Consider the following 144,179-nt stretch of genomic DNA (forward strand, 5'->3'; position numbering starts at 1 on the left):
TCTGTTCCAGGGGACAGCAGAGCCTGACCAGCGCCCGACTATGGGCTGTCTTTCACTTGAGATTGTTCTTAACCTGGGTCTGTGTTGGGTTCTGTGAATCTGGAAGGATATAAAATTTGCATGTTCTTTTTCCCTAACCTTTAACTGCAGTTTGTTATTTTTTTTCAATAATAAGCCCAGGCAACAAAGCACAGTAGAGCCGGAAGACCTGTAATTCGTCCCTGTGATGTCTCAGACTCTGTTTCAGGAATGAGGACTTGGCCGCCAGGTGCTCAGAAAGCTGTTGGGAGAGTGGCCCTCGGCTGCAGAGTCGCGTCACCCTGGGTCACAGCTTCCTAGGGCCGATGACTGACTGATGCCAAGATACACAGGCCTCGGCCTCTCCCTTGATTCAAGACAGCCTCGACCTCCCCTCCCCCTCCCTTTCCCTTTCATTCCTCTCTTTCCTTCCTGCCCCACCCCAGGTACACGTCCCAGTACACCTCCTGAATGCCAGTCTCCAGCTTAGATTCTGATTTCTAGGGCAGTCGCCGGGAGAAAGCACAGGTATTTTCACATCACAGCTCTTGCAGATAGCCTGAAACATTATAAACCTTCATCCCCATCTCAATATCACAGGAGTTATTAGACTGCTGGATCTTGTTATTTAATACATTAATAAAAATATATTTTATGATATTAAATTTGCTTTTCATATTCTGATAACGGCATTTCAATATAATTGGGGTTTTGTCATCTCATAAATTTTCGTTTATGTATGCAAAGAATGGCAGAATGGGTCACCCTAAAACATGCCACTTCGATATAAGGATTGTTTTGAGCGACCACGAAGATCCGGGGTTAGTTTACAAGGGTTGTTTGTATGGATTTTTCTAGACTCCGACTTCTGTCCCTGGTGACAAAAGTTACTTTCCTCCTGGTGCAGGGAGAACATCTTCCATGTGGGAGTTTTACCTCTTGCTTTTATGAAGGGAAGGAGGAAGTCAGAGACTCCTTCTTGCACCTACCGCTTCTCACGTGTCTTTAGCTCAAAATAATCCTGTCCAATCTGCACACAGACGCAGGGTGTGGTTTTTAAAACAACCCAGCAGGGGATCCTGGGTGGCTCAGTCGTTAAGCCTGCGCCTTCGGCTCAGGTCAGGAGCCCAGGGTCCTGAGATCGAGCCCCACATTGGGCTCCCTCCAGCGGGAAGCCTGCTTCTCCCTCTCCCCCTGCTTGTGTTCCCTCTCTCACTGTGTCTCTCTCTGTCAAATAAGTAAATAAAGTCCTTTAAAAATAATAATAATTAATAACTAAAACAATGCAACACGTTGCTGGAGTAAGAACTGAAATTATAGCTAACATTTCCCAGGTGTTGGCAAGGAACCAGACTCTGCCACTATTGCACTCAGGCCTTGTAACAAGCCTGTGACGACGTTGTACCATTATCTCTATTCCACACATGGGGAAACCAAGGACTAGAGAAGACAAAGAATGCCCCAAATCACACACTCGTAGTAAGTGGCAGAAGTGGGATATGGTTTCAGAGCCAAAGCTCCCTCTTTTTCACATTATGAAATAACTTTTTTAATCATAAAAGTTTTCAGCTATGTCCCCCAATACAGAGACGTATATAATAAACTCCCATGTGCCTATCACCCAGATTCAACACTTTCTAATTTTCTACAATTTTATTTTGCCTATCACTCCCCTACCACCCCCACGTTTTTTTCTTTTTTCTTTAGAGCTGGGGTATTTTTAAAAAAGATTTTACTTATTTATTTATGTGAGAGAGAGAGAGAGAAACCAGGGAGAGGGAGAGAGAGAAAGAGAATCCCAAGCGGACTCCATGCTGGGCGCAGAGCCCAACATGGGGCTCGATCTGATGACTCTGAGATAATGACCTAAGCCAAAATCAAGAGTTGGACGCCTAACCAAGTGAGCCACCCAGGTGCCCCTATACCTGGAGTATTTTAAAGCAAACCCCAGACGTCATAGAATTTTATCCGGCAGAATAGTAGAACCCAGGAGAACACCTTGGTAGAATGATGTTTTAAATATGCCAGTATAGTTATACCATTCTTTGTGTGAAACACTCAGCATTTTCCTCTTCTACTTTGGGCAAAACCTTAACATGATCTGCACATCCCTGAGTCAGGGCTGTGGCTCAGTTGCCAGCCCCTTCTGCTGACTCTCTGCCTTGCTCAAGAAAATGCTAGTGGCCTCCCCTCCCTGCAGTATCTCTAGCTCTTCGTCATTGGCATGGTCTTCCTCCAGCTTTCCGTACCCTGAGCGGCTTCTCCTTCCCCAGTCCTCCTGTTAAAATGCCCTTCCTCGGAGAGACCACCCTATGCTAACTAAGCTTCCAAGCTCCTCCCAGTCTCTTGCTTTCTTACATCATGCTGGGCTTTGCTTTCCTCTCGTTTCTCACAGTGGATAATTTTGCTTGCATTGACCTGTGTGTCAGTGTCTGACCCGGACACTGTAAGAGATCTGTCAGTCTTGTTCACTGGTCTATACCTAGTCTCAGCACAGCGTCTGGCACAGTGCACACTCACGAAAATGTACACGTGATGTACATGTGATGTGTAACTTCCAGGTGAAAGTATAAATATAAAAGAGAAATAATAAATCGTGAAACGATGGCCTATTTTACTTCCACATTTAATTTCCCAGTGTTCCTGGCTACTTAGCAGATGTGGCCGGTTAGTGGCACCAACTGAAGGACTGGTAAGTTATTTCAGATCATGCCCCTCAAAAGACACCCTCTTCCCACCATATAAAATTTGTCCCCATTATCCTCAAGAGCTAGAACTTTATAACATACTCTCCTTTTGGTTCTAAATACATACATTTAAAAAATGTTTTGGGGACACCTGGGGCTCTGTGGGCTAAGCGGCTCTCTCTGGCTCAGGTCATGATCCCAGGATTCTAGGATCCAGTCCCACATCAGGCTCCCTGCTCCGCAGGGAGCCTGCTTCTCCTTCTGCCTGCCGCTCCCCCTGCTTGTGCTCTCTCTCTCTCTCTCTGACAAATAAATAAACAAATAAAATCTTTTTAAAAAATAAAACTAAATTTAAAATAAATAAAATAAATGCTCTGGAGATCTTGAGATCATAAGCGAGAAATTCAGGTGGTTTTCTTGGAGATGTTAGGAGTCAGATCCTAGGAACCTGTGCCCGAGGTTGTGAGCATAACATTTCATCGTTTCCCCTCATCGTGAAGTGCGCGTGGTCTACCGTGTGTTTTATCTGCGTCAGCTCCCGTGTCATCCTGCCATCCTGAATTAGGGCTCTGGGCGGAATCTCTATCGCAGTCAACGCCCCGTGAATAAGATGGAATCAATGCCCACTGCTTCGTTTGCTGCAGGGACTGACGTGAGGGGCTCAAGGGGCTGGGCCAGAACGTGTTTGGCCTTACAGTTGAGTCAAGTGGCCGAAAGGGAAACATTTGTTCCCTCTTTCTCCTACAATGAAACTTTCATTAGAAAAGTCATATATGTATATTGTGAAAATGGGAAAGGGAATGGGAAAGGGCCGAGAAGTATAAGGAAGGGAATGAACACTGCTGACGATCCTACCTCCAAGAAGTAGTCACCATTTATATTTTGGCTTATTTGCTTCCGATTGTTTTTTCTTTTGTGAAATTGCTGAGATTTTATCTCTTCGACCTAAAAATGTGTTAATTTTGTATGATCAACACTAATTTATCGCAATCATGCACTATACACATTCTTTTACATATGTAAGAGCAAACCAAACACATTGGTTTCTAGCTTGCTTTTCTCACTGAACATTATAATTCGAACGTTTGTTCATATATAGAAACTTTTAGAAAACACTGTCATGAACAACTATTATATTCCAGTGTATGGATGTGCCACAATTTACCCAACGATTTCCCTCCTAGACCCACCAGCTGTTTCCATTTGTCACCATTAGGAATCGTGCTCTGATCAAGATCCCTCTGTATAATTATCTGTACTTATTATAGATTATTTTCATTTTTAGAAAGCAGATTCTTGGTTACAGTTTACACATATGGGTTTCCCTCATTGTCGAAAAGTTTGGTTTTATGCCACTTCACTTTTAAAAACCACTGACAGGGGCACGTGGGTGGCTCAGCCGGTTAAAGATCTGATTCTTGATTTCAGCCCAGGTCACGATCTCAGGGTCGTGATCACGATCAAGCCCTGAGTTGGGCTCCACACTGGACATGGATCCTGCTTGGGATTCTCTCTTCCCCTCTCCCTGTGTGCCACCCCTGCCACTGGCTCATCCTCTCTCTAAAAAATTAAATAAATTTAAATTAAATTTTAAAACACCAACTTTACTACACATGGTTTTTGCTAACATGAAGAGGGTTTTTGCTTTTACTAAATAGTAATTGTTTCTTTGCTTTAGGCCATTATGGTTGACAAAAGCTTTCAGAGGAACACTCTACTTTTGGATAGAGGAGGAAACTGTATTTTAAGGTCTCTGTATACATACTGCCAGAAGAAGCATATGTTTTGTGAATCAAGGGCTGTGTTTGCTCACCCCTGTCTCCCCAGTGACTAGAGCATTACCCACTTTGAAGGTACTTAGTAAAATGTTTGTTCAGTGGATCAACATACGGCCCCAGCCAGTGAAAATATAAGAAGTTTCAGAAAACAGCATCTACCCGTCAGTCTCTCTCTTGTATCTGAGATATTTTATAGTGGTTGATAACTCTATGATAACACTTCCTGGGCCACCTTGGGAATTATATAACTTCTCTGCATCTAGTCTGCTCCTCGGCAAAATGAGAGCGACAATGTCAGCCTCATGGAGATGTAGTGAGCATTAAATCAGGTAATTTGTAGAGATGCAGTGAGGTACCAAATACACAGTGATTGCTCGGTGTATGTCTTCTACTATGACTTTACATAACTGGGAGATCCTGAAAGGATTTTTTTTTCCTCAAAAGGTACATAAGGCTGGTGGTGGGTATTATGGAAGGCACGTATTGCATGGAGCACTGGGTGTGCTACGTAAATAATGAATTCTGTTACATTGAAAAGAAATTAAATTTTTTAAAAAAGGTACATAAGGAAAAGTGATGATTCTATGTAAGCATCTATCTCAACAAATGAGTCAAGAAACATAACTGTGAAGACGTTACGAGACTTCATGACTTTTTAAATTCCTTGTTCATTGTTTTTTACTCTCCCGGGCCTATTCCTCTTGAGTGGTTGGCAGAAAAGTCTTCACAGGAAAAAGAGCTCCTCTTGCAGCGGGACAAGGAACGGGCAGCCGGAGAGACTGCAGTGAGGGGCGGGGGCAGCCCGCCTTTCCAGGGAAGTGTCGCCCAGCGGAAGAGGGGAGGACACACGCACGGATTCAGAAGGCAGGGGGTGGGCCTAGACTGAGAAGGGCTTTGAGACCCGAAGACTGTCAGACTTGGACGAGCTGCTCTGTTGTGTGGCCGGGCTGGGTCATGGGCAGCGGTGGTGGTGTGGATGCTGAGTGAGCATCGAGCAGGTGCTGGGGTCAAGGCCAGGCACTGTCTGTCACACTGAGCACTGACTGCAGGAGCTGTGCTATGTTCAGTCATTTAATCTACAACCATTATCGCAAGCCTGCCGTGAGCCAGGCACTGGTGTAGGCTCAGGACAGTCAGCAGTGAATGAACAAACGAACAAAAAGGCAAACACTTTGTCTTTTGTGGAATTGTATTCTAGTGGGAGGATACAGACATCAAACAATAAATATAATTTATATGTACAAGACATAATATGTAAGAAGTTGATAATGCCTTGGAAATAAGACAGCTGAATAATGGGAATGCCGAGTGCAGGTGGTGAAGGGGAAGTCTGTGATAGTAAGTGGGGTTCATGCAGGCAGACGGTGTTTGAAAAGTGATGTTGGGGCCAAGACTTAAAGGACGTAAGGGAGGAAGGTGCACAGATACAGGGAAAGTGTGGTTTAGACAGAGGACCGGCAAATGTGAAGGCCCCAAGGTCAAGTGTGTCCATTTTTGAGTAAAATCAAGGAGGCCAGAGGGGCTGAACATAGTGAACCGGGGAAGAACGGGAGGAAGCAAAGATAGAGAGATTAACGGGGGGCCCTTCAGTGTAGAGCCCCGAAGGCCATCATAATGTGTGGTAGTCCTTGATCAGAGCTTCTCAGTGATGGTCTCTACATAAGAGGGGTTTCCCTGGGCCATGCGCAGGCTGCTCAAATGGAATGTAGGTATGAAGAATATACTTCTAAATACCACCATTCAGGTGTTCTCCACAGTTCCTTCTCCCTGGGAGATGTAGAGGAACTTGTGGGCAGTCCTGGGGAAAGAAGCGGGAGAGGAACATGGCCCCAGACAGGCGCTCCCTAGGTACTGGCTTTGGGGACCTTCGGATCTGTTGCAAGAGTCTGGTTGCTGGATCCAGCCCTCCTGCTCCTGAACCTTCTACCCTTTCAAGTGCATAACTGGGGACTCCCCAGTTCTCGGGAGCATATGACTCTCCCTACAGACCCCAGCGTGGAAAGCGCTTGCCGAAGTGGGAAGCTCTAATTCCCCAAAAGGAAACCGACACTGTGGTAGGGCATTTCCACTAAAAGGATCCCTTTAGTGATTAACAAAAGTACTGGTGAGGTGCCTGGGTGGCTCAGTCTGTTAAGCGTCTACCTTTGGCTCAGGTCATGATCCCAGGGTCCTGGCATCGAGCCTCATGTTGTTGGTGGGCTCCTGGCTCAGTGAGAAGCCTGCTTCTCTCTCTGCCCTTCCCCCTGCTTGTGCACATGCGCTCTCTCTCTCTGTCAAATAAATAAATCACTTCATTCAATAAAGAAGAGGAGGAGAGTATGATTAAGTACTATGATCATGCAGGATCTCTATCAGTTAATGTAGCAATTCAACATTGCTCAAAGTACTCAAAATTCTCCAGCTTTAGAGTCAAAAGCTAAAGCATTTATTTATATTTTAAGACATTGAGGAGTGAAAACATTATCCCTTTAAGAGCTGCTTATTTTTATTTTTTTATTTTTTAAAGATTTCATTTACTTATTTGAGAGAGAGAGTGAGAAGGAGGGGATGGGGCTGACTTGGTGGAGAGTCCGACTCTTTATTTTTTTATTAACATATAATATATTATTTGTTTCAGGAGTACAGGTCTGTGAATCATCAGTCTTGCACAATTCACAGCTTTCCCCATTAGCACATACCCTCCCCAAAGTCCATCACCCAGCAACCCTATCTCTCCCCCTGTCCAGCAGCCCTCAGTTTGTTTCCTGAGATTAAGAGTCTCTTATGGTTTGTCTCCCTTCCCCGTCCCATTCTGTTTCATTTTTCCCTCCCTTCCCACCATAAACCCCACCCTGTCTCTCAAATTCCTCATATCAGAGAGATCACACAATAATTGTCTTTCTCCGACTGACTTATTTCGCTTAGCATAATACCCTCTAGTTCCATCCACATCATTGCATATGGCAAGATTTTGTGGGTTTTTTTGATGGCTGTATAGTATTCTGTTTTATATATATATATATATATATATATATATATATATATATATATAATGTCTTCTTTATCCATTCATCTGTTGATGGACATCTAGGTTCTTTCCATAGTTTGGCTATTGTGGACATTTGCAGCTATAAACATTCAGGTGTATGTGCCCCTTCGGATCACTACATTTGTATCTTTAGGGTAAATACCCAGTAGTGTGATTGCTGCGTGATAGGGTAGCTCTATTTTCAACTTTTTGAGGAATCTCCATACTGTTTTCCAGAGTGGCTGCACCAGCTTGCATTCCCACCAACAATGTAGGAGAGTTCTCCTTTCTCTGCGACCTCGCCAACACCTGTCATTTCCTGACTGGTTAATTTTAGCCATTCTGACTGGCGTGAGGTGGTATATCACTGTGGTTTTGATTTGTATTTCCCTGATGCCGAGTGATGTTGAGAACTTTTTCATGTGTCTGTTGGCCATCTGGATGTCTTCTTTGCAGAAATGTCTGTTCATGTCTTCTGCCCATTTCTTGATTGGATTATTTGTTCTTTGGGTGTTGAGTTTGATAAGCTATTTATAGATTTTGGATACTAGCCCTTTACCTGATATGTCATTTGCTAATAACTTCTCCCATTCTGTCAGTTGTCTTTTGGTTTTGTTGGCTGTTTCCTTTACTGTGCAAGAGCTATTTATCTTGTTGAAGTCCCAATAGCTCATTTTGCCCTTGCTTCCCTTGCCTTTGGCAATTTTTCTAGAAGAAGTTGCTGTGGCTGAGGTCCAAGAGGTTGCTGCCTGTGTTCTCCTCAAGGATTTTGATGGATTCCTGTCTCACTTTTTTAAAAAAAGATATTTCATCCATTTTGAGCCTATTTTTGTGTGTGGTGTAAGGAAGTGGTCCACTTTCATTCTTCTGCATGTGGCTATCCAATTTTCCCAAAACCATTTGTTAAAGAGACTGACTTTTTTTCACTGGATCTTCTTTCCTGCTTTGTTGAAGATTAGTTGAGGGTCCACTTCTGGGCTCTCTATTCTGTTTCATTGATCTATGTGTCTGTTTTTGTGCCAGTACCATACTGTCTTGATGATTACAGCTCTGTAATCGACCTTGAAGTCAGGCATTGTGATGCTACCAACTTTGGCTTTCTTTCTCAACATTCCTCTGGCTATTTGGGGTCTTTTGTGATTCCATACAAATTTTAGGATTATTTGTTCCATTTCTTGGAAAAAAAGTTGATGGTATTTTGATAGGGATTGTATAAATGTGTAGATTGCTTTAGGTAGCAGACATTTTCACAGTATTTGTTCTTCCAGTCCATAAGCATGGAACATTTTCCCATTTCTTTGTGTCTTCCTCCATTTCTTTCATGAGTACTTTATAGTTTTCTGAGTACAGATTCTTTGCCTCTTTGGTTAAGTTTATTCCTAGGTATCTTATTGTTTTGGATGCAATTGTAAATGGGATCGACTCCTTAATTTCTCTTTCTTCTGTCTTGCTGTTGGTGTATAGAAATGCAACTGATTTCTGTGCATTGATTTTATATCCTGATACTTTACTGAATTCCTGTACAAGTTCTAGCAGTTTTTGGGTGGAGTCTTTGGTTTTTCCACATAAAGTTTCATATCCTCTGAAAAGAGTGAGAGTTTGACTTCTTCTTTGCCGATTCAGATGCCTTTAATTTCTTTTTGTTGTCTGATTGCTGAGGCTAGGACTTTTAGTACTATGTTGAATAGCAGTGGTGATAGTGGACATCCCTGCCGCGTTCCTGACCTTAGGGAAAAAGCTCTCAGTTTTTCCCCGTTGAGAATGGTATTTGCTATGGGTTTTTCATAGATGGCTTTGATGATATTGAGCTATGTACCCTCTATCCCTACACTGTGAAGAGTTTTGATCATGAAAGGATGCCGTACTTTGTCAAATGCTTTTTCAGCATCTATTGAGAGTATCATATGGTTCTTGTTCTTTCTCTTATTAATGTATTGTATCACATTGATTGATTTGCAGATGTTGAACCAACCTTGCAGCCCTGGAATAAATCCCTCTTAATTGTGGGAGAGTTGGAGAAGCAAACAACCTCAGTAAAGGACACACTATTCTGGGCTTTGAGTCACGAGACAAGTTAACAGAGAAGGCGATGGTCTAGCAAAGACACTAGAAATAGAGGCTATTTTTACATTTTAGGCAATGCCCTCTGTGAGTGTGTGTCTCGGTTTTCCCCTGCTCTCTTTAGCAGTATTGGCGAGTTCTTTGTTGGATTAGATGGGCAGCTTCTGGCTCTCTAACCTGCAGGCACACCGCGGAGCGAGGACACACTGCCCCCTAGAGGTCTGCTGCGGGAGAGCCCAGCAGCCGCCTTCTGCGGGAGGAGCGCATTGGGCGAGCTCCGCGCGGGTGGGACCCTGCGGGAGGGAACAGCGCCTCCCACAGCGGGCCTCCCTCCTCCGCGGACCTGCCGGGTAGTCTTGGGCTCCTGCGGGAGGCTGAAGTCGGGGAGAGTCATCAGCCCCCGCGGGCACACACTGTGAGGGCGGCTGCTGTTGGCCGTGTCCCCCACACAGGGGCCAGAAGGAGGCCTGCGGACAGTCCCCTCCCGCCCCCGCCTCCCCTCCGCCGGCCTGCGCGCCGCAGAGCACAGGGGCCCCCAGAGAGGCGGCGGGAGCTCTCCAGCGGCCGGAGAAGGGGAACCCCGAAGGAAGCTTCCAGTCGGGGTGGTGCGGCGGGGTCGCGGGGAGGAAGCAGGACCTGGGCGAGCACAGCAGAGGGGCTGCCCCGAGTACGGGGAGCTCTTCTGACTACCCGAGGGAGCCAGGAAGGGGCTCTCTGGACGGCACTAGCTGCCTCTAGGGGGAGTGGCGTTCACGGGCGACGACGCCTGTGGCTGCGCCGTTCCTGCTGCTCCGTGAGGTCAGGAGCCATCCAGTTCCCACAGAAAAGCCCGCCCAGTCACAGCCACACCGCCACTTTCTACCGACTCGATCCGTGTCCTTCCAGTCTTCTTTCTATGCCTCTGCTGTGTAGACAAGTTCATTTCCTACTTTCTCTTTTACCACAAAAGCTCTTTTCCTTAGGGCTTTTGAAAAAAATAGTGCCACCGCTGGGTATTTATCCCGGGGACATAAACACCGGCGCCCACACTGAGTCCTGTACACGCGGGTGTGGCAGCGTCACTCACCAACAACCCAGATGGCCCCAGCGCGTACAGCGGAATACCAGCCAGCAAAGAAAAGGGAAAGAGCTCCGACACGCACAGCAGTGCGGATGAACCTCAAAGTCCTGCCAAGTAAAAGAAGCCAGTCCCAAAAGATGCAAGACCAGACCCCGAGTACAGAGAACAGTCCGGGTGGCCGGCGCGGGGGGAGGGGGCTGGGGGGTACAGCGCAGGAAGACCAAGGCGGTGTTTGGGCTGATGGAAGGGTTTCCTGTCTTGGTTTGATGGTGGCTACACAAATCGATAGAGATGCCAGTACTCACAGAACTGTGTACACAAAAAGTCAGTTTTCTTGCATGCTAATTTTTAAGTAGGCCAAAATGCCTCTAAAACATAATTTAAAATAACTTTTTAATAACCATTCCAGCAAAGGGCTTGCGTTATTATTTATCTACCACTTTCCCTGCTGCAGGACTATTGGATTGTTCCTGATTCTGCATAAACGAAGCTCTACTGCAAACTTCAGGGGCATACATCTTTGCTCAGATTTAGGATTTTTTCGTTAGAATAGAGTACCGGAAGTGGGCTTACTGAGACTGAGGGGCATGAATATTTTTAGAGCTCTCCGTATCTGCTGCCAAATCGCTTTCTGTTCAGGCTTATGTCAGTTAACCCTCCCACCTGCAGTGTCTGGGATTCACTGGGTTGGACATTGTCAAGTATGTGAAATTAGGAGATTTACTCACGGTTGTTTGGAGAATCCTTGTAGGGAAGAGGGATATGAGAAGCAGAGGTGGGTGAACTTCTAGGACCAGAAGAGAAGGCAGACCTGCAGATCTGAAGATTCTTTGCTTCTTATTTTTGTGCTTTCCTGGTAATGCCACCCTTTCTCCTTACCTTTCTTATCTTCCCAATAGCTTTCAGGATTGCTTTCTGTTTTCTTATTTCTTCTTCCCCATTTCTTTTAGCCCTAATGCAGGAGCAAAGATAGGTCACCCAAGCAGGAAGGCTATTTTATATAACTGACTAAGCAAACTTTTTTTTAAAACACCAGTCACGTGAAAGGCACTATTCTAGCCACTTTGAGTCCCGGTGCAAAGTGAGAAGAATGGAGTCTGCCGGCCCCAGACATACAGCAGGACAGGGAGAGATGAAGATAGTATCACTTTCCAGCCCAGGACCACCTTTCCCTCTTCTGTATTGCTGAAGATGGCACCAAACACAGGAACACCAACACATACTGTGTAGCTCTTGGAGGAAGAGCTACGGATGGCTCCAAGTGGCGTTCATCAATTTCACAAGCCATGTAAAATTAAGCTGTGGCTTGTAAAGTGGGTGTGTCCACGTCAGTGCACTCCAGGTAGGGAAAGCAGAGGTGGAAGTATGGAAGTGAGACTCCTTCCCTCTGATGTGCTTGTATGAAATCAAACAAACAGCAACTGAAAACCTCCTCTCCCGAGGTAAAGGGAAGCTGACTCAACAGCCCATTTGCGTGTGTCAGCTTGCTGGGGAAAAGGGGAAAGCCTACTCCCTGAAGCAGGCTTCCTCTCGCACAGATAGAGATATCATGTATAATAAATTGGGAAAACGTGTGAAATGAGACATCTGTTCTGCATGCTCAAGCACAAAGGCACTCTCAAGGTATGAACTTCCACTCTGTATTCTAGGTGCTTGTGATGATGGGCTGAAAATGAGTCTGGAAGGTTCATCTCTCTCCAATAAAAAAGGTTCATCATCTCTCTCCAACTTGCATGATAATTATTTTATAACACTTTGGGTAGGAAATTGAAAGAGATTGGAGGAAAGGAATGATGACAGAAAGGAAGAGGAAATGATGGAAGAGTCAATAAAGCAAGAAATGTTGGGAAATGAATATTAATGATAAACTGAATAATGCCTTCAGCTAATTTAACCAATTCAACAAAGCCAGTATATTCTATATATGGTTCTTATTTTGCCACAAATCTACGTAGACTGAAAGGTACATTATGAAATGCAAAAACCTCCTGTTCTCAGGATCCAAACAAATGCCTAGATGTCTGAGAAGATAAAATGTGGATATTCTGTTATTTTATGTTTTTAGAACAGGATGCTTTTTCCCCCCTGTAATAAACATTTTATTCTTTCTGGTTGCCATCAATGTCCCCTATAAGGCAGCAGCTGGGTATGGTTTTCTAATGTACTATTGGTTTTTCAGTTCATTCCTGAGCTTATAATATACAATAATAACTCATAAGTCCCACCAGATGGCCAAGGTTTCTGCATAACAAATAATTAACAGGATGAAAAGGCAACCTATGGAATGGGGGAAAATATTTGCAAACTATACATCGAATAAGGGGTTAATGTCTGACATATATAAGCAATAGCAGAAAATCAAATAACTCAATTAAAAAACAGGCAAAGGACTAAATGGGCATTTTTCTTTTCAAAGAAGATATACAAATGACCAATAGGTATTTGCAGAGGTTCTCAACAACACTCCTCATCTGGGAAATGTAAATCAAAACCACAATGAGATGCCACTTTACACCAGTCAGAATGGCTATTATCAAAAAGGGTAAAGATATACGTTGGCAAGGATGTGGAGCCCTCGTGCACTCTTAGTGGGAGTGTAAGCTGATATGGCTATTATGGAAGACAGGATGGAGTTTCCTCAGAAAATAGAATGAGCTACCACAGACCGAGCGATCTCCCTTTTGGGTATACATCTAAAGGAAATTAAATGTGTATCTCGAAGAGATGTCTGCTTTCCCATGTCCATTGCAGCATTATTCCTGATGGTCAAAAAATGGAAAGAACCTGAATGTTCATCAACATGAATGAAGAAACTGGGTGTGTATCAGCACTGGAACATTATTCAGCCTTCAAAAAGGAGATCTGGCCATTTGTGACAACATGGATGAAACTGGACGACGTCGTGCTAAGTGAACTAAGCCAGGCACAGACAGACAAATACTGCATGATTCACTTATACGTGGAATCTAAAGTATTCAAACTCTCAAAAGCAGAAACTGGAACGATGGTTGCCAGGGGTGGGGAGGAGGGGGAAGTGGGAAGATGTTGGTCAAGGAGCACAAAGTTTTATTTATTCAAGATGACTAAATCAGGGAGTCCTAATGCATCGCATGTGAATACAGTGAACAATAGTATGCTGTACACTTGAATTTTGCTAAGAGGGTAGATCTTAAGTGTTCTTGTCACACACACACACACACACACACACACACAGAGAGAGAAAATAAATAAAATAACTATATGATGTAATGTATATGCTCATTAACTTGATGATGATGATTATGTCACAATGTGTACATATATATCAAGTTCTGTATCTTAAGAAAAAAAAGTCTTAAAAATATTAGACATTCTTTTTAAAAGTATTTTTAAAGTAAACGCTTCATTCAACTTGGGGCTTGAACTCACCACCCCAAGAACAAGAGTCATGTGCTCCACTGAGCCAGGCAGACACCCCTATTAGACATTGTTTTTGACTGAATAAAAATGAAAACACAGCGGATTAAAATTTGTAGAATACAGATAAATCATGACTTAAATGGAATTTTTTAGCTTTAAATACTTATATGCTAAAAAATAGACAAAGAATTTGATTAGTTGGCAGAAAAGCAAAACTAAAGGGCCACTAAACCAACAAAAGTTTATCAATTATATTTATAATCACAGAAATGCAAATCAATATATCACTTATTCCAGATCAGAGAAAAAAATGAGGACAATCTTGAGTGTTGGTCAGGATGCTGGGATTTGGTGGCTTTTTTTATTTACACAATGGTTTTGGAGCAGAGTTCAAGAAAATTGCTAAAGTTGAAACCTACTTGCAGATACCCGCCCTGTAGAGACACTTGCACAAGTCCACAAGGAAGCCAGGATAAAATGCTTATTTCAGAAAAAACATGTCTATTTCGACACAGTAACAGTGAAAATGGAAAACTATTTGAATCGGGGGATTATTAATTCAAAACACATGATAAATTATATAATGTGTGTTCTATTCACAGATGGAATATGACACTACAGCTGAGTCAGTGAATTTGAACTACATCTGTCAGAATGGATACTCCCAACACAGAATGTGAAATGAACACACACAGTAGTGATTATAGACAATAATGCAGATGTGATGTTCAGAAGCGCAGAGCAGCCAGAAAAGAGACAATGAAGACGTGAAAACATGGGTGGGAGGTTTCAGAGCAACCTCCTCCGGGGAAGGAAAGCAGATGAACAGACTCTAGGAAGACCACAAAGGGGGCGGTCTCAGTTGTTTCCTCATTTCTTTTCATTGTAGTCTTTACCTTAAAACATGGGGCAGGGGCGCCTGGGTGACTCAGTGGGTTAAAGCCTCTGCCTTCGGCTCAGGTCATGTTTCCAGGGTCCTGGGATCAAGCCCGGCATCGGCATCGGGCTCTCTGCTCAGCAGGGAGCCTGCTTCCTCCTCTCTCTCTCTCTGCCTGCCTCTCTGCCTGCTTGTGATCTCTGTCTGTCAAATAAATAATTTAAAAAAATGGGGCAAAATGTCAGCCACACAGAGGTTTATTTATATGCTTTTCTCTATGTGTGAAATACTTCATAATAAAATGAATGGAAAAAAAACAAAGTAAAACAGTTAGTGGGCCTGTGAATCACCAGGAACCTTGTTAAAAAGCAGATTCTAATTCAGAGATGGGACCTGAAATTCTGCATTTCTAACAAGCTCTCAGACGATAAGGATGCTGTTGGTACATAGGGCATGCTTGGAGTAAAAAGATTCTTAGGTGATAGTTCTTAACCTTGGCTTCCCATTAAGGAACTTTTATTTAGCAAAAACTATTAGCTCTTAGTTGTTGAAACTGGTTCAGTATTCTCTTTTAATTCCTGTGTCGAGTCCTGGAATGGAAAGGCATTTCCAAGTGATGCTAATGGGTAGCCAAGGTTGAGAAGCACTGGTCTACTGCAAAGTCAAGAATTCAAAGCATCTGAATGTGGGAATTGCCTATAAATGACATTCACAAATGAAAAAAAAATTGTGATTTTTAAAACTGTTAAAAAATAAAATTGTTACTCAGAACATATTTGATTAACGACCCAATGAGTGATACACATAAATACTGTTGAAAGCATTCAGAGGAGAGCTCTATTAGTCTGGATACTTAAGGAACGGAGGACCCGGATGAAGATGGGAGCAGGACTGTGCCCGCCCAGAGTCCCAGGTGTGGTCTGAGCACAGGTGACAAAGGGAGGGGGCCGCTGAGCTCAGGTGAGCTCTTCTATTCTTCTGGAACTGTGCTTTTTCTGGAATTGAAAGCCCCTGAAGCTTCTTGTTTATACCGCTGGCCAGATGAGGCTGCTTTGCAACTCAAGGCAATCAACACCATATTGTTACAATTTTGCCATTTTCCCTCCTACTATAATCTCATGGCTGAGTTTGAATTCTGACTGATTGAGCTGTATTACTTGGAGCTAATTCCCATTTTAAAAGGTTAAGGTTCTTAGCCATTTTCTTATTTGAAACTGTTAAAGGTTGCTTTAGGTATGCGGCGGGATATGTGCATGATGGCGTCTTCCTCCTTGGCCTGGAATACCTTCCCTCCCTACTCCTACTACATTCCCTCATTTACCCTCCTTCCATCTTAGCCTTCTCAGGCTAGCCTTTGGCAAGGGATCATGGCATTTGCTTTATTTTATTTTATTTATTATCAAGATTTTATTTGTTTGAGGTGGGGGAGCGCACGCATGAGGAGGGGAGAGAGGCAGAGGGAAAGGGAGAAGCAGGCTGCCGGCTGAGCAGGGAGCCCGACACCTGGCTCAGTCCTAGGACCCCAGGATCATGATGTGAGCCAAAGGCTGACACTTAACAGACTGAGCCACCCAAGGGCCCCAGATCATGGTATTTTAGAAAGAACTCAGATTCTCTGTGGAACTCAGTACCTCCAACTCTGTGGTGGTTTTAAAGATATGTCCACAAATTCTCTGATACTCCTCCCTAAAGAGAAGGGGCTTAATCCGCCCTCCTGAGTGTGGGATGGACTTAGTGGCTCAACTCTAAGTGATGGATATGACAGAAGTCATGGACTTTTGCAATTTGGTTTCTAAGAGACTGTGGCTACTGTCTCGGGGCGCATGCTCACCCTTCAGCTCACGAACTGCTCACACTGGGGGAACCAGCTGCCATGTTGCGAGGCAGCCTATGGAGAGGCACAGAGTGAGGAACTGAGGACTGCCAACAGCCAGGGGAACAAGCTTGGAAGGAAATCCTTCCCTGGAGGGAAGCCCGCACATGACTACGGTCGTGGCTGACACCCTGACGGCAGCCTTGTGAGAGAGTCTGGGGGAGAACCAACCAGCTGAGCGGCTCCTGGACTCCTGACCGTGGAAACTCTGAGATGATGTTTGTTTTTTTAAATTGCCAAGTTTGGGGTAATGTCTATACTGACTACCAGAACGGAAAGGAATGCTCAGTGTTAGCGTGAATCCGTGGGTCGGTGGGCCCAAGAGAAATGAAACGAGTGTGTGTGTCTGAAACATATCCCACTTCTTTGGAAGTGAAAAATGAATTTTTGAAAAAAAAATAACCAACCAGGTTCTTTGTTGTTATGGAAACCATTTGATAACACTTAATCACCCACCCCCCACACATAATTTCTCTCTCTCTCTCTCTCTCTTTCTTACACACACACACACACACACACACACACACACACACAGTCACACTCCCAGGAGAGTAGAGGATAGTAGTTTAGAAGGTAAGAGGATGACTGGTTGAACAATTTAGGCCCATGAAGGCTGCCCTGCAAGCAAGAAGTACCGTAAGTTAGAGCTCTCTGGCTTTATTTATTTTTTTTTAAGATTTTATTTATTTATTTGAGAGAGAGAGCGAGCGCGCGCGTGTGTGCATGCACACACAAGTGGGGGAGGGGCAGAGGGAGAGGGAGAAGCAGGCTCCCCGCTGAGCAGACAGCCTGACATGGGGACATGGGGCTCGATCCCAGGACCCCAGGATCATGACCTGAGCCGAAGGCAGATGGCTTAACTGACTGAGCCACCCAGGTGCCCTGAGCTGTCTGATGTCAAAGGACAGAAACCCAATTCAAGCTAATAAACAAAAAATGTAATTTATTTGTTCACATATATGGGATCTAGGGATAGAATGGCGTCAGGACTCTTGTTTGTATGGGCTCAGCTGATGTCACCTGTTCTCTGTCCCTCTTATCACCTCCGGTTCTGTCTGTTTCATGCTTGATCTTCTCCTGGGGCAAATGCTTTCTTTGGCCACCAGCAGCCCAACTTCTCATCCCAAGTTTACCTCTTTGAGGGGGAAGAGCCCATCTCTCCTGATATCTATTCATCCAACTTTGGGAACCCTCTGATCCATCAGCTTGGGTCACAGTCCTTTGTGGGAAGTGGGGTTGGGGTCGGGGGTCAGGGAATATGCTGTGATTGACAGGCCTGTCTGGATCACAGAGAGAGATAGGGTGAGTGCCTAAGGGACCCAAGAGGTGGAGGGGGAGAGGGCTGGGCACATAAATATATAACCTCCACACTGCCCTACCATCTGGAGGCTTGTCAGAAACAAGCCCTTCTAGAATGCAGTTGCCGTTCTTAAGTTGCTTCTCAGAGAAATGAGATTTTCTTCTAGAAAATTCCAGAAATAGAAGTCCCTGGAGGCCATGGCAGGCCCTCAGGGCATTTCCACTTAGAGCTTTTCTACTTGTAAGCGTGAGAGGTTAACTGTCCTCCATTCAGCAGGAGAGAAGAATTAGGTCAGTTTGCCCCTATATTTTGGAGAAAGCTCATATGAAGTTTCAAAACACAGAGAGACTGAGGATGTAGGAATGTGTGGAGGTGGTAGACATCTGCTGATTTTTTTTTCTTAAGCAAGTTTGAGTTGGGATTCCAGCTTATGCAACCAAAAGATGCTAATAAAGCTGGTTTTTGAAAGATGCAGATTTTTCTATCAGAGATATGATAAATGAGATATAAGTGACTTTATTAAACCTTGTACTAGAGATTAAAATATTTTGCACTGGAAGGTGAATTCAAGAGCAAATATATGCAAAAATGTGCCAGCTGTATCCTTTATATTCAGAATCATAATGTGTTAGAACTGAATGAGGCTTTAGAGATCCTAATTAACTGGTTTTCTTTTAAATAAGAACAAGTATTTTTCCATATGTGTAATGGCTGTATTTCTTCTGCGGACTGACTTTTAAAATTCTGCTGTCTTATGGGGCACCTGGGTGGCTCAGTTGCTTGAGCATCTGCCTTCAGGTCATGATCCTGGGGTCTTGGGATCAAGCCCCACATCGGGCTCCTTGCTCAGCAGGGAGACTGCTTCTCCCTCTCCCTCTGCCTGCCTGCCTGACATTCCCCTGCTTGTGCTCTGTCTCTTACTACCTTTCTCTGTGTCAAATGGATAAATAAAATCTTTAAAAATTTTTTCTGCTGTCTTTTTTTTTCTTTTTTAAAGATTTTATTTATTTATTTGACAGACAGAGAGTAGGCAGAGAGGCAGGCAGAGAGAGAGGAAGGGAAGCAGGCTCCCTGCTGAGCAGAGAGCCTGATGGGGGGCTGGACTCCAGGACCCTGAGATCATGACCTGAGCCGAAGGCAGAGGCTTTAACCTACTGAGCCACACAGGCGCCCCCAAAATTCTGCTGTCTTAAACCAGGAGAGACTCTTAACTCTAGGGAACAGACTGAGGGCTGCTGGAAGGGAGGTGGGTGGGCAGATGATGTGACTAACTGGGTGATGGCATTAAGGAGGGCACTCGTGATGGGCACTGGGTGTTATACGCAAGTGAGGGATCATTAAATTCTACCAGTGAAACTAATACTACACTACATATTAACTAACTTGAATTTAAATAAAATCTTGAAATAAAATAAAATTCTGCTGCCTTTTTTCTATTAGAGAATGAATTTGTTAGCAATTTGTGTTTTTATATGAAAAATATAAACATATCTGTCATATACAGTACACACTTTTTCCCCCATGTTGTTAGGCCGTTTTCTATATATACAAATAAGTTTTAGATTTTATGTATTTAAACTGATTCATATCTCTTTTTTATAGATTATATTTTTGCACTTGTAATTAGCAAAACTTCCCAATCCTGTAACACAGTTAATATTCACTTATATTTTCTCATAGTTATTTTATGATTTACTTTATCTAATGCAAAAAATTGATCGTAATTTAATTATATGTAAGTTTAATTTGTGAAGTAGGCATCTAACTTTATTTTTTCCCAAATGCTTAGCCAAATGTCCCTGTACAACTTATTAAGTAATCCTTCTTTTCTGTGTCCATTTGAGATGCCACCTTAAGTTAATATTGTCTTTCATTTATGAGGGGGCAAAACGGCTCAAAAACATTTAGTAACAGAGAATAATGTTTTATGTAATTAGCATTTGACTTTATAGTTCAACACCCAGTGTAGGGGAAAAAAAGGGGGGGGGATGACAGATTCCAACACTATGAACAGTGTTTATTGACAGTTTTGCAATTACAGAACTTGAAAAAATTTTTGACGTTGCTTTATTTCAGAGTGGAAGCTAGGTGCACTTGAGAACTTTATCCTCTCTGCATTTCCCTCTGCCATTGGCAGATTGTCTAGAGGACTTAACATCTGGTATTGAGAAAGCCCGAGGAAGGAACTTTGCTGTCCGGAAATTTTTCTAGCAATGTTAGGATTGAAAAAGTTGGGATTGTGCATTGAAGATTTGAAAAGGGATACTTATTCTTAAGATTTTAAACTCTAGGGATGCCTGGGTGGCTCAGTCGTTTAAGTGTCTGCCTTCAGCTCAGGTCATGGTCCTGGGGTTCTGGGATAGAGTCCCCTGACATCCTGCTCTTGGCTCAGCAGGGAGTCTGTTTCTCCCTCTGCCCCTCCTCCTGCTTATGCTTTCTCTCCCCCACTCTCCCTCTCACTCAAATAAAAAGAAGATTTTAAACTCTATCTACATAGCCCCTATTTGGGTTGGGTTATGTACCTTCCACCAAAAAAAAAAAAAAAAAAGAGAGAGAGAGAGAGAGAGTTGTTCAAGTCCTAAACCCTGATACTTCAGAATGTGAACTTACTTGGAAACAAGATGGCTGAAGATGTAATTAGTTAAATTAAGATGGTGTTACACCATACAAATAAATGGGAAGACATTCTATGCTCATGGATTGGAAGAATTAATATTGTTAACATGTCTTTACTACCCAAAACAATCTACACATTTAATGCCATCCCTACCAAAATGTCCACGGCATTTTTCACAGAGATAGAACAAACTGTCCTGGGAAGGCTGGGCGGCTCAGTCAGTTAAGCATCTGCCTTTGGCTCAGGTCATGATCCCAGTGTCTTGGGATTTAGTCCCGTATCAGGCTCCTTGCTCAGCAGGAAGTCTGCTTTTCCCTCTCCCTGCTGCTCCCTCTGCTTGTGCTCCCTCTCTAACAAATAAATAAAATCTTCAAAAAACAAAACAAAACAAAACAGAAAAACAAAGAGTCCCAACACTTGTTTAGAACCAAAAAAAAGACCCTGAATAACCATGGCAATCTTGAGAAAGAAGGAAAGCTAGAGGCATCACACTTCCTCATTTCAAACTATATTTCAAAGCTATAGTCATCAAAACAGCATGGTTTTGGCATAAAATCAGACACACAGATCAGTGGAACAGAATAGAGAGCCTGGAAATAAACCCACGCATGTATGATTAATTTACAATAAGGTAGCCAAGCACATACAATGGGGAAAGGACAGCCTCTTCAATAAATGCTATTGGGAAAACAGGACAGCCACATGCAGAAGAATGAAACTGGACCCCTATCTTACACCATACACAAAAATAAACTCAAGACAGGTTAAAGACTTGGACCTAAGACCTGAAACCATAAAACTCCTGGAGAAAAACATAGGCAGTAAGCTCCTTGACATCAGTCTTAATCTTGGCAACAATTTTTTTGGATAGGACACCAAAAGCAAAGGCAACGAAGGCAAAAATAAACAATTAGAACTATATCAAGCTAAAAAGTTTCTGCACAGCAAAGAGAAGGCAACCTACAAAATGGGAGAAAATATTTGCAAATCATATATCTGATAAAGGGTTAATTTATAAAATACATAAAGAACTCATACAACTTGATGGCAAAAAAGAAAAACAAACAATCATATTTAAAAATGGACAGAGGGGGGCGCCTGGGTGGTTCAGTTGTTGGGCGTCTGCCTTCCGCTCGGGTCATGGTCCCGGGGTCTTGGGTTGGAGCCCCACATCGGGCTCCCTGCTCTGCGGGAAGCCTGCTTTTCCCTCTGCCACTTCCCCCTGCTTGTATTCTCTCTCTCACTGTCTCTCTCTCTGTGTCAAATAAATAAATAAAATCTTTAAAAAAAATTAAAAAAAAATGGACAGAGGATCTGAATAAACATTTTTTTTCCAAACAAGACATGCAGAAGGCTAACATGTACATGAGAAGGGGCTCGACATCACTAATCATCAGGAAAACACAAATCAGAACCACAATGATTTATCACATCTATTAGAATGGCTATAACCAAAAGGACTAGAAATAACAAATGTTGGTGAGGAAGTGGAGAAAAGGGGAACCTTTGTGCTCTGCCGGTGGGTACGCAAATTGGGGCAGCCGGTGCGGAAAACAAGAGAGAGGTTTGTCGAGAAACTAAAAATAGAAATACCGTATGATCTAGCCATTCCACTTCTGGACATTTTTGTGAAGGAAATAAGAACACTAAGTCAAAAATGGACAGGTGCATTCATGCTCAATGCAGCATTATTTAAAGTAGCCCAAACAGGGAAATAACCTAAGTATCCGCTGATGGATAAACGGATAAGGAAAGTGTGAAATGCAGAAAGGAAATGGATAACATTGGATATACACAAGTTTACGTATGTGTATGTATGATCTCACTTATATGTGTAATCTCAAAGGCAAACAAGCGAACCTGAACTAATTGATACAGAGAGCAAATTGGCAGGTTGCCAGAGGCCGGGGAATGGGGGAGGGGTCAAGTGTGTGAAGGGAATCAAAAGGTATAACTTCTAGTTATAAAATTAGTAAGTCAAGAGGATGTAAGGTACAGCATGGTGACTCTAGTTAATGACATCTTATTGTATATTTGGAATATTTGCTTATTTGTATATTTGCTACAAAAGCAAATCTTAAAAGTTCTCATCTCAAGGGGAAAAAAAATTATAAGTACGTGTGGTGATGGATGTTCGCTGGATGGATGTTGTGGTGACCGTTCTGCGATCTATTCAAATATTCAACGGTGTGGTATACCCGAAACTAATATAATGTTAGATGTCAATTATACCTGAATAAAAAGTGTTTTATATCAGTTATAGCTCAAGAAAAAAGAGGACGTCATCCTGGAGGAGGGTGACCTCCTAATCCAGTAGGACTGATGTCCTCCTCTGAAGACGCCACGGGGAGACAGACACACAGGGAGAACGCCATGAGAGGACAGGGATAGAGATTGGCGTCCCACAGCCACGAGCCCAGGAATGCCTCCTCACGCATGCACTCTGCGCCAGGGTTGGCTAAGGGGTCAATATGGATTTTTGGCAAGTTACCGGAAGCTAGGGAGAAGACAGGAAGGATTCCCCGAGAGCATACGGAGGGAACAGGCCTCTGCTGACGCCTTGAGTTCTGACTTCCAGCCATCCTGTTTGGGGGTCTTGGCTACCGCAGCCCTGGGACACTACTATAGTTCCCACGGAATTTCACGGCCTCATGGCTTCTGACCCCAAAACACCCAATGACATCTTTGATCTGAATTTTGCCAACTTCTGAGCTCTCAGAGGAGATGACATGACTAGAAGATCCTTGCTAACCACAGCCCAAATGACTCCATGGAATGGAAATAAGTATTAAGTCGGCCACTTGAGGGCAGAGCTGAAACGGGGTTCAGTGCAGCCTGTTGAAGCCGGGGGTCGCAGGGTGGGGCCCTTTCCTGCCACTTATAAACACGGTGACCTTGAGCGAGTTATCTCACTGCTTGGGGCCTGTGTTTCCTCTTCTGTAAGTAAAATATCTGCCCCACAGGGTTGTCGTGAGGCTGGGCTGAGGACTTCAAGGCAATGGTGCTCACAACAGCACCTGACCCAGACTCGTTGAGTCATACTGTCACTGGACCATGCTTGTCAGTACCCCCAGCTGTCGCACGGGGAGCGGACCCTGCCTGCGGGGTCTGTGGATGACGGGTGACGGCTGACACTCCCTATAGTGCTGTCAGTTTGCAATGGCAGTTTGGCCACGTGGCAAGACTGCAGCCACGGTCTGTATCCTGGTCATCCTCATGCCTACCTACAGGTTTCTGGGACTGAACTGTGTCCCTTCTGCCCTCATTCATTTATTGAAGCCCTAGCGTCCAACGTAACTGGATCTGCGGATAGGACCTTAGGCGACAATTAAGGTTAAATGAGCTCCTAAGAGTGGGGCCCTAATCTGAGAGGACATTGGCCTTATAAGAAGAAGAAATGTCTCTCTTTTTCTTATTTTTTCTCTCTGCGTGTCTATCTCTCTGTCTCTCTTTCTCTTCACCACGGCAAGAAGGCAGCCATCTGCATGCCAGAAAGAGAGATTTCACCAGAAACCATGCTGGCACCTTAATCCCAGACTTCCAGCATTTCCCGAATGAGGAGAACATACATGTCATTACGCCACCCAGACTATGGTATTTTGTTGCAGCAGCCCAGGCTAATACACAGATTCAGCACTCAAAGGGTTAAATATACATCCTTCTTGGGACTTGGCCGTGTGGCTTTCCCTGCTTGGCTGTTTCCCCCTTGCCCACCAAAACCCCAAATCTGGAGTATTTCAGGGCCTTCCTCTCTGCTCGACCTACATCCTTTCCCTGGACCTTTTATCTCAACCGGCTCCAAGGCTTTAAACACGATGGAAATTCTGAGGACACCCAAATCCAGTCCTCCTTCCTTCCCTCTGTGGTAGGCTTATATGTCCGACTGCCTTCTTAATCCCTCCACTTGGATAAATAATGGGCATTTCAAATATATAAAAGTCCAAAATAAACCCTTGATTTGCCAACGCTGCCTCATCCATGCAGAGACGCGCTCCCCACTCCAACAGTCATCCTTGATTTCCACTTCCTGATTCCCTCTGCCCACATCCAACCCGGCAGCAAGTCTTGTCAGTCTCACCTCCGAATTAGATTTTTACATTCTCTCCATCTCCTGCTTTCATTGTCACCACCCTAAGCCAAGCAAGCCACTGTGATCTCTTGTCAAAGTCCCCTAAACGGTCTTCCTGTCTCTATTATCTTACTCTATTTTATAATCTTTTCTCCATTCAGTAGCCAGAGATATCTTTTTTAAATTTGATGTTTTACTAAAAATCATACATGCACAGAGTTTAAGCAGGCAGACTGATCAAGAAATAATGTCACCAAAAAAAAAAAAAAAGAAAGAAAGAAATAATGTCACCAAAGACAAACACACCCAAGTCCTAACCTCCTCCCATAAACATTTTCCAGAGAAATTAGTTTTAGTGTGTCGGCTCAGAGATGTCTTATTTTTCAGGGTAGGTTTACTAAGGTATAATTTACATACAGTAAAGCTCACCAATTCACCATTTTTAAAAAAAAGGTATACAAGTCAGTGGCTTTTGACAAACATACATCGTCATGTAACCACCGCAATCAGGAAATAGCATATTTATTTCTTCTACCCACAAAACTGTATTTTAAAACATAGACTGAATCATCTTAACCCTTTTGGTAAAAGGGCCTTCACTGACTTTCTCTGAATTTGGATGAAATCCATACTCCTTCTCCAAGCCGTCAAGGCTCTGCAGAGCTCACTTCTGTTTACTTTTCTGAACCCCTAAAAACAAGCCCCCTCGCTCAGCGCAGTGAGTGAAACCCCACCTGGGTTTTCATCCTACCTCAACCTCGCCCGCCTCACTGTGCCCCTTCCCTAATGCCACCTTCCACGGATACTCTGCCTCACTCTCTCTTCTCTTCTGATCTTCTCCCAAGTGGCTTTCCCCTCATCCCAAGTAAGTGCCAACCATTTTACCCTGTTTATTTCCTATCACGGTTTGGAAGGATTTTGTTACTTTGTCTCTTTGCTTACTCGTGTCTTGTGCCACCGGAATGTAAGCAAGAAGGAGCCTGGGACTCTGCGGTCTTCCCGAACACTCCATCCCCAGCTCCCAGATCTTACCTCAGCACACGCAACGTGCTTTCTACGAGGCTGAACCATTTGGAATTGCTAAGTATGACCATGTTTGAGCTACAAAAACGGCAGTTTTAAATCGTTCAACACCACGAATATTTGCTGAATGAAGTAATGCAATGACCTATGTTGCTGCCACCAGGAGACTGTAGATAGTTACATTTGTGTGCAGTTCCCTCTTTCTGAGTTCACTTGATCACTTTTTATCTAAACGGCCTCCAGAAGAACCACTGTAGTTTCCAAATAATAATTTTCCATTATGAAAACCTTCTTCTTTACTCAAACAGATACCACTAAGAACTTGAATGCAAAACTTCAAGGTAACACTTCTTTGAGGAAATTTACTAAAATAAATGGAAATTTCTGTGGTTAGTTTGATTGAAACTTATTTTATACACAATAAAACCCACCCATTTCAGATGCATAATTGGATGAATTGTGACAAAATTGAGTTATTGCTACCACACTCATGACATAGAATTTTGCACAATGCTAAAAATGTCTTTCTTTTTAAAAAGTTGGTTCCCAGGGTGACTGGGTGGCTCAGTCGTTAGTGTCTGCCTTCAGCTCAGGTCATGATCCCAGGGTCCTGGGACTGAGTCCTGCCCTGGGCTTCCTGCTCAGCAGGAATCCTGCTTCTCCCTCTGCCTCTGCTTATGTTCCCTCTCTTGCTGTCTCTCTCTCTCTCTCTGTCAAATAAATAAAATCTTAAAAAAAAAAAAAAAAGAAAGTTGGCTCCCTTGTTCCCTCCTATCCCCAGGCAACCAATAATCTGTTGTCATTATAGTTTCGCTTTTTCTAGAATTTGTCTTCTGAGGATTCACATAAATGGGATCATATGTGTCATCTTTTGTGTCTGCCTTCTTTCACTTAGCATGCTATTTTAAAATAAATTTTATTTAAATGTAGTTAGTTAACATACAGTGTAATATTAGTTTCAGGTGTACAATATAATGATTCAACACTTCTATACAACACCCAGTGTTCATCACAGCAAATCATCCCCACACCCACCTCCACTCTGGTAACCATTGGTTTGTTCTCCATAGTTGAGCCTGTTTCTTAGTTTGCCTCTCTTCCCTGCCCTGCCCCATGGTCATTTGTTTTGTTTCTTAAATTCCATATATGAGTGAAATCATATAGTATTTGTCTTTCTCTGACTTACTTATTTCACTTAGCATAATATACTCTAGCTCCATCCATGTTGTGGAAATGACAAGATTTCACTCTTTTTGATGGCTGAGTAATATTCCATTGTATACATTCGCCACATCTTCTTTATCCATTCATTAACTGATGGACACTGAACTGTTACCATAATTTGACTATTGTAGATAATCCTGCAATAAACAGGGGTGCATGTATTCCTTTGAATTAATCTTTTTTTATTTTTTGAGTAAATACTAGTAATGCAATTGCTGGATTATAGGGTAGTTCCATTTTTAACATTTGGGGGGAAATCCACACTGTCTTCCACAAGAGCTGCACCTTTGCATTCCCACCAATAGTGTAAGAGGGTTCCCCTTTCTCTACATTCTCAACAACAAGTGCTGTTTCTTGTGTTGTAGATTTAGCCATTCTGACAGGTGTGAGGGGGCTATCTTGCTGTAATTTTGATTTGCATTTCCCTGATGAGTGAGATTGAGCATCTTTTCATGTGTCTGTTGGCCATCTGGATGTCTTTTTTTAAGTAGGCTCCATGCCCAGCGTGGAGCCCAACATGGGGCTTGAACTCATCATGACCCTAAGATCAAGACCTGAGCTGAGATCAAGAGTCAGATGCTCAACTGACTGACCCACTCAGGCATCCCATCATTGGTATGTCTTCTTTGGTAAAATGTCTACTCATGCCTTCTGCCCATCTTTAAATTGGATTATTTATTTTGGGGGGTGTTGAGTTTTTTAAGTTCTTTATATATTTTGGATACTAACCCTTAATCAGATATGTCATTTGGCATAATAGTTTTGAGATTAATCCACTACTGTATTAGTTTATTTCTCTTATTTCTGGCTAATTTTTAACTTTTGTGCTTTTTGGTGGCAGGCATCCTGTGGATCATTCTCGGCTTTGTAGAAGGCAGATGATTTCCTTCTGAGGTGACTTTGAGGTGACAGCACCAAGAGGTGGTAAGGCACAGGGAGAGAGCCACCGCCTGTGGCAGGGCAGGCACACACACACGCTCCCTGTACCGCTCACCTGAGAGGAGACCTACGGAGGCTGCTGGCCTCCCTCAGCCTTTCTCCTCAGCTGGATCGAGGCGGATAAGGCTACCTGCCTAAGGGTTTGTGTGAGGAGCACGTCAGTTAGTGATGTGAAATGTCAGCACAAGACCTGGCATGGAGAAGATGCCTGATACATGGTACCTCTCAGCATTTGGGGCTACAGAAGATCCCATCGCTCCCAACACGTCTGTAGCTTCACTTTTCTTTTCTTTTTTCTTATTAAAGGTTTTATTTATGTATTGAGAGAGACAGAAAGGAGCACAAAGGGAAGGGAGAAGCAGACTCCCTGCTGAGCAGGGAGCCTGGTGCGGGATTCGATCCCAGGACCCCGAGATCATGACCTGAGCCAAATGCAGATGCTTCACTGACGGAGCCAGCCATGTACCCCGTCTAGCTTAACTTTCCGTTTTCTACTCAACCTTTTACTCAACTCAGTTTCTCAATCCCTAAATGACAAAGCCGTGGAAAGGGAAAAGAAGACGTGAGTTGAGGCTGCCATTGGCTCCTGGAGAATCAAGCTCTATGTCTCCCTCCTTATCTGGGTTGACTTGCAAGGCGGCTTCCCATGCCTGTTGCCCCATTCTGTGACAAGGGGCTCTGAATGTGGGCTCTCTCGTCCACATCTGCTGATCTACATCCAGTGCCTCAGGGGTAATGAATTTAATGGCCCTCAGGTCTCAAGTTCATGGTCAAAGCCTCCCTTTGAGTGGACCAGCCGAGTGAACAGGGCAGGCGGCGATCCCCTCCCGTGTACCCCAGTTCGGTGCACGAGCAGGGGAGGTGGGACAGTTCAGGCTGGGGCCCTGTTAGAGCAGCGCGGGTGGGTGGCTCTGCACTTACTTCCCCTCAGACTCCTCTGCCTGGAGAGGCGATGACACTGGAGGAAACACTACGTCTCTCGTGTCTGGCACCAGCTCCCTCTCACACACCCCTCTCTGCCTCCTGAGCCGGCTTCTCTCCCCTTCTCCCACCTAAACCACAGGCCACCTCCCAGGCACAAGGCCACCCGAACCAATGCTTGCTTTTGTGTGGATCATTCCCAAATCCAGCCCCACTGGATTTCACTCCCATTTACTACTATTTGATAAATGTCACACTAAAATATTAATTCCACATGTCCCAGACTGGTCTCCTCTCTTCCCCCACACTCGAGCTACTGCTCTGGCTAGCTGCCCTCCTTCTGATTTCTGAGGTGAGAAGCAGTGAAGGCTGGTGTCACCCTCCTACTCCATTCGAGGAAGCAGACGGTTACCAGGTTCGCTGTCCATTCTTTTGGATTCTATCCCGAGTCCCTCTCCTCTCTCTTCTCACTGTCACCGTCATCCCGATGGCTAATACTTCCTGCGTGTCTCTCTTCCAGACACGATACCAGGTGGACCACCTCACTTAATCCATGTGGCCACCAGATGAGCGAGCCAGGGTTACCCTGTCTCATGAACAATTAGAACTGCTATTGACAAGCTCCGTCTCTTTCTAGGATGTCCTCTGTCCACATCATTATGGAATGTCCCCTTCCTCTGAAGTCCCTGGGGAGCCCTCCTCCAGCTTCCCCATCTCACACGAGTCTCCCTTTTCACTGATGGCCCATCACACTGCACACCAAGACCCCAAAGTCAGGACAAAATTGTTCTTGGTCTGTCAAAAATATTAAAATCGTTGGAAGTTCATTTTTCTCCCATTATGAGAAGGACACAAGCTCATAACAGTCAATTTAAAAGACAGGAAGAAATGATTACTACCTACACTGCTCTCCATGTAGTCTTTCCGCATGCCTTTTTCTGCCCATGTTCATCTTGTGTTTGAGATTCACAGTTATGAAATCTGCATCCCTCTGTTCATCATCAACATCATTTGAAATTACTGAATTATATACCATCAAGTGAACTTACACATTTTCTGTATGATTGGATTCAAGGAATTAGAGTACATGAAGTAAAATGAGTTGTCTGACACATGACAGGCCATAAAAAGACTATCACACAGTATATCAGCTGATTTATGTCTTATTGAAGGCTTCAGACGGAAAGAAGTCTGTTCTTTTTATTTCCCGATTACTTAGTGCATTACCGCACTCACACAAAATGCTCATTTGGGGGGAAATGACCTTTTTTTCCCCTTCTTATTATGAAGTAAGGTATGCTGACTTCAAAAAATCCAGAAAATAAAGAGTAACATATTGAAGATGATCTCAGTCCTCAGAAGTAAGCACTTCAGGGGCACCTGGGTGGTTTAGTTGGTTAAATGTCTACCTTTGGCTCAGGTCATGATCCCAGAGTCCTGAGATTGAGCCCCAAGTAGGGCTCCCTACTCAGTGGGGAGTCTGCTTCTCTCTCTCTCTCTCTCTCTCTGTGAAATAAATAAATGAATAATCTTTAAAAAAAGAAAGAAAGAAGCACTTTAAACATTGCCAGTGCCTCTTCTTTGAATCTAGATTTCCTGTTTTCTGCATGTACACAGGCGCACACACACACAAAGCTTAAACATATACGAAACAAATATCAGACACTCAAAATTGTCCCCCCAAGACTTCACGAAATCTTGCACAGTAGCTCCCTCCACAGTGGAAAATGTCTTCTGCTCCAACTGAAAAAAGGGCACCATGCTGTAGGGTCAGGCTCTCCAACGTATTAACTTGATAAATATTCTCAATGTGAGAAAATAAACACAGAAGACCTTCCATCGTAGCATATCTAGATAAACAAATTTATTCTAGAACTCGAGGTTCAGAAAGCTTAAGGTTAAGAAGCAGGTAGGGGACGTGTCAGATCTTACATTTTTAACATGTTAGAGCGCTCGGTTTCTGGGCTCCGAGTGAAGTGGAGCAGACTCCCCAAGGGCGCGGGCGGGCTGGTCCCTTGCACACGGCGTGCAGTGTCAAGTGCAGAGGGAAGTGAGAGCCCAGGGAAGAAGCAGGTCCATTCGGTCTCTCACCTAACTAACGACTATGAGTGACACTCCCGGACAGTTGCTATTAATAGCTGACAGAGCTTTTTACTTCATATATTACTTTCTTTTCATATAGACCTCAGAAAAAGTCACAGATAAAAGCCATATTCATTTCCTAATACTTAACAGTAACTCGTTAGAGAAGCCTAATATGTTCTCATATTTTTGTCTTGCTCCAGTCTTACAATTTCCCAAAATAGATATATTATTGGAAGAAAGAGTTCACGGGCAAATGTCACACTTGGCTTGATTCAGCTAATTATATTTCTGCTTTTGCTTAGGATAAGATTAATTTTCCTATTCTGCTAATAAACCATGTGATAGCAAAATGCCTTTAGTATTTTTATGCTAGGAAATGCCTGTGACATTTTAAAGAATCGGGAAGCTATTTCAGATAGGCCATCATGTGCATAAAGATTAATTTATTCATGTGAAATGTTCAATAACTACAAAAGGCTGATTTAAATGAAACCGTTTTGCAGTCATTTTTTGGTTAGGGACATTGATTTCTTGTAAGGAATAAAGTGCCCGGGTACATGAAGAAAGGCTCAGACAATGGTAAACACATATTGATTGCATCTATCCAAGTAAGCACCAGCTTTGGTTTTACAGATGCTGTTAACTTGTCATTAACTGTATTTAAATGCTTATGATGAAACCTTGAAGTTAGAACAACAGTTTTGTCCCTAAGTCTCATGAATATTTTCTAACTCCTTTTTCCTAAATTCCCTGCCTGATAATCACCATTTTCAGGGAAGAAGAGGCCATGATACGTGATCAATCTATATTGAAACATTTTTTTTAATCTGGAAAGTTCATACACATCTTACTTCCAGTAAACCTGCAAACTGTAGAGGAAACTAGAGGCATTAATTAAAACTTTTAATAAGGAGGGGCACCCGGGTGGCTCAGTTGGCTAAGTGGCTGACTATTTTGGCCCAGGTCATGCTCTCAGGGTTCTGAGGTTGGGCTCCATGCTGGGCCTGGAACCTGCTTAAGATTCTCTCTCTGTCCTGGAATCAGAAAAGACCCCGAATAGCCAGAGGAATGTTGAAAAAGAAAACCAAAGCAGGTGGCATCACAATTCCAGACTTCAAGATCTATTACAAGGCGGTGATCATCAAGACAGTACAGTAATGGCACAAAAACAGACACATAGATCAATGGAACAGAATCAGAGCCCAGAAACAGACCTTCAACTCTATGGTCAACTAATCTTTGAAAAGCAGGAAAGAAGATCCAATGGAAAAAAGTCTCTTCAACAAACAGTTGGGAAAATTGGACAGCCACATGCAGAAGAATGAAACTGGACCATTCCTTTAAACCATCCACAAAAATGGGCTCAAAATGGAAGAAAGACCTAAATATGAGACAGGAATCCATCAAAATCCTAGAGGAGAACACAGGCAGCACCCTCTTCGACCTCAGCCACAGCAATTTCTTGCTAGACATGTCCCAAAAGGCAAGGGAAACATTGGCAAAAATGAACTATTGGGACTTCAAGATAAAAAGCTTTTGCACAGCAAAGGAAACAGTTGACAAAACCAAAAGACAACTGACAGAATGGGAGAAGACAAATGGCATATCAGATGAAGCTCTAGTATCCAAAATCTACAAAGAATTTATTAAACTCAACACCCTAAGAACAAATAATCAAATCAAGAAATGGCATGAATAGAGGATATGAACAGATATTTCCCCAAAGAAGACATCCAGATGGCCAACAGACACATGAAAAAGTGTTCAACATCACTCAGCATCATGGAAATACAAATCAAAACCACAGTAAGATACCACCTCACACCGGTCAGAATGGCTAAAATTAACAAGCCAGGAAACAACTCGTGTTGGTGAGGATGTGGAGAAAGGGGAACCCTCCTGCACTGTTGGTGGGAGTGCAAGCTGGTGCAGCGACTCTGGAAAACAGCATGGAGGTTCCTCAAAAAGTTGAAAAAGAGCTACCCTGTGACCCAGCAATCGCACTACTGGGTATTTACACTAAAGATACAAATGTAGTGATCTGAAGAGGCACGTGCACCCAAAAGTTTATAGCAGCAATGTCCACAATACCCAAACTATGGAAAGAGCCCAGATGTCTGCCAACAGATGAATGGACAAAGAAGATGTGGGGTGTGTGTGTGTGTGTGTGTGTGTGTGTGTGTGTGTGTGTATATATATATATATATATATATATATATATATATATAGTGGAATACTATGCAGCCATCAAAAATGAAATCTTGCCATTTGCAATGATGTGGGTGGAATTAGAGGGTATTATGTTAAGCGAAATAAGTGAATTAGAGAAAGACAATTATCATGTGACCTCACTGATGTGAGGAATTTGAGAAATAAGACAGAGGATCATGGAGGAAGAGAGGAACAAATAAAACAAGATAAAACCAGAGAGGGAGACAAACCATAAGAGACTCTTAATCACAGGAAACAAACTGAGGGTTCCTGGAGGGAAGGTGGGTGGAGGGATGAGGTAACTGGGTGATGGGCATTAAGGCGGGCATGTGATGTAATGAACACTGAGTATTATATAAGACTGATGAATCACTGACCTCTAGCTCTGAAACCAATACCATATTTATGGTAATTAATTGGATTTAAATAAAAAATGTCTTTAAAAAATGAAAAAACAAACAGAAAGGGTGCCTGTATGGCTCAGTGGGTTGAGTCTCTGCTTTCGGCTCAGGTCATGATCTCAGGGTCCTGGGATCGAGTCCTGCATTGGGCTCTCTGCTCAGCGGGGAGCCTGCTTCCCATTCTCTCTCTGCCTGCCTCTCTGCCTACTTATGATCTCTCTCTGTGTGTCAAATAAATACATAAAATCTTTAAAAAAAAAAACAGAAACAGAAACAAAAAGATTCTCTTTGTGCCCCTCCCCTGTTCACATGCACACACATTCTCTCTCTCTAATTCAAAAAAATTTTTAACTTTGTATTTTCTTTGAGAGGGAGCGAGCGAGCCAGGGGAGGAACAGAGGAAGAGGGAGAGAGAATCCTAAGCAGACTCTGTGCTGAGTGTGGAACCCAGTGGGGGGCTCCATTTCATGACCCTGAGATCATGACCTGAGCTGAAACCAAGAGTTGGATGCTTAACCCACTGAGCCACCAGGCACCCCCGAAAAAACGTACCTCCAAAAAGGAAATCAGTGTTAATGTATTTTGGATGTTGTTACATTTTTAAAGGACTTTCTCTCACATTACCATATACTTGTAAGTTTTTTTTCTGATTTCCCACAACTAAGCTAATTACTTCTGGGATTATTTCACATTTATCTTCCCATTTAGATGATAAGCCTCATGAGAGGAGGAACTCACTTATTCTTAGCACTTATCACATAGTCTGCACTAAATAAATATATACTTTATAAACTTGCCACCTGCACTATTACTTGGAGTAAGGAGTTTCCCAAATTTACTGCTCTTTTTTTATTTACTCAAAAATTTATTTCAAACTCCTAGGGATGCTCCTTTGTCTCATTATTCTAGGGTTTGGTGAGCAGAATGTGTGTCTCCTTGTGTCCACCCTTTCAGAGGTATCTAGAGTGACATCACACCCTGAGATCTCCACTTTTCTCATCAGTGAGACCCAGTGTACAGGCTGCCCACAAAGCCAGTTCCTAACACCCTCGTCAGTTCTCTTGGTTGAAGGCCAACCGTGGTTGGGCATGATGTCCTTCTCAGGACACCCAGGGATATGAGGAAATAAAGACAGTGATAGTAACCCCCTCACTTGGTAGCCCGAGCTGCTCCCACCCCTTAGGTAACTCTCTACAACCGGAACAGAGCATGGCGGCACTGAGATTGCATAGGGCTTGGTGGGATGTCGGCTGAAGTTCTTGCAAACATCCAGGGCATAATCTTTTCTCTTTCACCTCTCCTTCAGAATGTTCTTCCACAAAAGACCCCTTGAAGTGCAGAAGGAAAGCTATTTTGAGCATGCAAATGGTCCTGCAGTTGTGTCAGGGTGGAAACCCTCAGTGAGCTCCTGCTGTGGGCACCCATCGGGTGCTCAATGCTGACTCCCTGAAGCTCCATGCTCTGAACGCTGGCCCTCATTACTTCCTGCAAATCCCAGCAGGTAACCAAGGATCAAACTTTAGAATTTCCCCTGTGCTTTTCTCTCCAACCTTCCCTTCTTCCCAATGTTGCTGGCCTCATAGCCTCAAGGGTCCAGCCCAGAATCCACAACAAACCCTGTTCAATAAAGCCCAGATAATTACAAACATGATCTCAGTTTTCACTTTGGCTTGGTGAAAATTACTAGGTACTCAGGAATTTTATAGGTATGACCAAGTTTCAGTTTGTCTGTCTAATTCATCCTGACTTCTACATTTAATCTAACTCTAGAGCTATTTCTTCCAGCTTCCTCGAGGTAAAAGGCATTAGACTGCAAGTGTTCCACTTGGTTCCATGATGAAATGATTCTCTCTAGAGCGAGCTTCCTTACCGCAGGTCGAGCAGCTCCCTTGTTCCCGATGGAGATATTTTCTGTCTTGGACTTTGGTCACCTTGAAAGCAAGGTACTTCATTCATGTGTGTCTCCATCTTCTGGTTGACACATCTCCCATACTTTCAGGCCATGGTATCTCCAAAACAATTCATATTTCTTTTATTATTAAACTCCCTTTTCCAAAGTTCTCCTCTGTAGCCTACAATCCTCCTTCCTGATGTCTTTAAATCCTCAAGGAGGCCTTAGACCCCAAGTATACATTTCCCTTCATCATTTCTCATTACCAAATTTAGAATGACAGAATATTTTATTTTTCACATCATAGATCTTTTTTAAAAAAATTTTTTTAAAGATTTTTATTTATTTAACACACAGAGAGAGATCATAAGTAGGCAGAGAGGCAGGCAGACAGAGAAAGGGAAGCAGGATCCCTGCTGAGCAGAGAGCCCGATGCGGGGCTTGATCCCAGGACCCTGAGATCACGACCTGAGCCTAAGGCGAGGCTTAACCCTCTTAGCCACCCAGGCACCCCTATCATAGATCTTTTATTCTTTTAAGGGGAGGCATTCTCAAGCGGTCACAAGTACCCAGAACTGCTCATAGTATTCCTGGGAAGGGCACATAGTGAATAGATTAAGACATTATTTGGCATTGATTTTTATTTTTCTTGACAATGCTGGTCCAATTTCAAAAAACATACTTATCTAATTAAAAAAAATACAATAGTAACATATATTAATTGTATATTATTTAGAAAGCTTAGCTAATATCACCATCCAGAGAGACTTATATTTTTCCTTTCAGTCTTCCTTTCTATACACATGTATTTAAACTTGTACATTTTGTAAGGGCCTATTTAGCCAGGGCAATTCCATCCGGTTAAACAGTGATTTTGTTGTTTATCCAATAAAACTTAAACTGACCCCCCCATCCCCCCCACCCCCGGAACTTACTTAAAAGCAAGTCCGGGAAACCAGTCCCAGGCAACAAAGCCCAAATACAAGGGCAGGTCAGGCCAGGTGGAGACATCCGATCAGTGGGGCGCACATACTGTCTCCCTAGCTAGCAAAGAGTGTGGGTCCCGCCTTTTGGGCGCCAATTCTGACCAAGGTGATAGACTACTAGGTTCAAATCTCTACTAGGGTACATTGTAATTCAATTGGCCACCCGTGTGTGACCTAGCATGAGTGTGCAGCTTTCTCTGTGTGTTACAATCTCATTGGCCACCTGTGTGTGGCCAGGCACAACTACATGGCCTTTGCTCTATAATAGTCGGTAAGGCAGGGAGGGGTCGCCTCTTTGTAAGAGATGGCCCCGGCCGGTCTGTTTGATTCTTGATGCTTGGCACGAAATAAAGCTTTGCTTGACCTTCGCTTTGTATCAGTCTCGCTCCTTTGATCACGGACCCATTATTGGGGGACCTAACACATTTAAATGTGATCGGGGGTGCCTGGGTGGCTCAGTTGGTTAAGCATCTGCCTTTAGCTCGGGTCATGATCCCAGGGTCCTGGGATCAAGTCCGGGTAGAGTCGGGCTTCCTGCTGAGTGGGGAGCCTGCTTCTCCCTCTCTCTCTACCCACCCCTAATTTCATGCGCTTTCTCTCTTAAATAAATTAACACTTTTAAAAAGGTCAGTGGCATTAAGTACATTCTGATGTTGTACAATTGTCATTACTATCTCTTTCCAGAACCTTTTCATCATCCTGTATCTGTTAAACAACAGCTCCCCATCATGCCCTCCCTACAGCCCCAGTAAACTTTATTCTTCTTTCCGTCTCCATGAATTTCCCTATTCTAGGTGCATCATATACGTGGAATCACACAATATTTGGCCTTTGGTGTCTGGCTTATTTCTCCTACTATAATGTTTTCAAGGATCATCCATGCTGTAGCATATATCTGAATTTCACTCCCTTCTAAGAATGAATAATATTCCACTTTATGTGTACATGTTTATCCATTCATCTGTTGATGAACATTCAGTTTGTTTCTACCTTTTGGCTATTCTGAATATTGCTGCAAGAACGCTGATGTATGAGTTTCTGTTTGAGTCCCTGCTTTCAGCTCTTGTGGGTTTACCCCTGGAAATGTAATTGCTGGGTCACATGGTACCTCTATGCCGAACTTTCTGAGGAACCCCAAACTTCTCCAGTGACTTCACCGTTTTACATTCCCATCAGCAATGCACGAGGGTTCCAATTTCTCCACATCCTCGCCAACACTATTTATTTCCTAGGCTTTTTGTTTTGTTTTGTCTTAATAATAGTCATCCTAATGGGTGTGAAATGGTTAGATTTTGTTTGTGGCAAACATTTATTTATTTATTTTTAAAGATTTTGTTTATTTGAGAGCGAGAGTGAGTGAGAGAGAGAGGGAACATAAGCGGGGAAAGGCAGAGGGAAAGGGAGAGGGAGAAGCAGACTCCCTGCTGAGCGGGGAACCCCATGTGGGGCTTGATCCCGGACTCCGGGATCATGACCTGAGTCAGAGGCTGTATCAAACTTTAAAAAAGCATGCAGTTTAAAATGTCAAATATTTTCTTATAGTTCACTAAGGAAAACATCAGTCATAAATCCCTTCTCCCTTCCCCTAGGACAATCATTTTTATTTCGTTTACTGGACATGTGGGTATCTATTTCCACATCTCCAAAGAACAAGCATTGACGGGTATTTCTGGATCTGCGGTTTCAGGAATCACCCACTGACTTCCCACAATGGGCTCTGATGGCCCCTCCCACACCTTTACTTTTTCACCCCCATGATATGGTTGCAGCAAATTTCCTTTCAATTATATCAACAGGTTGACCGTAACATGACTATGTGAAAACTACTCACACCTGAGCCAGGTAAGAAACTATGGCTGATTTTCCCTTCCTGAACAGCTTTTTACTTGCTCTGCAGCAAATTGTCTTTTTTTATCATTAGTCTAGTTTTTCAGGTACTTGTCACTAATTTACACACCAATTTTTTTTTTAACCAGTTCTCTAAATCTTAAGACATATTGATTTCATCTTCCCAGTAAAATACCTTCTGGATTTTTCTGACGGCTCCCGTGTTGGTCATCGCGCCCCATCTACAGCTGCCGTCCTGGGACTGTGCCTTCACCCTCCTCGTGGGCTGGCTTTCTTCACCCCCTGGTCTTCTGGGTCCTGGGTCTCATTTCTTGTTCTGGTGAGGCTGTAACCATCACTGTGGAGAGACTGGGCTGGGCAGTTCCATTAGGGAACCTCTGAGGTCACTGCTTTTGGTTTTTTCCTCCTGGGCTGTTCAGCTAAGAATCTTGCAGTCCTCCGTCTGGAGAGTAAAGTGGCAGCTCCCAGCTCCCGGAGCCGGGGAGAACGGGTGAGGGGAGAGTGAGCGGAGGTGGCTCCACAGGTATACATTCTCACTGTTTCCCAGGAGATCCCCCCCAACTTGGACTCTGCTGGGGGTCCCACAGCCAGAAACCTGTTTTGCTCTCTTGACATACCCCCAGTGGAAGAGGAACGGTAGGACAGCTTCTCAGAGGCCAAAGGGATTTGGCATTCTGATTCGTCAATAAACTTTCAATGCACCTTCCTTTTCCAGTCTTCCTTCTTCACCTCATTTCCTGAAGAATCTGAGCCTGCTAATTCCTGAGACTTCGAGGATTTTCAGTATAAAACAAGTTGCCCCTTGGGTTTGCCGATTCCGGCAAAGTAATTAATTCGGTTGTGGGAGGCCTGCTAAGTCATCCACAGCCCATCCCCCGTCTTCCAAGTTTCCTGTTTTGTTCTTGTCATTTCTTCCCCCCATTTCCCCTATCTTAGAGGATTTAAAAATTCTGTCATTATTTTTGGCTCAGGTGATGATCTCAGGGTTGTGAGATGGAGCCCTGTGTTCGGCTCTGTGCTGGGCGTGGAGCCTGCTTAAGATTCTCTCTTTCTTGGGGCGCCTGCGTGGCTCAGTTGTTGGGTGTCTGCCTTTGGCTCGGGTCACCATCCCAGGGTCCTGGGATCGAGCCCCGCATTGGGCTCCCTCTAACGGGAAGGCTGCTTCTCCCTCTCCAGCTCTCCCTGCTTCTGTTCCCTCTCTTGCTGCGTCTCTGTCAAATAAATAAATAAAATCTTAAAAAAAAAAGAGAGAAATTCTCTCTCTCTCTCCCCCTCTACACCTCTACCCCCTAAAAAACACACACACACACACAAATTTTTAAAAAATTCACTGGATTTGGGGGGACCCAAATTTGATGCATGTGTTTAATTTACCCTCTGTACCTGCGAACTCCGTCGAATTTCTACCAAGCCTAACTAAGACAGCTGCTACCAGTGGTCCTGCAGATCTGAGTGGAAGGACGACGCCCTGCCGTGCGCTCATTCACCAGCTGCTTCTTCACTTCTTGGTCTCTGGCATGCGGCTGTGGGGCAGCTGCCAACACTTTCCCCAGTGCTGACCCAAGACAGGATATAGGTCGAAGGGAATGCACGGACTTGTGCACGGTGTCTAATATCGGAAAGTGCTGGAGAAAGAGTCAGTTGAAAGAATGTGAAACTGGGAGGCTGCTGCTAAAGACCACGGGTGTACTGAGCCGTACAGAAGACAGGAGCAGAGCTAGTACGAACCCCACATGTGTGAGTCAAAGGGCCCCACTGGCAGCTCTTATTTTTATTTTTTCAAGATTTTTATTTATTTGAGAGTGAGAGAGAGCAGGAGAGACAGCATAAGCAGAGAGAGCAGCAGGCATGGGGAGAGGAGAGGGAGAAGTAGCCTCCCCGATGAGGAGGGAGCCCAACCCTGGACTCGATCCCAGGACCTGAGGTCATAACCTAAGCCGAAGGCAGATGCTTACCCCACTGAGCCACCCAGGCACCCCTTGTGGACAGCTTTTAAAGAAACCCTCATCACTGGTGACTGGAGGGATAACGGAGCTGAAGACTAGACGTGAACTTTGATTAAGACTGGCAGAACTTCAGGGAAGGTGACTTCTCAGCCCGGGCAAATCCCTTCCACAGTGCTGGGGCCTCATAGCAAAGGACGGGGACTGTGAATCGTGCAGCACAGACACCTGTTAGACACTCAAGGACCCTCATCACCAAGGTTCCCCTGAACACTCCAGACCTACAGAGGTAAACCGCCCCCTTGTTGGGATATGGAACACCTCCCTGTTTGGAAACTATATAGAAACTCCAAATGAGCAGAGTATCTTAGAAAACAATGCTGGCCCTGCCAGAATTTGTCCCCACATTTCTCCGGGCCGCCAGGCTGCTCTAGGATCAAACTGTACTGTGATTCAAACAGAAGGGTGCAGGGTTTGCTAAGGGAAGAGAGGACTATATGGCAAAGGAGCTGCGGGATCTGGCTGACACGCGCCTGCAGGACCTCAGAGAAAGAGTCTGCAGCGGGTCCCCCGGGGACTGGATCCAGCAGGGGGAGTAGGAGTTAACATGCTCGCAGGGGCCCTGGAAGGACTCTTAGAAATTTGGCTTTCTTCCTATTTCTGTGACATTCAGAAATTCCTTTCTGACCACGTTTACTAACGGATTGTTTCTACAAGCGTTTATTGGCCATCGGGTAGGTACGAGGCAGTGGGTCTTCAGGGCTCCCCAGGACAGATGTGCCCCTCGACCTTGTGGGGCTCAGTGGGAAGGACCGGAGCCGACTAGTAAACACACAGGTAAAGCACATCAGGCTGCAGCCACGTCTCTGAAGCAAACAGGGTGTTGACACAGGGACCGGTGGAAGGAGCCTGGTTCAGCCAAGATGGTCAGGGAGCACCTCTCTCCAGAGGTGACACGAAGCTGAGACCTACAAGATGAGAAGCCAGCCACCCGGACAGCTGCCGTAAGAGCTGCCAGGCTGAAGGGAAAGGAAACAGGGCTCCCGAGGCGAGAAGGAGGCTGGGTGCCTGCCGGAACTGTAAAAGGCCGGAGCTACAGCCGCGCGCGCGCTCCCTGGCTGTTGTTTTTGCTGCTTGGGCTTTAAAACTCGACTTGATACTTGGAGCTTTGTGCTTCCAGGAAAAATGCCTTTGACGGACGGGATTGGTGCATATGTTGTAAAGTTTTTGCTATGAACTCACCCACTGTTATTTTTGGATATAAACAGTAACATCAGTTTCCATTTATTTATCCCACTAAATGCCAAGTACTTTATGAATATTTCTTATTTCATTTAACCGTCCCACCAATCCTGAAGAGAGTGAACATTACCCTATTTTACAGATGAGGAAACAGACTCAAGAGAGACTACGTAGCAGCCACAGGATTTCTTCCACCACCTGCCCCCCAAAACCCACCCCAGTAGACTCGGTTGTGGGATTCCGAATGGAAAATTCTAAGGACTTTATTTTATTTTAATTTCAACCTTTGGCCCAAAATGTAGCATATTACTTTAGGATAGAAAAACAAACAGAAGAGGGCCTCTCCTTGACAGATACAATGAACACCAGTGTTCTGCTTCACTGGCCTGCGTCTAGCAATTCTCTTCTTAAGCCCAGAGGATGCTACTTCAACCAATCAGCCCAGGTTTGATCTGGAGGGCAGAGCGAAAACAAAACCCAGCTCGGTTTAAGTTAAATTCCGCAAATGACAGGACCAGGAACTAATCAGCAATAACGACAAAAACAAAGTAAGATGATATTTGAAGAAACGTGTTAGTTTTTTATATTCCAAAGGGATGCTGCCAGAGACTTACCAGGGACGTCTGGAGAGCACCAGAAAAGAATTTACAAATTAAACTCTCATTTTAAGGGCCAATCCAAAGGCTATAAATATAGTCATTAAAATCCAGGCATGTATAAACATATAAACAAGCAAACCGTATTGTTGCTAGGCCTCCAGTTTCTTAATTACAGAGTAGAAAATCAAGGTTGCCATCTCAAAATCCCTGGGATAATTACAAAGGACTAAAGGAAGGCAGATTTTTGGCCCCGAAATATGATTGTCAAGTGAGTGCAGGATCAAATTCAAAGGCTGTTGCCTACATGCAGTGAGCACGAGTAATGAAAGGGTACATTTGGCCAAATGATTCAAGTGGTGGAGGAGACGGGCTGTTTCAGCATGACGGTGAGGAGAAGAAATGGCAGGGGGATTCTGTCTAGTCCAAGTGAGAAATCCATTCCAAGTCTCCAGTGACTCCTGCTCCACACAGAGATGAGCCGATGAGCTCGCGCGCCTGGCAAGGCCGGCTGGAGAAAGAGGCAGACGCTGGCTAAGAGGAGCCGAAGAGACACTTGTTCTCGGCTGGACCGTGTACTGCCCTGTGGTCATTTTAAGGAAAAGAAAATGTATGCCCCAGGCCTCATCCCAGACCAAATGAATCAGACGCTCTGGGAGTGGGGCCTAGGTATTAGTCTATTAGGAGAACCCACGCCTGGCTTACACTGGAAATCACCAGCTTAAAGGGACTCGGGGCTATGACGCGGAGTGGAGGGATGACAGAATGTGCACGCTGGGAATGCGTGGCTTTGAGAGGCTAAAGGCGTCTGTGTCCCTTGGTGGGGTACAGGACAGGGAGAAGAGAATGAGGCACCATTCTCCACCCCCTGGCTCCCTGTGGACTTCGTATGGTTTAGGAGATAGGATTCAATCACCAGTTCAAGGAGCGCTGCTCCTTCCACACTGTTGGTGTGTGACTAGCTCAGATAACCAAGTGCGATACCAAACTGCCCCTCCTTCAAGTGCACGGTACAGCTACATTATTCTCCGGGGTTGTTCTTACAACGGAAGGAGAAAAGTTTCTGGTGGACTCACTCTCTCTGCTGCTTGTCACCTGTCAATTACTTCAGTTTGAGCCGATGTCTGCGGACTGGCAGGGTGTGGTCGCTCAGTGTTGACGGTGACCGGGCCCCTCACAGGCGGATCAGGGAGAGTTTAACAGAGCTACCGAGATGTGGATGATGAAAAAAACATTACAGCGACTGTGTCACTGCTACTGGTGCCTATGAAAAGAAATTCTAAGAAAACAGAAAGATGTTTCCTCTTCAGGCCTTGAGTTAAGGCAAATTTCAAACAAGTCCAGATTAAAGAGGAGACCAAGAAGTTGAGATTTTAAGGATCTCAGGACAGCTTTTTTCCCCCCAATATAAATATCTCTATGGGTCCAGATATGTCCCATGTTAACCATTTAATGGACTCTGTCCAAGTGCAAATGTTACCTGAGCTAAATAGCAGCATTCACTCGATTTATCACATTAACCAGTCAGCTGGCAGAACCCCAGGAAAATTGAAAAGAGTCAGTAAGTTCTAATAAATAAAAAGAGAGAGCTTCAGGGGCCCCGGGGGGGCGTTGGTTGGGTGTCTGACTCTTGATCTCAGCTCAGGTCATGATCTCAGGGTCATCGGATCAAGCCCCACATTGGGCTCATAATGGGCATGAAGCTACCTTTTGATTCTGTCTGTCCTTCTCCCTCTGCTCCTCCACCCCTCTCTTGGAAAAAAGAGAGAGAGAGAGAGTGCGCACGCAAGCTTCGGTTTGGGATGCTACCTTGGGCTGGTGGACTTCAAATTGGGAAGCTCCAGACTTAAGCAAGTCTCCTGAACTCAGTGGGTACGTATGGCTACCCAACAAAGGGAGTGTGGACAAAGGAATAAAGAACTCAGAATACATATATTGGCTGCTTTTTATGCTTTAATCTAGAGTCTTCTTGAACATGATAAATCCTGCTCAACTAAGAGGAAAACATTGTCAGAGCTAAGATGAAGTCTTTTGAGTTGTGTTCCCCGAGTTTCGTGGGAAATCTTAGGAAAATGTGCTAGATACTCACTTTGTATCAGGCTTTGAACCACTCTCTCTAAATCACATATTTCATTGGAGACCTGAATAACAGATAGGGTGATTATACTTTCCCCTTTGACAACATTTCAGTCAAATATTCAAATACTCCAAAAGCCTCTTTATGCTAGGGATGGAAGTATAGGATTACACAACATTAAACACCAATCTTTAAGGAGTTCTAACTCCGTGGGGAACAGACTGATGTGGAAGCAACATATTATCTGCCTAATATTCCATTTGTCACACATCTATCCTGCTCTTTTTTGGCATGCTATAAGTTTTAAGATTCTCAAGCACACTGTATTTGCTATCTAATCAAATAGCTTTAAGAATGCGTTTTGTGGTAAGAATCTCAGAAAGAGAAGGAAATATTCCCTTAGATTTGCAGAAGAGCACATATTATCCCATATTGTAAAACAGGTTCTGATCAAGTAGAGAATTCAGTCCATTCACAAAATTTTCACTCTTATTCTCATGACTTATATAAAAACTATATAATCTTTTTCTAATCTTCTTTGGTTTAACATGAAAGTCTTTTAATCTTTTTTTTTTTTTTTTAAGAGAGAGAGAGCGAGCAAGAGTTGGGGGAGAAGGGGACAGAGGAGAGGGGGAGAGAGAATCTTAAGCAGGCTCCATGCCCACCACAGAGCCTGACATGGGCCTTGATCTCACAATCCCAAGATCAAGACCTGAGCAGAGTTCAAGAGTCGGGCAACCAACCAACTAAGCCACCCAGGCGCCCCAACAACAAAGTCTTTCAAAGACACCTAGACTTTTGAGTCTATTGCTGCATCCTGTGAAAAGAACCTCATAATTGCAAGAATTCTGTAATTTTGAATGGTTGACTTATGCAATAATTTCTTGCTTGAGGAAAAATGTTGAAATTGATCTCTCTTTTCTGAGAAGGATAAATGCATGCAAGATTACTTCACTAAGCATGAAGAGCTTCATAATGTCCTTTTTCTCCCTTCACATACAAAAAGGTAATAAACCTATAATTTTGTTTCATTCCTTATTCAAATCAAGAGCTTGAGAGTCTTTGTCTCATGTAAATTCCCACTGCTAAGTGCTCTGATGGAAGTTAAACTAAGAGTCATCGCAGTTGGGGCAGGGCGCCTAGGTGGCTCCGTTGGTTAAGCGTCTGCCTTCGGCTCAGGTCATGATCCCAGGGTCCTGGGATCCAGCCCCACATTGGGCTCCCTGCTCAGCGGGAAGCCTGCTTCTCCCTCTCCCTCTGCCTGCTGCTCTGCCTACTTGTACTCTCTGTCTCTGGGTAAAATAAAAAAAAAATAAAAAAAAAAAAAGAGTCATTGTGGTCAAGAAGAAATCATAGTCCCTTCTGAGGATGGGGACCTGAGGAAGCTTCACAAAGGAGATGACATCTAAGATACTGTAACAGAAGAGTCGTATTTCCGCAAGCGAACATGAGAGGAGGGCATTGGCGAGGTAGTGTTTCTGGTGGAGGCAGTGGCAAGGCCTTGAAAACGCAAGCGCTGAAGGAGCACTGCCTCCTCTGGCGTGGGGAGGAGTGGGAACGGCTTTCTCAGTGGAGCTGGAAGAGGTGCTTGGGTCAGATCAAAAGCTGAATGATGCTTTCTGGGACTTTAAGAAATATAAGCAGGGGTGTGCAGTAAAATACTTGTGAGTAGGGGGTCTTGTGATTTGCTATTCACTGAGAACTGTAAATAGCAGGAGGATGAAAGATGTATGGAAGAGAGGAAGATCCAGGTACAGGGTCACCATTTAGGAAGCCACCAGAATAGTCTCTGTGAAGGATGACAAGTCTGTGGCCATGGAAGGAGAAGGTGAACAGAAAATCAAAGGAAGTTCTAGAAGCGTAATTCTCTGGAAATGAGAATGAAGACGGGTGCCAGGCTGGATATATCCTGTGTGTCTACAGGATGTCTCAGAGGGGAGAGATAGGGGAGTGAACTGCGTCATTGTTGGAGGTTTTTCCCTAATTCTGTTATCTGTGGTTAAAAACCTAGGATCATCAGCGCAATCTATTTCGGAGGAAGCCATCAACAACAACTGAAATATACTCTATCTTTTGTCTGTGAAACCACCACAGCGTTTCTACTCTGGAGAGGCAATAACCTTGCCCTGGAACGCTCCTCTTCTTCCGGAACGACTTCCAACTTTGCTCAGAGCTCTATTTCTATGTGAATCATTCAACCACGTCTTTACACATGCAGAATGAGTTTTTACCAAGACTCAGTGTTTGAACAGTATAAGATACTTCTATAAATCCTTCATCTGTTCTTTCTGAATCAGTGGCTCCCATCCTCTGAGTACTTTCTCTTTAATTTTATTATTTTTCTTTGTCTTTAAGTTTCACTCATGCCTATGGTAAATACTTTTGGTAATTTTTTTCACAAAGGATGAATTATGAAAAAAAATGATACAAAGTAAGTCATTGATGTGTCATGTCATAAGGATAAATGATGTTAAGGACTTTTACAGTTCCAGTTTGGTGAAAAGGGGCTCACCCAAGCGATAAGCTTCAGCATTAAGGTACTCCAAGTTGTTATGTATTCAGATTTAATTTTAGAAAAGTTACAATCATGAAATATGCATCAACCAAATGAATTGATAAATTACCCTCATCTCCAGTCAACCATATTGTATCATTTTCCAAGAGATGAATTTTGGAATAATGTAGAAAAGCTCTATTCTTTGAGTTATCTGTAATACTTCTTATTACTAGAGCCAAAGACCTTATTGGTATTTTCATTATAAATTTCAAACTACCAACAAAAATTTCAAAGTTAACACCAATTTATAAAAGAAGGAAGCAGAGAGGAAACATATACTCCTACATATTTTGGAGTAATCCAAGAAAGAAAATAATTTTCTCTGGAAAGGTGAGACTGACCTGGGTATTTTGAATGTGTATCTTTGAGATAAGCAAAATGTTTGGTCCTAGAAGCTGAGAGGGTTATTACTGAATGCTTATTTAGCCCGAGAGGTTTATCTTCAAGGAAGTCTTGAAACAAGAACATGTAATTATTATTTACTTCAATCTTAGCTGAATGGGTTTTACCAAATATCACTCATGCGGACATTCACTAACTTTTCAAAAATTTACACAACATCATTTATGAAGCAGGTCCAGTGTTAGAGAGAGAAGTGACCCAGGTAAAAGATCCCTCATTTTGTGGAGCGTATACCCTAGGGTTGGGTATGTAATCTCTAATTCATTCATTTATTTATTGACAAGTATTTATGGAGACTCTCTCGTGTGTCAGGCATTGTTCTAGGCACTGGGGACACAGCAATGCACAAAACCTAAAACTCCCTGCCTTCGTGGAGCTTAACTTCTACTTATGCTAAGCGGTAAATGCAGGCTGCTATGGAAACCCATTCAACCCAAGCCCCACAGCTGGTCTACCCGCTCAAAGGCCTCCTGAAAGGGGCTGGGAACCTGAGCCTTGCTGTGTTTCCTGAGGGGTGGGTGTGGGCTGTATGAGCCCAGAGAGCAGGAGACTGATGGAGGACGGCTTTGTTTATGCCTGTACCTGCAATTACATTTCCTTGCAAAAATGACCCTGTACTTGCAATTACTTTTTAAAAACATGTTAACCACCCTAATGATGAGGTGCACTTGAGTCAGTTGAGGGGGTCTCTGATGCTCACCTAGACTGGGCTACATGCAGGAAAATTCCAGCCTTGTATGCATGCCTGTCTGGATGGATGGATGACTATACTTGAGGAGATTTCTCCACTTCCAAGGCATCTGAAAGGACCTCACTAAACAGGCATTATCATCAGCATGTCTCCTCTGGGAGGCAGCTGGGACCAGGAAGCTGCTCATCTTGGTTTGTTTTGGAAAGTTGCCCATGTATTTTACTTGTGTTGACTTCCTTCGGTGTCCTTTAGGTGAATTAACTCTTATTGTCCAGGTGGTGTCCATGTCTGATCTTTCCACCCATCTAAATGTGTTACTGAAATCAGTCAATCTAGCAGATGTGCAGCTTCAGGGAGATTTGACAAATATGATACATCATCTGGATGTACTTGCAATTTTATGTTTGTTTTTTTTTAAGATTTTATATATTTATTTATTTCATAAAGAGATCACTAGCAGGCAGAGAGGCAGGCAGAGAGAGGGGGAAGCAGGCTCCCCACCGAGCAGAGAGCCCGATGCAGGGCTTGATCCCAGGACCCTGAGATCATGACCTGAGTCAAAGGCAGATACTTAACCCACTGAGCCACCCAGGCGCTTGCACAAGTAATGCAAGTAAAATTGCATTACTTGCAATTTTAAAGGTGATGATAAAAATTATGAGAGAACTTTTAAAAGCTTCCTAGTTTAGGCATTACACGATATGACCAGACACTACAGGGGCCATGGAACAGGGTCAGCTCCAGCCCGGCTCATTTCACTACGAAGGCACCAGAGGGTAACTGCGGACTCTTCTCTGCATGGACCCGTCAGCTGCCTTGACAGGATGGTTTGAGGGAAGCTGGAGAGGATGGCTTTTAACCAAAAATGTTCCATTACTTCCTGCTCAGAATCCAACTTAGTACGTGGTAAGTATCTTAGTTTGAGTTCACCCTAAAGCAGACCATTCAACGAGGACTTGCGACCAGACATTTCATTGGATGGTGACCCTAGGAATTAGACGTGAGGGAGCGGAAGGAGTGAGACATGGAAGAAAGCAAGCTCCGGAGAAACCTGAGAACAGAACATCTGTCCTTATCTCACCTCATGTGAGAGCTCGCAGTCTATAAACCAATTTGCTGCTAGTCTAAGAGAGAAAAATACCCCTACGTTATTTTTCACTGAGTGTTCTGATTTAAAGGAACTTAGGCCCATTTAAGAGAACATAACAGTTTAAAGAAAGGGCACTGAGTAAGCGACTAGAGCAGATGACTCACACTCATACAGAAATAATGGAACAGGCAGAAGAGCTCTTCTGCAATGTAATGAGAAGTCTCAGGGAGGTGGAATTAGAGAGCACAAAGTCATTCCTGAAACTTATTACATGATTTCCACTTAAAATTCCGTAGAAAATCTGCAGAAAAAAGCAGTACCGGAAAAAAATGACGTGGAAGCATAATGAAGGAAATGTAACACAAAGCCAAATATAAATAAGTAAAAGTAATGAATGACAAGTCAACAAAAAATGAAGCATAGATTCAGAAGACCTTATGTGAATGGAATTTCATAAGATTACTAGAACCTCAGATAAGTTAAAAAAAAAAAAGAAAGAAAGAAAAATCTTTTTTTGCTCCCAAACAAAAGGTCTCACAGATTCATTACTGTACCAACCTACTGGTGCAGAAGCACTGTATAACAGAGAAAAATCACTTTGCTGATAAAGCATGTCTATTGCTCAGGTAGCAGTGATGCACTTTACAGTATATACGTAGCGGCCTCCTGTATTCCTTTGCTTATAGCCCCTACCTTTGTCCTCAAAGCACAGTGCTCCCTCCATCTTCTGTCCCAACATCCCACCACCTCCCCCTCCGACGTGGACTCTTCCTCTGTCCATCCTACAAGGAGTGTCATGATGACACCAGCCTACCCACATAATCCAGAATCATCTCTCGTCTTAAGGTTCTTAATCCATCTGCAAAATCCCTTTTGCCGTATAAGGTAAAACTCACAGATTTGGCAGGATTAGGACATGGACCTCTTCAGAAATCATTATTCGGTTTACCACACTATCCCTAACACATTTCATACGTATAGATTTAAATTTTAGAAAACTGAGGGGTTTTACTAGAATTGAGGTGTTCCATAGGCTGGCTGCACCTAATTTTTATCCTTTCATAATGATATATTGACATAGTCTGTCGGTATCATTGGAAACTTATGTACGTCTTATCAGTACTTCACTATAATTACAGGGTCATCTAAATGTTTTATTTCCTGGAAGATGAGAAAATAAGTGTGTGCAGTTAGCTTTCTTTAGGGGGGAACTTTGTCTAATTTTTCATCTTGAAGCACATCTTCAAGCATACCACTGGACTCTCATTTAAATGGTTACTGTGTGTGACTAGAGGTGCTGATAGGCTATTACCTTCTGTCCCCCAGGGAGATCCCACTTGCTGATTAACCCTTCCTTGATACAGGTTTTTGTTTTTGTTTTTGTTTTTGTTTTTTCAGAACTGTTGGAAAAAATTCATGAACATCAGTTCCCTCTTTCTGTCCATACAAATAGAAACAGGACTGTAACTTCTTTATGAATGGATACACTTACTAAAAATAGATACATTATAATTATTAATTATATATTCTATAATAAACATTATCCTACTTACTAAAATTAACAAAAGCTAAATATAACCTATTGACCTTTTTATGTATTACAATTATCACTTTTATGCCTTGTGTAAGTTTTCCTTTTCCACATCATTATAATCTCATGGTCTTTTAAAAATTCAATGAGTTCTAGGGAACCTGGGTGGCTCAGTGGGTTAAAGTCTCTGCTTTCAGCTCAGGTCATGATCCCAGGGTCCTGGGATCGAGTCCTGCATTGGACTCTCTGCTCAGTGGGGAGCCTGCTTCCTCCTCTCTCTCTCTGCCTGCCTCTCTGCCTACCTGTGATCTCTGTCTGTCAAATAAATAAATAAAATCTTTAAAAAAAATTCAATGAGTTCTAATTTAACATAATTTTTATAATTTTTTGCAAGTTGGCTCAACTTGGTGTTAGGGAAGCCCCTAAAATTGACCTCTTTGCCTTTTTAGAATTGCCTCCAAAGATTCTGAGAACACCCTGACTTCCTAGAAAAATATAGGAATTTCTGGACGCCTCCTGATTGTTTCCTACCCCAGGACATTAAATTAACTATCCGCAGGAGCCTTGATTTCCTTCAGTAGAGGATGATGTTAGCAATTGAAATGTGGGTTCCAGAGATGTATAACAGAAGTGGTAGTAATGAGCGGAAGGGCTGCTTCTGCGGCTGCTCAGGACGGCCACAATCAAGATTTCTTTTCAGGTTCTCACAGGGTTCACACGTTCCAACTGAACACATTCTGTACTCTGCTTATTCGTCAGTGACCAAGACTTTCCCATGTTGACACTTGTAAACAAAACAAAATAAAAGCCAGCAGTGGGACATCATTTTTCATCTTTCAAAAAGGAAAAGATTAGGAAGATTGATGATGCTCAGTGTTGGCCAAAGGGAAGGGAAATAAGACATTCCATCTAAACTGGTGTAACACTTGGGCGCCTGGGTGGCATGTCGGTGAAGCATCTGCCTTTGGCTCAGGTCAGGACCTCAGGGAGCTGGGATCAAGTCCCATATCAGGCTCCCTATTCTGCAGGGGGCCTGCTCTTTCCTCTGCCTCTCTGTCTTGGTATCTCATGAATAAATAAACAACATTTTTTTTTTTTTAAACCTGGTATAACACTTTCGGAGAACAACTTGGCAACATCTATTGGCAGTACAATATTCTTTAGCCTAAAAAATTTCACTTTTAGGAATTTACCTTACATATAAATTCCTACACAGAATGTATGACCACCGTGGCATGGCCTGAGCTGGTGTGTAACAGGAAAACATCTAAACACCATCATAAGCAGATGGGTTAAATAAATCATTGTGGTACAACCATATATAGTGAAACACTATGGAACCATTAAAAAGAAAGAGGCTATACATGTTCCCATGGAAAAATACCTGCAATACATTTATGGGTTAAAAAAATAAGGTAAAGAAAAATTAGTTTGGACTGATCCCATATGTGTATGTGTCTGTGTATTTGGATATATACATAGATATATGGATATATACATAGACAGACACATTTGCATTCTAAGCAAATGGCCGGATATATAAGAAAAAACTGTTTTACCTCTGGACATCTAAATGGAGGCGGCTAGAGAGTGGGAGACTTTCACTTTACAATATTTTATAATAACAAACTTTACAAATGCTGTCAATATTATCTCGGGGAAAACAGTTTTATTGTTGGGCTCATCAGTTTATGTTCTTAAAAAACAAAATTCAACTGAGTAACCTTCAAAAACCTTTTGGCTGTATTCAGTGATTCATGGATCGGGCAGTATCCCACGGAGCAGAGAGGAAAGAGCTCCCCGAGGAGCTGTACAAAATCAAAGGCTTCTATAGCCAGAAGGGAGCGGTGACAAGACAGTGACACTAGCAGGAAGTGGACTGCTTTAGGGGATGGCAGGGATCCAACAGGCAGATTTCTTCACTAGTGCTGATCAGGTGATTCCTGATTAACTGGTGTAAGATTCCATTTCTGGGAGAGATCAAAACTTGGTTTAATTAAGTCTTGGTTTGGTGACCCAGGGCTTAGCATAAGTGACTCCATTTCGGTTCTGTTGTCTTGTTTTTTAACAATAGGGACTAAGGGTTCAGTTTAACTTTTATTTCAGTTTTTCCCTACTACTGACTGAGAATTCCTTCTTCTAGTAGTTTCTCTGTTGTCAATAGCATCATTCTCTACACTGAGTCATGGCTGAGCTTTGTTTCCCCTAATTATAGTGTCAGTACCTGGTAGGAAGGTAAACTCCCTTCCCAAGGGATCTGATTCCATGAAAGGTTGCAGTGTTCTCATTTGACTAGAGTAAAACCGAGGCTGCATGGCCTACCAATGACAGATTCTTAAGGGGGAAAGGTAAATTTTATTAGATGACGAAAAGCTTTTGCAGACTGCCTTCATTTTGCTGCTCTAGTGACCATTTTCTCTAGCAGAAGTGGTTAAAATGAACTGATTAAAAGAATTCAAGGGTGAATCAGATTCTTAGAGATTTTTAAAGAATGATACTATTTCCCTCAAAATCACGCATCTGTTGTGTATCAAATAAATTTTCTCCTCCTCTTCAGAGGAGACTATAGAAATATGAGATCAGGCTGCTTTTAAGTTTTATTTCTTTAGATATTTCCGCTCTGGAATTTCTTGTTCATACACCTCATTTTTATCCAACCAAGTAATTCATCAAACACCATACTTATCAAAATAAATACCACGACCAGGACTGGACTAAGATTTGGGGCCATATATGTTAAAAAAAAAAAAGTGGTGTTTACATTTACAAATGTATGAAACAAAAAGAAAAAAATAGAGGATCAATCTATAGCTAAAAAAAGGCTTAAAAGACTATAAACTAAGTTCAAGATGTGAACCTTGTTTATATCCTGAGTCCAGAAAGCATATTTTTAAAATGATGAAAAAATTAGAAATTTAAATTCTGCCTGGATATTTGATGATATTAAAGATGTTTAATTCGTTTCTAGATGTGATAGTGGCATTGTGGTTGTTATAAAAAGGACTGTTTTTAGAAACACATACTGAAATACTTGCAAATAAAGATCATACAATGTCTGAGACTTCCTTCAAGACAATATAAAGCTGTGGGGAATGGGTAGGGGTGTGGTAGGGACAGGACTGTCCACGGTTCGTGGTGACTGGGACTAGGAGATGGTACATGAGGACTTATTGTTTTATTCTGTGTCTTTCATATACTTTCAAAAAATTTAAAAATCTGCCCTTCTTCCCTCCCTTGGAAAAAAAAGATACAAATTTAATCCCTACCTTCCTGGAGTTTTCAGTCTTAAGTGAAAAAGCAACATTTACTGAGTAAATAAAAATGAAGTGTGTTTAAAAAGGAGAGTACCGGTGCCTGTGTGGCTTAGTCAGTTAAGCGTCTGACTTGATTTCGGCTCAAGCATGATCCCAGGGTCCTGGAATCGAGCCCCGGGTCATCAGACTCCCTGCTCGGCAGGGAGTCTGCCTCTCCCTCTCTGCCCATGACCAACCCCCAACCCCAGCTCATGCTTTCTCTCAAATAAATAAAATCTTAAAAAAAAAGAGAGAGAGAGAGAGAGAGAGAGTGCAGGGTGACAGCAGACCTTGCAACTGAGCAAGATCCCTGGAGATTGAGGGATGAATTAGTTGAAAGTTTCTTTAGTGAAGTTTAGTTGAAACAAATATTGAAAGCTGGGGTGGAATTGTGGGAGGGGAAAGATAGAGGTATTCGCCAGGCAGGAAACAGCATGTTCAAAGGCCTGGAGAAGTGGGTATACATGTATGTATCTTACAGTCTGTACAAGTTAAAGTAGGACGTAAAGCTAAAAAGTCGGCTAAATATTGTGTTTGCATATGTCACAACGTTTATCTGAAGTTGAAACAGGTATATCCACATTAATCATTTATACCGCGTCACCTCCAATCACTGCGACTAAATTCAGTGAGCTGTGTTCTCACTCTCACGGATGTGAAGTCGCATAATGTATGGCTGCTTCCTGTAAGAACCTCACAGTCTAATGACAGTGACAGACGTGTCGATACCTGTGTATACCTTCTCAAAATGACATGTGACAAGATCTCCACTAACAATACAGTGAAGACTGTAGGGATACAGAGGAGAAGCGGTTCCTTCTGCCTCTGAGAACAGCGAAAGGCTCGGAGAAGCATGGTGCGGGAGCAAGGTTTTAAAAGCTAAGTGGGACTTGGTGACTCAAAACCAGGGAAGATAGGGCATTCGAAACCGAGGGGACAGTGTGAGCACCCACTCAGAAGCATGAAAGTACATATTATGTCTGGGGATTCACAGGTAAATGATGTAGTTAGAACATAGAATTAAAACAAAATGTAAAACATGTTACACAGCTTTAGTGCTGTGATAAGAAGTCACATGGAGGCCTGTGTTTTTCAAGCTCTGCACAGACAAATAAACATTCACTAGCTTCAGTCACAGGCATTTCAGGAAAGGAAATGCCTCAGTGGAAATGCACACAGATAGTACAGAGGAGCAGTGGATAAAGACAAAAGCTGGATCAGGATGTCTCCATTTTCTTTTTTTTCCATCTAAGAAACGGTTGACAGGTACAAATGAGGTAACGCGAAAGCATCAAACCAAGCTCTTGGTAAATGAATTTGGTTATTTTCCGGATGCCAGAGCTTCCTGGCTGGCTCTTCTCCTTTGGTCTACCTCTGGGTTTGGTAGTTGTTCTGGGCTTTGTCCTGAATCTCTCTTTTTATTTATTTATTTATTTATTTTTTAAAAAAGATTTTCTTTCTTTCTTTATTGGACAGACAGAGATCACAGGTAGGCAGAGAGGCAGGCAGAGAGGGAGGAGGAAGCAGGCTCCCTGCTGAGCAGAGAGCGGAAGCAGGGCTTGATCCCAGGACCCTGGGATCCTGACGGGAGCTGAAGGCAGAGGCTTTAACCCACTGAGCCACTCAGGTGCCCCTGAATCTCTCTTTTTAAAAAAAATCGTGTTAGTTTCTTTTTCCATGGCCTCAAATAAACACTTATGATTGTATTTATCAACAACTTAAACGTCTCTTCTGAACCCCTAATTGGATATATGGTATATCCAAGGGCTTTCATGCCACGTGACTTGAATGTCACACAAATATAAGACCTACAAAGCTGTCCTCTTATTCTTCCCCCAGTCCTGCCTCACCTCCAGACTTTCACATCTTCATTAATCACACCTCCCTCCACTCTCCTCCCTCTTCCTAACCTACACATCAAAACTCTCACTAAGACCTTTTAGTTTGCATAAAAACCACCGTCCACCAGCTAACACGGTTGCCCCAACCATGCATTCTCCAACTGAGAATGACAAGATTGGGTCATTCCTCTGATTAGATCCTGTTAACGGCTCCTCTTTGCTCTTTGACAAAATGCAAAATCCTCAGTAAAGATGACAGCTTTCTGCAAGATCCCACCCCTGCCTATCTCTCCCATCTCACTTCTAATCATTTGGTAGGTTCCTGTTGTATTTTAGGTTCTTGAATGTGGGTTAAGATCTTTTCCAGTTTATAACCTTCGCACTTGCTCTTTTCTGCCTGGGAAGTTCTTTTCCACTCTCTCGGCTGGTTATTTCTTTGAGACTAAGCTTTAGGGGGGCTTGGATGGGGACAACTGGCCCCATCTCTTACCAGGCTGGAACTAACTAAACATGGGTTGAACCAGCCACAAAGTTTACAGGAAACTACTTCTCCCAAGAACATGCTATTTCTCCCAAGGTCAAGTGTCATAACGACCTTTTCGTTGAGTGGTTACTGTTGAAAATCTTTATTCTCTAAAACCACAGACTATCATAAGCTTTGTTGTTTGAAACTATACATTAAGAATAAAATATCTCACTCTTACCTGGAGATTCTAAGACAATTTGACACAGAGACTCAGCCTCGATTTCCAACCCAAGTAAGATAAGGGGGTTCTGGATACAACACTCTGCATCTATCTTAACTTTGTAGTTTCTAAGGAAACAGGACACCAGATCCTTTTCGGACCTGATGCTGACCTCTGATTTGCTTTAAGTCTATCCAAACACTGCTTCATTACTATTTCACCAAAACTGCACTCTTATCCCAAATCCTAAAATAACTTTATCTTTTCTTGGTTTGGTCAGATGCCTCACAATCTTCTCTGTGTGATCTTCCTCACTGCCATGGGTCAGTAAAGCTGACGAGTACAGGGTGGTCCCTTGTAGGCTAATTGTGCTAGGACAAATGACACTTCCGATGTTTTATCCCAGGATAAAGTAGTCTTCCCAATACACTCCATGATAAGCACATTCTGCTTTTATTTCTTGGGTTATTATATCCTTCAACACCCCTAAGCAATGCAATGATTTAGTTAAAATATGTAGTTAGAAATATTAACTCGTTATTTTGTTCTTCTCTACTGGTAATTGTAGAAAGTTGAGAGCAACCTACATGTTCACTCTTAATGTCTGAAGCAATTTAAAAATATTCATTGCCTCCTACCCCCCCTCAGGGTGGTACATAAAAGTTGTAAAAATCTGTAGCACTTGGAAACATTATATTGACCAATTTGGGGAAAAAACGTTTCTAAACAAATTAAGTAACATCGCCAACTAAGCAAAGCAGGCCTGACAAACTGCAAATGAATCAGAAAGAAAAACACTGAAATAGCAGGAAAAAATTCTAACATTTTTTTGTTTCTTTTCTTATATATATTTTGTTGGTTTTTTTCTTACTCTGAAAGCAAGGCATATAATCACAAAAAAAAAAAAAAAGGACAGAAAGAGCATAAAGGACACCGTAATTCTAGCTTACCCGCAGGTAACAAAATTTAACACCTGGGGGCCGTTTCCTTCCTGAACACACATTCTCGCTCTTCCTCTGAACACAACCACCTTTCATCCTCAACTAGCAGCAACTCTGTCCCTGGAGACTTTTGGTAACTGGTTTCCAAGCTCCGAAGCCCGAGGAGGGAGCAGGAAGGCTGAAAGCTTGAGAACAAGCAGGGCAGCGAGACTGAAATACACCCTTCTGTGTTGCATTTTTTGCCTTGAGGTCATTCTGAGACCTAAAGCCACCAAGCAGCCGCTGAGGAACTGTCTCACAAGCTAATGACCAACAGATGTGCCAATAAACAAAATCGGTTTAACACGTGTCTATGTGATGGTCAATTGTTTCTAAGGATGCTATTTCCACCCTCGGGATTAAAAAAAAAAACAAAAAACAAGGCACAGTGTTTTCAACTCTTGACTTGGGCTAGGGTGGGCACAAGTTATCTCCTGCCCGCCCGCCCCCCTCCCACTATCCACATCCACCAGCCTCGGCTAACTAGCACCTATCGCTCCACATTTTCTCGCTGCCCCTAGGCGGTGACATGAGATATTTTGTTTAGTCCTACTTGGTTACTGCTCCTGTCAAAAACTGATACCTTATCACTGGGATTTGACCTGAGGGCAGAAACTCCACTGTATTCAGCAGTCCAGACATTAAGAGCCTTTTCTTTTAAGGGGAAAAAAAAAAATATATATATATATATATATGCATATATATACCAGCCATCTCTCATCTACATTCCAAATCAAATGTTTTTATCCACTCTCTTTACAAATTTTGAATTTCTTAAAAAATGGTTTATTGTGTTCATATGTAAAAGAGAATAAATAAAAGTGGCCCAGTATTAAGCACCACTGCTACTTACTTCAAAGAATGCCCTCTAGATTTGCTATTGTTTGCCAAATATCTAAGACATACATTAAATATTCGCTATGAACAGCAATTATGCAAAGCTTCAACCAACGGTACTTGTGCCTAATGTATCATGTAACAATATTCATTATGAAGTAGTTTTAATATAGAGAATATGCTTTTTTTCCAGAAACTGTAAGAAAATGGATCTTTCTTTTGGGAACATCTAAGGCGTGTGAATATTTGACTTTCAAATGCCCAAAGCAGAAATGGCCAGATGCTTCCATGCTTCCTGCTTTCCTAAACTCCCCATGTGAACGAGAGCCATGCTATCCCGAACTAAACTGCATTACTCTCTTCAGCAAGGAGCACAATCTTCTCAAACCTATAATCTTAAGTGAGTGATATAAAAATAGTGCTTGTGATAAAAATGTTTCTCAAAAAAGTAATGATTTTGGAAGTAAAATTTGTCATTGCATTAGTTGTGTTGCTGCTGTAACAAATTATGATGACAAACTTAGTGACGTAAGTAACACAAGTTTATTATCATAAAGTCTGGAGATGGGAACGTTAACATGGGGTCCGCAGGGCAGCTTTCCTTGTGGAGGCTCCGTAGGGAGAACCCATTTCCTTGCCTGTTCTGGCCACCGGCTCCGAGAGGCCACCCACATTCCTTGGCGAGTGGCCCAGCATCACTCTGACCTCTCTGCCTCTCATCTCTTCACCTCCTCTCCTAAAGCTGCATGCTCTGTCTTCACTCTGACACTCTTACCTTCCCTTGGAGGGACCCTGGCGATGACTTGCTTACACCACATACTCTCCCCATCTCAAGATTTTTTTTTTTTAAGATTTTATTTATTTATTTGACAGATACAGATCACAAGTAGGCACAGAGGCAGGCAGAGATAGAGGCGGAAGCAGGCTCCGCACCGAACAGAGAGCCCGATGTGGGGCTCGATCCCAGGACCCCGGAATCATGGCCTGAGCCCAAGGCAGAGGCTTTCCCACTGAGCCACCCAGGCGCCCAGCCATCTCAAGATTCTTAACCACATCTGCAAAGTCCTTTTTTATCATGTAAGGTCACATATGCACATGCCCCAAGGATTTGGATGTGAACAACACTGGGGCCATTATTTAGCCTACCAGAGTCATTTAAACTGATAAGGCCATTTAACCTTCTGGAAACTGTCCTGAAATTTCACCAGAATCTACAGAAAAGTTTCTATCATCTCATTTTTTCACTAATAAAATCTGCTTTTCTTTAGGTGTAACCAGTTGATAAAAATAATGCCATTTCAGATTCAATATGTTTTCCTAATTTGGATAATTGTCAATGTTTTGATAGAGTAGTATACTACAAGGTCATGGCAAATGTGTATTCTGTGTACAAACTGAGATGCAAACAACCATCATGATATTTATCCTCTGGGTGAATTATCTCATAGTCCCAAACAATGTGCTCACCAACTTGCAAGACTATTTTTTTATTGTGATAAAATATACATAAGGTTTGCCATTTTAACCACTGTTAAGTATGCAATCTAGTGTTGTTAATTATACTCACAATGCTGTGCAACTGTCACCACCATTTCCCAAACTCTCTCATCACCCCAAACAGAAACCTGTACCCACTGAGCAATAACTCATTCCCTCCCCCTTCCAGCCCCTGCAAACCTCAAATCTACTTTCTGTCTCAATGAATTTGTGTATTTTAGATTATTTCATTTAAGTGGCATATTATATTTGTCTTTTTCTCTCTGGTTTATTTTTACCAGAGAGAATATTGTTTAAGGTTCAACCATGTTGTAGCATGTACTAGCACTTCTTCTTTTTTTTTTTTTTTTAAGATTTACTTATTTTTTTGAGAGAGTGGGAGAGAGCGTTTATGCAAGTGGTGGGGGGAGCAGAGGGAGAGGGAGAGAGAGAATCTCAAGTGGACTCCATGCTGAGCAGGGAGCCCAATGCAGGGCTCAGACTCAGGACCTTGAGATTATGACCTGAGCCGAAATCAGGAGTCAGACACTTAACCGACTGAGCCCCAGTACTTTCTTTTTATTACTGAATAATATTCCATTGTACATGAAATACCACATTTTGCTTACCCACTCATCTGTTGATGACACTTGGGTTGTTTCCACCTTCTAGCTGTTATGACTAATGCTGCTGTGAATATCGCTGTGTGCGTTTCAGTCTGAGCCCATGTTTGGGTTATACACTGGGAGTGGAATTGCTGGATGATAAAGTGTTCTACGTGTGACTTTTTGGGGAATTGACAAACTGTTTTCCATGGTGGCTGTTCCATTTTACATTCCCACAAACAATATACTAGAGTTCTCCTTTCGCCACCTTTTAAGCATCCTAATATGTGTGATGTGGTATTTCCTGTGGTTTTGATTTGCATCTTTTCATGTGCTCACTGACCATCTGTGTATCTTCTGGGGGGAAATGTCTATTTCAAGTCCTTTGCCCATTTAAAAAATTAGGTTTGTGTTCTTGTGGTTGAGTTATAGGATTCTCTATGTATTTTGGATATTTGTCCCTTATCAGTATATGATTTGCTAACATTTTCTCTCATTCCATGGGTTGCCTTTTTACTCTCTTGAAGTCCAGCTTATCGTTTCTTTTGCTACTTGTACTTTTGATGTCATATTTAAGAAAATATTACCACACCTAAGTTTATGAATATTTTTTCCTATTTTTCCCAAGTTTTATAGTGTTTAATTTTTAACTTTTGTAGCTTTTAAATTTAGGTCTTGGATCCATTTTGAGTTAATATTTGTATATGGTGTAAAATAAGTGTCCAACTCCATACTTTTGAATGTGGCTATCCCAGTACCATTTGTTAAAAAACTGTCCTTTCCTCACTGAGTGATTCTCGGCAACTTTGTTGAAAATCAAGTGATCATAGATGTGAAGGTTATTTCTGAGTTCCCAATTCTCTGAAGTCTCTGGAGTGGTTTGTATGTTTTCCTTAAGTCAGTCCCACACTGTTCGGAGTATTGTAGCTTTGTAGTAAGCTTTAATGTCAAGAAATGTGAGTCTTATAACTTTGTTCTTTTTCATAATGTTTTGGTTATTCTGGGTCCCTTGAAATTTCACATGAATTTTAAGATGGGCTTCTCCATTTTTTGAAAAAAATACTGTTGGGACTTTGATAGTGATTACACTGAATTTGCAAATCACTCTGGTAAAATTGTCATCTTAACAATATTAAGTCTTTCAACCCACGAACACAGGATGCCTTTCCATTTATTTAGATTTTCTCTAATTCTTTTAGCAATATTTTGTAGTTTTAGTGTAAAAGTTTTGTGCCTCATTGGTTAAATTTATTCCTAAGTATTTTATTCTTTTGGATGCTGTTGCAAATGGGATCGTCTTAATTTCCTTTTCAGATTTTTCGCTGCTAGTGTATTAAAATTCAACCAATTTTTGATTTTGTATCCTGCAGCTTTGCTAAATTTATAAATGAGCTCTAAAAAGAGTGTGGAGGGTATGCATGCATATTCGCATGTATCCTTTATGTTTTCTCCATTTATATAAACTATGACATAGACAGTTTTACTTCTTCCTTTCCAATTTGGCTGCACTTTATTTCCTTTTCTCTTTTCTAATTGCTCTGGAACTGCCAATACTATGTTGAATAGAAGTGGCAAAACAGGCCACCTTGTCTTGTTCCTGGTATTAGGGGAAAAGCTTTCTCTCCTTCCCCACTGAGTATGATGTTAGCTGTGGGTTTTGTATACATAACCTTTATTCCAGGTTTATTGAGTGTGAAGGGATGCTGGATGTTATCAAGTGTTTTTTCAACACCTATTGAAATGATCATGTGGTTCTCCCCCACCTTCATTTTATTCATGTGGTATATTACATTGACTGACTTTGTATGCTGAACCACTATTACATTTCTGGGGTAAATCTCCCTTGATCATGGTGTATTATCCTTTCTATATGCTGCTGAATTCTATTTGCTAGCACCTGTTGAGGATCTTTTGGTCTACATTCAGAAAGGATATAGGTCTGTAGTTTTCTTCTGGTGTCTTCTTGGCTTTGCTATCAGAGTAATGCTGACCTCATAGAATGAGTTGAGTATTTTCTTCCCCGCTATTTATTTAATAAAAGGCTTTTCTTTGTTGGGAGATTTTATTTTAACTTTTATTTTTTTTTCAGTGTTCCAAAATTCATTGTTTGTGCACCACACCCAGTGCTCCATGCAATACGTGCCCTCCATTATATCCACCACCAGGAGGACCACCCAATCTCCCCCAGCCCCCCAAAACCCTCAGTTTGTTTCTCAGAGTCCACAGTCTGTTGGGAGATTTTTTTTTTTAATGCATGTGTTGTTATTTCTTTTCATGAATAGAAAACACATCACTTTATTTGTTGCAGTGAGTAAGGTGAGGCAATAATTCAAGAGGGCTGCAGAAAGCTTTTTCATCCACGTAATAGAAACAATAAACACCTTTACCATCCATCCTTTTTGTTAGTTTTTCCGTTTGATCTTTGTTCCCCCACCCACATTGTTATGTTACTTCCAGAAAGGGACTCTGCCCTAGTCTATCACTTTGCCTTTATAAGCATGGAAGTTGTTGGGAGATTTTTGATTGCTGATCCATTCTGCTTACTTGTTATGGATCTATTCAGATTTTCATTTTCTTCTTGAGTCAGTTTGGGTAGCTGGAGTGTTTCTAGGGATTGTCTGTTCCCTCCAGGATATCCAATTTGTTTGGCATGCAAATATTCATACTATTCTCTTATAATGCTTTTTATTCCTTTTATCAGTAGTGACACCCTCTCTTTTGCTTCTGATTTATAGTTTAAGTATTCCTTTTTCTTTTTTTTTTTAATTTTTAAAAAGATTTATTTATTTATTTATTTATTTGGCAGACAGAGATTACAAGTAGGCAGAGAGGCAGGCAGAGAGAGAGAGGAGGAAGCAGGCTCCCTGCTGAGCAGAGAACACGATGTGGGGCTCAATCCCAGGACCCTGGGATCATGACCTGAGCTGAAGGCAGAGGCTTTAACCCACTGAGCCACCCAGGCGCCCCTCTTCTTTCTTAATCTAACTAAAGGTTTGTCAATTTGTTGATCTTTCCAAAGAAACAGTGTTTGGTTTCACCAATTCTATTATTTTTGTATTCTCTATATATTTTTGCTCTAATCCTTATTATCCTTATTACTTCCCTCCTCTTTAGGGCTTCAAACTTAATTTAATATATTCCTGAATTCCTTTTTCCTTCAAATACCTAAAATGTAAAAATAAATAAGCACCTCTTGTGCCATCAGACAAAGAATAGTCTATTCATTAGATTTACTGTTTAAGTCCACACGAACAGCTCTCATGTAATTAACAGAATATTACTATGTCTTTCTGAAGACCTTCAGAAGAGGTCTAAGGTCATGGGGGACAGCTACCCCAGACTGCATGTTAAGGCCATCCTCTAGTTTTCAGGACTGTGTCAGCCTGAGAGAGAGCAATACCACGAGCCTCTTGGCACTTACATGAAAAACTGAAATCAAGTCTCTCATTTTTAGACTATGGCGTCATCATGGAACACATCAAAACTTGGTCTGTTTCTGTGGAAAATAAGTATGACAAGAATCCTCTGATACCCTATAGACAACGATTCCTCCCCTTGAGAGAAAACCGTGGATCTAAGTGACACCATTACTATAGTGCGATTCTATAACTCTCCCCAGAGATGTGCTCCTATGTGCCTAAGACTAGCTTTCTAAGGGTGTGCTGGGAAGAGCTGCCTTCCCGCTCATTTCCATTTGCATTTCTTGCTTAGCGTTCACACTTCCCCTTGTCTGACCCAGATCACCATGACCAGATATCTCGTCCTACCCACCTCCCTCCTATTCTTCTCTGGACTTCCGTGCTTCATAAACCATGCTCATACTGAGTGAGACACCCAAGGTCAGGTCTAAAGAGATGGGATCAGGTGGCTTCAGCAAAATCAAGAAAGGCATGACAGGTTTCACTGAAGGGGTTAAGTGGGGTCAATAATTACTTACACCAATTAGGAGACATTCTACAGAAAATAGTGAAACACTAGTTCAGACAATAAAGATGGTTATTTCCTCTGATGACAGGAAGCCCACAGGTGATATACTCCAGATTGACTTCATCAGCTCAACGGCATCAGGAAGGACTGAGGTTCTTTCCACAATTGGCCAGGTCATCTCGCTGTGTTGGCTTTGTTTTCAAGCTGGATCCTCACTGGTTGTAAGAGGGCTGGAGCAAGTCTAATCTTTGCCTTTGGACATGCCAATGCCCAGAGAAGTTGCCTCTTCCTCAAGTGTATCATTCTCTTGCATGGTAAGAATGAAGTTTTGTTTTTTTTAAGATTATGTTTAAAATTATTGGCATCTCTATGCTTTCAATCTGTCTCATCTTTCCAAACCATGAATCACATCTATTAAACACAAAATGTTGGTATAAAATAAAATTTTGGAAATAAGCCTCGTAGAACAGAGGCTGAGTGAGCTGGGTATTTTTAAGAGTTGGATAGAAGGAGAGGTGCATAGACTAGCAGAAGGTGGGGATCTAGTGGGGTTAAATCCTGCTGGAATAGAAGTTTAGAACCAGAAGCAAAAGTTTTGAGCCAGGACTTCTTGGCCTCTCCATTTTTTGTTTGTTTATATCTTCTTAATTCTAAAAGATTTGTATTCTATAACTTGTCTTAGATAAATTTTCTTAACCTTATGTTTTAAACTGTCTCGCTGAATCACTAACAAGTACTCTACCATCTCTGAAATACCCATTTTAGGCATTTCATTCACTGAATACCATCTCCTTCCCTTCCAGGACATTTAATGTGCCAACTGTAATATTCCTTTGGGTCATTAGGACCTCTGATCCATTCATCCTATAAAGTGTTGTGTATTTATCACCCTATCATGTCTTTTTTAGAACCAAAAAAACTTTCTCAGAAACTACTAAGTTTCTAAGAAACTAAGAAACTACTGCCCCTTCTATCTCAGTGACTAGAATTGAATTACATGCTCTTTCCTAAACCAAAACTGGCAAGAAAAACATAGTTACCAGGATTGGTTTAAACCAATCAGGACTTTTTCTTTAAGTGGGGACACAGTGACCTTTCCAAAAAGGTGAATATGTACACATTGATTCCAAGAAAAAAGGGAGAATAAATGTTGAGTGGTTAGCTAATATAACTGCTACAGTTATATTATAACTATATATATATTTATATTTATAACTATATATTTATATATAATATATATAACTATACATATTATATACATATATATATAATATATTTCTATATATATGACTTGCAGTTATAACTGCAAGATTTATCCTTTTAGCCCCATCTACAAATGACACTTTTTGAGCTAAGTATTCATTTGTCAGGAATAGGTAGGTATCAGGAAAAGAAACACAAAGATAGCTCTCTGTCCACTAATCATATTCTAGAACTGGTTCTACTATGTACTTGTTAGATGAGATGACTTTTGGCAAGGCATCTAACCTCTCTTTGTCTTGATTTCCATGTCTACGTGGTCTAAATGCTGTTCTTCAGAGGTCATGGGATAACTGGGAAGGTAAAATAATTACGTTGCATAAATACAAAGCAATATTATTTCCACAGTTTATCTTCCCACACTGTTTTCTATCTCATTTATTCATTCATACATACACCCTTTTAACAAATAATTGCTGACAGTCTACTTGATGTAAGGGATGGATATTTGAGTATCAAAAAAATTTCCCCCAGCTCTTGCATCTAAGGTAATAACTAAGAACGAGTCAGCAGCAATTGCTTTATCTCTTGGAGTACAGAATCAGACAAGGTAGTGCTAGATATAAGACAGGAAAGGTGGGGTAATGAAGGGTGTTGTTTATGGAACCATAATGGTTGCTTCCATTGGACTGTGAACTATCCTGTTTACTAAAGTTGCTGCAAATAAGTGAGTAAGTCCACAGATGCCAACATTGTTTTTCTAGCTTAGGGTAATGTTGGATTTTAATACTTATAGGCAAAGCAACTCAACCCAAGAAAGATGGTTTTATGTTACAACAAAATAGTGAACAGGGGCACCTGGGTGGCTCAGTCAGTTAAGTGTCTGCCTTTGGCCCAAGTCATGATCTCAGGGCTCTGGGATCAAGCCCCATGTCGGGCTCTCTGCTCAGCAGGGAGACTGCTTCTCCCTCTCCCTCAGCCCGCAGCTCCCCATGCTTGTGCTCTCTTTCTCCCTCTCTCTCTGTGTCAAATAGATAAATAAACAAAGTGAACAAAAACTGAAAGACAGGTTCATGCATGGGCTAGGGAGACAACATGAAATGGACATTAATATACTAAGTAAAAAACATTTTTCCTGATAAGGAGCTAATGAATAACTTTTCTCTGAAAGTTTTCTCTGTACTTGGGAATAAGGAAAAATAAGGAAATACCGATGGCTTTACAGTCAGCTCATCCATGGTCTTAAAGGTCACATTCCTCAAAGAGATTTTCCAATTTTGGAAAACTAACATTTCAGAAAAATATAAGATGTTTCAACAATCACTATTGTCTATGCTTGTTCTTGAAAAATACAGGGAAGAAGAGATTTTTCCCCCCCAAGATTTATAACACATTAGTCATCTTTGTGATGGGGTAACAAGGTATTTTGTAGGGCACTTCTGGAGGAAATTATGCCTCTGAGCAACAGTACAGGAAAACCAGTACAGAACAAGACTAGAAAGTGAATAGCTACAGTTTCCTCCTATTGAATGGAACTAGCAAAGCACAGAAAGAATGCTGGCAATTTAAACATTGTATCTGGTTTCTAAAATATAGCTCAATGGATTTCAAGCCAACATTTAATGGGAGGGAAGAATTCACATCAAAGTCCTATGATGTGTCAAGACACTAGAAGAGAACCTCTGTCACTGTAAAATAACTCCCTTAGCAAGGTATAATAGCGTAAAAAAGCAAGTCACCTCCATCATTGTTCACGGTTCAGGGAAGTTCTACTCATCAACTGAAACACAATGTTAAACAATTCAGCTTGGCTTTTGTATGCTGGGGAACGATGAAGTGCTTAGCTACCAGAGATGCTGATTATTTTGAACAGATACTGTTCTTTTGAACAAAGGTATCTTATCCATGGAGTCTGGTGATCTATGCAACCTCCACATTCAAGCACAGTTGAGGGGCTGCCGTTGAAGCATGGATCACCCCAGCCCTGGCCATACACGTGGACCCTTCTTCTGTTGGCTGTTTCTAAACTGCAATAAAAAACAAAGAAGCACTAAATCGATAACCAGGAAAGGAAAGAGGAAATATCAGGGTAGTAAGATACTAGAGTTAAAATGGTCTTGGAATAGGCACAAAGTTAGTTGCTTAATGTAGTTGTAAGATAACAAATATCTATGACAAACTGGCCATTGTCCATTTACTTGATTACAGCAAAAGCGGTAGCAAGAAACATTTTAATTATGTTCGGTAAAATTTACAAATCGATTTGCGGCCAGAACTATATAAAGTCTTTATGGAAATTGCCTCATTTAATCCTATCAACCACCACATAACTTAGGTATTATGCCCAATTTATAGAAGAAAACAAATTGAAGCAACAGTTTAACTTGCTCAAGATCTCATAGATACTAAGCAAAAGCTGGAATTTGAGAACCAGAGAGTCTAGTTTCAGAAACCATGTTTTTAATCAATATTTTCTATGCTTACATAGATAGCCTGCCCTATTCCCCCAAAGCATTTAGCTTTTTCCCTTCCTTTTTGTTTCTTCACCAGAAAGCCTCTTCTTTAGCAACCTTTAAAAAAATGTCACAGATGTCTGTAATTTAAAATGTTGTATTTGACACCATGCACTCTTTAGAGTGGAACAACTATTTCAGAAATCCTATGAATAAATAATCTGCAAAAACACCATATTCTGTAATATAGTAGATTGATTAGAAAAATTCTACTTAAGACAAATTAGAATAACATAGAACAATAGAATTCAACTTTTTTCTTTTCCACTAGGAAGGACACAACAGATAATGCTCATTTCTGGATAAAATTGTACAACCACTGGCATTTCAAGTCTTTCATTCTCTGTTGGATATCCAGGGCTGGCAAACCAACTTTTTACCTGCTTCCCACTCCTCTTAGTTGCAAATTCTTTCCCATTTTTCTGTTCTAAATCCAATCCATTTCTACATTCCAGAGACCTAAGTCCTATTCTCCCATCTCATCAGACTATCTTGCCTCCTACACCATTGAGGGACCTGAGGCCATCAGGCTTGAAATCCATCTCAGAAAAACAAGGTCTCCTCTTGTTCTGGTCCAAATCAAATTCTCTGTGCTCTTAGTTCTATGCTCTCATCTCTTCAAGGAATCTGAGCCACTAATTTTCCATTCTACCACTTATTTTGTGGTACATTTGTCAAATACATTGCTATCATGCTCGCTGCCTCCCATGAGGGAAAGAGATCCATCCAAGGTCTTTATCAAGGGGCAACCATGTTTTATACCATGCAAACTCCTGGGTACTAGATGCTTGGGCAAGGTGGGCAACTATCTCGAAGGGCCCCCAATTTACAGACTGGCCAGAGAATTAAGACTTGGCCTGGCAATGAAAAGATGAGCAGGGCCTGTTGATTACTTAAAACTTCTCAAAGGTACTCACTACTTTAAGAATGAGAAACCCATTTTAAGGAAGATGAGTAGATTTTTATTATTAGAAAAGTTATGAAATGATCTTTGATGCATATCTTGCTTGCGAAAGTTAATGTTCAGTGTAACTTTATACAGAGTTATACAGTATTTATATTCAGTGGAATATAAATATTGGAATTGTAGAATATATATATTGGAATATATACTGGAAATAAATAGTGGAATATATAAATATTTTAATGTTCAGTGGCAGTTTATACAGTCTTACACAGTACTTATACAGTTGCTAGAGAGCTATGTATCTTAGCACAGAAATAACCTATAATATTACTGGAAATTACTGACAAAGACACCTTTCAAAGCAGCCTATTATACGAATTTTAAATGTCATCTGATTCTTACAATAATTCCACAACGTAGGTTCTAATATTCATAATTTTCAAATAAGGAAACTAAGGCTCAGAGAACTTGAGTTACTTCCGAAGGTCACTCAGTTAATGACTGGCAGAGTTTGGCGTCTGGATCCAAGGCTTATACTTTGATACTACCTCTGGCTTTTTCCTAGTCAAAAACATGAAGGCATTGCCTAGCTTTATCATCTGTCATCTTGGCCATAACAACAAAATGACTGGAGCAGGCTTAATCAACATCTAAAAAGCGTAACATTAACAGATGAAGAATGAGAGGAAGGAAAAAAATCAAGGTGAGGGCAAATTTAGTGTACAGCAATGCGTGCCATTGATTTTGTAAGTAGGTAGACAAGGTTTCTAAAGATTACTTCATTAGGAAGGATAGTGCCTTTGGGAAGACTTGGTAGCTCCTTAGGATACAAAAGATCAAGCACGAGAGGTGACCATTATTAGACACATATATTAAGCAAAATACAATGACACACGACTGGCACACATGCTTGCTTAATGCACTTAGAAGTATCAGGCATTTCAGCTGATAAAAAGTAGGGGTTAAGAAGTCCATAAAGAAAAGGTACATGTTAACCAAATATTAATTTGAGCGAAGTTCCGTGAAAATATCACTGACCCGTGAATATTCAGACATTCTATAAAGTGGAATATCGAAAAAGGAAGACGGCTTCCTGCTACAGATCGTCTTAAAATCTGCAGCGGTCAAGTTGGAATCTATTCCTGATTTTACACCATTTCGTTCATTGTTTAACATTTAGAAGTACACCTCTCTGAACCAGAGACACCTCAACAAGGAGAAAAGTAGTTAAGACAAAGATTGCCTTACCAAGAGCAATTTAGTGGTGTCTTTGAAGGAAAAACCCCATTACAAAGACATGATCCACATTGCTTTGAATTTGGATCACCACATGACTTCTTTAATCTTTAATCTTTTCCCAACTAGCATACAAAATTGTGCTCAAGCGGAGAAACCAAGGTATTGTTCAGATTTGTGATATTTTTTTCCTTGGATCAAAGATTCTGAGCATCAATCTATGAAAACACGTAGCTGCTGATCTGAGTATGTAATTACACGGGAGCAGTTTCAGCTTGGAGGGATGGTAAACAGCACGTTTGCTCCATAGAGCAGATTGGCTCACACTTAATAATGCACCAATCACGGGCTATGAGTCAACCGGCCAAGGGATCCAGGGCTGTGCTGTCCCTACTCTGAAAGCCCCTGATGTCAACACGCACAGTCCTTCTGTGGTGCCGTGTCGCTGAGCGCAGCTCCACTGGCCCAGGTCCAGACACTAGCAAAGGCTCGGGAACGGGATTTCCTGGAGAACAGAACCTTTCTCCGGTTCTGGTCGGCCCGGCTGGACGCTGTCTTCAAACTCCAACCAGAGAACAGGTTTGGACCTCGGGAGGCAGGCTGGGGCAGAGACCGGGGATCTGCTCTGTGAACAACAGCCTCAGGCGCCCCGCAGGGTGGTTCAGAGAGCACGCTTTCCGCACCGCGGGTGGGCAGGGCGTTACAGGGTGTCCTGGGTGGCCCGCCTCAGAGACGAGGGCTCAGTCCCGCCCCAGGGCATTTCAAAAATCGGGGCAGTGGCTGAGTCAGTCCCGGAGGCGCCCGCCACAAGGAAGCTCGCCCACGCGAGAGGCCCAGCCGACGCCAGCTCCGCTTCAGCCGCAGGTCTCCGAAGCTCCCCGGCGTTTCGCGCCGGTGCCACCGGAGCCGCAGGCGGAGGTCCCCGCGCACCCCAGCGTTCCTGGTACGAGTACCCGCAGGACGCCGCGCAGCGAATCCTGGGGGCCCAGACCCAGCCGGAAACACAGTCCGGGCCCTCCCCCTGCTCGCCGGAACCGGAAGTCGCTGTCCCGGCGGGAACGTCGCCCTCCGCGGGCCGCGCCGCACCATGCTCCGCGGGCCCCAGCGCTTCATCAAGGTCTCGGTGGCGCCGGTCGCGGCCCTGGCTGTGGCGCTGCTCTCGTCGCTCTCGCGCTGCTCCCTCCTGGAGCCGGAGGACCCCGCGGTTTCGGCGCTCAGCCCCTACTTCGGCACCAAGACCCGCTACGAGGATGCCAACCCCGGGCTGCTGCCGGATCCCGAGGCGCCGCGGAGGGACCCCGAGCTGCTGGAGGACACCTGCACCCCCGTGCAGCTGGTGGCCCTCATCCGCCACGGCACCCGCTACCCTACGGCCAAGCAAATCCGCAAGCTGCGGCAGCTGCACGGGCTGCTGCAGGCCCGCGGGCCGGGCGACAGGCGTGCTGGCTCCGCGGGCGGCCGCGACCTGGGCGCCGCGCTGGCCGACTGGCCGCTGTGGTACGCGGACTGGATGGACGGGCAGCTCGTGGAGAAGGGGCGGCAGGACATGCGACAGCTGGCGCTGCGCCTGGCCTCCCTCTTCCCGGCTCTCTTTAGCCTCGAGAACTACGGCCGCCTGCAGCTGGTCACCAGCTCCAAACACCGCTGCGTGGACAGCGGCGCCGCCTTCCTGCAGGGGCTGTGGCAGCACTACCACCCCGGCCTGCCGCCGCCCGACGTCGCAGGTGACAGCCTGGGGCCGCCGGGGGCAGGGTCCCCTGGCTCGGTGTCCCCTCGCTCCCTCCGTCCCCAGGCCCCCGGGTGCCCATCCCGTGTCGCGTGTTCAGGGCTGAGTTGTCTGTCTCCCTTGTCCCCACGCATATTCATCTGTCCGTTCATCAGGGATGCAGTGCACACCTTTCTGGGGCTGAACGCGCTAGCGGGCGTCGGCTGACGGGACAGGAGAGGAGAGGGCCGGGCGCGGTTCTCCGTGTCCCCTTCCCAGACAGAATTGCCCCCTCTCCGAGCATCAGCCCTGCCTTTCCTCCCTTCCTGGCAGCTAGTGCCAGCACTTTCCTTCCTCAAGCTTTGCTTTTGAAAACTGTTTGGGTTTTTTTTAACTTTCCGATTCCTTTTTTTAAATTACATTGGTTCTGGACCCACATCCCGTATTAGAAAGCGATTCTCAAACTCTCTTGACTGCTGTACTTTTTTTTCTCTGTTTTGATCTTGTATATACTGTAGACTTACCCACCTGGTCGCTGTGGTTCAGGGTCATACTCAGTACTTGTCTGATTTATTCCATTACTTTTTGTGCAACTGGAGAGATCATCTCGTGGGGCCCTGGTATTCCACAGGTGAAGAAGCTGAGCCCAAGAATGCCTTGTTCATTGTCCTTGGTTCGTCTGAGGACTAGAGTCAGGCCTGGAATCCATGCCAACACCCCCAAAAACTTTTAGTAGTCACAGATACTAATAATAACCGATACTTAATGCCTGCTTTATGACTTTGTGCCAGGCATGCCTGGCATTTATTTCACTAATCCTTACAAAAGCCCTCTGTTTTCCCTCTACCTAACAGATGAGAAAATTGAGCCACAGAAACACTAGTCTTCCTGTTTTCGCATGGCTAGGTATGGACCCAGGAAATCTGATTTGGAGCTTGGTCTCTTAACCTGTATACACTACAGCATCCATTCGCCCTGTAACTAGGAGTAAGGATGAAAGCATGAAAGTTTGTGCCAGAGGGATGAGCTAGGGTTAATATTTTGTTGGCTAGTTTTTAGGTCAGAGATGACATGAGACATTGTTTAGCTTTAAACCCAAGTGAAAAATAAATTAGACTAGTTTGTAATTTTTCCAGTAGCATCCTCTCTTAACACAGTTCAGCCATCTCCAAGAAGTCATTCTTTTGATTGTGTGTCATGTTACTGCTATGTGGGTAGTTCTCTTGGCTGACTTGTTTACTCACTTGTTGAATTGTGCTTTTTAGTGAATAATATAGTAAAAATTCCTCACAAATCTGTTAAATTCAGTGAACATTCAAAGCAGAATATACTTCGCTATGGCACAGTGTATATAGTGTATACCAAAAAGGGGCTACTGGCCCTGCTGGGATGAAGTCTTAGAGATTGAACCCCTTGCCTAGCTACTTCATTATGATCTCTGTAGTGTGTGTATATATATATATGGAGAGAGAGAGAGAGAATAAGTTGCCTGTTGTGTACATCTGGGTTTTCGAGGGAGCTCACTGAATTAGATTTTGTATTATAGCCACAGGACAACACCTTTGTTTCTGTTTAAAGAACAGCAGGAATGAGTTAATAGCAAGGACAAAGAATCCAGATCCACTTGGGAAATTGTATTTTGAGGCCACAGAGAAAGAAGACTAAGGTCACTTTTTTTCTGAGTCAGGATGTTTTATCAACTATAATCTAGTTGGCAGTGACATCGGGTAGGATTATTCATTTCAGGAGATCCTGAAATGAACATGCAACATGCACGTAAATATGTTTTTTCACACTCACATCCAGAGCAAAACGGTATGACTGATTTGATTTTCTCATTTTGTAAAGAGCAGTGGTATTCTTGGTGTTCTTTTCATAATAAATTATTGGAGAAATGATTGAAATTGATGTATTTTGAATATGACTGAAAAAACTTAAAAGGCACCCCCCCCCAGTAGTTGAGGCATGATTGTGGATGCTTTTATAATACATATTTGCTGCCAAAATGGGGAAATAATGGAACTTAGGGATTCTAAATGGAAAACATCTGGGAGCTTTAGTTATAAAATAAACCAAAAGCAGAAGCACCAAGCACCATGAAATACAGAGGACCTGAAAGGATGTTTTGTGCTGTTGTCAGTAGTTTTTGTCCAAAGCATTCTTTTGTAAAGTAACACAGTGTTGGGAAAGTTAATACAGAAAATACACTATGTAGGCTTTGGCTTAGAGGAGAAAAACAGATTTGATTTGCTGCATTAGTCTCTCAACATTGTAGTTAGGAACATTGCTAGTTTTCAGTTTGCTTTCTCCAAGTTTTCTGTGCCCTACAGAAGTACTACTTACAGAGCACGTTTCTGCATTTATTAGGCTTTTCATGTCTAATTATTTTTGTTTTCTTTCAGAAAATATTTATTTCAACCACCTTTTTTTTTCACCGTATAGTAATGCAGTAACATTTTATTTCTGATTCTCTGTTTCTTTAGTCTTTTCTAGGATATACTTTCATGAATTACCGCCATTACAAATGGGGAATAATTTTGCCCTGTCTCTCTTGATCATTGTGTGCTAAAGACATGCCAATAAATAAACAGGTTTTTAGTGTTCTTTTTCACACTTGAAACAAAATTTTTAGTAATTTGAGATTATCATTTATGTTGATGGTATATGTATAAACAAAATTTTTTTTTCTGTTTCAGACATGGAGTGTGGACCTCCAAGAATTAATGATAAACTAATGAGATTCTTTGATCATTGTGAGAAGTTTTTAACTGAAGTGGAAAAGAATGCTACAGCTCTTTATCATGTAGAAGCCTTCAAAACTGGACCGGAAATGCAGAACATTTTAAAAAAGGTTGCAGCTACTTTGCAGGTGCCAGTCAGCAATTTAAATGCAGGTAATGTGCCCATTAGCTTTCATTCGAACTCTGAAATAATTTTAAATGGTTCTCAAACTCTGAAAATGAAAAAATATGGAAGCATAAAGTAATTCCTTTTAAAGGTCCACGATTGATTTTACATTAAGAAAATAATACACCCTTGTCAAGAAAATGGTATATATCGTCCTTACTGTTTTGAGATTCATATACTTCTTCAAGCTTTATGTAAATGAATGTACACGATTTTTGCTATATCCTGGATTTTTTTTTTTGAGAGCAGAGGTATATAAAGCTTTGACTGTAAGCATTATTTATATAAATTACATTTTTAAAAACTATTTCCTCAAAATGATAAAAGTGGAAAATTATATAAAATTCTTTAGCTGTTGAAGCTGTTCAGAAGTGTGTATGTGTTCATGTTTTTAGGAGGGATAAAAAGTGAAAAAAGCAAAGTAGTGTGGGCATTTTCTTTGAGGCTTTTTTTTTTTTTTTAAAGATTTTATTTATTTATTTGACAGAGATCACAAGTAGGCAAAGAGGCAGGCAGAGAGAGAGGAGGAAGCAGGCTCCCTGCTGAGCAGAGAGCCTGACGCAGGGCTCGATCCCAGGACTCTGGAATCATGACCCAAGCCGAGGGCAGAAGCTTTAACCCACTGAGCCACCCAGGGGCCCCTCTTTGAGGCTTTTAAGCCTAGAGATGCTAAAAAGAATGCGCATTTGTGTCTGTCAAAAGGTGTTGCAATAGATAGTCTGCCTGTTGCAATTTGTCATGCAGCTTTGTACACCCGGGGGTGCAGGGGGCTATAATTATGCTGGAGAAAGCAATGTCCACAATAGCCAAACTATGGAAAGAACCTGGATATCCATCAACAGATGAATGGATAAAGAAGATGTGGTGTATATATACAATGGAATACTATGCAGCCATCTAAAGAAATGAAATCTTGCCATTTGCAAGGACGTGGATGGAACTAGAGAGTATTATGCTGGTGAAATAAGTCAGTCAGAGAAAGACAGTTATGTGATCTCTCTGATATGAGGAATTTGAAAGGCAGGGCGGGGGGGTTGTGGGGGGCAGGGAAGGGAAAAATGAAACAAGATGGGATCAGGAGGGAGACAAACCGTAAGAGACTCTTAATCTCACAAAAACAAACTGAGGGTTGTTGGGGGGAGGGAGGGTAGGGAGAGGGTGGTTGGGTTATGGACATTGGGAAGGTATGTGCTATGGTGAGTGCTGTGAATTGTGTTAAGACTGACGATTCACAGACCTGTACCCTTGGGGCAAATAATACATTATATGTTAATAAAAAATAAGTAAAAAAAAATTATGCTGGGGAAGCCGGTGGAAAGCCAAGGCACATGTTCACCTGCCAATAGGAAACAAAGAAAAAATAATGGGATTTTTCTCTGATTTTTAAGAATTCATAATTCATATAGCAAATATCGACAGCATACAAAGATTGGGGATTTCTTATATTGTGAATAAACTTCCAAAAGGCTAGAAGTGGTAGTGGTTGGGAAAATAATAGACTAGAATCATGGAGCCTGAATGCTTTATAAGCATCAAAAAAATGAAGATGCCTGTACTAGCATTTAAAATTGCATTTTTTTCTTTCCCCAAAGTGGCTAAACATTGTGGTCATCTCCAGAGCTTTAAAATTTATTTATTTTAGGGGCACCTGGCTAGCTCAGTTGATAGGATATGTGGCTCTTGATCTCAGTGCTATGAGTCCACGTTGGGTGTGGAGATTATGTAAAAATAAAAATTTAAAAAATGATTTTAGTGGCAAGTAATTTAAGCCTATAGATAATAATAAAGGCTGATACAATGAATGAATGTCGATATACCCACAACTCAGTTTTATCAAATTTCAACATGCTGCAGTTAGTTTCTTTAGGGAATTGAGGTCCCTCAGTCCCTCTCTGGAAGTTTATTTCTCTTCTTTTCTTCCCAGCGGTAGTCATCATGAATTGAGCATTTAAATCACCCCATGCCAGTTTTTATGTTTCTGTACATAAATGGTATGTTGTTTTGCAGGTTTTAAAACTTTGATGAATGTTATTGAACTATGATTTCGGTCTGAAATTTGATTTTAATTCAACTTATTTTCTATTCTTAAAATTTTTTAAAAAGATTTTATTTATTTATGTGAGAGAGACCGAGACAGAGAGAGACAGCGCATGAGCAGGAGGAAGGACAGAGGGAGCAGCACAGTCCCTGTGGAGTGGGGAGCTCAGCACGGGGCTCGATCCCAGGACCCTGAGATCATGACCTGAGCTGAGGGCAGACGCTTAACCAGCTGAGCCACCCAGGCATCCCTCAACTTTTTATTCTTTATTTAATGTGTGTGATTTTAGTCCTACATTTTAACTTGATGTACTGAATTCGTTCATGTAACTATACCAGTATCTAGCTATGCCCTTGGTTAGTAGGGGGTTAGACTGTTGAAGATTTTTTTAAAAATAATTTTTAGTCTCAGATTATTTGTGTTTTACTGATGAGGTGACTGAGAGCAACTTCTTTTTGGAGGCAATATAAGCATAGTGGTTAAAATCATGGGTTCTGGAATTGGACTGTTTGTATTTGAATTTTGACTCTGTTATACTGTCAACTAACTCTGTGGTCTTTACAAGTTCATTAATAGCTCTAGGCCATAGTTTCTCTTTCTCTAAGGTGGGTATAGGAACTGTACCTTTCCTTTAGGATTATTCAAGGATTATGTGAAATTAATTAATGCGGACCATTAGTATAGTGCCTGGCAGAGTAATGGCTGAAAACTACTGTAGCTATTTAAATCCTTTTGTTTTTAACATAGAGGGGTGATAATATATGTACTTACTGTAACTCATTTTTACTTAGCAGTGTGTCTGTCTTATGTAGATCTGTCTTGTTTTTTTGAATTCTATGTGATTTCATAGGATATATGATTCAGATTCTAGGTCAATGATAGTTAAAAACTTATCTAACCCATCAGATTTTACTGGTGGTGGGGACTGGACCTAATACAGTGCAAATTTTTTTTGTAGGAAATCATTTTCCTACTGAGGTTTTTCTTACTTTTTCACCCTTTCAAATGATGCTGCAGTAAACATTTTTGTAATCTGGTTTTTGCCCTAGAGAATTTACAAAGTGAATAACTGGAGGTGGAATTGTTGGGTTAAGGACAATGAATATTTTACACCTTGACACATACTTCCAGATTGTTCTCTGAAAGTGTAGAAATTATATCAACAATATGTGAGATTTCCCCCTTATCCAACAGTAGCTGTTGTTAGTCGTTTTGATTTTTGCCAGTTTGATTAATGAAAAATGGTATCTGGCTTTAATTTGTATTTCTTTTTTTTTTTTTTTTTTTTAAAGATTTATTTATTTATTTATTTTTTTGTCAGAGAGAGAGAGAGAGAGTGAGAGAGAGCACAGGCAGACAGAGTGAGAAGCAGGCTCCCTGCCGAGCAAGGAGCCCGATGTGGGACTCGATCCCAGGACGCTGGGATCATGACCTGAGCCGAAGGCAGCTGCTTAACCAACTGAGCCACCCAGGCGTCCCATTAATTTGTATTTCTTTGGTCACTTGTGGAGATGAGCATGTCTTCCTGGGTCTGCTAGCTACTTGCATTCCTTCTGGGGTTTGCCTCTTCCTTATCTCGTCCATTTCTATCAGATTATTTTTGTTTTTCTTGTTCTTAGGGACCCTTTATGTGTTACAGATTTATTAATTATATATCCTTTAATTTTGCTTGACAAAGGATAAATCCTTTGCCTATTGTATGTTCCTAACAGGTTCTCTTAATTTATTGCTCACTTTTTAAGTTTATGGTGCCTTTGACTGTACCCTTTTTGTATGTTACATAGCCACATCTGTCTTTTCATCGTGGCTGTTCGATGTTGTATTTTGCCTAGGAATACTCTCTTACCCCAAGATTACTATATTTTCCTATGTCTTCTTTTATTTTACTTTAGTTTTTAATGTTTAAATCTCTGATCTATCTGAAATACCTTTGAGTTTCCAAAACACTGGCCAGGAAGTCAGCGTGGTCTTTGTAACACCTCATGAAGAGTTCACACCTACTTTGCAGGTGGATTGATTGAGACCAGAGAGGCTGGAACCCCTTGCTCAGGATGATTAGTGGCAGAGTTAGGTTTCTTATAGCCTGTTGTTCTCTCAAGTGTTTTTTGGTGAAATTTTTCTGTCAACTTCCTTCCAGTTAAAGAACAGACCATTAGGATCGACTTTCATAGTTTCAGAACTAGAACTTTGAGTGTGAATAAGTCAGGTTCTTTTCATCAAACATCCATGGTACTTAGAAGTCACTACATTATATTAGGTATTAGGATTATCAACCCTTTTGTTTATTCAAGCAAAGTTTGTAAATGCCTTTTGCGTGTGTTCTCAATTAAATATTCTTTTTGTACTATATACTGCCTTAGGGGAAGTTTTTTAAACTCAAACCTGGTTCCTTGGGAACGAGGAGAGACACTGAAGTTAACTGAAGTTAACTGAAGTTAAAAAGCAAAGCGCAGGGCAGCCCCGCGGTGGCTCCCGTTCGCTCCGTAGCATCGAGCAGTGGCCCCGTGCCTGTGACCAGACAGCACAGCCACCTCTCATAGCCAGGGACTTGGTTCCCTACCCTTCCCTTCAAAACCCAGGGCTATTTAAAGGTCATATAATCAGCTCATTCTCAATGTAAAAATCCAGGTAACTTAATCTGAAATCTGCCACCTCACTGAGCAACGAAACCTGAAAGAAGGGTGCTGTTAGCATGCTCTCTCTCTCCAGTGTGTGACTTTCCCCTCTTCGTTTCTTTCCTTCTTGACCGTTGGTTTTCCCTCCCTCCTGACCTCCCATTTACTCTGCCCTCTCTCCACCTTTTGCAGTCCTCGTCCGTTTTTTCATCCTCTTCTCTGTACTCCTGCCTCACAGAACATTAAATGTTGTGTCGTTAAGAGTGTGGTTCAGCAAAGGTAGTTTGCTATTCCTCATTTTCAAGATGGGTTAAACTCTGTTGGATTTGGTAGGCAAACGTGCTCTTAACAAACATTCCTTTTAAAACCAGAAAAAATGGTAACTTGTAGATACCAGTTAAATGTTTTAGTTTCATTGGACTGAAATTCATTGGACTGAAATTTCTACCTCCTTGTGGTTTCTTCCTGACAGTTCTAGTTCTGCCTGTTTGGATGGTACAGAGTGGGTCTTCATTCTTCGATAATCTGATAATCAGGAAAAAGTCGAATCATCTTTTTCTCAATGCTGAACCTACACAGGTCCTTGGACTGTGCCACACGTGGCATTCTGTAGCTATTTAGCCTCTGGAAGATTATGGAGAAGAGTGACTCACAGATTCTACCTTTCTTTTTTTCCCCCCAGATTTAATTCAGGTAGCTTTTTTTACCTGTTCATTTGACCTGGCAATTAAAGGTGTTAAATCTCCTTGGTGTGATGTTTTTGACATAGATGATGCAAAGGTAAGTATTATTTTTGCAGTTTCTTTGCTATTTATTTATTTATTTATTTATTGCATTATTTTTGTTGTTGTTGTTGTTACTTGAAACAGCTTTTCAAAAAATAAGTGGAACAAGGAGCATGAACTGTCTTTGACAGACTTATAATTTTCCTTACATAGGGAATGAATTGTTCAAATGGGGTTTACATACTTACAGTTTGGGTTCAGAAAACTTTGGAAAACATTCTTCCATGGTAATTTGATTTCTAGATCCACCCAATTAAAACCCTATTTTACCCCTCATGAGATTTTATTGTTAGAAGGGATTGTAGAGCTTTTAAAATCCAAATTCCTGGGGCACCTGGGTGGCTCAGTGGGTTAAAGCCTCTGCCTTCAGCTCAGGTCATGATCCTAGGGTCCTGGGATCGAGCCCCACATCGGGTTCTCTGCTTAGCAGGGAGCCTGCTTCCTCCATTCTCTCTCTCTCTCTGCCTACCTCTCTGCCTACTTGTGATCTCTGTCTGTCAAATAAATAAATAAAATCTTTTAAATAAAAAATAAAATCCAAATTCTTTTTAAAGGAAGCCAGAGCTCGGAGAGGATGAATGGTTTTTCAAATATCTAACTTTTCTTTTTTAATAGTTTTTGTGATAAATTGAGCTCCATGTTCCACCTGGTAATGGCAGTAAGTCCTCCACAGTTTCTCTCTGCCTGCTTCATACGTTCTTTCTTCCCTCTTCATTCATACTGCTTCTTTTAGACTCTAAAAGAGAAGGCCAAACAGGCCTCAGCTGACTTTAAGCGAGGCAAATTCTGGTCATTTCTGGGATGTCGGGAGCCAGGAGGTAGGGTAGGAGAGTGTTAATTGTTTTTGTGAGCATTGAGGATAGCGGCATTGGATAGGATTCTGGTGTCTGTGTGGATCATTCAGGCATGTGGACTTTTGAAACTTCAGTCATCTCTTTCATACATACAAAATGTTCAGTATGCCATGTGAAAATCAATTATTAACTTTAAAACTTAACATTAGGTTTTGAAAAGAAGTGTACTGTTTGCCAGATACTAGCAGGTTTTTAAGCCAAGAGCTAATATACGTTTGAGGATAAACAAGTGCTTTATTTTGTTACTCAAAGACCAGAGTGACCACAACAGATTAAAGGTGGTTTTACGTGTTACCAGGCTCATGTGGGACTGGGGCTTAGCCATGTGGTTGGAAGCAGAGGAGAGGACCCTCAGTGAATGACTGCTCTCAGACACTGAGCACCAGTGGTAATGGGTGTGATCTGTTTTCCTCTCTGTCTGCTTCTCTCCTCTAACTGTCTAAAACTCATCTCTTAGAAATTTCCTGACCATAAAATTAATAATTATGCCAGTATAGGTATAAACTGAAATTTAGGGTCACCATTCACATGGGTCAAGTACTGCCCTCCCTTTTTTCCTTCCCTACCCAGTTTTCTCGAGGGAAAAAAGTTGATAAACAGAAGTAACTGAATACTGTATAAATGTTTGGTGGGCGTTGGCCAAGGGAAATTCACCTCTTAACAGAAGAGCAATTTCATTTGCCCTGGTTACTGCCCGTGGTGGGATGGTTGGCACGTGCTCACCAGGCCCTGCTCTCTGCGCAGTTCCTGTTGTGAGCCGCAGTATCCCTGAGGTCTCTTCCACATACCGGCAGCTTCGGGTTTAAGTGCCAGCTGCTTTTCCGTGCTGAGGACGCACACCTCCCATCGCGGCCAGCCGCTACCTGTCCTGTTCGTCCTTGCGACACCTGCCGCTTTCCCTTCCTTTTCCTTATTTGGATCCTTCTCCTTGGAAACATTTTGCTCTTGCTTTTTGTGCATCTGTCTCTTCGGGAGGTAGTTTGATGCATTCCAAAACCCTGGAAGTCATGATCTGCTTCCTGTGCCTTGATTCCCACACGTGTTAGAAGCTGGAACTGTGGGGTTACGCAGGTACACCCCCTGTAGCTCTAAGATTCTGGACTACTTGACTTTCTCTTTCTTCCCTCTCCCCTTTTTTAGTATTATCCTTTCGTCTCTTATTATTGCCTGTGAAGAGTTTTTTTTTTCCTGCAACTTATTTTGAAAATTTTCAAACTGACAGAAATCGTAAGAATGATAACAGTAAACACTCAGATTTGTGAGTTGTTTACTTTTCTTTGCCACATTTGTTTTTCTTCACAGGTAGGAGTTTCCTATTGCTGCCATCATGAATTACCACAGACTTAGTGGCCTAGAACAATACAAATTTATTATCTTACAGTTCTGGAAGTCAGGCATTCAGAATGAATCTTACAGTGCTAAAATCAAGATGCAAGTAGTGTGTTCTTTGTGGAGCACACAAGAGGAAAATCTCCTTGCCTTTTCCAGTCTCTAGAAGCCCCCTGCATTTTTTTATTTTTTAAAAAAACAAACCTCTGCTGCTATGGTTATATCTCCTACTCTATCCTTCGTAACTACTCCTTATAGGGATCTTTGTGATTACGTTGGCACATGTATGTAGCCCAGAATAATTTTCTCATTTTAAGATCCTTCAGCATACCTGCAAATTCCCTTTTATCATGAAAGAGAATATAGTCATAGGTTTTAGGGATTAGGATGTGGACATCTTTGGGGAGCATTTATTCTGTCTGCCACATATATATGATCTTTTTTCTTTGCAGACTTCAAAGCACTTCTTGAAATACTTGAGTATGTATCTAAAAAACAAGAACATTCTGCTACATAGGCAAAGTATAATTATTTTACGTATATATGTAATAGTGCAGTATTATATAGTACATAGCCAATACTGAAGTTTTCACATTTGTCTTAATAAAGGTTTATATTTAGACTTTTTTTTCCCCCTTAAACTCATGGTCTAATGAAGGATCACTCATTGCATTTACTTGTCATGTCTTTCTAGTTTTCTTTAATCTAGAGAAGTACTGCAGCCTTTTGTCTTTTAGACATTAGCATTTTGCAGGCGTCTGGGCTTTATTTATTTATTTTTTGGCAGCATGCGTTTGTGTCCCATTTCCAACTTTTGATTAGGTTAAGGTAGACTAAGACTAATTGAATAAGAGCTTCCTTTTTATATATTAAAAAGAGTAAGTTTCTTCATTTAAAAATACAAAGTTCTCTTTTGATTTATGTTTCCTGTGATTATTTTCTTTTTTAATGATTTGATAGAAAATAACTTCTGTCTCTGCTTAGAACTTTTCCCTGTAAAATAGGTTTATATACTGAAGTATTTACAGATGAAATTACTTTAGATTTAAATTTACTTTAGAATAATCCAGTGGTGGGGCGCCTGGGTGGCTCAGTTGTTAAGCGTCTGACTTTGGCTCAGGTCATGATCCCAGCATCCTGGGATCAAGCCCCATATCTAGCTCCCTGCTCAGCGGGGAGCCTGCTTCTCCCTCTCCAGCTCCCCTGGGCTTGTGTACCCTCTCTTGCTATCTCTGTCATAAATAAATAAAATCTTTAAAAAAAAAAAAAAAAGAATCCAGTGGTGATGGTGGGAGATAACTAAAACATAATTAGCCAAATGATGATTGTTACTGAAATTGGATGATGGGTACATAGGGGTTCATTATATTATGGGTCACTATTTTCCACATTTGAAATTGTTTATTAAAATATTTTTGAAGGGGCGCCTGGGTGGCTCAGCGGGTTAAAGCCTCTGCCTTTGGCTCAGGTCACGATCCCAGGGTCCTGGGATCAAGCCCCCGCATCGGGCTCTCTGCTTAGCGGAGATCCTGCTTCCCTCCCTTTCTCTCTCTGTCTGCCTCTCTGCCTACTTGTGATCTATGTATGTCAAATAAATAAATAAAATCTTAAAAAAAAATTTTTTTTTGAAAATTAAATGTGAATAGACATTTATTAAATTCTGAGAATCACAGAGATTATTGGATATCCAGAACCTTGTGAAATGCTGGTGAACCTTGTGAAAACCTTGTGAAAATTGCTTTATGAAGTGCCTTCATAAAGCAAATCTTGTTTGGGTGCCTGCTCTCTGCTAGGCACATGGTTGGAGTGGAAGATTCTAACATAACATAGGCATTGTCCCCTTTAAGGAGTGAAAGACACAAACCATTGGAAGGCAATAGGATGGCTATAATTAGGTATAGGGATACATAAAGGAGAAAGTTGGTGTAATGGCAGTTGATCTTTATAGAAGAAATGACACATGAACTAGGTACTTTTTTTTTCTTTATCTGGTTTTTATTCAACTTTGTTTTTATGCTAAGATTTTATTCATTTGAGTGGCGAGAAAGAGCCGGAGCTGTGGAGGAGGGGCAGAGAGAGAAGCAAACTCCCTGCTGAGCAGGTAGCCCTGGGTGGGGACGGTGCTTGTTCCCAGGACCTTGAGATCATGACCTGAGCCGAAGGCAGGTTCTTCACCGACTGAGCCACCCAGATGCCTCTATTCAACATTTTTTAAGATTTACCTATGATGACGCTATAGTTCACTTATTTTCATTGCTATATGGTATTCCATTATATGAATTAATCACTTTTACCCCACCCCAGTCCATTGTCTTGTTGGTAGACGTTTGGGCTGTTTTCAGTTTGGGGCTATTAAGAACATTATCGTGTCGGTCCGCTGGGGTGTACGCAGACATATTTCTGAAGGTCTGGGTCTGTGGTAGAATTGCTGGATCACAGGTTATGTAGAACTTCAAATTTACTAGATAATAATGCCAAACTATTTTTGATGTCCCAGCTTATGTTTCTGTCTTCTTTTTATATTTTTTTTCCCGCTTTTGACTTTATTTTTTTAAATCTTTGGAATTCGTGGTAGTATGTTCATTTACTCAGCAGTTTTTGTTCGGCTGACTGTTTTAGGTATATAGCAGTTTTCTTTTTCTTTTGTGTGTTTGTATAGATGCTGTGCTGGTTCCCCTTTTTGATTATTACTCGTCTTTGCAGCAAGTTCAGCTTTTCTTCCTCCCTAGCCGGCCAGTGGGGATGAACAGCTATTCAGAAGGGAGTAGTGTTCCTTCCGCTTCAGAGTTGCTTTCCTCTGAGATCCTCTGCAGGTGCTTCCTGCTGACCTTGACCACCAGTCTGTCTCCTGGGAGCCGTGTTACAGACTGTGCAGGGAGGCTCCCCTCAGGCTTCATTCTGTGGCCTCCTGGTTTCAAGCTAAGAGGTGTTAATTGTGCTCCTCCTAGTGTTCCCTGTGCTTTGAGAATCTGTCTTCCGCTGGTTTTGTGAGGTGTTTTGATTTTCAGTGCACTTGGGAGCCCTCCCTTGTTTATGACTGTGGGCAGGGGGATAAAGGTCTCTTAATCTCTTTGACGAAGGCATTTGCATTTCTCTTCTTCATGCATTTTCTTTAGGGTGATTTTGAGAGAACAGAGAGGTATATCCTTATTCCATCCTATTAAAACCCAAGGTTTTTTTATTTTCCAGTGAAGAACACTTGTAATTCTTTGTCATAAAATGTGATGTATGTTTGGAGTAGTCTTATAGTTATTGATGTAGTTTTTGAATGTTGGTGTGTTGGTGGGGTGAGGAATGGACGGCTAAGAAAGAATTCTTGAGACATCTTTGGTGCAAAAAGGTGGTTTTATTAAAGCATGGGGACAGGTCCATGGGCAGAAAAAGCTGCTGCCCCGTGATTGTGAGAACTGATTGTATACTTTGGGCTTGGGGGAAGTAAAGATGAGGGAAGTTTTGGAAGGATTTTCACATGCTGAAGAGGACTCAGGAGAAACTGGAGGCCTTGCTGTTGTCAAACTGAGGTGGTTGTTCCCTCTAGCAAGGCATTAACCGGGAGACAGTTGGGAGCCTCCTAGAGGAATGTTAATACTCTGCCTTACCCAAGTATTTGTCAGTGGGCTGCAGGTTATAAGGACATTTAATTTGAACTGTATTTCCTTCTGCTTTTGTTTCCCACATCGGTTATCATTACCAATTAAGGAAATTTATTTCTTGCTTATTGAAGCCTTCTATTTATTGTTTTTAAAATCAGGGATGTGTGCTGAATTTTTGCCACCCAGGAAGATGATTGTGCTTTTTATTTTTTTTTTAATCTTCGAACATAGTAAATTGTTAGTACATTTTCTAGTATTGAATCATCCTTGCATTCCTTCTTTCTTAAGATAAATTCTCTTACAGACTGCTTTTTCTTCTAGCTAGAGCTCACATTTCTTGTTTCTTCATGTATTTCTAGCAATTTTTTATTTACTGGACATTGTGAATATTATATTGTTGAATGCCTAAATTTTGTTGCCTTCCTTTATAGAGTTCTGAATTTTGTTTTATTTTGCTGTTAGGTTACTTGTGGGTCACCTTGATCCCTTTGAGGTTTATTTCTGAGTTTCACGCTCTAGATCTGACCTACAAAACTCAGAAACAAACCTTTATTTGTAAACATGCCTTTACTATTAAGTGTGACCCTTCTGGGGTCGTCCAGGTGTCTACTGAAATTCTCCTACTTAGGCTGCTTGGAACTTGAATATCTCCCAGCCTTGTGATAGCTCCGGAATTCAGCTTATAATTCCCATAACACTGAGCAACAGAGTCAAGAGGACCCCCAGATTTCTGGAGTGGTTTTTCTGTGTAGCTTCTTCCTTCCTGATACTCTGCCCTGCTAATTCCAGCCCCTTAATACTGCATTCTGACTCCTCTCCTCAGCAGGACTGCATGATTCTGCCTGACATCCCTTTCCCCCTCTACCCCCCAACCTCTGCAGGCCACAGTTTCAAAGTGCCTCCAGGCAGAAACCTGGGCGTTTGTAGGGTTTGCTTTGTTTTTCTCCTCTCTGTGATCACAGTTCAGTGCTCAATACTCAATGACTGAAAACATTTGTTTTACATATTTTGTCCTGTTTTCTACTTGTGTATGTCCGGAGGGCATGCCTGGTGTTACTTCATCATGACAGATGGTACCTTCTTTCAGTAGACTGCTGAATTTTTTTTGGTAATTTCATTAAATTCAAAATTTAAAAAATTAAACATTTTTTTGGTAATTTCATTAAATTGTTTAAATGAATTAAACATTCATTAAATTGTGTTTGTAGTGAGGTTGTTTATGGCCATGGCTCTCATCTGTGAGTGGTACTGCTGGCCCAGCCCTATTCCTTTTCCTGGCTGGGGGGTTAGAACACAAGGAGGGGATTTCTTTGTGCATCAGTGACTAAGAGCCGTAGTTGAGAGCACAGGAATTGCAGTGCAGCGGGCTGAAGTTTTCCTGGTCCTTTTCTCTGTACTTTCTTTGTTCAGTTTTGGGTACAGGCTTCCATTGTGCTCCTAAAATGAGTTGAGAAGCTTTCTGATAGAAGAAAAATGTTAAGGTTCGAAGTTGGCGGCCAAGAAAGTATTCTTGTGACGTCTTTGGTGCAAAAAGGTGATGTTATTAAAGCACGGGGACAGGACCCGTGGGCAGAAAGAGTTGCATTGGGGTCATGGGGAGTGGCCCATTATATACTTTCAAGTTGGGAGGGGATTAGGGATGGTGTGAATCTCTAAGAAATTTTGGAAGCAAGGTTTCCAAGACCTTGAGGGGGCTAGCTGTTGTTGGGAAAAGGTCATTTATTACAGTCTAATAAAACCTGAGGCATGAGACCCTTCAGATGTATATCAGTCGGCCATATGCTTGGGGGGTGATTGCCAACATGTATCTTGGGGGGCTTAGAGATAAAGAAAATTTCCAAAGGAATTTTTATATGTTAAAGTAGACTTACAAGATCCTGGAGGTCAGGTTAAGATTGCCTGTTGCCCTCAGCAAAGTGTCAACATCCAGGCAGCTGAGTCTCTAGAGGAAGGTCACTCTGCCTGAGTTTCAAGGACTTGTCTGTGGGCTCTAGGTAGTGAGGAAAACTAATCATTTTTTTTCTGCCTTTGTTTCCCACATCACTTTCCATCCTTTCCTGTATCCTGGAATAACTTAATTATTAGGAACTAACCCTTCTTGCAGTTTTGGTAAAACTCCTACTTTAAACCAAATATGCCTGGTCTCTTTCAGATAGACTTTTATCTCTAGTTATTTTGTATAGTCAGATTTTTCTCTGTCAATTTGGCTAATTTATATTTTCCTAGAAAAACTGCTTATTTCATTTACATTTTCAGATCCTTTTGAGATAACGTTTCAATAGCATGCATATGTGATTTTTAAAAAATCTTCAGGCATGTCTCCTTTTTCATTTCTGATACTGTTTTATTTCTTGAACGGATTTGGCAGAACTTTAATTCTTTTAATTTTAATTCTTTCATTTAAAAAAATGTTTACTTTGTCCCTTTTGCTAACTTCTTGATTTAGTTGCCTCTTTAAATGTATGTTTAGTTTTGTTTTTGGTATATGGCTCTTTGCTCTTAAATTTACTATGGCTTGCTCTTAGTTTCTCTAGGGGCTTTTTTGAGGAAGAATAACAATTACTGCAGTCTTCTCTTGTACCCATTAAAAAAAAAAAAGATTTTATTTATTTATTTGACAGAGAGAGAGAGAGAAGTAGGCAGAGCAGCAGGCAGAGAGAAGTGGGGGTGGGGAGCAGGCTCCCTGCTGAGCAGAGAGCCTGATGTGGGGCTTGATCCCAGGACCCTGAGATCCTGACCCCAGCTGAAGGCAGAGACTTAACCCACTGAGCCACCCAGGTGCCCTGTACCTATTTTTATTTTTAGGTAAGCTCTACACCCAATGTGGGGCTTGAACTCTCACCTCCCCTCCCCCAAGATCAAGAGTCACATGTTCTACTGACTTGAGTCAGCCAGGAGCCCAACTTGTATCTCTTTCCATGGCATGTTTTACTCCCCTGGTTTTGGTGTTTATCTGATCATATGATACATGAGTACAAAGTTTAACATTCAGAGAAAGTCTGCCTTAATCACCAGTTGTAATTCAAGAGGCTCCACAGAGATCAGTCCCTGCTGTCTGTTCAGTGTGTACCTTTTAACCCTTTTCAGTGCTGCTATTTATAATCTATATCACTTTTTTTTTTAAGATTTTATTTATTTATTTGACAGAGAGAGAGAGATCACAAGTAAGCAAAGAGGCAGGCAGAGAGAGAGGGGGAAGCAGGCTCCCTGCTGAGCAGAGAGCCCAATGCGGGGCTCGATCCCAGGACCCTAAGATCATGACCTGAGCCGAAGGCAGAGGCTTAACCTACAACTGAGCCACCCAGGTGCTCCAATCTGTTTCATTCTTTAAACAGTAAACAGTATAATGTTTTTGTAGGTATGTGTGTCTTGGTAATAAATGGTATTATACTGTAATTATTCTTAACCTGCCCTTCTCATTCAGTATGTCTTAGAGAGATCTGTCCATATCAGTACATGTAGACCTACAGCATACAAGTTTTAAATAACTGCCTAGTATTCCATAGTATGTGTATACCATTGGTAAGTCAACCATCTGCCTATTAATGAAATTTGGGTATTTCCAGGAATCTTTCTCCTGCCCTATAAGCAGTGCTGCTGTAAGACATTCTTAGACATGCTGTCTTGTGTTCATCTGTGGCTATGACTTCATAAGAAATGGAATTAAATAGGCCATAGAAATGTATGCTTTTATGGATTTTGCCGATTTGCACTTTAGAATATACCAGTATACATTCCTTTTCTATATCCTTCATCTTCTTTTATTACTATTTTTGCAAAAGTGATACACAAACCAAAGTAACTTGTTTTCTATCTGGTTTCTAGCTTTATAAAATTTTAAAAGTTCCTGATCCATTGTTCACATCTTCCTGTGGTACAATGAAGATTCTTCTGTTTCTCTCTTTTTTCCTGTATATATTTTTGCTTGAAAGTAATTTTAGCAGCAAGGGGAAGTGAGCACCTGTCTTTAGCCTTCTGTCCTGAGCGTCCGTGGATGCTGGGTTATCGGCCATGAGTACTAACTCGCTCTTGCATGCCGGCCCCCACGTTCCCACAATTTGGTTTCTTGTTTCATCGTAAATCTCTGCGTGACATGGACTTTTGGGGCAACTCTTAAAAGCTCAAAATACAAATACAAACTCAGTGAATGCTAAGATTCTACTATACTTTGTGGAGAATGGTAATTATACAATGTCACCTTTTCTGAGAATCATTAAATCAGGGAATCTGTTAACGTTACTGTCATAGTAATGATTTTTGAAATTTTTATTTTTAGGTATTAGAATATTTAAATGATCTGAAGCAATATTGGAAAAGAGGATATGGGTATACTATTAATAGTCGATCCAGCTGCACCCTGTTTCAGGATATCTTCCAGCACTTGGACAAAGCAATTGAACAGAAACAAAGGTAAAAACTTAAAATAACTTTTTTTGATATGTATTCTCTTTAGTGCCCAGTTAAGCTTCTTGAAAATGTTTTATAATGGATGAATTTTTAAAAATAGGTTTTGCTTGTGTTTTTTAAAAAATATTTTAACATAATATTTAGGCTTATGGAAGAATTAGATGACATAACGTGAGTTATAAAACGTTTAAACCCTTTGTTCAACCCAACAACTATAGAGCATTACTAATGATTAGCACGTGCGGTGGTTCCCTTTTCCTGTTGCCTCTTGCCCCCTCTACTCCTCATCCCCTGTGACTGCTCCTCTCAGGTTGGTGGATATCATTGCTTTGCCTGTTTAAAAATAGTCTTTATTATAAATGTGTGTGTGTGTGTAAACAGTTTGTTTAGTTTAGCCCAGAGTTATATGCTCATTGTCTTCTGGGACTTGTTTTTTTTTTTTCCCTTTAGCATTACATTTACAAAGTCAAAAACTAAACATTTTTACTATAGTGTAATATTCAGTAATGTCTGATATTCAGTAAAGAAGTACCGCAGTTTAGAGCGTCTTTTCTTGTCAGTGGACATTTGGATAGTTTCTGTTTTTGCTGTTATAAATCGTGTAATTGCACATGGCTTCTGGTAGAAATGCGAAATGTTTTTATTTTGAATGAGAGTTTCTCATGGAAAAGCCTTTGTTAACATTCATACTTTTCAACTTTTCAAGGTTTAAAAAAAAAACTTTTCATAATTTAAACCTGTGATGGAACCTAACTAACTCACTCCATTTTATTTGATAATATGCTTCTGTGAGAGCTTATACATTTATAATTAGAGGTAAAAATGCTGTGAAGATGAGACAAAGACTGAAGATTTTGTATTTGTGTTTGCAGTACTAAGTTTTATACACACATGTAGAGAGAGAGAGGGGTGTGTGTGTGGGTATGACTCTAGGAAATTTTCTTGGGTTTGATGGGAGTTAGGGAAGAAAACTAGATTGAGTATTTAGTTTCTGCTACCAGACGCTTTTCGTGGGGTAGTATAGTCAAAGCAGGTTCCGTCTTTGATGTAGGCATTAACTTCTTTCCTGCTTAGTTTTATGAGTGGTTTATAACCTGTTAATTTCATAAGAGAACAGATTTTTGCTGTTTCTTCATTGTTATCCTGTTGTTGAATGTAGGAATTGCAAACTTAAGATTGTGTCAGAAAGATTCGTAAATAATTTTTGCAGGATTTGCTACTACGATTTGATACCAGATTTAAAGTTTGAGAAGTTATTTTTGCTTCAAAATGATTTAAAGCTTGAGAAGTTATTGTTTCAAAATATTTGTACCCTGAAAACTATGAAACATTAGGGAAATTACAGATGGCCCAAATAAATGGAGAGATATGCTATTGTTATGGATTGGAAGACAGGTTGATCATCTATAGACTGAATGCAGTCCCTATCACAGTTTCAGTAGGTCCCTTTGTAGAAGTTGAGAGGCTTACTCTAAAATTTGTACAGAAATGCAAAAGAACCTTGAAGAGCTAAAACAATTTTGAAAAAGAACAACAGCAACAAAAACTTTTAATTACCTCATTTCAAAGCTTACTATAAAACTGTAGCCATAGACCGATAGATCAATGAATAGAATCAAGTCAATAATAGACTGTTACATGGTCAGTTTTTGACAAAGATGCTAAGGGAGTATACTGGAGTAAAAAGGATAGTCTTCAGCAGATGGTGCTGGAACAGTTGGGTGTCCATATGTTAAAAAATGACATTTAGACCTGTAGTTCATACTGTACACAAAAATGGGTCATAGATTTAAGTGTAAAATTGGAAATCTTTCTGAAGAAAATGTGGGATCAGCGACCTAAAGGTAAGAGATAAAACTATGAAACTCTTAGAAGAAAACCTAGGAGTAAATCTTCACAATCTTGGATTAGGCCAAGATTTCATACTAAAACACTCAAAAGCTTGATCCATCAAAAAATTGATAAAATGGACTTCATCAAAATTAAAAATTTTTGTGCTTCTAAAAATACTATTTGGAAAATGAGAAGATAAATTGTAGACATAGAGAAAGTATTTGTAAAATATACATATATGATTAAGGATTTGAATCCAGAATGCATAGGATGTTACATCTCAATAAGGAGACAACCCAGTTTTTAAAAAGCAGGAGATTTTAACAGACAGTTAAGATGGCAAATAAGCACGTGAAAGGATGCTCACCATCATTGAACAGTGAGGGGTGCCTGGGTGTCTTAGTCGTTAAGCGTCTGCCTTCAGCTCAGGTCATGATCCCAGGGTCCTGGGATCAAGCTCCGCATCAGGCTCCCTGCTCAGCAGGAAGCCTGCTTCTCCATCTCCCACTCCCCCTGCTTGTATTCCCTCTCTCGCTGTTTCTCTCTCTCTCTCTGTCAAATAAATAAATAAAATCTTTAAAAAAAAACAAAGGAAAAAAAACCCACAGTGAAATACCATCAGTATACCCCCAAACTGGCTGTGAAATAGTAGAAAAAATATATATTGGTCTCTGCCCCAGGTTCTTGACATAGGGTTCCTGAAACCATGTGGTTTCCTGGGTGATCAGTGTCTTTTATTCTAATGAGGCAGCTTTGAGTGGGACCCTGGACAGCTCCAGGATGAGTTGTCACTGAAAGACCAAGCCATCAGTAGAAGCTTAGAATTTTCAGCCCCGAGCCCCATTGTCTTAAGAAGGGAAAAAGGCTGGAAATGGCAATAATGATCAATCATGGCTATGTGATAAAAACCCTAAAATGTTTAAGGTTTATGGAGCTTCTGGGTTGATAGATAAGTAGGTAGCAGTGCTGAGAGAGTGACTTGCCTGAAGAGGTTGTGGAAGTCCTATGTCCCATCCCGCATACCGGCCCTTCCCATCTCCCATGTGGACATTCATCTCTATCCTTCATCATATCTTTCTATAATAAACTGGTAAATGTGTTTCCCTGAGTTTTGAGAGCTGCTCTAGCAAGTTAGTAAACCTGAGGAAGGGGTTGTGGGAACCTTTGATTTGTAGCCAAGGTGAACAGAAGTTGTGGGTAGCCTGAGACCTACTTGCCATTGGTACCTGGAGGGGGCAGGAGAGGCAGTCTCATGGGCCTGAGCCCTTCGTGGACTCGGGTGCTGTCTCCAGGGACACAGTGTCAGAATTGAGGTAAATTGCCGGATACCTAGCTGGAATGCAGAGATCTGCTTGGTGTGGGGAAAATGCCCCACGTGTTTATTGACCGGAAGTGTCCAGAGTGGTAGGAGTGTGTTGTGAGAGTAAAGCAGAAATGCAGGAGGAAAAGACTGGGTGTTTTCTTTATTTATTGGCTAAAATATAAATTAAAAAATAAAGATTGTCCTGAATGTTGGCAAGATGTCTAGAAAGTGGAAATTCTGTACTTTGTTGGTGGGAATGTAAAATTAATACAGCCACTTTGGAAAAGTTTGGCAGCTTCTTTGGAAGTTAAACATATATCTACCATATGATGTAGGAAATTTAGTCCTAAGTACCCTATAGAAAAGAAACTACATGTCTACAAAGACTTCTGTGTGACTGTTTACAGTTTTTAGCTATTATGAATAATGCTACAGTCTACAATTCAGACGCCCACCAGCAGCCAGATGGGTGAACACAAGGTGGTGTGTCGATGGGATGGAGTACTACTCGGCAGTTAAAGAGTAGGAACTACTGGCACACGCGACAAAACCAAAGACTTCAAAAACATAATGCTAACAGAAAGAAGCTGGTTGCATAAAACTGTACATTGCATGATTATGTTTATTTGAAATTTCTAGAAAAGGCCAAACATTAGAGATGGAAGTCCGTCAGTGGCTTCCCGGATCTGGACGTGGGAGCCGAGATTGGCTGTGGTTGGGTACGGGAAAGTCTTTAGGGCCATGGAAGTGTCCCGAACTGGATTGTGAAGTTTGCACACGCAGCTCTATTATTCACTAAAATTCATCTAAGTAGGGGTGCCTGGGTGGCTCAGATGGTTAAGCGTCTGCCTTCTGCTCAGGTCATGATCTCAGGGTCCTGGGATCGAGCCCTAAGTCCAGCTCTTTGCTCAATGGGGAGCCTGCTTCTCCCTCTCCCTCTGCCTCCTCTGCCCCGCTCATGCTCTCTCTCTCTCTCTCTCTTTCTCAAATAAATAAATCTTTTAAAAAAAGATTCATCGAAATCAACAGTTAAAACCAGGTGGATTTTATGGTAGTTCCATTATACTTCAATAAAAATTGTAAAACAGTCTGGTATTTAGTAAAAGGGAAAAGGGGGGAAAGAATAAAATAATCTTTTGGTAAAAGTGGGAATAATTTTCGAAGAATTTACTAATTTACTAAATGCAACTAATTGATTACTTCGTCGTATTATCTCTATACTTAGACGCTGCTGAAGTTGATTTTCATGCATGGCGTGTGGAATCAGATGTAGAGGTAGCGTGAGGTTGTGGGCAGATGCTTGAATTTAGTTGGAGTCCTGCTTCTTGATCAAGGCTGCAGGTTCCTTACTTCTGACCGGGGGCGGGGGGGGGGGGGCTGTGTCTCCCGACTCACGAAGTTGTTGTGATAATGAAATGAGATAATGTTTTTAGAGCCCCAGTATGTAATGGGATGTTTTCATTGTCAGGATGAGGAAAGACTACTCCCTTTGCATGATTACTCCTTTGTGAATTGAAGAGAAGATTCATTCAACAATATTTTAAAACACCTGCTGGTATGTGTTAGGTAGTGTTATAGGACCTGGAAACAGTGAGGCATATGACAGACTCATTGCACTTGTGACTCTTACTATCTAGAGAAAATAGAAATGTATGTAAAAGCCCTGGGTAGTGGTGTACTCATTCACGTGAGATTGTGAAACATTATAAAAAGTTAAAGGAAGGAGAGTTTGACCTTGTATGATGGGAAGTTACCTCCTTTTCGACCTGAGGAAGGAAAGTCAGCAGTAATTCTGAAGAAACTGGAAGGTACTTCTCAGGGACTGGTTATCTCTGTACAAAAAGACTGATTTAGGGTTTTAAAAAAAAAATTATGTAGCTGAATCAAGATTAAATTGTCTTAAATAGATCAAGGGAAGCAAGTGTATTTAGAGACATCTGTCAGATTTCTATCCAAACCCAGACTAGTACTGACTGGTTTTATACACAGTTAGGGTAAGCAGTTAGCCAAGAGTACCTCTAAAGAAAACTGACATAAACTCAGAATAACAGGCTTAAAAAATTAATAGACTTTGTTTTTCAGGGCAATTTTAAGTTTACACCAAAATTTGGGATGGAAGTTATGGTTCCCACATACCATCCCCTCTTCCACATACACAGCCTCCCTCAGCGTTCATAGCACACGCAAGTGTTGTAGAGTAAGATTGTAATAGAGTCTTCAGTCTTTGTACTTGTTCTGATCTATTCCATCAAAACATTAACCTTTTTTTCTTCTGACTCTTAAGTTTTTCCTTGTGTTTGGATTAGAGTCTGTAAATGAGTATGTTTATATATGGGCAATATTTTGTCGTTATCTATCATCTGAGGGAAATGTCTTTCACTTCTACAGTCCCCAGGCTACCCTTGCTTTCCCTGTTCCCTCCTCTATCCCACAATGAGATGGTACTGTGTGCACAGGTAGTTTACCTTTTTATAGTGCTATTAAATCAGAGATGGTCTTCAGTGTTTCTATTTCTTCAACATAATTTTAAGAGCATGGTTTTACTTTCACAGAGAAACTGAAGGTTGCAAATAATGTTAATTGGCAAGTGTCAACATTCTGGCTGAGTATTGGGACCTGGAATTTTATTTTCTTTCTTGAACTATCATATCAGTGATGGGATTAAAGTTTAGACCAGTGCATCTTTTATTTAAGCAAATTTAAACAGCTTTTGCTGCTTAAGCAGCTGTGATTAGAAAAGCAGATTGGGGGATGCCTGGGTAGCTCGGTTGGTTAAGCATGTGACTTTGGCTCAGGTCATGATCTCAGGGTTCTGTGATGGGGCCCCACATCGGGCTCCCTGCTCAGCAGGGAGTCTGCTTCTCCCTCTCCCTCTGTCCCTCCCTCCCCCCCCCCCCCCCCCCCGCTCCTGCTTTCTCTCTCTAAGAAATAAAATCTTGAAAAGAAGCAGATTGGATTTACAGAAGAGATGAGACCTATTGGATTTTATTCTACTCTTCCCTTCCCCATTACGTCTGTTGATGTATTTTTATCTTTCTGGGTTGGGAAGTTCAATAAAGAATTCAATAAGCAGGAAGTGTCCTACTTTTTTAAAGTAAGGCTTAGAGGCTCCTGGGTGGCTCAGTTGGTTAAGCATCTGCCTTCGGCTCACGTCATGATCTTAGGGTACTGGGTTTGAGCCCCATATCGGGCTCCCTGCTCAGTGGGGAGTCTGCCTTTCCCTCTCTCTCTCTCTCCTCCTGCTTGTGCATGCACTCTTTCTCTCTCTCAAATAAATAAACAAAATATTTTAAAAATAAAGTAAGGTTTACATTCTGAACTGAATTGCTAGCCTCGTGAGAGCTTCCACTTCATCATGTGTGTTCTCCGACACCAAAATAAACTGCTGTAAATATTCATTACTGTCATTAAAGTCTCATTAACTTTTGTCTACCTATCATTGACTCACATCTTTTTGATATTTTCAGAGTTCGCTGTTGAGTAAGGATATGGCTTTTTAATGTTGTGTAGTTCTGTGTTTTAACATAAGATGGCAGCACTGAAATACACGTGTAGTGGTAACAAGTGATTTTTTTTGAACAGCTGCTTTGGTCAATATGTAGCCCAGGGAAATGGGGGGTTTTGGTCTTTTCACGTTCTTAGCAATGTGTGCAGATTCTAAGTCCTCAGCTCCTTGTTTTGCTCTCTTTGTGAAGTCAGGGTTCCATGGAATCTAAGTTGGTATAGCAGGAAACTCTGTTAGTGCTTGTCGAAAGAAACTGATTAACTAAAGGTTAAAAATATAACTAGCCTGGCTGGGCTCTGAGTTCTGTTTCCCGTGTCCAGCTGGCTCCTGGGAAGACTCTGACTTTTGATGGACTGCAGACCTGTGATGTCTGGAACTGTCTTTCAGTGTTCACCCTTCAGTGCCAAGAACAAACCTGCGGTCCAGGTGGGGGTCAGTACGCATTAAAGGAATATCTGACATCCTCCCGGGCATCTGAGCCACAAACTGCTTGAGCATCCCTCACCTCATCCCTCACCTTCTCCATCTGCTCACCTGGTTGTGTTCTGGTTTTGTTGGTTTGTTTTATTCCAGTTTTACATCTGTTCCTCCCACTTTTCTTGACGCTTAGTGCTACAACTTCAATTTGGGCTAATATCTTTCTCCTAGATTTTAGCACATTCTCTGAAGTGCTGGTTTTGGTGTTACTCAGACTCTACTCCGGTGGTTTATGCAGGCACTAGAGGGTAAACATTTAAATTACTGTCTCAGGGAACCCATGTTCTAGTTTGGAGGATATTTATGTAATAGCACTAAAACACATTTTTTTTTAAAAGTGCTAAAGGAGAATTAATTTGATCTGTGGAGTTTGGTAAAGGCTTTTTGGGAGTAGGAGTCTTTGAGGTTGGTCACTTAAGACTTCTTTCCATAACCTCAGCGTATCCACTCTTAGTACTTGTTTTAATTTCCTAAAAACAGTTTTATTGATGTAAAGTAAATGGCACACATTTAAAGTGTACAATTTGATGAGTTTTTGCATGCATATGTATGCATGAAGCCATCACCACAACCAAGATAACGAAATATCCGTCACATGCAAAGATTTCCTTGTGGCTCATCCCACCCTCCATCCACACACCTCATCTGCTTTCTGTTACTATAGATGATTTTTTTTTCTGGACTGTTATATAATGGAACTGTATGCTTGTGTACATTTTTTGGTTTAGCTTCTTTCACTCAGTGTAATGGGTGTGAGATCCATCTACGTTGTTGTGGTATCCGTAGTTCACTCCTTGTTAAGACTGAATAGTATTCCTCAGTACAGATACACCACAGTTAGCTCATCCATTCTCCATACGACCAAGATTTAGCTGTTTCCAGTTTGAGGCTATAACAAACGAAGCTGCTGTGAATTTTGGTTGTCTCGGTATGGACATTGCTTTTCATTTCTCTTGGGTAAGACCTAAAGATGGACTAGCTGAGTCATATGGAAGGGAATGTTTACATTCTGAAAACACTGCCAGGCTCTTCCCGTCCGTGTCTGAAAGCTCAGCTGTTGCACAATGCTGGCGGAAGCTTGATGAGGGAGGGCTTTTTAATTTTAGCAATTCTAGTAGGTGTGTCGTAGCTTCTCAAGGTAGTTTTAGTTTGCATTTCCCTAAACACTATTGATTTTGGCCGTCTTTCCATGTACTCATTTACCCTCCCTCTGTTTACTTTGGTGAAGGGTCTGTTTACACCTTTTGCCATTTTGTAATTGGGTTGTTTATCATCTTTTATTGTTAGAAGAGTTCTTTGCATATATTCTAGGTATAAGTCCTTTCTCAGATTTATGTCTTACAGATAGATACTCCTGGTCTGTGGTTTGCCTTTTTGTTTTTGTAATACTGTCTTTTGGGGGCTGACTTCGCCCCACTATGGAGGCAGTTCCTCTAGAGCATCTGTTTGGTACCCTGTACATTTTGAGGTTTTCCTAGTCTGGCTTATGGAAGCAGACTCTTCCTGGCCCTGTGCTACCTCTGGGAAGTTTTTTCACTTGTTCTTTTCCAGTGATTTCCCTGGATTTGGATAGTTCTCACATGCACATGCTGATCAGTACCAGCCGAAGGCTCGAGGGCAGTCCCTGTACATCTCTGTTCTCTGGAACTCTGCCCTGTGAGCTCCCCCCAGTGTGGCCTCCTTAAGTTCTCAGTCCTGTCTCACATTCTCAGGAAGATTGTCGTGCTCGCTGTGGGCTCCCCTTCCCTGTGCTGCTCCCTGGAAATTAGGCGGTGAACTGTGAGGGCCTTAGGGTTTACCTTGCCTCACTCAGGCTCTGCCTAGTGCAGTGTCTCAGAACGGCTGTCTCATTTATTGTTTCTGGCTTTAGAGGAGTTGAAGGCAGGAAGGTAAACCCAGTCCCTGTGGCTGGAAGCAGAAGTTATTTCTTTTATATTTTTGCTTGAGAAAAAACGATGCTAAAGTGATTTTAGTTATACATTTGTGCTAAGCTGTCAAACTGATGCCTCATTGGAGCTGATGTTTCAATCAGGTATATTAGTAGACTTAAAAAATATATTTGTTTTTCCTGGTTATTTTCTTCCCAGAGCATCTCCTGTCTCTGGCACTTCATGTTTATATGTGTGCTTATATAAGTATGGGAATTGTCTGAGTTGTCTAAAGCTTGATTTGATATTCTTGGATCATGTTTAAAAATACACTTTGTGTAATACTAGTTGAGTGTGAAACATGGATTAAGAGCTTAGAAAGATCTAAGCTGAGGACATTTAGAGGAAGAACATTCAATTATTAGTTGTTTTTCTGGTTGAGCTTTTTGAATGACTTTTAAGTACCTTCTTGGGGTATTTTACCTAAATTGAACACATACATAGTCCTCAATCCTCATTTAACAACATAATTTTAGACTTCAAATTAAATTTAGTTTTTTATTGAAGATTTGATAAGATCTCCTTACAGACTTATGTAAGTAAAAGGGGAGGGGAGCTGTTCAGAGACCTGCATTCTTACCCTGCGAGGTAGCATCCATAACGCACTTGCCTTTTTCTTACTTTAAAATGAGAGGGCTTGACCACATCTCAACCCTCAGACATTAGGATTCCAACTGTGTATTTCTATATATATTAGTACAGATTACTCATTTGTTTTCTTATATTTGCATTAATAGTTTGCATTTTCTGGGTGTTTTTTTTTAAAGCCAAAATGTGCGTATCTTTTATAGTGGTTTTTGTAACGTTTTGGGAAATGTGACATCCCAAGCTTAATGCCTATTTATCGGAAGAAAGCAGAGTTAAAGGTGTCCTATTTCATGTCTTTGTATTCCTTGTTCTTTGGGAGACCGTTCTGGTACGAGTTGTAGAGAAAGAATAGTCACTACAAGTAGTGATAGAAGTTAATTTGAGAAATGTGACTAGTAGAAAACTGTGTTAGTTGATGGATCAGAATATAGAAGGCAGGGGCGCCTGGGTGGATCAGTCGTTAAGTGTCTGCCTTCGGCTCAGGTCATGATCCCAGGGTCCTGGGATCGAGCCCCGCATTGGGCTCCCTGCTCCTTGGGAAGCTTGCTTCTCCTTCTCCCACTCTCCCTGCTTGTGTTCCCTCTCTCGCTATGTCTCTCTGTCAAATAAATAAATAGTATCTTAAAAAAAAAAAGAATATAGAAAGCACAGGAATAGAAAGATGCAAAAAAATAAGCTCAAAGCAAATTATGAGACATCTGAATTATTAATTTGAAATTACGTATGCAAATGTTAAATGTTAATTAATCTGTTAAGACATTTTAAATATAAGACTCACTAGGGTAAAATCATTAGACTTCCCTAGGATACATGTGATTGATGCAGGAGATAGAGACAAGTGTGGGACAGTAGTTTAGTGGACTGTTCTCAGGATGTCAGACAAAAACAGTTCCGAGAGGAATTCTGGGGACGTTAGAGAGTGAGCTCCCACAGCTGGATTCATATTTTTGTGGGCATGTGCATTTCTCTGGGAGGAAGTCCTATTCCTTTGGGCAAATGCTCGTGGTTTTATGTCCCCCAAAGGTAAAAGCTACAGGTGCAGTAGTTATTGAACGTGCCTTACTGCTGATTGCCCTGGCAGTTCCTCCTCTAAAAAACCATTTACATCTTCTCACCAAAAGATTGCATTCTTTTGTTAAAATCTTGGTCCGTCCTTTCATGGAGTCTTAAACCTCCCAACTTTGTTTATGGAATGTTCATGACAGAGAAAGCTACATGGGAGCATAGAGTGGAATGTAGCAATCTTCTGAAAAAAATTATGTGGGGTGGTTTCAAATTAGGAATGGAGTAAACTGAGAAGTGATTTTTCCCCCCAACATTCTTTCCTTTTTATTCTCCCGGACTTGATATTCTCTCTTATTCCGGCCCTCCATGCCAACATACACACTCACTCCCTTCCTCCTTCATTCAGACACATATGTTCCTACCCATTTTCTGTTGCCAGTATTTTAGGCTTAATCATAGAGCAGCTTTGCTTTGAAGAAGCTTGGGAATGAAACCCAGAAAAGTTCTTATGCCATCCTTAGGACTCAGGTGTGTTCACGGGGAAGCTGGGGATTTTATTATTTTAAATACCTATGGGGCCTATACTAACGAGTAAATCAATTCCTAGCAGATGGCCTAGAACACTTGTAAGACTTATTCTCTAAGACAGCAAAGAGCAGTGTGTTTTTGAAATGAAACCAACTTCAGAAAAATTACTGATTTACTGTATAGAACCTGGTACATACCTTTAATGGCTTCTGATGAAAGTTGGACCTTAAATACTCTTATGTATTTACTTTGACATCTTTTTTTTTTTTTTTAAGATTTTATTTATTTATTTGTCAGAGAGCGAGAGAGTGAGCACAGGCAGGCAGAGGCAGAGGGAGAAGCAGGCTCCCTGCCGAGCAAGGAGCCCGATGCGGGACTCGATCCCAGGATGCTGGGATCATGACCTGAGCCGAAGGCAGCTGGTTAACCAACTGAGCCACCCAGGCGTCCCTACTTTGATGTCTTTAGAATTGGTCTTTAGAATTACAAAAACAAACAAAAAACCCTTATTGTGGGATGCCTGGGTGGCTCGGTCAGTTAAGCATCTACCTTTGGCTCAGGTCATGATCTTGGGGTCCTGGGATCAAGTCCCACGTCAGGCTCCCTGGTCACTGGGGAGTCCCCTTCTCCCTCTCCCCCTGCTTGTGTTCCCCTCTCTCTGTCAAATAAATAAATAAAATCTTAAAAAAACAAAAATCCTTACCGTGTGTGTGTACACACAGACTCCACAGCTCTGTAGCCGTCCACTAATTGAGGAATCCAAGTCCCCACTTTTAGTGTGTAGATATAATTTAAGATAGAAATACAATATGTTTTTCCATTTAACATTAATGCTACTTAATTCTGTCAAAGAAAATTGAAATGTGAGTAAGTCTTAAAAGGGGGCAATCAGGTATAAGCTTGAGCAGCTGTTTAAGAGGGATTGTATTAACTCTTTGGAGGGGGAGTGTACTCTTTTTGGTCACATATATTCCCATAGCAGTAGTTGGTTTCTTTGTTTTTTGTTTTTTTTAAATTAATGAGCTTTATTTTTTAGAGCAGTGTTAGGTTCATAGCAAAACTGAGCAGAAAGTCCAGAGTTCGCATGCACTCCCTCTGCCGCCCCAACACAACCTCCCTTGCTGTTGACAGCCCCACCACAGTGGTCCCTTCCTTGTAACTGATGACCCTCCCCTGGCACATAATTATCACCAGAGTTTGTGGTTTGCATTGGGCTTCACTCTTGGTGTGACACATTCTCTGGCTTTGGACAAATGTATACTGTCTTCATAGTTCGGCCTTTTCCAGAATGTCATATTGTTGGAATCATACGATATATAGCCTTTTCAGATCAGCTTCTTTTATTTGGTAATATGCATTTATGTTTCCTCCACATCTTTTGATGGCCTGATAGTGCTTTTTTTTTTTTTTTTTTTAGCGTGGATTAATACTTCATTGTCTGAATGGACCACAGTTTATTTTCCCATTTACCTACTAAAGGGCATCTTGGTTGCTTCCAGGTTTTGACAGTTATGAATAAAGCTAGTATAAACATCCATGTTCAGGTTTTTGTGTGGATGTAAGTTTTTAATTCATTTGCATAAATACCAAGGAGCACAGTTGCTGGATTATATGGTAAAAATATGTCTAATTTTGTAAAAAAATCCTCCAAACTGACTGTATCCACATTGGCTGTACATTTTGCTTCCCCCCCGGCAATGAATGAGAGTTTCTGTTGTCAGCAGTTGGTATTGTCAGTATTTGAGATTTTCACTCCTCTAATAGGTGTGCAGTGGTATCTCATTGTTTTAATTTGCAGTACATAGTGATGTATGATGTGGAACACCTTTCAGTATGTTTACTTGCCATCTGTGTGTCTTTTTTCGTGCAGTGTCTGTTCAGGCCTTTTACTCATTTTTTAATTTAGGGTTGGTTTGTTTCTTATTTTTGAGTCTTACGAGTTTTTTATATATTTTAGATAACAGTCCTTTATCAGGTATGTCTTTTGGAAATATTTTCTCACAGTCTGTGACTTGTCTTTTTATTCTCTTGACATTGGTAGAAGTTTTTTAATTTTGAATGTTCCTTTTTTTTTTTTTTTAAGATTTTATTTATTTGAGAGACAGAGGAAGCCAGAGAGCACAAGTGGGGAAGGAGAGGCAGGCTCCCCACAGAGGAGGGAGCCCGATGCAGGGCTCAATTGCAGGACCCTGGAATCATGACCTGAGCAGAAGGCAGAGGCCCAGCTGACTAAGCCACCCAGGCACCCCAGAAGTTTTTAATTTTAATGAAGTCCAGCTTAAATTAATTATATCTTTCATTGGCCATGCCCTTGGTGTTGCATCTAAAAAGTCCTTGCCATACCAGGGGTCATCTAGGTTTTCTCCTGTGTTTTAGGAGTTTTTCATTTAGGCCTGTGATCCTTAATTTTTGTGAAGGGTATAAGGTCTCTGTCTAGATGCATTTTTTTCTTCCACATGGATGTCCAGTGCTCCAGCTCCATTTTTTGAAAAGAATGCTCTATTTTATTGCCTTCACTTTGTCAAAGATGAGTGAACTATATATATGGGATTCCTTTTCTGGGTTCTCTATTCTGTTCTTTTGGTCTACTTTCACTGGACCACACTGTCTTGATTACTGTAACTCTACAGTAAGTTTTGAAAAGTTGTAATGTCAGCCCTACAACTCTGTTCTTCTTCAATATTATGTTGGCTTATCTGAGTCTCTTGCTTCTCCATATAAACTTTAGAATCATTTTGTTGTTATATACAGAATCACTTGTTGGGATTTTTATTTGGATTGTATTGAATCCATAGATGGAGTTGGGAAGAACTGACATTTTGACAGTATTGAGTCCTCCTGTCCATGAACAGGGAATATCTGCATTAATTCAGTTCTTTGATTTCTTTTGTAAGAGTGATATAGTTTTCTCGTATGTATCTTGTACATATTTTATTTTATACCTCAGTGTTTCATTTTGGGGATACTAATATAAAATATAACGTTTTTAAATTTCCACTTGTTTATTGTTGGTATATAGAAAAGCATTTGACTTTTATGTATTAATCTTGTATTCTGCAACCTTGCTATACATGCTTATTAGTTCCAGAAGTTTTTTTGGTGATTATTTGGATTTTCCACATAGACAGTCATGTCATCTGCAAAGCCAGAGTTTTATTTCTTCCTTCCTGATAGGTATACCTTTTGGGGGCGGGGGGGTTCTCATTGTGTTAGCTAGGACTTTCAGTATAATGTTGAAAACCAGTGGTTAGAGGAGACATCTTTGACTCGTACCTGATCTTAACAGGAAGTCTGCATTTTTTTTTACCATTAAGTATGATGTTAACTATAGCTTTTTGTATATAACCTTTATCTAGTGAAGGAAGTTCCTCTATTCCTAGTTTGCTGAGAATTTTTATCGTGAATGAATGTTGAATTTTGTCAAACACTTTTTCTGAATCTATTGATAATGTGATTTTTCTTTTTTAGCCTATTGATGTGGTGATTGTTTACATTAATTGGCTTTTGAATGTTGAGCCAGCCTTGACACCTGATACAAATCCTACTTGGTTGTGGTGTATAATTCTTTTTATACTTGTTGGATTCAATTTTTAACATTTTGTTTAGGATTTTTGTGCTCATCTATCTTAGTGTATATTGGTTGTGTATATATAGTTTTTAAAGTATCTTTGCCTGGCTTTCGTATTAGGGTCATACTGGTTAGGAGTATTCCCTTTGCTTCTGTTTTCTGCAAGAGTTTGTAGAAAATTGGTAGAATTTCTTCCTTAAAGGTTTGGTAGAGTGAATCCTTCGGGGTCAGTGCTCTTTTGGAAGGTTTTTAATTACTGATTTAATTTCTTAATAGATACAGGCTTATTTAGATGATCTTTTCTTGTGTTAGTTTTGGCAGATTGTGTCTTTTAAGAAATTGGTTCATTTCATCTAGGGTATCAAACTTGTGGCCTTAGGGTTGTTTATAATATTCCTTTATTATACTTTTAATGTTCATAGGCTCTGTGGTGATGTCTTTTCTTTTCTGATAGGAGTAATTTGTGCCTTCTCTCCTTTTTCTTAACCTGGCTAGAGACTTACTGATTTTATTGATCTTTTCAAAGAACTAGTTTTTAATATTACTAATTTTTCTCTGTGGCCTTTTTAAGTTTCATGGATTTCTGCTTTTATTTTTAATTTCATTTTCTTCTGCTTACTTTGGATTTGATTTGCTTTTTTCTTTCTGTATTCCAAAAATGGAAGCTTATATAGTTTTTAGGTCTTTCTTCTTTTCTAGTGTATGTATTAGAGGCTATAAAATTCCCTGTAAACGCTCCTTTCACTGCATCCCATAAATTTTGATGAGCTGTGTTTTCATTTTCATTTAGTTCAAAATGTTTTTAAATTTCTTTTGAGATTCCTTCTTTGACCTAATATGTTATTTAGAAGTGTGTTGTATAATCTCCAAGTATTTGAGGATTTCCTCATTATCTTTATGTTAGTGATCTAGTTTCATCAACTGAGCAGATGTTGCATGATTGCCTTTCTTTTAAATCTTAAGTTGTAATTTATGTCACAGAATGTGGTCTCTTGGTAAATGTTCCTTAGGAGCTTGAGAAGAACGTGTGTGGTCTGCTATTGTTGGATGAAGTCATCTATAGATGTCGGTTGGATCCAGTTGATGGATGATCTTGTTGAGTTTACCTGATCCTTACTGATTTTTGGCCTGCTGGATGTGACCATTTCTGAGAGAGAGTTATTAAAGTCTCCAGCTAACAATAGAGAGTTTATCTGTTTATTCTTGGACTTGTATCAGTTTTTGCCTCATGCATTTTGTGCTCTGTGAGGCATGTATATTCATACTAAGGAGTATTATTTATTCTTGGGGTATTGACCCCTTTGTCAATATGTAATACCCCTCTTCATCCTTAATAACTTTCCTTGCTGTGCAGTCGTCTCTGTCTGAAATTTATTTAGTTATTCCTGCTTTCTTTTGATAAGTGTTAATTAGCATGTTCTGTCTTTCTCCATGACTTTACTTTTAATCAGTATGTGTCTTTACATTGAAAGTGGGTTTCTCATAGGCAGCATATTTTGTCTATTGACTTTGACATAGACTTTGACATAGACATTGATTATTGATATAGTTGAATTAATATCTACCATGTTTGTTACTATTACCTGTTTGTTGCCCTTGTTCTTTGTTCCTGTTTTTTTTTTGTTTTGTTTTGTTTTTTGTCTTTCACACTTGAAAAACAGTTGCCTTTTTGTGGTTTCAGTTGAACATTTTATATCGTTCAATTTCCTCTCATTCCTTAGCATATCAGCTGTCTTCCTGTCTTCCTTTCTTTCTTTCTTTCTTTTTTTTTTTTTTTGGTGGTTGCCCTACAGTTTGCAGTATGCCTTTACAACTAATCTAAGTCTACTTTCAAATGACACTGTACCACTTCATAGTTAGTGCAAGTACCTTATAATAACGAAATATTTCTAATTCTCCCTGTCCCTTGTATCATTGCTGTCGTTCATTTTACTTACACATACACATACATAGTGTATATGTGCACAACACGTACGTGCATACATAATCAAATGCATTATTGGTATTATTATTTTGAACAAATTGTTATCTGTTGGGTCAGTTAAGATTAAAAAATGTAAATAAAGGCTTTTGTTTTATCTTACTCTCTCCCGTGTTCTTTCTTTCTTTTTTTTTTTTTTTTTGAAGATTTTTATTTATTTATTTGACAGAGATCACAAGTAGGCAGAGAGGCAGGCAGAGAGAGAGGAGGAAGCAGGCTCTCCACTGAGCAGGGAGCCCGATGTGGGACTCGATCCCAGGAGCCCGAGATCATGACCTGAGCTGAAGGCAGAGACTTAACCCACTGAGCCACCCAGGCATCCCTCCAGTGTTCTTTCTTTATGTAGCTCTGAGTTTCTGACCTATAACATTTTCCTTCTCAGAAAAACTTGTTTTTTTAACATTTGTTGTGAGGTATGTCCACTGGCAACAAATTCCCTCAATTTCTGTTTGTCACTTCTGAAGGATAATTTTGCATGGCACAAAATTCTAGGTTGGTGGGCTTTTTCTCGTAACACATAAATATTTCAGATCACCACCTTGCTTGCATGCCTCCTTTCAAGATTTTTTTCTTTGTTTTTGATTTTATGAAGTTTGATTATGGTATGAGCTTCCTGGATCTGTGTTTTAGGATCTAACATTAATTTGGGGATGTTCTGTCGTTATAGCTTTAAAGGTTGCCTTGTTTTCTGTCTTTCCCTTCTTTTGGTATTCCCATTATTCATGCTTATCAGACCTTTTGTAATTGTCCCACAGTTCTTGGATATTGTGGTTCTGTTTTTTTTAGGTTTTTTTTTTTTTTTTAGTTTTAATTCTCTGTGCTTTTAGGAAGTTTCTATTGTTATATGCTCAAGCTCAGAGATTCTTTCTTGAGCTGTGTCCAGGTTATAGACCATTCCTCACTTCTGTACCATGTTTTTAATCTCTAGTGCTTTTTTTATTCTTTCTTAGAATTTCCACCTCTCTGCTTACATTATCCATCTATTTTTGCATGTTATTGAGCTTTTCTTTTAACCCCCTTACAAATTAATCATATATTTTTACAAAATTCCTGGCCTGATAATTCCACCATATCTGATTCTGGCTCTGATACTTTTTCAGTCTCCTTAAACAGTCATTTTTTTTTTCCTTTTAATATGCCTTGTCAATTTTTTGTTTAAAGTGGACATGATGTACTGGGTAAAAGGAACTATGGTAAACAGCCTTTAGTAATGTAGTAGCGGGGAGGGGTGTGAGGAGGATGCATTCTGGAGTCCTGGGGTTAGGTTTTAGCCATTTGCTAGGCCTGTGCCCCAGGCTGTGAATGGCACCTGTGCTTCTCAGGAGTCTTTCCCCGTCCAGGGTGGGGCGGTGGCATAGGATGGTTGGAGGTGGCTAGAGCTGGGTGTTTCCCTTCCCTGAGGCAGGTTTGGCTGAGCACGTAGAAAACAATTTCTCCTGAGGGCGAGCCTTGTTAAAAGGAGCAGAAGGCTCTGGCATTTTTCAGATGGTTCCTGGAGATAAAACTCACTAAATGTGGGTGCTCCTTGGGTCCCTTGGAGTTGTTTTTTTTTTTTTTTTTTTAAGATTTTATTTATTTATTTGACAGAGACACAGCGAGAGAGGGAACACAAGCAGGGAGAGTGGGAGAGGGAGTAGCATGTCTCCCGCCGAGCGGAGAGCCCGACGCGGGGCCGATCCCAGGATCCCGGGATCACGACAGGAGCGGAAGGCAGACGCCCAACGACTGAGCCACTCAGGCGCCCCATCCCTTGGAGTTTTTAACTCTGACTTGTCCACACTGAGCCTTTAGCAATTCGTTGGTTAAGTTTAGGTTTTCCTACCCCTCCCTGGTTTCCATGGAAATTTCTACTCTTGTACTGGTGATTCTATGTGCCCACCTGTCTCTCCTGTCTGGGGAGCAACACTTTGCCTTGTGAACTTCTCTGATGGATCTAAGAAGACTTGTTGATTTTTCAGTTTCTTCCGTTCTTTGTTGTTACTGTAATGTGGCAGTTTCTAAGCTCCTTACTGACTGGAAACGGTAACGTCCCAGTTGGTTTACACACACACACACACACACACACACACACACATTTTGATATTTTGGTAGAGTTTCAAACAGTAAAATAAAAATCACTTTACATATTGGTTAGTCATTATTTGTGAGAAAAGCATTCTGATATTCATAGCTCTGAGTGGATCCCTGACTTAAACTATAGAGTATAAAATGGCTTAAAAATTATTGGCTAAGTGCTTTTGAATTTTATACTTTGTAATTATGAGTTAGATTTTTTACTGCTACTTTCTTGGGGGGCCTTGAAGAAGACTGGTTTGTTATATTTAGTTTTAACACCAGAACCATTAAGGATTACCAAGTTGAGTTTGGCTAGGAAAAATAAAATAGTGAAGAAAAACAGTTATGTTTGGGACTGAGGTGCTTTATTTTGCGAACTGTAATTTAATGGAAATACTTTTGAGTTAGTGCAAAAAATACTGAACATTCTTTTGGATCTCTTATTTAAGAGTGTGCTAAATTCTTTTTACCTTTAACCCAACCTAGACATTTAGCACTGAATTTTCTTTTTGAAATGCAAAAATCAAGAAGAAAGATTTTTTAAAATTGTATGGAACATGAAAGTGTTTAGAGATTTTTTAGACAACTTTAGGGTTTCAATTTTATGTTCGTGTTGGTAGCATATTTTATAAACTATAAAGCAGTCTGTTCTATTTTATAAGCTTTGTCTTTATGAGGTGAAATTTCTGTAAGCCAGATTTCTAATAGTCTGCTTTCTTGACATTTTCGGGAAGCCATAAACCAAACAATCGAGCGTCTTGTTACTGTATGCCCAGTAAAGGTCTGTGCACACACATTTATGATTGATTTACATATAGTCCATGAAGTGATCCTTTTTTTCAAGTATACATGAAGCAGATTAATGAATGGGTGTTTTTGTAGTGACTTTAATGGGTAGTTCAGAGATAGCTTAGGTAAGTAAGTTTAACCCCAGTGGTTTTGTCTGTGAACAGGCGATGGTAACATCTACATTCTAAGATAAAGCCGTTGACACTTCCCTGAGGCCACAGTGGGCAGCTTTTCTGCCGTAAGATTTCCTGGGAATGTATTTATCACCCTGCTCAGACCCGCCTCCTCGCAGAGCACGACCAGCTCCTCCCGGGACCGGGACCGGGACCAGAGGGCATGCTCTCCTGCTCGCCAGCCCGGTTCCCCTAACTCTCACACAGATGCTGGTCTGCGAGAGCCAGGAATAGCTTTCCTTTGTTTTTGGTCTTTCACCTCACCACCCTTCTAGAAACAAAACAAAAACCAGCACGGTACCTGGCACTTGGCAGGGAATGATCAACCTATGGTATCTAAACAAGAAAGCCAAATGGATTTTTACTCCTCTTTTTTCCGTTTTGGAGAATTGGGTGCAGCTGTTATGTGCAAGGCCTTGCGGTCTGAACACGGACAGCACCAGCCAGCTGCTTCCTCCGAAGTTGTAACAGCACCTGCTGGGTGTGCAAGGCACAGAGGGGAAAAGTAGACAAATAGAAGTGATCACAGTGAAACTGTGTATTTGGTATTATCTCATAAGCTATTTTTATCTGATTTTTGTAGAAAATCCAACCTACGTATAATTGTAAGTTCATTATTTTCTGTAGCACTTTTGGATTTCTAAGCAAATTAGTGTTTTTAGTTTTTAAGACTGTTTTGGGGAAGGCTGCATCAGTTTTCACTCTATAATCTGTAATTATCTTTGTCTTAAGTTATTATTACTGTATTGGTGAATTTAACCAGACCTTTAAAAATATAATTTTTTGTGTTGCCAGCTTCTGTAATAAAGATTGATCTGTACAGGAAGATAGTAGTCTTGGCATTTATTTAAAAATTAGACTTTTTCTTACAATTTGTCTAGAATTCTAAAATTAAAAATTATTTATTGAAGTATAATTAACATGCAGTGTTATTAGTTAGGTGCACAACATAATCCACAATATTATACATTACTTAGTGCTCATCATGATAAGTGTAATCACAATCTGTCACTAAACAACGTTATTACTGTCATACTGACTATATTCCTAATAGTGTACTTTTCATCACCCTGTGGCTTATTGATTTTGTAACTGGAAGTTTGTACCTCCTGATCCACTTTATCTATCACATCTACAAACCCCAGCCATCGCTCCTTTGGCAACTAACTACCAGTTTGTTTTCTGTATTCAAGAGTCTGTATTTTTATCTTTTTTTCTGTTTGTTTGTTTGTTTCTTCAGTTTCACATATGAGTGAAATACAGTTCCTGTCTTTTTCTGTCTGATTTATTTTACTTAGCATAATAAACTCTGGGTCCATCCATATTGTCACAAGAGGCCAGATCTCGTCCTTTTTTATGGCTGAACAACATTGTGTGTTTCTATCACTTGTATATAACACATCTCTATCCATTCATCTATCGATGGACACTTGGGTGGCTTCCGTATCTTGGCCTTTGTAAATAATGCTGCGATAAACATAAAATAAAATTTTTTAAACTTAGATGTGTCACATGGCAGAAGACATGTATTTTTGTTGATATAGCTCTCTGTGAATTAATATAAACTTATTTGATTTCCCGTAAACTCCTGTTAAGCGTTTTTAAAGCATAGTTTTGCTCAAGTTTCTTCTCAGAAGTAGCTGATTTTAACAATAAAGCAACTCAGAGGAGGAAATGTATTGCTTTTCATATATAAACCTAAAGCCTCAGGTTTAAAACTTAAATTGGGAGGGGGGCACCTGGTTGGCTCAGTTGTTAAGCGTCTGCCTTCGGCTCAGGTCCTGATCCGAGGGTCCCGGAATTGAGCCCCTCATCAGGCTCCCTGCTCAGCAGGAAGCCTGCTTCTCCCTCTCCCTCTGCCCACTCCCCCGGCTTGTGTTCCCTCTCTCGCTATGTCTCTCTCTGTCAAATAAATAAATAAAATCTTTAATAAATAAATTAATTTTAAAAACTTAAATTTGGGTCACAACCTAATTTAATTTTCTTCTGTAGCTTGGCTGTAATTATTAGAACTTCTCTCATGATTTGTACATAGCCTTATTGGTTTTTTCCCCTTTCTCAGTGCACACTTTTTTATGTGTGTTTGTTATTTGTCTTGTATCTTTTTTTCTCTCTTTCTGTATTTGATTGAGTGCCGCCAAGTCTAAGAACGTGTGGCCGTGTACCCTATCCCGCACCGGCGACAGTACTACCGGCCCTGTGTGCGTTAGTCATCACTTGGAAAGGGGGCTGGTCTGAATGGAGATGTGCTCTAAGTGTAAAGTATGCGCTACATTTTGAAGACTCGATAGAAAGCAAGCATGTCAAGTAGTTCATTGATCATTTTGATGTAACTTGTTGAAACTAGACTATTTTGTGTTATATATGGTCTTTCATCCTGCTCCCAGTTTGTTGGAGTTCCTCTGTCAGTCAGGTCTTTCTGTGAGACCACGGGGGTGTTGCTGTGTCCTTCCTGACCTCTTGTCCATCCTGTTGGATCTCGTAGACCACAGTAGTGGGCGTTAGGCCAAGGGTTGTGCCTCGCTTTGAGCTTGCTTCCTTCTGGTGGGAGCGCTTAAAATGTAAGCCAGAACAGGGGCACCTGGGTGGCTCAGTGGGTTAAGCCTCTGCCTTCGGCTCAGGTCATGATCTCAGGGTCCTGGGATCGAGCCCCACATCGGGCTCTCTGCTCGGCGGGGAGCCTGCTTCTCCCTCTCTCTCTGCCTGCTGCTCTGCCTACTTGTGATTCTATCTCTCTCTCTGTCAAATAAAAAATAAAATCTTTAAAAAAAAAAAAAATGTAAGCCAGAACAACACAAGTTTTAACTGTGGGTTCACATACATGTGCATTTTTTTAAAATAAATTCACAGTGCTGTGTATATATTTCCTCTTATGATTTTTTAAAATAACATTTTCTTTTCTTTTTATTGTAAGAATTCAGTATATAAAACTACAAACTATGTGTCAACTGTTTATGTTATCAGTAAGGCTTCCAGTCAACAGCAGGCTATCAGTAGTTAAGTTTGTGGGGAGGCAGAATGTTATATATGGGGGTGCCTGGCTGGTCTAGTCCATAGACTGTGCGACTCTTGATCTCAGGGTTGTGAGTTCGAGCCCCACTTTGGGCGTGGGGCCTACTTTTTATACAGAGATTTTTGCCTGCTCAGAGGGTTGGTGTCCCTAACCCCCACATTATTCAAGGGTCAACTAACTATATATTTACATTACTTACTTTCTTTAATTTGTATTACTATTAAATTCCATTATATTTACACTGTGACAGTGCTCTTGTTAGCTTTGACTTGCATATGCTCAAATACATAAAGGCAAGGCAAGTAACAAATGAACCCGTTGGTTAATCGTTGGTTAGACAGTGTGCCGTATGTCCTCTCTGGAGTAACCCTGATTCCTGTTCAGCTGATTATTGCTTTTGGGAGTATATATTGTCAGATCTTTCAGGGTTTGAAGAGGAGTGAAAAATTTGGATTGTGAAGAATCTGAAATCACCCTATCTTTATATACTGACAAATAATGCAAAATTTAAAAATAGTTATGCAGGTCAAAGCAAATGTAATTGTGTTCTGAATGATACTGCTTTGTAACTTTGGGCCTAAAGGGATGCTTCTTGAAAATAAATACAGGTTTTATGGGCGCCTGAGTGGCTCAGTGGGTTAAAGCCTCTGCCTTCGGCTCAGGTCATGATCCCAGGGTCCTGGGATCGAGCCCCGCATCGGGCTCTCTGCTCCACAGGGAGCCTGCTTCCTCCTCTCTCTCTGCCTGCCTCTCTGCCTACTTGTGATCTCTGTTTGTCAAATAAATAAATAAAATCTTTAAAAAAAAAAAAAATAAATAAATACAGGTTTTAGATACTTTAAATGACCTAATTAGGATATGCCAGTTAAGAAAGGGGCTTACAGTCACCTGTTGATGAATGGCTTTAAAATTTCCCTTTTAGAGAATATTAATCTCAGAATAGTGGATGATTGTGTAATAGTATGTTATAGCTTCTGTGTAGTTTTTGAGTATGTATTTCTAATACTCTATATTTTTACTTTTTTTTATAGATTTTATTTATTTATTTGTCAGAGAAGGGAGGGGAAAGAGAGTGAGTGAGCACAGGCAGACAGAGAGGCAGGCAGAAGCAGAGGGAGAAGCAGGCTCCCTGCCGAGCAAGGAGCCCGATGTGGGGCTCCATCCCAGGACGCTGGGATCATGACCTGAGCCGAAGGCAGCCGCTTAACCAACTGAGCCACCCAGGCGTCCCTATTTTTATTTTTTATAGGGGTTTTTTCCTGCTACCTATTCTTCTGTTTACTTCTCTCTTGCTCATTTTAATGTGAACTTGGTTTCCCTGAACAATTAGAAAAGACCTCATGTCAGATTGCTTTTTTAACCTCATGGAGCTCCCTTTTTGGTATTGTGTGTGCTGTTCAGAAGTCTGCTGGGTGCCTTTCTGAGATTTTCTGGCTCTGGTCCCCTCCCCTGACTTTTATCCCGACCTGCTTTTCCCTTGGTCTTTGCCGTCCCTGTCGGGCTCAGTGTTGAGCCCGCTCCCAGGAGTTTCTTGTGTCTGTGGCCTCAGTCCTGGAATGGGGCATTGGAGTGGCTGTTGCGGGAGCTCACAGGGACTAGATTTCCACAGTCCCAGGAGGGGCCTGTGCTGGTCCTCTCTCGTACTCACCAGATGAATACTAGATCTGTCCGCGTGCTGTGTGGTTCCCGCTGCGCTCTTCCTCACGGACACCGATAATAATATTCAGGTCTTGGGGCACCTGGGTGGCTCAGTGGGTTAAAGCCTCTGCCTTCGGCTCGGGTCGTGATCCCAGGGTCCTGGGATCGAGCCCCGCATCGAGCCCCACATCGGGCTCTCTGCTCAGCGGGGAGCCTGCTTCCCCCTCTCTCTGCCTTCCTCTCTGCCTATTTGTGATCTCTCTGTCAAATAAATAAATAGAATCTCTAAAAAAAAAAAAATATTCAGGTCTTGAGGCTGTTTGTGATTCACTGAGAAAACTTTTCCGTACGGTTATTTGTAAATGTTTCTGTGGGTTTTGGACCTACTCTCTAGTTCCATCTGTATTTTGTGGGGACTCTGATGCAGATTCTGCTGTCCTCCCAGAAAACCCAGCGCTAAGTTTGTAGTCTCATGTGTGGGGTGGCAGCAAGAAGTCAGATGGTTACTTGTATTTGAATAGATTTACAAATTATGTTTAAGAAAAAAGTCATATTCTTCCTATTAAAGTTGGGGAAAGACTAAGCAGTCATTTGCTGCCGCTTATTTTAAAAAAGGCTTTACCCAACAACAACAACAACAAAAAAAAACAAACAAAAAAAACCCCACAGAAAACTTGGAATTAAAGGTGACTTAGCTTGCAGTGTTGAAAAAGCTGTTGTACTTCTCACATTGCATAAACTCTGCTCCCAGCCACAGACCCAGTAAATCAGTGAGAATAGGTTGTATCTCTACCCTTTCGTGGCTGTCTTCCAAATTCAGTGCCCAAGTCAGGTCTCGTAAAACATTGAAGGATTACATGAGTTACCATTCACTGTTCAGACTTGGTTCCAACCAGGAAATTTATTCAATATTGCTTGTCTTTATTTCCTAGATACAAATAAAATAGCATTTGAAGTTCATTCAGAAGACCTCCCTGGAATAATTTTTATCTACTAAGGGCCAGTTTGCTCAGTTTCATTCATGGAAAAGCAATACAATTTTGAAATACATATCTGCTTCAGGTTCCTTAATCTCCTGATTAAAAACTCTCTTCTGTCTGTGAACTTAAGGAATAGCGAGTATGCAGTGTTTTAGATGGATTTGCAGTACTGCAGTGATCCTGAATTTGGAACCGAACTCTGAGTGTTAACTGTTTTGTTCTTGGCCACACAGAATTTTAGCCATATTGTTGACTTGTTTATATAAAGATTTAAAAAATGAAGACATTGTACACTGCTTCTCATTACTGTAGATACTGTCTTCCATGACATGAGTCTATATACATACTTTCTCTCCATTTGTTTTTTAAGGTCTCAGCCAATTTCCTCTCCAGTCATCCTTCAGTTTGGTCATGCAGAGACCCTTCTGCCACTGCTCTCTCTCATGGGCTACTTCAAAGACAAGGAGCCCCTAACAGCTTACAATTACAAGGAACAGTTGCATCGCAAATTCCGGAGTGGCCATATCGTGCCCTACGCCTCGAATCTAATATTCGTGCTTTACCACTGTAAAAATGCTAAGACTCCTAAGGAGGAATTCCGAGTGCAGATGCTGCTGAATGAGAAGGTGTTACCGTTGGCTTACTCACAGGAAACTGCCTCCTTGTACGAGGATCTGAAGGACCACTACAAGGACATCCTTCAGAGCTGCCATGCCAGTGAAGAGTGTGAATTACCAAAGGTGAACAACACGTCGGACGAGCTATGAGTACCTGGAGAACAGTTCTCGTTCATCAGGGGCTGATCCATAGGGAGTGATACATGCTGGGAATAGGTGGGCAACCCGCAGTTACAGAAAGCTCTCACAGTACTTCAGTATTTCTGTCTTTTCACAGAAAAATGTTGAATTTCTTTTTGAATCTGGAACATGGATGTGTAAGAAACTTTTCTTCACTGGAGCAGCTCTCTTAGGAGAAAAAAATCGATTTAAAGAACTAGCTGGCCCTGCAGACGTTTACAGAAATTAGATCCTTCCTGTTTATATGAGAAATCTCACACTGAGATGGAGTACGATTTCAAAGTGATACTTGAGAGTGCTGGACTCACAACGTTTGTCATTTGGATGATCTATTACTTGACTGAGTGCAGGAACTTTCCAGTTGTGATGCCTTCTCTGTCTCTCCCTCAGGTAGCTCAGCTCTGGCATCCTCGGTCTTCAGCAGATGTAGTGTGGTGCTGGGACTGTCGCTTTGGAAGAAAGCTGACACCTCTCCAGTTAAGATTTGAAACCATATTAAGAAACAGAGTGTGATTTTCAAAGGACAGCTTCACTTGAAGACAAAAAGCATAATAAAATAGATATTTTTGTTAATAGTATTTATAAAGTATTTGAACACTTTTTCAATAATTCCTTTTAACCTCGTAGTAAGTCTTACAAGGCCTTTCTTTAGTATCTCACCTGTTTTACATTTATAACAATGGAGGACAAAGAGGACCATTAGCAACAAGGAAGATGGATAGAATCAGAGTTTCTTAAATCCATTGCTTCACAGTTTTTTTCATTCTGTCACTTTGCTTCTATTTTTATATTTTGCTGTTACGTGAAGTGTATCTTGGTTATCACTTTTCCATTCTTTTTTTTTCCCCCTAAGTAAAGACTTTATCCTGGCTGGATTAGTTTTACAGATCTGAACCCATTTCAATGAGATACTTCTGAGTTTTGTCAAATGCCGTGAGAGTGTTTGCTATAAAAATAAACAGAATTCTTGTGAGTTTACGTTCAGGTCTTTTCTACTATGTCGATATATAATCAGTAATTGATGGTAAAAGGTTGGAACTTCAAGCAGCTTTGACAAAATCAGGCAATATAAGACAGTTTTCTTCTATTAGAAATTTCCTCAAGTAAATTGCCACTTCTTTTTTGGAAATATATTTTATTAAAAATCTAAATAAGAAATATCACAACTGCATATTGAAAATTATAAAAGATTCATGGATCATCTGTTGATCATTGATCTTCAGATGAATTACATCCATAAAATAGGTCATTAGCTGACGCACCAATACACTGCTGATTGTTCCCGCAAGGGGCTGCTGCTGTCTAATTTTTTCTTTTTAATTTATAAATGGGTGGATAAGAAGAGAATAATCTAACAAGCATTCATGTGCACCATCCTGTTTCTTCAGAATAACACTGTAACATATGACTTAGGTCCAAGTAAGAACAATCGAGGTCTTTTTTGTGTTCTGAGCCTCGAGGTAACCACCAGCATAAAATTCAGTATTCACCATTCCATTGCATGCTTGACTCTGGAAACTTACAGTATTGTGGGGATTTTAAAATTTTCTAGAAAACAACCATTCTTGAATATCGTATTAGTCTTGAATGGGTGATTTATTTTAACTGCTGTGTTTTCTTTTCCGGACTTTCTTGATCCAGATTATTTATCACAAATTAGTATTGTCAGCTCATCAATACTTGCTCAGTACTTTTTGTGAACAAACACTAGACTCAGTCTATAGGTATATAAAATTGAATGAACCTCGTTCTTTCAAGGGGGTTATCTCAAAAGACCTTAAAACAAATTTACTTGGTGTCTGACATATTGACTAGATAATTTTTTTTTAAAGATTTTATTTATTTATTTGACAGACAGAGATCACAAGTAGGCAGAGAGGCAGGCAGAGACAGGGGAAGCAGGCTCCCCGCCGAGCAGAGAGCCCAGCGCGGGGCTCGATTCCAGGACCCTGGGATCACCATCTGAGCTGAAGGCAGAGGCTTTAACCCACTGAGCCACCCAGGTGCCCCAACTAGGTAATTTGATTCACAAACTTCTCCTAGACTATGAAAGTTTTATAGGAGGTATTTAATTTTGTTGTTAAAATAGGACCATATAATCAGCTTGATAGTATTTTAGGGTGGAGGGCAAGTGGGGTCCATTTTTGCTAATACTACAGAGATTGTGTTATTGTTTCTGGTGCTATTATTCCCATTTAGGCTATGCCTGAAACTGAAGAATTTCATGATAAAAACTGAAAGCTCTTTAGGATAGGCTATATAGAAAGTTGAACATTGAAAAATCATCTTTGGCTAACGGCTCATTCAGAATAGGTGACCAAATCACTCAGTTAAGCCACACTTAAATGACTATTGGTTCTGACATTTTCATCAATTAATAAACAGCTATTGACATTAGCCATTTTTCTGTCTAATCTACAATTTGGTTTGCACAGTTCATTGTACTCCCTTTTTTATAGTCATGTTCTGTTTGAAGTTTCTGCTCTCCAATACATAATCATTCACTTGATACTAATTTGGTATATAGTCTTGATTGTAACTTTAACACTGAAAGCAAAACTCCACTTGAAAAAAGAGCTGTTTTTTTTTTCCCCAGGCCTAATCAACTTTTATATGTTTATTAGATTCCTTTTGTAAACCGCAGAACTGGTGCATGCCCTTAAATACTTGGGAGTCACGTACAACCAAACCAGAAAATATCTCCTCTAAGTTGGATATTTCATGTGGTGTTCATTAATGATCCTTGGAATTTGGCCTGTCTTCTGCCAAATGGAAGCTGAAAATAAATATTTGCATTACCATATAATTTGCCTGTATCTAGCTGTCATAAACTTACTTCCCAGATCATTGTGTTCTCCCTGGGCCGTTCTTTGTCTCTCGCTCCCTTAGCATTTCCTTCCACTCTCCTCACAGCCCAGTCCACTCTTAAGCAACTTCACATCAATCTGTTAAGCTGCTTTTATTGTGTGTAAGTGGTATTTTTGAGAAGATTCCACAGTGCTCACCCAAAAGATATCATGTTCTTCCAGTTAAAAGACTTGTAATTTGAACTGCCTATTTGGAACTTGGCAGGAGGTTAACCTTTAGAGCTTTAACAGTGGGAGGTGCCTGGCTGGCTCAGTCTATCGAATGTGTGTCTTCTGATCTCGGGATCGTGAGTTCTAGTCCCATGTTGGGCATAGAGTTTAGCTAAAAAAACAACAACAAAAAAGCCCCAAAAAACCATCATTACTGAAATAATACATCTTAGGGTAGAAGGATTCTTCATTGTTATTCTACAACTAGTCTCAATTCAGCTTCTTCCATGTACTATTCCCAGATTTTAAACCATTGTTTAGACCTAAGCCATTCATATACACACTCTTGTTTGATGAACTGGGAGAAGAAATATTTGTTCATTAAAATGATGGCCTTCTAATACAATACTCCTAGTATAAAGAGAAAATGCCATTAGAATATTGCACATGATTTCTGAAATAGCTAATATGGAAAATTATGGTGGGATGAAAATCTATAGATTATCTCTGCTTTTTTCATTAGAGTTTATCCTGCCAAACTTGGTTCTGATTTTCGTTTGACCAAACGTGAACAGTACAGGTGCTTTGGGAAACTTTTTCAAGAAATACTCTATAAAACAAAAGTCCAGGTTCAATATAAATTACGCCAATATGTACTGGTAAAACATGTCTTTGGATACATCCAGATGAGAAAGTTCTATTTAATTGTTGAGAAGCATTCTTACATGGAGATAGGAAGGACACTCGTTTTGCTCTCCCCCTGAGAGACCAGTGTTAGTCTCCTTTCCTTAAAATTTCTGTCCTTGCTCTTGTCTTCCCGAGGAGATGTGAACACTGGTCTCGGTGTGGGACAAGAGGGTGCTTTTTCTGTCTGCAGTGTTGCTCCCTGAAACTTGCTGTCGCTCTTTGTGTCGGGGAGATTAGGAGGAGAGCCTAGGGTTCTAGCTTGACTATGTTAGTTTTATAGTCTTCTTAACCCACCCCGAATTCTGCCCACAGTGGGGAAAAAAGCAATTGGGTTTCACAGTTTTTTCTTGCCACTTTACTGCTGGTGGCAGAAGAGGCTCAGGAGAGATTAGAGTTTGAGGGGAGACAATGGAAGGAAGGAGTGAGAAACCATCCCCTGCCTTTTCCTTGCTGAGTGGGAGCCCGTCCACGGAACTCCCAGCACAGATAGGGAACCAGAGGGAGCTGGGATTCTGCATGAGCCTGCTCGCAGGTCTTCAGGCCTTTCTCATGCTGGAAATGAAAGGGAGCAGCCAGTGCCGCGGAACTCTTTCAAACAGGTACTGCTGATTTTTGTCTCAGTCACCTGCCGGAGGGAGATTAAGTAATACTTGCTTTTCAAGTCTAGTTGTTCGCAGTCTTGCTCTTGAAAAAACAGAAGCCCAGCCGGAAGACTTCCTTCCAACCCGAGGGCGAATTATAAATCTCAGAGAACTCTATTTTTTTTAACAGCGCTAAAAACTCTGGTTATGGGGCACCTGGGTGGCTCAGTTGGTTAAGCGTCTGCCTTTGGCTCAGGTCATGATCTTGGGTCCTGGGATCGAGTCCCACGTTGGGCTCCCTGCTCAGCAGGGAGTCTGCTTCTCTCTGCCCCTCCCCTCGCTCGTTCTCTCTCTTAAAATCTTTAAAAAATGAAAGTTATTAAAGATGTTACAAGCACCACCACAGACAGGGGGCCATGCATTTGTTAGTATTTGTCGCGTCTCATCTTTGGAGCAACATCACCTCCTGTTACAAAGTCATAATGTAACAAGTTACTTGATAATTATCAGTGTACCTGGTGTTAACGAGGTCCCCCATAAAATTGTGTGTAGAATTCTAGTTACCACTGGGTAAGGGAACGGCCTGAGCCTACCGTGTACTGGAGAAGGTGTTTCACTGACTCCACTTAATCTCCATTACGGACTACCAAGTCGGCCATGTGAAACCCATTTTGCAGATAAAGAAATGAGGTTGAGAATGAAAGTGCTTTTTTTTTTTTTTTAAACTCTTGACGCTCTATTCCATGTGTTTGTTCTATCGGTGATAAAGCGGAATTTTGACCTGGCTCATACAGGGCACTCTGGTGTGCACATTGTTTGAGTAAGGTGCTGTAATGATAAACTCCATAAATCTCTTGACTCTGCTCACCGGTGCAATAAACATGCTGCCATTCTTTATCCTTTCCCGTAGCCACTGGCTCTTAACTGCTGAGCTCAGGAAGATGCACCCTCAGCAGGAACGAAAGGGGACAAAAGCGTCACCCAAGTCTTTCACACGACCTTTTCCAAGACAGATCGCTTCCTTCTGTCCCCCCCAGGCTCAGCCAAGTGCACCGCGCACCTGGTGTGGAAGGCTTTCCAAGTCAGCCGGGAGGGGCAGGTTCATTGGCCTGCGGTATTACAAACCATCTCTTAGAACTGAATTTGTAGTATTTCACAGCAAAGCACAGTTCAGCTTTGCTGGAGCGTCTAGATGGGTTCAGTTCCAAATTAATGGGAACGGTGCTATATCGTGTGTTCACTTTCCCTTCCCTCCACTCAGTAAAGCTGCCACTTACGGGAGCCTCACTCCCTTCACGCACCTGTTGAGTCCATAAAGCCATGCTCCTTGAGCACACAGCAGGGGCAGCTGGCAGATGCCCCACCAGAGAGCCATGAGGAAGATTCTAAGGGGGAGTGAAAAAGGCAAGAATTTACTGCGAGTTGAGTATGTTACGCCCCATCAGTGATCTCTGCCCCACGCCGTCATATAAATGTGCCTCTCTGATCCCCATTTCGATGACAGTGTGGCTTACAGCAAACACATGACTACTCAGCTTCCTTACTGCCAGTGGAGTCCCGCTGCATATGGGAATAGCTAGAAAGTGTTTCCCAGTCTGAGGACCCGAACACAAAAACTTGATTTTCCGTTGATGGCCACTTGACGGGCAGCCTGCAGACCAGCCGCGTTCGGCATCGTCTGGGCGCTTGGGCACTGACCAGTGGGATGTTTCCTACCCATGTGCAGCTCATTCATTTTCCTGAACCTTGGCTGTGTGGCGGGGGATGCAGGGGGCGGAGTTGGTCAGACGAGCTGTCCTGATTCAGTTCCAGGCCCCATTTTCGTCTGGGCCTTCTTCCTTTCCCGTTTCCGTTCCTGTCCTGCTTGGTATGGATTTTTATTCCCAGGAGGTTGTCCTCAAAGTGGGGCCATGTCCTAGAAGGGGGTGTCAGCAGGGGAGGTTTGTGGGGTCCCAGGGCCCCTGCTCAGCCCTTCAGAGCTGAAGTTAACCCAGCCGCAGTCTGGCTGCTGTGCTCTCGGCGAGTAATGGTGGGTGACTCCGGGGTCCCCCTTTCCATCAGCTGCTCCATTGCTCCACACAGAGGAGACGCTCGTGTGGAATGGGCCATGGGGGTTTGTCCCAATGTCTTAGTTTGGGGGACCCTTGGGGAATACTTCACCAGCTTGTGTTGTAGATGTTGTCGGTGGGGTGTTTGGTTTTATAATTTTTCCTGCTCTGTGTTTATGGGAGGCAATGGGTTGGAGAAAGTTAAAAAGTTATGCCTTCATTTGCCATCTTCTCAGATTCTTTCCAAGTCTTTTAAGAGAGTCACCACCATTCCCTTCTCTTCTTTTTTGAAGTACTTGTTCACATACTTGGCCCAAAAGTGGGTTGTCTTCCATTTACTGAGATGTATACGGTTCTTTACATATTCTGGATACAGGTTCTTTATCAGAGGAATGTTTTGCAGATATTTTCTTCTAGTCTGTGGCTTCTTTCGATCAACACTCTGGCGTGAGGTTTATTGTTGTGGTTTCATGAGTCGTGGTTCATTCACTCTCATTGTATTACATTGTTCACGAATATACCACAACTTACCCCTTCATCTTTTGATGGACATTAGGGTAGTTTCAAGTGACTGGTTCCTAGCATGGTGCTTTCATTAGTGTTCTCATGCCTCCTTTGGTGAGCATCTATATGCATTTCTAAATCCATTAGGAGTAGAACTGCTAGGTCATAGGGTATGCATGCATTAGGTTTTGGTACTCACTGCTAAACATTTTCCTAAAGAAGTTGTACCAATTGACCTTCCTGATGACGGTATGTGGAAGTGGCATTTGGCTGACTTTCTACTTGGTCTTACCTGTCTTTTTTACTTTAACCATTTTTGTAGTGTGTTGTTTCATCATGGTTTTCATTTGAATTTCTTAGATAATTAATGAAATTGAGCGCCCTTTCAAATGGCCATGACACAGCTTCTTTCGTGACATGCGTGTTTGAATCTTCTCCACCTTTTTCTGCTGGATTGTCTGCCCTTTTCTTGTGTTGAGCCGTAGGCTCTGGTAGCTTTTATTTATTTATTTATTTAAGAAAGAATCTTTTTTTTTTTTTTTTTAATTTATTTATTTGACAGAGATCACAAGTAGGCAGAGAGGCAGGCAGAGAGAGAGGAGGAGGCAGGCAGAGAGAGAGGAGGAAGCAGGCTCCCTGCTGAGCAGAGAGTCTGATGCGGGGCTTGATCCCAGGACACTGGGATCATGACCTGAGCCGAAGGCAGAGGCTTTAACCCACTGAGCCACCCAGGTGCCCCTCTGGTAGCTTTTAGATTTTTCTCTCTATCCCTGATATTCTGAAGGCTAAGTGTGAAATTGTCTTTGTTCTGTATGAGACGGTGGACCTCAAAGCCCATGTCATTCCCCAACTCTGGAAAGTCTTGATTTTTCTTTCTTTAAGTATTATTTCTCTGCCATTTCCTCCATTCCCATCTACTGGGAATCTAAAACTCCTTTTAGATGGATGTGGGATCCTTTCCTTCACTTCACCTGTGAATTGGTTCCCAAGCCTCTTCACTGCTTTCTGTATTTTTTTAACCCTTTGTCTCTCGATACTGCTTTTTTATTCATTTATTTTTTAGAGAGGGAAAGAGGGGAGGAGGCACAGGAAGAAGGGGAGGGAGAATCATAAGGAGGCTCCATGCCCAGCAGAACTGAGGTGGGGCTCGATCCCATGACCCTGAGATCATGACCTGAGCTGAAATCAAGAGTCTGATGCTTAACCAACTGAGCCACTCAGGCGCCCCTGTTAATACTGCTTTCTGAGTAATGTTCTTACTACTCCAATCTGGTGAGGTGGGTTTTTTTTTTTTTTTTAATTCATGACTACTCTTTAAAAACTTTAATAATTATATAAATATAATTTCTAGTACTTCTAATTGGTTCTTTTTCATATCCACCTGCTTTGTTTCTGTCTTTTATCCTTTTTTGTTCTCTTAAACTGAAGGTTAATCTTCAGTTTATCTCTTTGGTCATTCTGAACATTTATTTTAGGTCTTTGTCAGCCTATAGCGTAAAATTAATTTTCATTTCATCCTGAATGAACTCACGTTCTCTTTGTTGATTTTACTTATTTATTTTTCTTTTCCTAGCATTAGATCTCTTTCTGGAAATGTGTCTGGCACACTTGTTTGGCAGAGAAGTTGTGTGTGTTTCTCCCTGCTTTCTCTCCTTCTCATCTTTCATTCTGCGCTCACCTTGAGTTGCTGCAACAGAGATTCCCAGTCCCAAACCACAACTTACGACAATGCTCGGGGGTGTGCTGCGTCACTGAGCCACTCCTGCTCCTCAGCACTGTCCTGCCGATTCCCAAGGCACTGTGCCCCCTGACCCCCTGTTGGCTACTTCCTCTTAGGCCATGTCTCCTGAGAGTGCGTATGTAGCGGTTTCATTTCATCCTTTGAAACCCCAGACCCTGGTTTCAAGCAGCAGATCATTAATCTCTCATCCCATTTGGAACATTTTTAGTCCCCATTAACGTCTGGAGGTTGTGGGCCCCATGACCTCTGCTGCTTCCTGGTCTGGAGCAGCCCCTCTCACTGCTCCGTGCTGCTCGTCTGTTCCGGTTCATGGGCTATGTGGCCTGTGTGTGAGGCCTTCCCATCTTGTCTCTTTTTAATACCATATTATTATTTGAGCAGGAGAGGTATATCAACGTAAGGACCTACTGACCATCTTGACCAGAAATCCAATTACTGTGTATGTTTTCAATATTGGTGTCTTCTTCCAAATGTGGGGGAAATTATGAAACTTCTCTGGACCCCGGCTTATTCAGCTGCAAAACAAGGCTTTTGGACTGAGGTCCTCAAAGTCCATTCTACTTCTGAATTCTGTAGTTTCTGTGACCTAAAGCCTATGGTTGTGTCCACGTTTCACTCAGACCATTTGTAGTAGGGGGGTTGGAGCGCACAGCTTCTGCTTTCTGGCTCAAGAATTGCTGCTGGCATAGCTCTAGACAGAAGGCCGGATAAGGTTCCCAAAGTAGAACCTCTCTGATGCAAAAGTTGATCTTTATGCAAAGACCAAAGGGCAGCCACTGAGAAAGAAGCTTTTTAGCATGGTCGTTACAGTCTCAGAAACCCAGGAGCAGTAATCAGGGTGAATGCCTTGTCTGGAACAGAGATGGAAAATATTCTGATTGGGGAATGGATGCCTCTCGGGTCGTGAAAACAGTTACAGCTACTGCACCATCAAGGAAGTAGGGCCCGGCCAAAAGTACTGGTGGCTTTTCCTCCATCCGCTAGACGAAGTTTTTAAAAGCCACAAGAATGTGAAACTTTCAGAAAACTGATAACGTTTTTTTCAGCCAATTCCAGAAATCCAGGCTCTGGTTCCGCCACTCTAGCGGCTAGTTTGCAGAGTAGCTGAAGGCCCAGGTCTGTGGACGGTGCGAAGGCTGTATTATGTTTGGGGACAAAAACAAAAGGTCAGCCCCTGGGGTCTCCTGTGATCTCTGCCACAAACTAGCAATGGGACTTGGTACCTTCATGTCTCACCTGCTTGTCCTCCTCTGGAAAATGAAAAGAGAATGTTAGTGATCGACCAAGCAAGAAAACACCTGTACAGGGAGACCTGTTGGGGGTGGGGCGGGGTGGGGGATCTTCTTCCTCTGTGAATTCTGTCCTTTGTTTCTTAAGCACAAAGGGTCCTGATCAGCTGAATTAGTTCAATTTTCAAAACCCCAAAAGTCAAAAATATAAGATGTTAATAGAAGTTGATTTAATTTTCGAAGGTGGTAAGGATGAGTGAGTGGGAATTTAGAGGAACAGCTGGAAAAATCCAGCCCGGCTCTGACTTGGAGGAGCCGGTGCTGAGCCCTCTGTCCACCACACCTGCGGCTCCATTTTGGGAGCTCCGCTGGCATGACCCATGATGTGGATTGGCCTGGAAAGGAAGCATCTGGTGGGGCATCTTTTTATTGTGTCTTGCACTGGGCCTCAGCTCAGCTCACCACGCCTGAGTGGATCATGACCGCCCACAGCTAATCCGATGCTCAATTCTTCGTGCTCGTGATTTAAAGCAAACACATTAATTCCCAAAGCAAACAAGAACAGGATTTCCCCAGTCCAGACCAAATGCAAATCTTCTCCCTTAGGCCAAACGGCAGCCCTGTGGCAGATAAGTGAGGCCTGCAATGACTTGGGACCGAGGGGGAAGAACTGAGGCTTTTGTGCCTTCCGCAAGGAAAGAGGCTTTGTGAGAGCAGTCCCCGGGGGCCAGCAGGACCCCCCGCATCCTGAGTTCAGAAATGAAACCAGAGGAAACAGCCCAAAACGTCTGTCTCGTGATGCCTTCTGTGACTTGCTAGTTCTGGAAGCTTAAACCTCCCTTCTGCCGGCTCTCATCCCCTCTCTCACACCCTGTCCTCAGCCCAGGGCAGGGTAGAGGGCAAAGCCACTGACAAGGGACGGAGTCAAATTCTGAGAGCAGACGGCAGGTTTGGAGGGCATCAGGTCAAGGGCCTGTGTCTGTCCTCTTTGTCTCTGTAACTAATTGACTTCTAAACTAGGGGGTGGGGTGGCAAGGGGCCTGAGGGGAGGGAAGGGGGAGGAGAGAGGCATTTGGAAGCCGGGGTCCCTTCCTTCTCTCCCTCTGTAAATGTGACCTGGAGAGGGGGCTGTGGGCTGAAGCCGACACACTAGCCACGTGCTCGCCAGCTTCCGGGTTCCTCTGGTCTCAGGCATGCCGGCGGGCAAACTAGACCCAGAGGGACAGACCGGCTGCGTGTGCACCCGGCTAGCCCGGGACAAAGTCCTTCCCCTACAGTCTTGCCTTTGAGCGGTAGCCCATGAGGGAGATACTCTTGTTATGGGTATTTTTCAGAGAGAGGTGCCTTGTCCAAGGTCAGGGAGACAGAGCCCAGCAGTCGGACTCCCCAAGCCGGTGCCCTCGCCCATGGTGTGCGCTCCCCCCCCCACCGACACAGCTGCCAACAATGTGCCCGCCATGGCCCAGCCTCGCCCACGCGCAACAACACACTGTCCACGCCGCAGGCTTGATGTTTGCCACTCCACCGGGTGACACCCTTCCTCCTGACGGACAGTTGTGTCCCGGACTCTGAGTGACACACCACACTGCGTCGGTCATTTCCCCGGGAGAGAAGGCGCTGGTTGTTTCTCTGAGTGGGTTGGTCCTGCATTCACGCTTCTGCCAAAGCCGAACTGCCACCGGTCTGTTTGTTTTCACAGAAATTTGTCAAAATCTGAGTTTGTCGGTCATTCCTCAAACGCCAACAAGTTTAAACAGCTCCTTTTTGTAGCATTTACATGTCATGTCATTTTGGGAAGGGAATGGGCCCGTGATTATTCTTTTCTGGAATGTTTCAGCAACAGAGCTGCTGAGCTACGGTTGGACAGCGGAAGGCCAGGGATGGGAGTGTTTCTGTTCTCAGTGAAATAGGGCTTTAGTGACGCTGACGTGAAGTCAGTTCAGGATGACGAGGAGGTCAGCCAGGGGACGAGAAGACCGAATTTCTTCTCAGGAGTCTGATTGGGTGCCCTTGGCAATCACTAGGTCTGCCCAGAGGAGGAAGGACATAGAGGAGCTCTATATGCACTAGAATTACCATCCACTTTTAGTGGATATAGTCTCGAATATATTCAAGGAACTACTTCAAGGAATAACACCTTTCCCTGCCAAACACAAGCATCTTTAGCACATAAAATGACTTCCTTTTCCACATGAAATTGACTTTTTTAAATGACCGGCTTGAACTTTGCTGAGCTAGAAAGGTGAGACCCAGATTCTCTTTTCTCCCTCCTTCCTGTCCACATATTAATGGATATTAACTAAGGCTGATTCATTCTCAGATAGTTTTGCAATAACAACTCACACGAGTGTCAAAGGTCACGGTAAAATGGGACCATGAAAAGAAATGTAATGGGTAGAGTTGTTCCCAAGTTCAATGGTAAGACGTTATGGCTTCCTTGCCATTGTTTCGAGTGTTGTCATTCTCTGATGACGCTTTTCAAAGAGAGCCAGGAGACCCATTGTTTCCCATACACGCTAGCAGAGTTCATCTGAAGCTGATGCCCAGGGGCACCTGGGGGGCTCAGTCAGTTGAGGGTCCAGCTCTTGGTTTCAGCTCAGGTCATGATCTCGGGATTGCGAGATCGAGCCCTGCCTGGGGCTCCATGCTCAACAGGGGGTCTGCTTGAGATTCTCACCCTCTCCCTCTGCTCCTCCCCCTGCGCATGCTCTCTCTCCCTGTAAAATAAATAAATCTTTAAAAAAAGAAAAAAATCGGATGCCCAGAAGGTACGCTTCCTACATCAGGCACGCCTGAGCATTTCCTGAGGCTCCCTCCCCATGCAGGCCCGGGAGAAAAGACACAGCCCCTACCTCAGAGCTCCGGGTCTCCTGCGGGAGACAGACCCTGGAGAGGCCCCTGTGACAGAAGCGCTAAAAGGGAGGCACAGAGCACTCAGCTGTCTCTGGGACGGGGTGGGGGGAGAAGGCTCCTCGAGAACATGACCCCTCCGTGGGCTGCGAGGGCCCAGCAGCCGCCACCTAGTGAGGAAGCTCAGCAGAGCGACGCTGAGGGAACGGCAGGAACATGTCTGTTAATCTCACAGTTATAAAACTCGAATACTCTTTTTTCTTTTTTTAAGATTTTATTTGACAGAGAGAGACACAGCCAGAGAAGGAACACAAGGAGGGAGGCGGCAGGCAGAAGGAGAAGCAGGTTTCCCGCTGGGCAGGGAGCCCAATGTGGGACTCGATCCCAGGATCCCGGGATCATGACCCGAGCTGAAGGCAGACGTTTAATGACTGAGCCACCTGGATGCCCCAGACCTCGAATACTCTAGATGTAGGTCTAAACAAAACAGTTGTAGCAACTACTGGTTTTCCCGAAAAGCATGAACACCAGGCCTTTGGGTTGAGGCAGATCTGATTCTACCACGTACGGACCGTAGTCCGGAGGTTCTAGGGTACTATCTACCTCGGAGCCTCAGTTTCCTTATTTATAAGATTAGCATCACACTTACTTTGTGGGTGGGTTTTAGGGGTTACAAGAGATGGCATATGTATAGACCTGCGACAAGTAGGATTGCTGGGTTTGGCAAATAAAAATACAGGAACCCAGTTAAATTGGAATTTCATAAAACGACAAATAATTTTGGAGCATAAGTATGTCCCAAACATTTCATGGGACATACTTACACTCAATAATTATTTGTTGTTTATCTGAAATTCAAACTTAACCGGGCATCCTATATTATTTTATCTAATATAATAAATTCTCATCAGAAATGAACTGTAACTCAGTAAGTTATTGGCATAATGAGTATTTTTTTTTAAATTCTGGGAAGTACTGACTTGGAGTAAGCAGGAATTTTGAACACTACCTGATATGTGGGTATGGATGTACATACATGTGGATGGTTACATGTTGGGGTGGGAAAGCTGTTAGTTAATGTAGGAACTCAAAAGCTTCTCCAGGATTTACAAACATATAAAGAATTTTTTTTCAAGTTGGTTACCACCAACGACAACAGCAACAAAATCAAGACATTCCTAAGAACGATTTCAAGTCTAAAGTCCAGTCTGATGTCCCCCTTGCCCCCCCCAGGTCTGACTTTTGGCACTTCAAACCTTGAACTTCTTAGGAAATTGAACTGCTATAGCTGGTGACCTTTTTTCAAGGCATAAAGATAGCTACTGGGTCCTTACGGGGTCAGATTCTACATTTATGGCCTCTCTCCTAATCGCACCGCTGTGTCCTGGCGTCTTTGCCTAATGAGAGGCCGGCGCCCGGCAGCCCAGCCAGAGGAGCAGAGTCTAGAACTTCACAGGACGCAACTTACGCCGACAGCTCTGGGGAAGGGTTCAGAAGGGGATAAGTCCCCTGCCCTCTAAGAGTTTATAATGATGCTATTGGGTCTGGGGAAAGAAAGAAGGATCATCGTTGCATGGAGTCACTTCCTGCAATGTCTGCTGTGCATGGACGAGGTTGGGTTCAGTCTCCCCGGAGCCCCCCGGTCCCTGACATACAGTAGCGGCCTCCTGAACATTTCCTGGGTAAATGAATCGGTGTGGGCTGGATTCCCACAGGAAGGGCTCAGGGAATTGTTGAGTCAGAAATGGGCCTTACAGGAAGAATCCTTGCTGAGCAAAAAATCGTCCTCGTCGTCATCGTAGAGCTGCCCTTTGCCATGAACCAAGCACGGGGCGAAGTAATTTTTTTTTTTTTTAAAGATTTTATTTATTTATTTGATAGAGAGATCACAAGTAGGCAGAGAGAGAGAGGAGGAAGCAGGATCCCCGCTGAGCAGAGAGCCCAATGCGGGGCTAAATTCCAGGAACCTGGAAACATGACCTGAGCCGAAGGCAGAGGCTTTAACCCACTGAGCCACCCAGGCGCCCTGGGGAGAAGTAATTTACGTAAACTCTGCCCTGACGTTTTCAGTACCCTTCACAAGGTTAGGTCCACGTGGCCCCAAAGCCCATTTTTCTTATGCAAATAAGAAAAATAATTAATTTCTTATGCAAATAAGAATAATTAAATAATAAATTTAATTTAAATAATAAATTTAAATAAATAATAAATTTAAATAATAAATAAATAATTTCTTATGCAAATAAGAAAAAGCTTGAGTTTTGACTCTTCAGGGAGCTCTTCCCTGACCGCACCATCAAAGAGCCTGCCTTCTTGCTCTCTCCTCAGCCCCCTATTTCTTCATGGCTTTTATGACCACTGAATGTGGTCTCTTTGGTCGGCCTCTCTGCAGTTCCTGAGGGCACGAGGTGTGTCTGTGTCATCACTGCTGCGTTCCCAGCACCCACCAGCCATCTCATTTCCTGGCACTTAGTAGACCCTCAGTAAATATTTATTGAGCAAGTCCATCATCTGCACAGGACTATCTCCTCAGCCAAAAAACCAACCAACCAAACAAAAAACACAACACCTAGAAACAAAACAAAAAAACCCATAGCTGACAAGGACTCGCCTCAGAGGTCCCAGATCCAAACATCCAGTGGTGAGCCCAGGCATCTTTTTCTTTTCTTTCTTTCTTTTTTTTTTTTTTAAATTCTGTGTGTGAAGATGAGGGTCTCCTGGCAGGCATGCCACTGTAAGGAAAGTGTGCGGACCCATGCTAAAATCTCACAGATGAAATGTCCTCTCTACAGTTTCCCACATAAAGCTTTCTAGAACCTTCTCTACTCTAAGAAACACGATGCCCAGGGCCTTTACTCAGTATAAGCTTGTTTTTGTGGAGAGTTTCTAATCACCCATCATATTCTCTCGAATGTTATTTTATTTTAATTCCGGTAGAGTTAACATACAGTGTTTTACTACTTTCAGGTGTGTGATGTAGTGACTCAGCAATTCTCTCCATTCGTTAGTGCTCATCAGGACGAGCGCTCTCTTCATCCCCAGCACCTGTCTCCCCCACCCCCGCCCCCTCCGCTCTGGTGGCCATCCATGTCTTCTCTGTGATTAAGAGTCTGTTTCTTGGCTGACTTCTATCGCTCTTTTTTTTTCCCTTTGCTCTTGTTCTTTCCAACTTTAAAAGTGAGACAACACCACCATAAGCAATGGGTATATTTGAATTAAAATGTATTTTCCGTGACCTTTACACATGAAAAGATGCTCAACCTCATTCAAAGTAAGAGACAGGGAAGTGATAGCTACTGATACCACTTCTCATCTGTCAGGTGGTGAAAATGCAGAAGTTTGACAATGCATCTTATTGGCAAGGCACCAGGGAAGCAGCCACTCAGACACATTCCTGGTGGAAGGCAGCCTGTGGTGTGCACACAGGATGGTCTACTCAGCCATTAAGAAAAATGGGGAAGCCATCTTATGTACTGGTATGAAGTCATTGCCAGGGTAGTATTTTAAGCAAAATTAAAAAAAAAGCACAGTTCGGGGCAGATCTTTATAGTATGATACTCGTTGTGTAAATAGGGGAGGGAAATATGAGTATCTATAGGCATTTGTTCATGTTTTTTAAAATAATGGAAAGATAGGGGACGCCTGGGTGGCTCAGTCAGTTAAGCGTCTGCCTTTGGCTCAGGTCATGATCCCAGGATACTGGGATTGGTCCCACGTCAGCTCCCTGCTCACTGGGGAGTCTGCTTCTCCCTCTCTCTTTGCCCCTCCTCCTCTCCATGCTCTATCTCTGTCTGTCTCAAATGAATAAACTCTTAAAAAAAAAAAAAAAGGGAGGGGCGCCTGGGTGGCTCAGTGGGTTAAAGCCTCTGCCTTTGGCTCAGATCATGATCCCAGGGTCCTGGGATCGAGTCCCACATCGGGCTCCCTGCTCGGTGGGGAGCCTGCTTTCTCCTCTCCCTCTCTCTCTGCCTGCCTCTCTGCCTACTTGTGATCTCTGTCTGTCAAATAAATAAATAAATAAATCTTAAAAAAAAAAAAAAGGAAAGGTAAACCTAAAACTAATAAAAATAATTAGCTATGAAGAAGGGAAACTAGGCTTTTCTAAATATATATACTTCATTTAAAATTTTTATTTGTGACATATTTATACTGAGAAGAATTATTTCACACTAATTTAGAATATAGTATTTTTGGGCAGCTGCCTGGCTCAGTCAGTAGAGTGTGCAACACTTATCTTGGGTCGTGAGTTCAAGCCCCGTGTTGGGTATAGAGCTTATGTTAAAAAGAAAAAGAAAAGAACAGGAAAAAACCCGTAAATCTTAGGAAATATTTTAAGAGCAAAAATAATTTTAAAGAAATTTAATGTATAGCCTGTAGTCTTATTGTTAGTGGTTATGTTTGGTTTTTAAATGTTTGATGTTATTATTTATTTATATGATTTATCATGTTGTTAGAAATAAAATCTTTTAGCCTAACAAAGCTACAAATATAAAAGATAGTAAGCAAAATCTTTGCAATCTTAAATTTGAATTGAAACTACTAGCGTGAACTTGATTTACCTCTCCCCAAAACACACAGTTAATAGTTCTGTCCACTGAGGCCTAAGAACAGTGACAGTCCAGTAGTGAAGACCAGTTTCTGTTCTCCAAATGCCATTTCCCACCAGAAGGAACCAGGGCACATTGGAGGAGTGGCTGGTTCCTGGTCTGGAGCAGAAGCCTACAAGATGAGCCTGGAGAATCTTTGGGGTCCATGGCAAGTCTCAGGCATCTCAGACTGATGGGGTCCTGTCAAAGGACCAGAGTCAACCCGGAGGAGCCCCTAACCGGCCAGAGATGAGACCATTTGAGCATCAAAAACAATAGCTGCCATCAACTAAAACACACTGGATATAGAAAACGCTGAGTTCATAATGATACTTAAAACGAGAAATCCAAACATATGACACAAACCATTCCCCGCTGAAGGCAGCTAGCACATTAATCCCTTACTTTGAAAGCTGGTCATTAAAAGGAAAGAATTAAAATTCACCTTGCCTCGTACTCCTCTTCTTTGCGGAGTGGCCACACATGCCTGGAACTGCTTGGTTGTGGAATTTTTTAGAAGATTTATTTTTTTTTAAAAGATTTTATTTATTTATTTGTCAAAGAGAGAGAGAGAGGGAGCACAAGTAGGCAGAGTGGCAGGCAGAGGCAGAGAGAGAAGCAGGTTCCCCACTGAGCAAGGAACCTGATGTGGGACTCGATCCCAGAACCCTGGGACCATGACCTGAGCTGAAGGCAGTGGCTTAACTGACTGAGCCACCCAGGTGCCCCTAGAAGATTTATTTATTTGTTTTTAAAGATTTTTTTATTTTTGAGAAACAGAGAGGGCACAAGCAGGGAGGGGAGAGGCAGAGGGAGAGAGAAGCAGGCTTCCCACTGAGCAGGGAGCCCGGTGTGGGACTCAATCCCAGGACCCTGGGATCATGACTGGAGCCGAAGGCAGACGCTTAATTAACTGAGCCACCCAGACACCCCAGAGTTGTGGAGCCATGCAGGGCTTGATCCCACAACCCTGAGATCACAAGTTGAGCAAAAACCAAGAATCATACACCCAATTGACTGAGCCACCCAGGTGCCCCCTGGAATGCTTATACACCCGAGAGAAACCCTCATGTGTTTAACTCTCTGTTGTGTACAACCAAACTGAACTGTAGCTGAGGCAACGTGTATAAGCGACACACTACATTTTCTTGACTAGTGAAGTTGCTTTCTGCCCCCATGGCTAGAACTCCTTCAGTCTTTGTTCAATGTACAGTTCTCTCCGCCAGTACTGTGTTGAGATAATAATTATAATCAGAGATGCATAATTTCAGCTCTGAAGAGAAGCTGGACAGACTCTTGGTTCACAACAATAAAACAGATATGGTGACCGTGGCTGCCTCTCCACGCTGAAGCTGTCCAGAGGAGAATGAAAAATACTTTAAGGATGATGGGGAGGAGAAGAGAAAGATGGTAGTGGAAATTTTGTGAAAGAGTGACTTTTGTGCAGAAGTAGTTGAAAGCACCTGGGGTTTCCACGCCAAGCCCTGGGCCAGCTAGAGGTGTTCGCTCCATTCCCTGATTTAATCACGGCTAATGTAACCTCGGGCCTCCATTTTCACTGTGTGACCCCCCTTCCTTCCTTCCGAACTGTTACGTTGGCATTTTCCCATTTTATCACTGCTCCTCTCTGGAGGTGCCAGTGAAAAGTTAAGGGCCCCAGAAGCACAACCACGGAGGCTGTTGCCATAGGCAGAACAATGGAACCGCAAAGGTGGCTGGGTTCTCATCACAAACCTGCCGGACTGCGTGGCAGAGAGGAATGAAGGTAGCAGACAGCATTAAGGTTGCTAATCAGCTGACCTCGAGAGAGAGGGAGCAGGCCCAGCATCATCACAAGAGCCCTTCAATCCAGGAGAGGGAGGCAGGAGAGAAGGTCAGGGTGATGCTGTGTGTAAGGACTCGGTTAGCTCCAGAGGTGGAAGGGGGCCAAGTTCCAAGAGCTGTGGGTGGCCTCTGGGAGCTGGCCAGAGAAGGAGAAGAGGCCGGCCCGTAGAGACCCCAGAAGGGAGTGCAGACCTGGGGACTCCGTGCCCGTAGTCCCATGAGACCCATTTCAGACTTCTGGTCTCCAGAGCTGGGAGGTCATAAATCTGAGTTGTTTAAGCCACCAAGTTCATGCTTTCTTGCTGGAGCAGCAGTAACAGGTGAGTACTCTTATTTATGGCCACAGACTGAACCTCCAATGTGAAGATGAACTGGCAGCAGCATTGGTGGGAAGCCCTTCTTTCCAGAGCCCAAAGGAAAGGGGTGAACCAGTCAAAGGAGTCTAAGAAGTTACGGAGGATAATTGGGTGTAACTTGAGCCCTAGTGTCAGCACATGCTTTCTCGAGGAATCCCCGCCGTCCGCCCAGCTTGGACCTCTTGTTCTTTCTATAGCCCACTGTCCTGTCGGGGCCTCAATCTCTGTGTGAGAGGTAAGGACCACATTTCGCTTCAGGGCTACATTTTCCCCCTGTAGGTGAAACACCCCTAAAATTTTTTTGAAAAGAAAAAAGAAAAAAAATTAACAGGTTATGTCTAGGTGTTCATCTTTTTCTTATATTCTTTTCATTTGTGGGTCATAGGATAGGCTCTTGGATTCCCCGTTCTGTGGCCTGTTTTCTTATCGGCAAAGTTGTCTCTTCTTATTAATTCCCTGCTTATGTTTAACCCTGGCTTGTGTTTTTGGGAGAGCTGTTACCTTCTTGTTGGATCTCCAGTCTCTGCCCTACGTACTTGTCACATTTTCACCTCTCACTTTTCTCCTTTTTTCTCCCCCCTGAGTTGAGCGTCCACTCCACTCCCACACCCATACAGACCCACGTCCAACGCGCTGCCCCCTGGGTCCCCGGAGCCACAGACTGAAGAGAACACAAAATCCAGGGGACCACTGGGTCATTCTGAAGGTTGCAACACAGAGTTCACGCTTGGGCCTGGTGAGGAAAGCCAATGCCAAGGGGGAGCTTGATTAATGAAAGAGCACACTGAGCGTGGGTTCTGAATTCCCAGATGGTAGAAAATGTTTGAGGCTGAAATCAATGAAAAAATGAGCAGATGAAAAACACACAGAAGAAAATAGGCTATCTGTTTTTGTTATGCTTTCCTCTTCTCAGGCTTAGTCTCCTAATCACTGCCCCGGTTCCCATTCCTGTTGATGTGTGACCAAGTGTGTGACTGTATTTCTAACGTTTTATTTTATTTATTATTATTATTTTTAACCATGGTCCCATTATCTCATACAGCTTTTGATTTCTGATTCCCTCTCAACTAACTGCTTTTTCATCCCTTTGTTGTTATATCTATATTTGATCTTCTATTTCAGAGATCCGTATCTTCCTCAGTCTTATGCAGAGTTCAAACCTGATGTGTTCTAAAATGAGTTAGGTTTCCTGTAGAAATATTTTTCAAACACACATTCTTCTGAAAACGTCAGGTGCCAGATTGTCTATTGTGTAGGTTAGGTAATGGTTCGTAGGTTCCCCTCATCACTTTTTCGGTATTATCCTTAAAAAAGGAGATCTTTATTCAGCTCGAGCCAATGCCCGTAATCATGGGGAGATGGTCAGTGTCAGAATCCTTTCTTTTGCACCTGAGACCGGAGGACCGACATGTACACCCTGGAACCCATCTTTCTGTTAGCTTGTAACTTATTTTCATTCCAAAACTGCTCACTCTAAGGGACAGGTCTCTGAACCTTCCAGGAAAGAGCTTCCGGTCTTCAACGTTGATCCTTCCCACAACCCAGAGGAGAATAAACTCTGGCAGTTCTGCCTGCATTTACGCCTCCCACCTAACCCCACTCAGAGCCCCTCTCTTCTGTCTCTGGGCTTCTCCCTCTGGGCTTTGGTACATAGACATCTGGCAGATAACCAAGCAGCATTTTCAGTTTCGAATGCTGCTGTAACTTCTTTATCTGCTCTCTTTGGTTCATGAGTATTTTCACAGGATGTAGGAAAAGGGTCATCAGTGTTGCCTGGTTTTCTGCCCTCTGGAAGTTTTGGTTAAGAATCCGTGGAGACTGCTCTGGGCTTTCAGAAACTCTCTGCACTTTCTGATTTGCATACCCCCAAATACGAACCCTATGCCAAGGGTCTCCTGGTTTCTTCCCCTCTTCTCTGAAATAGCACTTGCATTCCAAGGTTGCCCTCTGCAGAGTAGCTCCATAGGCTGTGCTCCTGCACAGCTGACTCTGAGATGGTGATAGGGTCCAGGGAGTCACTAGGGAGAGCCTGCGGTCCACACCCGCGGAAGGGTCTCAGGGGAGCAAGGGTAGGCAGAAGCGGAATTGAGACAAAGTCCTCAGATGACTCTACAAGGAGCTCTGGTGTTGGGATGGCCCTTTAGATATCCCAGGTTGGGATAAGGGGGCAAATGATTGCTCTTGGGATGTTGGCCGCCCTGGAAGGAGGCATGACCTTGGGTCAGGCAATTTAAATAGGTTGGATGGTGAAGACCTCTTCCAGCAGCTCTCCAGCCTCTGTGGGAACAAATCCTTCCTTCCTGAAGGGGAATCTGGGTGGGAAGCCAGTGTGTACCTTGGGCAGTCAGCGGATACGACAGCCCCTTACTCTGACCTCTCACGTTTTAAGGAACTAGGTGGGAACATACAGGGTGCTATCTTCAGTGGGTTGCTTCAGGTATAAGGGCAAGATTATAAACTTTTTATAATCGATTAGGGTTACAAAAAGTTTATAATAACCAGATGACCTTAGATCGTTTAGAGTAAGTACTTTAAGCTAAAAATATTTTTAATGTTTAATTTTTAAAAAATATTTTAAATACATTTTAAAAATTTATTTTCAGTTGAGATGTAACTGACATTGACATGTAGCATGTAAGTTTCAGGAGTACAACATCACGGTTCCGTATTTGTATGCATTGTGAACAGATCACCACAGTAAGTCTAGTTAACATCCATCGCCTTACATAGTTACCAAAAAAAATTATTTTTCTTGAGATGGGAACTTTAAAGATCTACTCTCTTAGCAGTTCTCACGTATGCAATGTGGTATGATTAGCCATATTTATATTATCATAACTATGTATATTTATTAGCTAAAAACATTGTTGGCAACTGGGGAGCAAACACAGAATGGCATTAAATACATACAATCCTCCAGAGTAAGTGGTTAAAACTATTAAGTGTTGCCTGCTCTGGCAAGGATAATTAATGTGGAGACTCTTGGATCCTCAGAGAGAATTTATGCTGTCTCTGTTGTCTCCCTACGTGTTATATAAGAGCTGGAAAGTAGAATGATCCCAAACCTTAAGTACCTATAGAAAAGATTTTTGTCTCATTCAACTGTGAAGTGAATCCCTCGTGTGCCTCCTGTCTTCCTCAGAGATAATTAATACCTAGTGATGGCAGCAATTCCAGTGGGGGTTCGGACCTGCAGAGGAGCGGGGGCGGGATGGGAATACCTGTGAGCTGGATGGGGGCACTCTGATTAAGGTGGTAATCCCTCCGGCCATCTGCTCCTCACCGTCTCTATGTGGGATTCGGGCCCAATGCCACCAAACTGTGATTTTGCAAGAGAAGCTAGAAATCCAGACTTCCATGTGAAATTCGAAGATTTTTTAATATGGGAAATTAGTTCATAATTAAAAATGGAACAACAACAACACTGTGTAAGCCAGGCCATAACTGTTACCAGGAGAAGTCAGGCCTATAAACTGCCAGATTATGACTCTCGAGTGATGTCTTTCCTCAGGATCCTTTTCAGTAAACTTAGTGAGAATTAATGACTCTATCGTTTATAGTTTTAATTGGCCCCAGGGTATTATTGTTGAAATAGACAGCTAATACCAAGAATATCACTAACATGCATTATCAAGATCATAACTATGCATTCCGTCGTATTTGGCAATAGTCCAAGTCAGTAAAAAACCCTAAGGCTTTAGATCAGAGGCCATTATATAGCTTTTAGAGATCAAAGATCTAATCCCATTTACTCTTCGAAGTCAATAGTGATGTGGACACTCACTACTTTTTATTAGTACCTCCTCTTTCCACTGGGAACGATGCCTCCCTGTTCTTGGGAATTAGTCTCCCTCTTCCCCATCCCAGCAGTGTGGCTCCATTGGGAGCTGCTGTGTTTTTCTCTCATCTGGATTTCCTGTTCATGCTTTACTCATCGGATCCTGAGTGCCTGACCCAAGGCAGTTGAATCAGAGCTCCCTGAGGACAAGCTTGGGCCCTCTGTGGGGGGAGCGGCAGGATCTGAAGCAGCCCGGGCAGCTGCGGGTGGTCCCAAGGAGAGGGGAGGAAGCTCCGCCCATGCAGAGGGAAGCCCCCCAAGTGACTGGAGGAGAGAGGGAGTCTTGGCTGCATTTGTGATCCTGACTCTAGTTGTTTCCCAGGCCCCACTGCCTCCCTTCCCTGTCTTCGTTCTCATTGTTTATGAAACCAACAGCATTCATCATTAGGGAGCTACAGGTCAAATCACAATGAATACCACTTCCGGAACACTAATATGGCTATCATTGAAAAGACAAGACAGTGGCAGTTATAGGTGAGGGCGTGCAGAGATTGGAACCCTCATTGCTGATGGGACTGTAAAATGGGGCAGCCAGTTTGGAAAAAAGACTGGAAGTTGCTCAAACAGTCAAGCATGGAGTTACTGCGTGACCTAGCAATTCCACTCAGGTATATGCCCAAGAAAATTAGAAACATGTGTCCACACAAAACTTGTACTTGACTGTTCATAGCAGCATTATTCATAAGAGTCAAAAAATGGAAACAACCCGAGTATCTCTCAACTGGTGAGCAGACAAATAAAATGTGGTCGATTCATACAATGAACTATTATTCAGCCTTCAAAGAAATGAAGCACTTAAACGTGGTACAGTGTGTATTGACCTTGAACTCATTATGCTAAGTCAAAGGATCCAGTCACAAAAGGTCACCTGTCATGAGACTGCCTGTGAATGAAGTGTCCAGAAGAGACAAATCTGTAGAGAAAGATCCAGAAAGATTAGTGGTTTCCCGAGGCTGGAAGGAGAGAAGAGTGGGTATTCATGGATATGGAGTTTCTTCTTTTAAATACAACTTTTATTCTGAGGCTGTATGGTGGTAATGGTTCCATAACTATGAGTATGCTAAAAAAATAAAAACAACACTGAGCTGTATACTTTCAAAGGGTGAATTTTGGGGCACCTGGGTGCTACACTCGGTTAAGTGTCCAACTCTTGGTTTCAGCTCAGGGTGGTGAGATCAAGCCCCATGTCCAGCTCTGTGCTCTGAGCTCAGACTGTGCTCAGTCTGCTTAGGATTCTCTCTCCCTCCCTCTCTCTCTCTAAAATAAATAAATCACTCTTTTAAAAAATTAAAAATAAAAGGGTGAGAATTTTATGCTATGCAAATTATGTCTCCATAAAGTTGTTGTAAAAGGCAGTGAGGTATACTTGTTCACAGTAATTTTGTGTCAGATAACGTCAGTAATTTTGTGTCAGATAATGTCAGTGTTTCATTAACCTGTCCTATTTCATCAGAAGCCTAATAACTAGCAAGACTCAGCAAATTAATATGCTAACATCCAACAGCTACAACAGTGTTTATCACAGAGAATGGAGGATGTGGGAGACAAAAGCCCTAGGAATATAAAAAGGGATTCAGAACAAAGCAAAGATTTAAAAGGTGGAGGGTTCGATGCAGCCCTGCCCCAGATGTGGTCTGGTTCAGGATAGAGCGTCCTCCGCCCACCAGGCACGTGGTTCACTGCACAAGGGCACAGAGTGAACAGCTGAGTAGGGGCTGAGGTTAGTCTGTTCTCTGCCCCCAATGCCATGTGCCCCGGTGCTTCCGTCCAGAAGGACACCTTTCTCTAACCTGCAGCAAGGTGCCCCGCAGCCTGGTGACAGCCCTCAATGAAGCAAGAGACAAAAGGTGATACACAGCAAAGCAGAGGGTAGTCACCATGGGGTGGGACAGTTAAGAAAGCCTTTCTGAGGGACACCTGGGTAGCTCAGTTGGTTAACCATCTGCCTTCAGCTCGGGTCATGATCCCAGGGTTCTGGGATCAAGCCCTATATTGGTCTCCCTGCTCAGTGGGGAGTCTGCTTCTCCCTCCCTTTCTGTCTGCTGTTCTCCGTGCTTGTGTTCACTTGCTCTTTCTCTCTCTCTCTGACAAATTAAAATCTTACAAAAAAAAAAAAAAAGCCTTTCTGAAAGATGTGAGAGTGGAAATGGGCCTTGAAGAAAGGGTAGATAGATGTAGACTGAGTGAGGAGGACAGTGAGGGGTTGAGAGAGGCGCTAAAGGAAAAGCTGAATGAGGAAGTGGAAATGTTGGGGGCATATTTGGGGAAACACATGTGGCCCAGTTCATTCACTGGTCACACATTTCCTGAGCCAAGCACTAGGACTAAAACATCACCAAGACATAGGCTCCGGCCCAAAGGGCCAGAAATCTGATAGGAGGGGGGAGACCAGCATCCCACCAGAGGGAGACAGGTGTAATGGTGGAATGTTCCACAGCCTCTAGGTTCTCTATAACCAGAGAAAGAGCAGTTCACATAGGGGGTGCTTCCTAGTGTCCAGATGACCAGGAGAAAATCCTGGATGCCAAAGTGCAACAGGAAAAAAATGTCCCTGAAAATGTTCTCCAGTCTAAATAAAACAGATTTGCAAGTTCTGTGCTTGGAAATCTCATGGAGTTAGACCTGGAACATAGGCTCTCCAAGGCTGATTTATCTTATGGCTACTTAATTGTCTTCAAGCTGTTGTCTGGAGTCAAACTGATTATGAGCCAGTGTATAAAGGGCGTGGCCTAGGTTTCACTTCTGCTTCGATGTTGTACCCTCAAAGTCAAATGTCAGAGAATTTCCTCTTGTTCCTGTGAAAGACCAGAAAGGACATGTGATTTCACACTCATGTGGTACAGAGCAATTAAAGAGGACTCAAGTTTGTTCTCAGAGACTCCTGAGTTATGTCGTGATGAGAAATGAATGGAACTTCTGTGTAATCTTGCTCTGCGGAAGTGTGGAGAGGCGGCTGCTCGGCGGCCAGCACAGTTATGAGCCTCTCACTCCAAACATGAGGCCTCAAGCACGTCACCAGCCTGGATCTGTGCTAATGTTTTTTCTGGAAAGATTGTTTTAGAATATTGGGCCATATTAATTTAGAGCCCTCAGGATTCAAATCACCCCATTCATGATCATGATCAACTAATCAAACAAATGAAGTAGATTTCAGGTCAAATGGTTAGTCTTCTGGGCCAGTTTCATCCAACTGTTAGGCTCATCTTACATCTCGAAGCCTTTTCTACAGATGAGCAAGAGGCTTCCAATCAGCTTGAAGTTCCAGCTTCGTGTTCTAACACGGGTGACACTCACGGGACGGAGAAGGTCATGAGTCAGAATGCACATCTGGCATGGTCGAGTTGTTGGTAGAAGGCCGGGGGCCCTCTTGTCCCTTGGTTCTCATCCTCCGGGAAATGGGACCTGACATCACGGGAAGGAAGGGGGTTAGCCCTCTTATGTCCTCCGGAGACTTAAACAATGATACCAGCCTGTCTTCTCTGATAAACTTAGGTCTGTTTTATTAGAGGTAGACTATGAATCCAATCTTTTTTGTATAAGAATATGGTTTCTGGGGTTTTTGTAAGCTATTTTTTTGAGGTATAATACATATAAAATGTTAGATTTGCCATTGTAGCCATTTGTGACTGTGCAATACGGTGACATGAATTACGTTCATGATGTGTGCACCCATCACCATGAACTGTTCCAGAATTTTTTATCAACTCAAGCAGAAGCTGTATACCACTAAGTAATAATTCCTTCTCCCCTTTTCCCCACAGCACCTGGTCACCCCTAACCTACCTTCTGCCTCTATGAATGCGTCTCTTCTAGATATTCCAGTAAGTGATATCATGCAATATTTTCCCTTTTATGTCTTGTTTGTTTCACTTCGCTTAATGTTGTCAAGGTCCATTCGTGTTAGAGCATGTGTGAGGACTTTCTTCCCTTTTATGGCTTAATAGCATCGCATTGCATGTGTATACTACATTTTGTGTTTACCCACTTATCTGTCAATGGACACTTGGGTTGCTTCCAAATCTTGACTGTAATGAATGGGACTGCTGTGAACATTGGCATATGAGTGTTTGAGGCCCTGTTTTCAGTTCTTTGGGGTATATACCTAGGAGTGGATTTGATAGGTCGTATGGCAATTTTATGCTTAATTCTTTGAGGAACAACCTAACTCTTTTCCTCAATGGCTGCACCAATTTCACATTCCCACCAGCAATGTACAAGGGCTTCCATCTCTCCACATCCTCTCCAACACTTGTTATTTTCCATGTTTGGATTATATTCCAGTTGTTGTGAAATGTTTTCTCATTTTGGCTTCAATGAGCATTTCACTAATGATGGATGATGGGGCATCTTTTCATGTGCTTTGGATAATTTGTTTGTCTTCTTGGGAAAAATGTTTGTCCATTTTTTAATTGGATTGTTTGTTGAGCTCTAAGAGCTCTTTATATATTCTAGATATTAAATCCTTATCAGATATATGACCTACATGTATTTTCTCTCATTCCATGGGTTGTCTTTTCACTTTCTTGATAATGTAGTCTGTTTTTCAAGCAATATCTTCAGTTATTTTTTTTTTAAAGATTTTATTTATTTATTTGACAGAGAGAGATCACAAGTAGGCA

The 144,179-nt window shown here is 42.0% G+C and overlaps 1 protein-coding gene across 2 annotated transcripts; it reads left to right on the top strand.

The window, feature by feature from the left end:
- Positions 1-70,610: 70,610 nt before the first annotated feature.
- On the top strand, positions 70,611-119,097 carry MINPP1 (multiple inositol-polyphosphate phosphatase 1). 2 transcript variants are annotated; one of them, XM_080823599.1, is made up of 5 exons: positions 70,611-71,629; positions 74,307-74,504; positions 79,853-79,950; positions 90,008-90,141; positions 115,873-119,097. In XM_080823599.1, exons 1-5 carry the CDS (start codon positions 70,993-70,995, stop codon positions 116,267-116,269), a joined length of 1,464 nt encoding a protein of 487 aa, XP_080679725.1. In that variant the 5' UTR covers positions 70,611-70,992; the 3' UTR covers positions 116,270-119,097. The 2 variants fall into 2 exon arrangements, with proteins under 2 accessions (XP_080679725.1, XP_080679726.1); XM_080823600.1 differs by lacking the exons at positions 79,853-79,950; positions 90,008-90,141 and having other exon boundaries at positions 70,939-71,629; positions 115,873-117,269.
- The last annotated feature ends 25,082 nt before the right edge of the window (positions 119,098-144,179 follow it).

Source organism: Martes martes (assembly GCF_963455335.1).
Source record: "Martes martes genome assembly, chromosome: 14".
Lineage (NCBI taxonomy): Eukaryota > Metazoa > Chordata > Mammalia > Carnivora > Mustelidae > Martes > Martes martes.

What these genes read in the sequence shown, in the direction of transcription:
- MINPP1 (XM_080823599.1), top strand. Translation starts at nt 70,993, where the DNA reads ATGCTCCGCGGGCCCCAGCGCTTCATCAAGGTCTCGGTGGCGCCGGTC. An exon ending in GCCGCCGCCCGACGTCGCAG is followed by an intron (nt 71,630 to 74,306) that starts GTGACAGCCTGG and finishes TTTCTGTTTCAG; the next exon opens with ACATGGAGTGTGGACCTCCA. An exon ending in AGTCAGCAATTTAAATGCAG is followed by an intron (nt 74,505 to 79,852) that starts GTAATGTGCCCA and finishes TTTTCCCCCCAG; the next exon opens with ATTTAATTCAGGTAGCTTTT.